Genomic DNA, 144179 nt, shown 5'->3' with positions numbered 1-144179 from the left:
ACTCGTCATACCTACAAAGTGATTATTTTGCTAACAAACTGGAGTATGTCATCTACCCACCTACTCCAGGCCCGTAGTCAGGGGGGGTGCGTCGGGTGCGTACGCACCCCCCCAAATTCTGAAAGGTCCACTTTTTCATAATAACGGTTTTTAGCAATTCTCAAGATAACAATCCAAATAAATATAAAGACACATTATATGCTACGCAAATGTGGAAGAGTACGTTTAACAATGTTAAAAATAATTGCACGAAACCCTTTTGTTGTATGAACCATCGGATCGTCCCCATGCACACAAACACAAATGTTATGTATCAATTTGTGCGAGCTATTATAATATTGGCACTGCATGCCATGGCCCTTGGCGCGTGTGACCGGTGTTTTTTTTTTTTTTTTTTCCACTGGCCGCCCGAGTACGTGCGATTCGTGGATGACATTGAGGTTGACACTTGCATTTTTTCACAGGAACAGAGGTAAGTGGATGAAAATCTAATAGCCTCAAGTTTACATATATGATAAAAATTAAAGAAATTTCCTCGAAATTACTATAATCGAAAACCTGAGACATTTTATATCTACGTCTCACAAAGATATAGTACATGTATATATAAGTACATGTTGGCATGATAATGCCTGGGGATAGATTATTATGTCAACTATTTTCCATTATGAATGCATGCTCCAATCAAATTGTGAAAAGGTGATTATGAATTAGCATTTCTTACGAACGATCAGGAGAGACAAAACAAAATGAAAGGCATGTCTTACTCCAGTTCTCTTGTAACACTCATTGGGCCATTATGCATGCCTAACGAATTATAACAGCTGCTTTTTCTAGCCCTTTTGCTAGTACATACCAACATTCGAGAAAAGATCATCTATCAAGTAACTGTACGATCTCCGTGCATTATCTAATGCTTTTAAACGCACACTTATTCATATTTTTCATAAAAAACACAGGTAATGAGCCGGATTGGGTTAAAATTCTCACTTACAGCTTTGTAGAAGTCTGAGTCAACAGTATCACACAGTACTTCAAGACGTATTAGTACAAACGATTTCTTGAGCCTGCACCGTTTCAGGCTCTGTTCTGGATACGGCGGTAGAAACTCATTCTTTTTTGTTGTTTATTTTATCATTATTTACTAATCTCTTTTCTAACTTACAGGTAGCGGATTTCATTGCAGGCCAAATTCAGAAATGTACTGTTGATTATTACTTATACATTTTCTCATGTTGTGACAGTTCTATTGGTTCTCATTTTAAAGTGAGCCAAAACCTAAGAACATTCTCACTTATAATTTCCAAAGAGTATTATGCAGGCACGCAAACTCATTTTAGTTGTATTTCATTAAAATGTAATGGGTAAGAGGGTATGAGAGAGAATGGAAAGTGCTGAGCTATGAAGTAAAATGTTCAAGTAAAAAGTTTGTCAGATAGTATTACAAAAGCCTGAATATTGCAAGAGCTCCGGAGTAAAAACAGTCAGTGAAAAACCCTATGTATGATAGCATTGTGAGAGCGTTAGACTGCATTGTGACGCATCGTTATTTAATTTACATTCTTTATTGATATATTTTCATAAATATCTCGGGTAATGAGTCGGATTGGATTACAATTCTCACTTACAGCTTTGTAGAAGTCTGAGTCAACAGTATCACACAGTACTTCAAGACGTATTATAGTACAAACGATTTCTTGAGCCTGCACCGTTTCAGGCTCTGCTCTGGATACGGCGGTAGAAACTCATTTTTTTGTTGTTGTTTATTTTATCATTATTTACTAATCTCTTTTCTAACTTACAGGTAGCGGATTTCATTGCAGGCCAAATTCGGAAATGTAGTGCTGATTATCACTTATACATTTTCTCATGTTGTGACAGTTCTATTGGTTCTCATTTTAAAGTGAGCCAAAACCTAAGAACATTTTCACTTATAATTTCCAAAGAGTTTTATGCAGGCACGCAAACTCATTTTAGTTGTATTTCATTTAAATGTAATGGGTAAGAGGGTATGAGAGAGAATGGAAAGTGCTGAGCTATGAAGTAAAATGGTAAAGTAAAGTTTGTCAGATAGTATTACAAAAGAAACTCATTCTTTTTTGTTTGTTTATTTTATCATTATTTACTTATCTCTCTTCTAACTTAAAGGTAATGGATCTCTTTGCAGCCCAAATTCGAAAATGCCTAGAGACAGCTAGTAACCAAATATGCTACTATGATTTAATAAATAAGAAATAACCATTCCAGTATGTATCTTAGTGTGCACAGTAAGACAGATCAAATCAAATAGGAAAACATCTGAGCACTAAGCCTGAGGTCTGAATTTGAACTCAACTTCTTCCAATGGCTAACGGATGTTTAATTTTTGAATTTCACTGACCTCCAAATTTCACAAAGAAAACCTTCTTAGCATGATGGTTAATATGACATTTGACTGATATTGGAGATGTTTGCGAATCGGATCTACTACCTTTAATATTATTAGATCTAAAATGATTATTTGAAAGTTCGGAAATGCTGGAAATATCCTACCACAAGGAGGCAAAATATAAATGGTTCACATTTACAATTCATTTTGTTTTAAAAATTTTCTTATCTATTTTCGTTTTTGACAAACTCGCATAACAACGGCTGATATACTGTATAGTAAAGTGAATGTTTCATCTTCCAAACAGCATCCAATGGGATGGAAAACTCCAACTGAAAGGTGGACACCTTGACCATACTCGCTAAAGAAAACGCGTAATAGGGGTCGTTTTTTCTCACGGATTAGATGGAAAGTGTGATGTACGAGCGTATATAATCAAAGGGTATCAAAAAGGCCGAAATTTGGGAAAATGGTACATTGTTCAATCATGATGAAGTACTTCTTTAGGGTGCAGGAAACATTTAAGGAATACTTGTTTTTAAGGCCCGAAAAAATCATATGATCATTACTCGTTTAGGGGCCATTTTGAAAGTCCATGTATGAGCATGGTGTCCACCTTTTAATTGTCGCTACCCCTCCCGGGACAATATCAAAGGACCGTTTTGTTAATTAACGCAATCCCCCCTTCCTTTAAAAATCCTGGCTTCAGGCCTGCTAACGCGGGTATACAATAGAAAAAATAAAAGTTAAAACAACACCAGGAAAATCACTATTCTCAATTTTGCGGCGCGCTACGCGCGCAGAGTCTCGAACACAATTAAACTTTGCAACTTCCTGGCAAAATGACTTTTTACTATTTCCTAGATGAAATACCGTAACGCGATTGCATGCAACAGACAAAAATACAAATTTCCTCGAGACTTTAAAACGTCATTAAAACAGTCAAAACTCACAATTTGCGGCGCGCTTCGCGCGCAAATTCTTATACAACTTTTGTAGTTCGGTCGTCCAAAGAATATATATATATATATATAATTTTGTGTGTGTGTGTGTGTGTGCGTGTGTCATCATTGGTATTGGTACCGAAGGTCCGTTTTTTTAGTGACCGCACCCCCCCTTGAAAAATCCTGGCTACGGGCCTGTACTCTATCAGTGTGGAATAGTAATTTGGAATATATGGACAAGATCAGGTTAGTACTGATTTAATTTTTCTCGTTACGAATTTGTGTAAAAAGATGTCAGACTTCAGCTTCACGAGGCTGATTCGTGCGCGGAGAGGTGAGAGCCGCAGAAAAAAGCATTGAAAATATTTAGTCGGATCAGGCCGCTAGGTGCGGCAGTCTTGCATTGTGCGAACGCGCTGGCGCCCGTGTTTTGATGGGCGCTCTGCATCGGTTGATTAAAACTCGATTTTTGAAAAAAAAAACAGACAGGATTTTTTCTTCTTTTCATCATGGATAGTGGACATGTGTGTGTAACAAAAAATCACCGTGCAAAGTTGCGACAATTTATACGTCAGATGTGAGATGAATAAGAAGTGAATGGGGGGCCTCATGAGGCGGGGGGGAGGTCCTCATGAGGAGGGACAGTCCTCGTACGCGGGAGCGGTCCTCATGAGCGGGTTTCCCGGACTGATATCCCCAATTTACCTGATCATGCTGACAGTGATACTATGATACTGTTATTGATAGATTGTCTAATTTAATGTGAATTGCGATGGATTGTTGTCAATGACAGTCATGTACAAGGCTGTCCACATCGACGATCGTGGCACATACATGTATTATACTTCTGCAATTCTATAAACACTTTTAATGTCAGAAATTTCTACAGCTAGGCCCTTTATTAGTAACAGTAACATGTTACCAGGTAGTCCAGTTTCTAATCGTAGGACTCTACTACAAACTGTACAAGATGTATGCTAGTAACGGTACTAGAGGTTTACTAACTAGAGTAGAGTACCAGGTACCCTCAGTAGTGTATGCGGCAGGCTTTTTACAGCTAACAGGGCAGGGTGCCTATTTCTGGCAAGGGCCATTTCATTCATAGTATGGAAAGGCCCAATCTGGCAATCAGGGCCCCGTTTCGTCAAACTTGTTATCAGTGACAACTGCCACATACAATGTATCTATGACAAATTTGCTCTCAGCCGATCAGATGCAAGGATTTCATTAGCTTGTCACAACTATAACAACTTGTTACTGATAAGTTTTATGAAACAGGGCCCCAGGTGTCCCTTCCCTTGCGAGTAACTCCCGCTCGTGTTCTAGGGAGGGACTCACACATGATGTTTATTAGCTGTTTTATTGATGAATGAAAGTGCCCCTGCTAGAAATAGGCACGCTGCCACATACTGGGTATTTTACTCTACTGCCTGTTCATCTTTTTCTTACTCTAAACGTTAGTCTCCAACACTCAAAGGGACTTACAATGTACACGTAAAGTGACTTGTCTAGTAGTAGAAGCCTATGCAGCCTAGCTCCCCACAATGTCTTTTAACTTACAATTGTAGAAATGCTTTGGTGTAAGTGTTCACGTCAGAAGGTATCTTTTTTAATGTTTTACCAATCTGCACAGTTTGCTGCTCGGCATGAAGAGGAAAGGCTGGAGCGTCTTCAGGCGGAAAAGGAGGCCAAGCTGGCTCGGTTTCGCAAAGAGGTCAAAGCCAGGGTCAGGGAGCTACACAGGATCAAACATCAGCAGCAGCTACAGCAGTCATACCAAGCAGTGAGTCATCATGGTCTAGTAACTGATATGTCCTTTAATTTGCCTTTACCACGTGCATAGATGTGCATTTCTTTATTCTTCACAATCCACCACTGTGTACCCCTTTCATTCAGTTGATACCTCAATACCAAATAGATTCAGAACCAACCTAATTCCTTTGAATAAAATAGTCATGAAAGAAAAATACGAACTCACAAACATACATGTGTATAATTGTTTTACAACATCTCCATGTATCAATAAGGAAATTAGACAGTGTTGTCATTATACTCATGAAATTTCTCTGCACTATCATCATTTACACCTCCTCTCTTCTTCTTTTTTTTTGGGGGGGGGCAAAATTGCTGGAAACCCTTGCATATTACCATTCTTTGAGGGGTTTTTGTGCAGTTTCATTCATAAATTCAGCAATCTCAAAAGTATATTACATGTTAAAACAAGGCATGAGCTGCATAAACTAAGCTCACTAAGCTCACTTTACCACAATCACCGTATTAGGCTCTCTTCTGATTCTTCCACTGGGCCATTATCTAAATGTGACAAACTTTCCTGTTAACTTCACCCTGTTCCTAAGGTTGACCTCCAGGGGCGAGTCATGCACCGTACCACTCACTCAGCCAACCAGCTCTCCCACAGGAAAGACAGGTGTGTGTACAAGAGCAGTGACCCCCATGCCATCGGCCACCCAACCCATCCTGGTTTTCCCATCTCTGACCCGCTAGCCACAACAACAGGTGATGGGTCTGGAGGTGAGGCTACCAGGCAGCAGCTTATAGAGCAGGCCACTCAAACCAGGAGACTGGTGCAGAAGGCTAAGAGAGATCTTGCTGCTAAGCAACTGATGTTCAAAGGAAAGGTATTTAAACATCTAGGATGTTGCCCTTCTTTGATCGCAAGAACAGATTGTATACACAGCGTGATGTGCAACAGTAGGTGCTATTCATAAACATTTAAATGTGACATTATCTGTGTGTATTGTAATTGGCACAGTGATGTACACATGTAACATTACACCCAGATAATAAAATGGTAATTATGCTATTTTTAGTTTACTTTGCCATAATGCATTTAAGTTTACATAATAAACTGCACATGTGTAGTCTGTACCTAATCCCCCCCCCCCCAACAGAAAAAAAAAGGATGATAACAAAAGAAGATAGGAAAGATTACATGAAATGACCCGCAATAAGACTACCATTCATATCACTGCCTAAGCCAATCAGCTGCCAGCTAGTACTTTTACCATCCAAGAATAGTTGTGAGAATTCTACATTTGTGATGATGAGTGGTATTTGTATTACCCATAATGTAAAACCATCTCCCCTCATGTACTGCTGCCGCCATTTGTAGTTACTGAACCCATTCCAGCCCTTATTTTATTTTTTTTTATAAACAAGAAAAGGAGTGAACTATCATCATAAATGTCCACCTCTTGATTTTCACAAAATCATACTAAATGTTGATGTACTTGTATGTGATGTTTTCCTCTCCTGTTCTGTTTCAATGCTTAAAATCAAGCAACATAGCAGTGTAAACAAATACCGGTATTCCTGACATTTTCAACAGTTTCATACTGAAATGTTCATAACTTATACACGAGAGATATCTCTTATACATAAGGGACTTCTGTACCCACCCATTTTACAGTACTCCTGAATGATACTGCTCAAATTCCTTCATCTGTAACTTGTCTCTTCCCACCGACAGGGAGATGGTGGTGGTGTTCCAGGAGGTTTTTGGGGTCAGTCGTACACCAGAGATAAACCAGCCACAGTAAGATCTCTCCTGCATGAAATTTTAATTCATAGAATCATCCAGGTTTTACAATTTATCTTGTGTTCCATGATGGTCGTGTTTCTGTTTTGAAAGCGGATGAATGAATTCCCAGTCTGACAAAGTAAAGTCCTGCATTTGTCAAACATTCACACTAGCATCGATGTTTTATATCTCAGGATGTCTTTAGAGCAACTTGTTAACAATTTTGAGTACTTTTGATACCAAGAGGGCTGCCTTTCCATGTCATCCTGCCATTCTAATATTTGACACATTCTTTTTTAGTGAATGAGATTAAATTGGCACAATACTGTAATCATACTATTAATGATACAGGTACTGCATCAGAAAGCAATGTATTAAAGATACTGGTAATCATTGTATGGCATATGTTGCTATCCAGTTTAACTTATGAATTTTTTATGAAACTATTCACTTGATGTTAACCTTATGTTTGAATAATGTTAATTTTGTAGGTAGCTGAGACAAAGAACATATATGAAGCTGATCATGGTTTAGACATCGACTACCCTGAGGTAACCATGGCTGCGGCCACCAACCATCATGTGCCCCAGGAGCCAGTAGAAGAGGCGATCTACAGCGACACCTCAAACAACCTCCCGGACCGGGAGGATGCCTTCGCTACGGAGAGACTGTACGAGGAGGCCGGGATTGAAAGACCAAAGCGAGTGACCTTCGTACCCGGTCTCACAGGGTCTCCCCAGCTCCCAGGCAGGGCCTTGGGTACCGGAGGGGGAGACTATGTCCATGGGGTTTCGGCAGATGATGAGGAATTAGGACAGACATTTCAAAGGTTATCCACAGCATCAATGCCCATGGAGGGGCAGGAAGGAGATGGGGTTAAAGTTGATCCTAGCATATGTGAGCGGCTCAAGGTCCACGGGGTAGCGGAGGTCAACCCTGGGATTGTTGCTGAAGAGCACAGGAAACAGGTTGGTATTTGGAGAATTTGAGGGAAGACCACACAAGTATACAAACACAGTTCTAACGAAATTTGTGTTACAATAAAGTAAAAATTCAGGTCCCAAAACTATTATCTGCATATTTTTATATACTTTGTTATAGAAAAATTTTGATGAAACAAAATAAAACTGCCAGTCTCGAGGACTTTATTGTTAACAGGAGTTGCCCATACTATTTTGGCTCTTCGCAGAGGCACTTTGAAACTGACAATGCATGTTTACGTATGTGTAGGCTTGCTGTGTTGTATTTTGTATATCGACTGGATTATTATCTTTAATGTATCATGTGCCTTATGACTTTAGACGAAAAGTACAGCACAGCGCCACAAAGAGGGAAGGGTTGAGGAGCCCTCTGTTGTGGTTTATAACTGAGACATAAACCTAGGCAATACTGAAGCTTCTGGCAAACTATTTTCAGTGTGTTATACAGAAGAAATCTCTTTTGCTTTGTTCAGAATCATGTGTAAATAAATCTGCCTTGCGTCTGCCTTGAGATGGTGATTTGCAAAACAGAGAATTTGGCATAAAATTTTTGTGGATTCACAGACAGTGGTATACATTAACTCTTTGTTCATGAATTTCAGAACTTTGCTTTCAATGGCAGCAGTATTTTCCAGAGCCTGGCCAACACAACAAAATTCTCCATGAAATACTCCTTCAGTATCAGACTCTGAAAATTGAATTTTTAGTTAATTTCTGGCAATTCTAATCTCTAAAATCAAAATGTATCCTGATGAAAATTCTCCATGAAAGACTCCTCCAGTGTTTAACACTGAAGATTGAACTTTTATAAGTTGATTTCTTGCAACACTGCCCATTCCGCAACGAAGTGGCCGGAGGCATTATGTTTTCGGGTCGTCCGTCCGTACGTACGTACGTCCGTCCGTCCCGTTTTGTTTTTGTTGATATCTCAAGAACCGTATGGTGGTTTTACATCAAACTTGGTATGAGGGTATATCGTTGGGGGATAATACTTTGTGTGGATTTTAGGGTCACAGGGTCAAAGGTCAAAGGTCACAGGTTATTTTGTGAAAAAAAATTAAAATTTCATGTTTTTCTCCATATCTCGCAAATGGTTGAAGGTATCTTCATGGAACTTAGTATATGCTTGTACCGATGGGCAGTGATTATCTAGGGAAGTTGGGGGTCATGGGTTAAAGGTCAGGGGGTCAAAGGTCAAGGTCAACTCCTCAAAATATTACTACTTTCCTTATATTTATGCAATGAATGAAGGTTTTTTTTTTAACTTGATGTATACATGTATTACCCAATATATATTCTGTGGGAAGTTTCTTGCCAAAAAGGTCAAACGTCAAAAGGTCAAAGGTCAAGTGAAAGTGCTGAATTGCACTTTTTCCTCCATATCTCAAAAGTAACTCAAGGTATCATCATGAAACTTACATATTTATGCATGTTCAACCTAACAGTGATTCTCTTTGGAACTGTGAGGTCAAAGGTCAAAGGCCAGGTTTAGATAATGCTATTTTCCCATTTGATACTGAAATTATACTTTTTCTCAATACCTTGAAAAATTACTCAATGCATAAACTTATAAAAGAGTCAAAAGTCAAGTAAAAATCATCAGTTCCCCAAATACCTGCACTCTGACATTTTAATCATTCATCCAATTGAACCTAGTTCTAGGAAAGTGAACATTCAGCACATTTGTGTCAAACCTGTCATTTTAATATTTTGCCAATTGTTTGAAACTGTCATCACACATTGTCAAGACATTGTACTATAGACCTATTAGGAGAACCATGCATTATGGCGGAGGCATATCAGTCGCCGTAGCGATATATCTTAGTTTGATGCATGCATTGTATGGTCACTGCATTACTATCTTTTCTTCCTATTTTGCCCATCTCAGCTGGGTGTGCAGTTCTCCATGTACCGCAGGCTGTACATGGACATAGAACGAGAGCAGGTGAGGGAGAAACAGAGGAAGAGAACTCACCACAGAAAGATTCAACAGTAAGTCATCACTGGTTTCATTTCTAGACTCACGCTCTCTCTCTCTGCATCTCTCTCTCTCTCTCTCTCTCTCTGTGCCTGAAAAGAATAGACTCGCGTTTTATAGGACCATGTTCTAAACTTTCATTTGTGGATAAAGTAATTATGATCAACTGATGTGGGCTTCAATCAAGAAAGCTGCAAGGGATATAATTTCTGTCTTGTTCAATTTCCAATATTGGCAACAACAACAACAAAAAAATCCCTCCCCCCCCCCAAAAAAAAAAAAAATCTTAACTTTAGCTTTGTTTAGACAGTTATATGAAAATACTGTAGTATTAAAATTTAACATTCAAATATCAAATGCTTTTTAATGAAATTTATAAGTTTGTAATTGAATGTGGATATCATACACATAACTGGGCACAAATACCAGTGGAGAGATTGTACTTGATACGTATGTGGCAAGTAAACACGACTTGCTAAATTTCGCCTCATCCAGATGCTGAAAGGAAGGTACAAGTTTGCATTTTGCATCGTAAAGAAGGAGAACAAACGAACCTTAGGACTAACACATTCATTTGTCATTTTCCAGGACTTCAAGATTGTTTACAAAGAACATGTAAATCAGCAATTTGCCAAAATGAAAGTGCATGAAGTGCGTGAACAGACAGAAAGAAATATGTGGAGAAAGCTCCCTTTGCTGTAATTTCTTCAATCCAGTAGTGGTTAATCTTTTCTCCTCCCTGTCACCTCCTAGACTGAAAAGGGAAAAGGAGCAGGAGCGATTGGAGGTGGAAAGAAGAGCCCAACTCATGACGGAGCCCACTCACATCATTGGCGAGTCTGAAGCCAAGGCTAAGGAGAGGGAGAATGCCGAAGCTGAGGAGATCAAGAAAATGCAGAGGCAGCTCCGGCAGAAGAATAAAGAAACAAAAAGGTATTTAATTTCAAATCAGGACAGATGTTGTACGTTGATGTACTTGTCTAGAGACCCGGTATTGGGAAATTGAATATGAATTTTCTTCTGGTGTGTTGATTTACTTCCTGTTTCACTTTTTCTTTGAAAAAAAAATGTTTGTATGAATATTCATTTATGCTTTTAGAAATTCTGCTGTCTAACACTGAATTGAGGCTGTCGTTCATGGATGGAAAATCACAAATACCATCTAGTATCGCAGCTTGTATACTTTGCAATGTTATTATGTAACACTCCATGATTGAGGAGGAGTTAAGCTTTTAATATCATACAATTCACTGCCATCTAATGTCTCTTTTTTGTCATGCTATTGAAAGCATGTTGGTTACATGGAGAATGAGGATGGATAAATGATTCGTATGTTTTTCTGAGAAGAGTCTTCCATGGTGCTTTGCAGGAAACCAGAAGTACAAATTAGGGGCTTGTAATCAGCAGTTAAATTGCTTCTGAGGACACAGTGAAGACCTAGTTGCGACATTAACTTTTTTCTTTTGATCTTCCTTTGCTAGAAACAGCCCCATAGAAACAACAACAACAACAAAGCAATCAAACATATTATCATTATCTTTTTTTTGTATAACCTAGGGTGCTGGTGACTAGTTGTGAAGTCAAAATCATTTATGGAATCAGCCATAATCAAAGATAAAGTAAACAAGCAGATATTCAGGACAAATGTGACCCGCTACAACAAAAGGATGCTAAAGTCGCTGACGGTTGAGCCGAGAAAATTGAGTTTGAAGTCAGATTACCAAAATCTGACAAACGTTCGGATTTCTGTTTTTACATAATTTTGTAGTCTAATGTATCTTCTATCATCTGCCGAAATTTCGAAGCTAAATGATCAAAGGAAAGGCCTGAAAATAGCATTTTCTGGGCCATGCTCGGCTCGCCCGTCAGCGACTTTAGGATCCTCTTGTTGTAGCGGGTCACAAATGTTAAGTGCTGTTAACTAAGATTACTGATTGAGTGTGTGCAACCAAGTGAGAGATTCAGAATGTCATCACTGTCATTGTCATCACTGCTTTGAGTCTGACGCCCTCTATGTCCTGCCTGTCAGGTTCATCCGTGCCCTGCGAGCCGTGATGAGGGAGCGCATCACCTTGCTTGGGGTCACCCCGCCCCCTCTCTGCGCCTGTGGGCCCACCGTGTGGGACGCCAACCCCGACACGTGTGCCAACAACTGTGTCTTTTACAAGAACCCTAAAGGTAAATTTGGTTCATGCCTGAGAATAGAAAATAATTATAGTCATCATCATCATTGTTAAACACCATCCATTTACAGGGGGAGAAGCAAAGTCACATTATGCAACCCAAAAATGATAAGTACTGCAGACATGAAAGTGTAACTGATATCTGTATAAAGAGATGATACATATACTGAGGGAAAGATGAAAAACACACTGGCACCTTTTTTTTTTTTTTGATTGAATCATTTCGTTATTCAAGGAAATGTTTATTCATAACCAGGTCAATTATCCCTCTAGATAATTGCAGGTATACATCGAAAGTTACAAATCACAATTTTAAGAACATACAATACAAATAGTATCCGTGAGATTAATGCGCCAGTATCTACTGTCGGACATTTATGGAAACTTCATACTCCGGACGGACCAGTAATCGGTCGATGTTCTGCATTTTTTTTTCTGATTTCGTTTTATACAAAATCAAAAACTTCATTAACTTTCCCATTGAGAAAATATCCATGGTCCTACAATAGAAACTGTAGTGGGCCTTCTTTCAGTGTAATCTAATTCCATATTACATATACCAATATAGAATATTTCATTTATACGCTACTAATTAACAAACTTTAACATTTTGCATGCTGTAGGGAAAGACCCATGAGCTGAGAGTGAAAGTTGAATTCTGATAAATGTGTATCTATATATATATATACTTTTTTTTTTGTTTTATTTTGGTGGTGACGTTTAATCGTCTGCATAAAGGGTATTGATGACCTTGTGTCCGTTGAGGTCATAACCATGCTTACATTAAAAAAAATGAAATAAAATATTCCAGGAGTGGGTTAAAACAAGGAAGAAATATGACTGGGGATGGAGGGTTGCCTTGAACGGTACGTTCCCACAAAGGGCCTGAAACATATCTCTGAAGCCTGCTGTACAATCAGTGTTGGACATAGCAAGATACCTAAATATGAGGAGGTAATTTTGGAAGTTCCATTCCTCTTCTTTTCTATCCTTGATATGTCGAGATGCTTGTTATTATGAGTAAATTTCACTGGTCCCACACAGCTCGTTCCATCATAACAGTGTTCTGCTATACAACCATAGGCTTGACATTGTCTATACGAATAGGATCCTCCAAACTATATTGAAACAAAGACTATTTATGACTATGCACAGTCTTCTCGGCTGTCTTACAAATATGGTTTTATGGAAATCTGTGTTTACAGTATAAGAAGTAAGCCTCATTTCTGACCTCTCTCACAATCCTTTTTTCTAATTTCAGCGTATGCGAAAGCCCTGGCATCGGTCTTGTCTCTCTCAGACACCAACTGAAGAGAAAAGAATATCATCTACCAACGCATCCTCAACCAACTCACAGACATCCCTCATACCAATCTGTTGCTGGTAACAACATCAAAACCTGGGCACTCTCAACAGCTTCAAGTACCCTTTGCAAGAACCCTTCTCTACCAGAAATCATTCTTTCCTGACTCCATAAGGCTTTGGAACTCTCTGCCAGAAGCCCTCATCAAATGTACCTGTGCTGACAGTTTCAGGCGGGAGGTACAGAAACTCCAGCTCCGATAGAAGGGGAATGCTGTTTTTTTAGCTGCACTTGGTTTATCGTGCAGGTATTTTTGTATATGACACTGTACATAAACCACACCAGACCCGCCAAACAGTGCGAAAATACACCTGATGGTGGACTGCACTTACTTGGAAGAAGAACAAGAAGAAGAATCCCGACTGCTGATGAGCTAGATACTGTTTATGACACCCTCATTTTGCATCTGATCACATTAGCCCATTGCTGAAAGGATCTAGGTCTGCAGGATTTTCACATTTTATGGACTGAGAGTGTCTTGGAGGCGAGAGACTATTAAGTTCCATGTAGTCCAATTTATTCACAAATTCATCTGTGGGGCTGTCTGTGTAGCCGTCCACATTCATTGCATTGTCTAATCAAGAGTCCTCACCCATACCTGTCGCAGCATGGTAACATCACTTGTATTGCACCAGAAATTTGTACTTGTGTGATTACCTTTTCTAGATAGTTACGAAGGTTTGATGAGATTGCATTTCGCAAAGCCCTGATCAGCACGAGTGCCAGACAAGTACCTACTACTGTAAAAGTGGACATTTTCGCGGTGTTGAAATTTTCGCGTATTTCGCGCAACCAGAAACTAGCACGAAAATAAAAGCATGCGAATATTTCTGCTGCCCGTATGTTCCATGATTTCGCGGAATTAAAAACACGCGAAACTCTTCTTTCCCGGCCGAGCGCGAAAAATTTAGTGGCGCGAAAATATCCACTTTCACAGTACCCCTTTCACAAATGCATCCCTCAATTGTCTGCACAAGAGTATTGTGGGAAATTCACTGAAAATTACATTCACAAACTCTGAAAGTAATGCATATTTTTTGTTTGAGGTGTTCCCCTATTATTTTGTTGAAAAGAGATTTTTATTTGTTTGTTTGTTTGGTTTTTTTTAGCATGGAAGAGACAGATACATGGTAAATGTACGTGTCTCTATGATGATATGCGCAAGAAAAGGTGACATTGTGACCGCTCCTTGGAAATAATCCACATTGTTTTGGAATTGCATTCTCAAACTCCAACTCTGGTTGTGATGCAGATATTTGTCAAGTAATACTGTATGCACCATACAATCTGTATATTATACAAGGTTGAAATAATGGCAAGTTTTGTGAGTCTTGTGCTATTCAGGAATTTAACAACGCACAAAAATATCAAATCTGATCCCGACATGAATGCAGTGTGCACACAAACATTTCTCCTTCGTAACCGTACTCCCCGTTTGCAAAATTTAACCACTTGCGAAATTGTCGGGAAAATCTGATTCGTGAAAAAATAGACTCGCTAAATATATGGCGCTGACAGTAGCAACTTCAAAATAGTGGGAATTGCTCTGGCAGAGCTGCCAAGTCTCCCTGATTCTGCAGGATTCTCCCTAAAAATGTTAAAATCTGTTCATGTCTAAATAAGCGAATATTAAAATCTCCCTGATTTGGGAATTATTTTCGCCCATTGAAATGCATGTAACATGCTGATATCTCCCTGATTGCTGTATGGAATCTTCCTGAATTGGATGTGGAAATGTTGGCAGACCTGCTATGGTCCTGCTCCAATTTTACGGATGTTAATCTGTATAATTGAGTTTATGAAAGGGGTATAAGGGTTTGATATGGCTTTGTTGGGTGTGTAAGGACAGCTGCACTCAATGAATGCAATAGTTTGACTGTAGTCTATTAGTATGCAAATATGAATGCATGAACAGGCAAGACGCAAACAAACATCCAATAATGAATGCATGTTGACACATGGGTAATTCCATGAAGTTGGGGCAGTGTCCAGTAGCATCGTGATATTTAAAGAATACATTTCAGCATAACTCAATATTAATTATGCTATACATTTATTGTTTGTAGGCTTTACATTTGCATTGAGGCCACACATTTTCCTGGAAATTTTGTGCCATTCAGACTCAATTTTGATGAAGTTATTAAACAATATGTAACAGTGTCCTGTAGCATCGTGATATTTTAAAATTTGGTCCTAAGAGACAAATTATGGCAATTAGCTTGACCCAAATTTGATGCAATATGTATATTTACAAGACATGAATGAGATAGCTAAATATCTCAAATTTCCTGAACACAGTTTTAATTTTAAAAGAAAATTACAAAATGTACCACGATGCTATGCGGTGTCCTTTTTTGTGACATTTGGTGGACACCGCGTAGAATAGTGACACATTGTGTAATTTTCTTGTAAAAGTAAAACTGTGGAAAGGAGAGTTAAGATATTTAGCTATCTGACTTATCTAGTAATTATGCATATTATATCAAATTTTGGTCAAGCTAATTGCATTAATTTGTCTTTTAGGACCAGATTTTAACTATCACGATGCTACATGGACACGTCACGATGCTACAGGACACCGTTACATATCGTTTTAATAACTTCATCAAAATTGAGTCTGAATGGCACAAAATTTCCAGGAAAATGTATGGTCTCAATACAAATGTAAAGCCTATAAACAATATATGTATGGTCTCAATACAAATGTAAAGCCTATAAACAATATATGTATAGCATAATTAGTATTGAGTTATGCTAAAATGTCACACTTTGTGCCCCAACTTCACGGAATTACCCACATGCATTGGCAAGGTACACCTACTTTGCACCTGTTTTAGTCCTTGGACTAAATTTAAAGGGACATTCCAGACGATTTTCATAATTTCACATCATGTAGTACATAAATCAACAACTCCATGTATAGATTTGTGGAATGTATTGTTGTTCTTGAGCAGAAAAACAATACTTTGAAAAACCTTAAACAAATTACACTGAACAAGGATGATTACATAGGAGGTTCACATATTTCAGAAATGTAGCAGTGTAATTCCATTACAATACCGCTTGCTTGCGAGTTCACCTGTGTATAATTTATGCATGCCTTCTTCTTTTGTTCTGCTTCCTTGAGCCCCAACTCATGCATTCTTATGGTGACTCTGCCATGTCATCATCCTTGTTCATTGCAATTTGTTCTAAACGTTGAAAATATTCTTATTCTTCACCCCAATTATCACAAATTCTGAAACTCTGTCCTCAGTACAACTAATTTATAGTTGTTCAAATGTAAAAATCTGAAAATCATCCAGAGGTCTCCTTTAACCCATAGATTTGACAGTTATCTAGACTACCAGTACATTCATGACTTTGGGTTGCTCTGTCTGTTATGTACATTCTTTCCTGCACACAACACTATTTCCAGTGTGCAATGACTTTGTACAACTTGCCTTTGATGTTGACGTGATTTCGTAAATTTGTCATATTTTGTTCATACAGTGTACTGCCACCAAGGAAGCTATTCCAGACAACCATAGGTCATTTCTTATAACCAGGAATCTTAGCCAAAGCATGTCTTCAACTTAAACTGGGCAACATGAAATTCGTACAGGATAAGAGCAAAAAGTGTGTATAGCCTGAATTCCTGGTACGAGTGAGAACTGGTCAGTTAAAGACATAACTCATTGCTCAGTTCTTGGGGAAAGCTGGGGGGTGTTTCATCAACGTTTGTCAGCGCTGGCAATCACCATAGTAACAGTCAGTGACCAGAGCATCTCATCCAATCAAAACCAAGGATTTTGCTGAAATTGTCAGCGCTGACAAACGTTGATGAAACACCCCCGTGTCGGTGTCCATGAAACAAGTTTTAATGCTGTAGTGAACTTGCCTGTTAAAACATTCTTGTTACACTCCACCCATAGAAGTGACGCTCTTTTTATAATCGCTTGCTACAAATGGGAGAGACGGAAAAAAAAACTCAAAGATAGTTTTAAAGCTGTGCTTTGGAATAGACCAGTTTACTATTTAAATGTACTAGTATTCAAAGTTTCTGCATGCCTTTCTGACAGTGGTTCTTCTTGACAACCTGAAAGCTTGCCCGAGATTTGCCAAACATAGCAACAACTATTGTATGCAAACTGGATTCCAAGTACTTGAAAGATGTTTTTGAAGTACAGGATGATGGAATAACTCGGTGCTTTGTCAGCAGGGAAGAAACATCCATAGATTTGAATATGTTAGTAGACTGGTCTATTCATGAAGGTAGCTTGCATCCTGTCCATAGTACGTAGGATATGCAAATTTTGACTGTATTAGTGGGTGTGGCTTATTACATGCCTAGCAGACAGCCATAATTTTTGTGGTGGGACATTATACTGCTGACAATGAAGAATTCCAGGACAACTCTGCAGCACATTTGAGGTTGATCCGCACAACCAGGAATCTCACAAAGCGTGCTACATGTACATGTCAAGAACAATAATGTGTGTAGCCTGCTTTCGTTGTACTGTTGTGGGAACAGATGAATTGAATACATTGTACATCACTCAGTAGGCGTTTTCACATCAGCCCGATGTTTCGAAATAGCGCGCTATTTTCTGACTTGGGAAATTAACCCGATCACGAAATAGCGCGCTCTTTGATAATGTGAATACAAATTAGCCCGCTAATTGATCGAGAAAATTTCTCATGTCCAACTCGGGGAAAGTTCCGAAATAGCAGGATAATTAATGCGAACTAGCGCGCTATTTGATAATGTTCGGGCTGATGTGAATAGGAAATGAAATAGCGCGCTAATTTGCGATCGCGAAAAATATCTCGAGCTTGGATTTTTATCGGGCTGATGTGAAAACGCCTATAGCTTAGTCCACAGGGAAAAATGTCTGTACATTTGAGTGCATGAGTTAACTGACCTGTGAATATACTCATATTCAAGTTATATAAATGTATTTCACCCATACAATAGAAGTGGCATTGCTATTGCGATTGTTTCAAATGGGAAAAATAAAAGAAACAAGAACATGATTTCAGTGCTTTGGACATTTGCTACAGAGAAATCTGACAATGTGGGTGTGCAGTGCCTTTTATCGCAACTACTGTAGTAGACTCCCATTGAAACAAACTCTGTGGGACAAAGAAATATGTTTGCTGTGTTAAGATTTTATAATACGCGTGTATCAGCATAGCCAAAAACAAGTGCACAAAGAAATGTTAGCCTCTGCGACCAAGGAGACTACATGTACCTTGTAACAACATTTCTGTTGTAGCAGTATGTTTTGTACACTGTCAGAATAGCATATGTGTACTGTGTAACAAGTTCTTCTTAATCCATATTGTCCTTTGTTTTTTATTGTTTATGTGCTATGATCCATGTATAACAGCATGTCTGACGAAAAATAAATAAATACATGAATAAAAAATCCAGACCCTAAAATCGCATCTCCATAGTCTGTATTTTCAACTACATGTGCAGTATGTACCTGCATACCAAAATGACTTGTGCTTGCAGAAATAGATTTGACACATACACTTGATAGATGATTTCTTGTGTTCAAAAAGTCTTGACTCCTGGCTAGCAGGACTACAATTGTATGTATGACAAAGTCATATTCTTCCATCTTGTAAGTGTTCTTTTGCAGTAGCCATGAGTACAGAATTGAATTGTGTAAACTAATGCCCCCAAAATATACCGTTCACGTGTGTGGAATGATTTATCAGAACATGAGAGTGACCATGAAAGAGTTGTCAAGGCATTTTGAATAAACTTCCTCCTTGGCCTTGGAGCAGTATGCTCATGTAGAATGTGTGTAATCATGTTTTTCTTTTCTATGTTGATGTTTATGTGTTTGTGTAAGGGGGGGGGGGAGAGCATACGTATGTGACTGGCAAGTGCATCTGTTTATGCATGTTTGTATGTGTGTGTGTGTGTGTGTGTGTGTGTGTGTGTGTGTGAGTGTGTGAGTATGGAGAATACAATGCTTATATACATAAACAAGTCTATAGCAGCCACCCAAGGGAGACGAAAAAAGATGGCCGCTTAGACAGGTTGTTTAAAGACAGCCAATCCCTTTTACATGCAAATTTTTGAAAAATTGGTGAGAACACTTAGGTATTGAAGAAAACATTATTTGGAAACCTGTAAATTTTGAACTCAAGAGGGTCTTTATTTGTTTAGTAAATTGACCGTTAAGATTTGAATATTTTTTGCGTACTACGAAAAAAATTACAAATCTAAACTACTAGTCTAGTTTTACAGACCTGTGTGATGCACTTAGTTGCACGTGTAGTTCATGTAAGTGGTGTGTTGTTATTTGCTATCGACAACAAAGCAAGAGAAGCTAGTGAATTCTTCATTTCTAGCTGACAGCTTTAATATGCATATCTTTTGTTCGAAGTATAAGTATAATTATGACAACCACAGGAGGATTAATGTATACAGCTGTGCCTAGTAGTAGTACACAGAATACGTTACGGTGAGCGTTTGGTGCATTATTTGAATTTTAACGGCTAACAACCTTCTAATATCACATAAATGTTTAGATTTACAATAGTCTTGTCATTCTGGTAGAATATATCATGTTCTGTGCTGTTTGGGAAGGAATGCAAAAGGGAAGGGCTATCTTTAACATGCTTTTGTTTTTTAGTGGTCATATACGGCAGGTGGCCACTGTAGACAGGTGGTCACTAGGACAGGTTTGACTTTACTAATGTTCATGTAGGCATAATTATATGAAGAGTTTGTTTGCAAAAAAACAATAAGTTCATATTTGCCAAATGGAGATATTTGCGATTAAAGGTCAAGAAAAATAAAGAGAATAATAAGAAAATTTTTGCTTCTTTTGACCATAATTTTAAAAATGTACCTCTATATGTAGTGACCAATATATCATTTAAAAAGTATTATTTTGTCCTTTATGACAGAGACCGTACTTCAAAATCTTCAAAAACGGACTTATCGGTTTTTGAGAACAAATTCTTCATATTTTACTCAATACTGTATTTTCAGTATTTTGTCGGGGACACCTTTCTGCTTGCTGCGGTTTCCCATCCATAGTAAAGTCAGTTTGTCAGAATTGATCTGTCAATGGTCATTTGTGTTGTCATACCTGCCCGTCGTTTCTGCTCTCTGATTTATCCACAATGGATTTTGCAAAAGCAAAAAAAAAAAAAAAAAAAGAAATATATATTATATATACATGTATATATATATATATATATATATATATATATATACACACACACAATACAGTCAAACCTGTCTATAGCGGCAACCCAAGGGAGACAAAAAATGTGGCTACTATTGACAGGTGGCAGGTATAGAATGGCTTTTCTCTCTGAGGTAATATTTCTAAGCGGTCGCTGCAGACAGGTTGCCGTTAAGGCAGTTTTGACTGTTTTATTATGTAATCAACAGACTACAGGTGGGTGGGGTACCCCGTTCTAATGATGATCTAAAAACCATGCCAATTACAACATTGTACCTTATCCAATTGCTACCTCGAGTTTCTCACAATATCAGGGTACAAAACCGAAGAATATATAGGCCTAATGATTTGGGATCTGCAGAATCAGCTTAACTGTTGTAAGGTTTTATAGCCGACTTAATAGTAATAGTGGCTACTTGCATTGAGCACAGGTCCACCTGTCCGTGCTCATGGCGCTTCAAGAAAAATACATGTACACGTAAGAAATGAGAACAGGCAAAAAAAAAAAAAAATAGCAAACAAGAAATGTAACAAGCAAACACATACCTGGTAAGGAGCACATTATTCTTCTGAACATTGTAGATTGCAGTTATGTAATCGTCAATGTAAGAGGGACAAGTACGTTTCTAGTTTGGATTTGAATGTTTCTCTACACTGACAACTAGATGACGTACATTCCTAAGGTTTAGTATTACTCAGAAAGCACCCCCCCCCCCCATCAATGTTTTATTCTGGGTGTTTGGAATTCTTTATTATCGGGTTCCACCTTATCAGCGAGAAAAAAAGTGAAAAGTCAGTCGAGAAATGTACTTTAATATTCGTGAATCAGACACATCTACTTATAAGAACACTTTTTCTTTCTTTCATTTTGTCATTTCTTGTGAAGCTCAGTACCCTTCGTGCCTCCTTAAAAAAGGGGAAAAGTGATAGTCTATCAAAGGGGTGACTATTCCTGCATAATCAATCCGTCCTAAAGGTTTAGATAAGCACAGAGACATTGTGAAACGAAGAGTCACGATTTTAATGCAACTTTCAATCAAAACCAGGTTAACCTGCCCAGGAAAGTGGCGAAAGGAGGATTACAGAGAAAGCAAGATATACTGTCCCAAACATATTAGTCAGAATTCCAACAGGAACCCGTAGTCCATACGGATGGGTTATACACTACACAGAGAGATATACATGTATAGTATCACAATTATGCAGCGATTGAGCCATATATGGTGGTAACCGACCTGATGCGGGATTACAATACATGTACTATAGTATGCAAATTTTGACTGCAAAATAACATACAGAATGAATGTGGGCACAACGGAGATGCAGATGACACGAAATTAAGAAAGTATCTTTGTTATTTTTAAGACGGCAGTCTCGCAATACCTGCAATATGAATCAACTGAAATACTTGCTTGGTTAATTTGCATAAGGTGCAAGGAATGCGAACATTTTTGAGTGTGTGTGTGTGGGGGGGGGGGGTTCAAAGGTAGTGCTGGTGGTTAGGTTATCAAAAAGAATCTTAGAGCTGCATGGTTGTCTTTTGACGTAATAGTCAAAGTGAGGCGAAATTGTTCAAAGTTGTTTCCCCTGAAAAGTCCCTAACTCGTCGTCACACAATATTCTTAGTTGCTTATTTCCTTTTATATCAATTTAGGGGGGAAGTCATATTCATCATATCACATATTGTTGGTAATGTTTGCGAAATTATCCCTCTGCCGGAGAAAGCGGCTGAGTTCCCACATTACTGGCAAAGAGAAAACTTGTCAAAGTAAGGGGGATTTGGAATTTGCTGCCATCATGGTCCGTTATCATTTGCATCAACGATTGTGACTGACATCACTGCTTCAAGAAAATAGTTTAAAAACATATATCATTCGCAATTACGTTAATTTGTAACGAACATTCTCCGTTCTGCTTTTTCCAGTCTACTGTTCATAATTGAAATGGAATATAGGTGGATTATTCCCTTTAAGTTGTATAGAGGAGAAAATGGATGTGAAACGGGGAGGAACTCTCCGAGTTGAGCCATCTGAGATTGCATGAGTATAGGCTATTATCGAAGCAACACAAAGTGCTCGACTCAAGTTGTCGCCTGTTGGAGCCGTCGATGGAGATGAATAGCTATAGGAAAACTCATTAGAAAGTGGGGGCGTTGTTTCCCCGCTCAAATCTTGCTATAAAGGGAAACTTCGCTCCATGTTCAAGTTGACTGTAACATAATATCACATCGTGAGTAAGAGCTACACACAACAACAACAATTTAGTTTTATCAAGGAGGTTGAAGATATGGAGTAACATCAGAGTTATTCCCTTTGATCTATGTTCGAAGCCGCCGCTCAAAAATATTTGAAGCATGTGCCAAACAAGATCTGCCACGCCGATACGAAGACAATTGACTCGTGTCTCATTGCATAATCACCAGCCACTTTCAAAGGATAAAACCTCCTTGGTTTTATGAGAATAGAACTTTAACGGTAGTTCAGTGATGTCATAACGATAGATTCCCAGTGGTTCGCGAATGGTATTTCAGTGGTCATCTATATACATTTTGTGTTACTCTCAATGGTATAATAATCCCATTTGCGAAATTTTTGTCAGGGTGTAGGACCTACATTGTATCTCTCTATTGTGAAACTCTTTGTGGCGTTCCAATAGAGCATTAAAACATCTTATTTTCCATTTCCTAACCCTTTTCTAAGCCTGTATCTCCAATAGTATTTCTAATCGTTCCGGTTTTCACTTTCCATTAATATTGTGACCAGAAGCCTATAGGTTTTCTAATGGTCGATCCAGTAAAATTCTATTGGTCAAAATACTATAAAAGACAAGCGCACGTTACCTACCTGTTCCTTCTTCAAATTTCGACAACGATTTACTTTCCTATAAGTTTTCGGGATTGTGCGTCAGCTTCGATTTTACAAATTAGAGAGAAGTATACAGTACGCAGTGGCGGATCCAGAGGGGGGCGCAATCGGCGCACTCCCCTTTTTTTTCGTGAAAAACAAAAGAAATAAAAAGAAAAAATGAAATGAAACCCAGATGTGCAACCAGAAATATTAGTCACGCTTTACAGCCCCCCTTCACAGAATTCCTGGATCCGCCCCTGGTACGTGAGGCGATCAAGTCACGATGAGAGTGTAAAGCGAGTTGGTCAACAGTGGCGGGTTAATAGTATCACCACACTTGCCGTGTGCGGAGTACGAAAAAGAATGATCTTCACACGGGAAGTGCTTTCCTGCACCAGAGATATGGGGAATTTTCCATCTCCCTCAGCGCACAGCGCACCTTCCTAAGCGCACCTAAGTAATTCCAAAAGTGCTCATATAAGAAAAATATGTACAATTGTCTGTGCACATAAAAAATAAGATTATAATTATGGTGTCGAAGTAACCACGCTGTTCATCGAGCTGCAGCTGGTGTGTATATGTAGCTTTCCACCGGCCTTTCAGCCGCCACTGAAAGTCCACTGGTCTTGTTACCTTCTTGGTTCTCGTCATCATTATCAACATTTTAATTTAAAAATTACTTAAGGAAGCTATATTTCCTTTAAAATTTCGACTTTCTTCAGGGATATATATATATTTTGCACAATTTCTTCTTTTTTTAAATAGGCCCTATTGATATTCTGAAATATAAATTTTTCTGTTGTCCAAAAAATGGTGTTGATTACTTTTTTCTTCTCTTCAACGAGTTTATAGGCCTACAACTTATAAGAATCATCGTGTGCTACTGCAGCAATATGTGATAATCATTTATGATGAATTACAACATATATGATATGATCCTTTGTGAATCACTTTCTCAGAAATAAAAAAGAGAATGCGTTTATTGTGCATTTAAAAAAAAAATGAATGAATTCTTAGTCCCTGATTAAGTATATAAAGGCCTACATCAATCGAAAAAAAAAAAACAGATTACGTAAATGCAAACACAGATTACGTATATGCATGAGTAATCGTCATATACCATTAAAGGAGACCTCCGGATGATTTTCAGATTTTTACATTTGAACAACTAAAAATTACTTATAATGAGGACAGAGTTTCAGAATTCATGACAATTGGGATGAAGAATAAGAATATTTTCAAAATTTAGAACAAATTGCAATGAACAAGGATGATGACATGGCAGAGTCACCATAATAATGCATGAGTTGGGCTCAAGGAAGCAGAACAAAAGAAGAAGGCATGCATAGATTATACACAGGTGAACTCGCAAGCAGGCAGTATTGTAATGGAATTACACTGCTACATTTCTGAAATATGTGAACCTCCTATGTCATCATCCTTGTTCAATGTAATTTGCTTATGGTTTTTCAAAGTATTGTTTCTCTGCTCAAGCACCACAATAAATTCCACAAATCTATACATGGAGTTGTCGATTTTTATGTACTACATGATGTGAAATTATGAAAATCGTCTGGAATGTCCCTTTAACGAGACCCGAGAGTGCGAATAAAAAGTGACGTGTTTACAGCTGCTGTGGGGAGGGAGAGAGCAGTTTTACTTGTCGTTTGAAAATAAGCATAATAACGAGGGACAATTAAACTTATCACATACTGCCGAATGAAAGTGGCACATTGATTAAAATCAGAAACTAATTAAAGTCTTGATCAAAGACATGCTACATGCGGATGACAAAAGAGCAACAGTTGTATAGGGCGACAGAAGAACGGGATGATGAAACGGACATGTTGATATTGCTATGAATACATCGGCTGTTTGATAAATGACACGTTCATTCTCTTTAGTGTACGCCATTGAGAGATCGATATTTCTATCCGCCCAGTTCACTTTCATTCGTAGAACTTTCTGTTATGGCGTTTTCTCGGATTTAATTAGACCACTCTAATCAAGCGCGTCTCCTTGCGTGGAAGTTGAATAAACAATCGCTTTCTTTCCGTATAGTGATTAATATACATTGCCTTTTTTGTTACAGATATTCCAGTTGAAGGGAAGATAAATCTGATATAAAATGATATTGGTGTCTCGTCATTTTACATAAGTCGAACGGCCATCATTCCATCTTGGAGCACGTCAGGAACATCAAAACAGAAAGTAACATATTTCTGGCGCAGGAGAACAGACGAAAGACATCGCCATGGGGAAAATAAGTGTGATTTTTCTGACCATCTGGTTTACCTACTTTGCCCTTACGGTTCATGGGTTCCCCGTGAGTATACCATTAGAATTAATTATGTCTTACACTGCATTTTAAGCGAAAATACTGTTTACCATTGGGAGCAGTGATTTAAGAAAATGTTCAAGATACCACATTTAATGCATATGTGTAGGTCTGATGTATCACAAAACATCCTATCATGTAAAAATTTTGCAATAAAGCCTAAAATATAAGGATATATCACCATTTTTCTCACTACACTATGACCGTGGACGGTTTAGTCTTGAAATACTTTTATTATAACTGTTGTTCACAGTTTATACTGATTCAAATCTTAACACTGATTGTTTCTATCCCAAAGACATTTCAGAACTATTTTGAAGCACTAAAGCTGAGATTCATTTTGTTTCCTCTGTGAATGGTAAATAATGCCGTTAACCTAGAGTAACAGCATTTCCATCAGGTACCTATAGAAAAGACGACCAGATTTTACTTATAGATTGAAACGCTAACATTAATCCGATGTAACTAAAAGTACATATCTCGCATTAGAGGTGTAAATCACACGATTGTTATTAAGCCTCTGTTAACTTCGATATTATATGGAGAAACTCATCTACGTACATGATGTATCAAACTCCCTGTGAGGGCAATTATACGTCAGCTGCTCCCATAATTATCTTAAAACACATGTGATAATTTTTAACAATTTGCTAATTGACTGCAAAAATATTCACTCTTACTTCAATATGTTTGCGGATGACCAGAAATTACTTCATTGTTTTACTGAGTGATTGGTCTTCACTTTTCCATAGTTTTTCCATAACAAAACATTGAAAGGTTGTTCCGAAATTGTGAAATGTATTTCAACAGATGATAGTTCTACCTTGCGTTCTTTTCCTCTTTACTGCAGGAAATGCACCTCGACACAAACTCCAACGTCATTCCGGGAAAGCGTGATCCGGTAAGGAAAGAGTCTATATGAACGCACCAGTGAGGACTCGCTTGCAATGTTAACTATACAGCAGCGACTACTGAATTTCATTACATTTTCTTTGTTTTCGTTCCTTCATTCATAGTTTATAGATTACGATATGCATTATATTCACCGAAATTATATACAGGGCTCGACACTAACTTTATTTTTCGGTTGCCCGATGGGGCCACCAAAATCATCAATTTCAAATTTTTGGTGGCCCGAAAGAAAAATTTGGTGGCCCGAAAAAAAAAGACATTGATAAAAGTCAATTTTTTTTAAATAAGTCGCACATTTATGCATTTCCGGCGCAAAAAGTTACGAATTTATTGACACACTTTTCAAAAAATTTCGGTGGCCCGTGGTGGGCCACCAAATTTGCCCTTTTCTGAAATTTGGTGGCCCGACTTTCAAATTTGGTGGCCCCGGGCCACCGGGCCACCGTTAGTGTCGAGCCCTGTTATATATATATATATATATATATATATATATATATATATCTCCGTTGGGTATATATCCGTCGGGAATATATGGCTTGTTGAGGATTGAAAAGTACTCAATGCTGTAAAGCAGAACAAAGCAGAGAATCTGCCTGAAGATCGCGACAGCGTGAAACCGCCGGTAGCAGACAATGCACCAAAACACAGGTACGCCTATATATATATATATATATATATACTCCTAGATGGGTCATTTGGAAGACATTTCCATTTGTTTTATATGCAAATTTTAAAATACATGTTCAATGGCAATTTACGCAATGGAGACACGAAAATTGTCTCCTTAATGACCAGTTGTCTCCCTAATGAAGACACTTCCCCCCAATATGTCTCCCTAAGGTGCCAATTAGGGATATATATATATATTATATATATATATATATATATATATATATATATATATATATAATATTATATATATACTCATGCACAGAAACACACATAATATGCATAATAATAATGTATTTATATGTATTATATTAGCTTCATATATACAAGAGGTGATAGCTCTTTTTTTTTCATTATTTTTCTCTTTACTGCAGGAAATGCACCTCGATACAAACTCTAATGTCATTCCGGGAAAGCGTGATCCGGTAAGGAAAGAATATGAACTCACCAGTAAGGTCGATCCCTGTTGAAATCCCTGTTAGAGTTATATATAACACTTCTTTTTTAAATCACGAACCCCTATTTGTTTGTTTGTTTGTTTGTTTTTGTTTGTTTTTTGTTTGTTTTTGTTCGTTTTTTGTTTTTGTTTTTTACTGTAGGCATTGCCTAAGTAACCGGATTTCGTACCAAGAACAAAGTTAAGTACTGATGGTAGAAATTATATTTTCAAGATCATCTTAATAATTGAAATTTTCGAAAGGGTCCGTTCTCCTAAAATGCCTGAAACCGCCCGTCTGACATTTACAGTTTTAAGCTATATTATTAAATTTCTCATGTGTTTTTTTTTTGATAGATTAGAAAATTATTATGCAATTTGGAAGCGGCAAAGGTCAACAAAAGTATGTAAGAAGTAAAAGTGACACACCGTTCTCTTGATAAATCTTTTTATAGGCTTTGAAATAAACATTACATAAATTTCGCAAAAGTAGACAACAGTGAGCCATTCTACATCATTTAGAAAGTTGTCAAAATGAGGGCAAAATTGCTGTACCTTCCGGGGAACAATAGGTTATCAATTGTTCAATGTATTTCCTATTTTATTTTTATTCCTGTATACATTATGCCAGTCTCCGTTCACTCCCTCTTTCTCTCTTTTTTACTCGTTTTCTACACTGTAAAAACATCGGTGTTAGATTTAACACCACGGGTGTTAAATCTAACACCGATCAAACTTCAATAAAGGACCACACCCACAGGTGTTAAAAATGCACTGTGATGGTGTTGAAAAGTGTTCACTTGACACTTCGTGGTGTTAATTTGACACTGTACCTGGTGTTATTTTGACACTGTACTGGTGTTAATTCAAAAAATGACACCACATGGTGTTGATTTGATATTTGTTGGTGTTAATATCAATGGTTTAACACCCGTCCAGCTTCAATAAGAGACCACACCAGCTGGTGTTACTTTGGTGTAAATTTATTTTCACATTTTTTCAAAAATCTAGTATTTTAATGTAAAATTCTTGATCGTCTTGTTTAAATTAAAAATCAACAAGAAGTGCAGTTACTAAGAATTTTTTCAAAAAAACAGTTTAAAATTTGGAAATGACACCCGTAGGTGTTAATTTAACACCATAAATGAGCACCGAAAATTTAACACCAGCTCGGTGTTCACTATTTAACACCGGACTTTTTGCAGTGTTGTAAGTATATACACACAGAGAAACATACATACGTTTAATCTTATGTATATGGATATACATGATATTACGGTACATTTTGTTCAAGAGTTGCTGCTCTTTTCGTCTTATTTTCCTTTTCACTGCAGGAAATGCACCTCGATACAAACTCTAACGTGATTCCGGGAAAGCGTGATCCGGTAAGGAAAGAATATGAACAAACCAGTGAGGAATTTATTTGCTCTCTTATTCTCTCTCCGTGTTTTTATCTTTCCCCTAAAATGTACCAGTCTTTGCTTTCTCTCTCTCTCTCTCTCTCTCTTCCTCTCTGCATAATAGATGCTTTATATACATAATAATTGCCCACACACACACACACACACACACACACACAGAAATATATATATATATACATATATATATATATATATATATATATATATATATATATAATTTATATTTATTCATGATATTAGGCTCTATATATTATGTCCAAGAGGTAATTGCTCTACTTTGCGTTTCTTTACTGCAGGAAATGCACCTCGATACAAACTCCAACGTGATTCCGGGAAAACGTGATCCGGTAAGTGCAGAGTATGAACGCACCAGTGAGGACATTATTTGCTTTCTTATTCTCTTTCTGTGTTTTTCTCTCCAACCAAAAATATACCAGTCCATGCCTTCTCTCTCTCTCTCTCTCTCTCTCTCTTCTTATCTTTATAATTCATATATATATATATATATATATATGAAGAGTTTGTTTGCAAAAACCGATAAGTCCATTTTTGAAGATTTTGAAGTACGGTCTCTATCATATAGTACAAAATAATACCTTTAAAATGATATATTGGTCACTACATATAAAGGTACATTTTTGAAGTTATGGTCAAAAGAAGCAAAAAATTCTTATTATTCTCTTTATTTTTCTTGACCTTTAATCGCAAATATCTCCATTTGACAAATATGGACTTATCGGTTTTTGCAAACAAACTCTTCATATATATATATATATATATATATATATATGAAGGGTTTGTTTGCAAAAAAAAAACCAAAAAACGATAAGTCCATATTTGCCAAATGGAGATATTTGCAATTAAAGGTCAAGAAAAATAAAGAGAATAATAAGAAAATTCTTGCTTCTTTTGACCATAACTTCAAAAATGCACCTTTATATGTAGTGACCAATATATCATTTAAAAGGTATTATTTTGTACTTTATCACAGAGACCGTACTTCAAAATCTTCAAAAATGGACTTATCGGTTTTTGCAAACAAACCCCATATGTATATACACTCACAGAAGGACTTAGAGATAATTTTACTTTATTTTATGTATGCAGAGGCTAGCATACATTTATTCAAGAAGTGATTGCTCTTTTTGCCTCCTTTTCCTGTTTACTGCAGGAAATGCACCTCGATACAAACTCTAACGTCATTCCAGGAAAGCGTGATCCGGTAAGGAAAGAGTATGAACGCACCAGTAAGGTCTTAATTCCCTATTAACATCCCTGTTGAGTTCTATATCACTTTTTTTATTTTTAATAAAAAGCTCGTGTTGTTGTTGTTTTTTATTTGCATTGTCTAAATAACCGGACTTTGAGTTAAATCTCTCAGTACCACAAAAAAGTAAAGTACTGGTGGTAGAATAATATTTTCAAGATTATATCAATAATTCGTGAAATTTCCGAAAGTGTCCGTCTCATTCCCCCAAAACGCCCGAAACCGCCCGTCTGATGTTTTTAGTTTTAAGCTAATAAATTCGTTTTTTTTTTTACATTGATTATGTAATTATGTGATCTGAAAGCGGCCAAGGTCAACAAACGTATGTAAGAACTACGTCAGTGACACACCATTCTCTTGGTAAAGTTTTAATAGGCTTTCAAATAAAGATTACATAAATTGCGCAAAAATAAAGATGCAGTGAGCCATTCTATATACGTCATTTAGGAAGCTGTCAAAATGAGAGCAGTATATTGCTGTACCTTCCAGGGAACAATAGGTCATTATGCACAGAATCTTCAGTTGTTAAAGGACAAGTCCACCTTCATATTCATAAGGATTGGGAGAATGCAGCAATATTTGTAAAACACATCAGTGAAAGTTTGAGGAAAATTGGACAATCCGTTCAAAAGTTACGAATATTTTAAGTATCTGCGCAGTCACTGCTGGAAGAGAAGACTGCTACAGTGTATGATGTCACATGCGTACAACTATATAAGGAAAATAAAAAGAGAATTTCACAAAACTTTACTTTTTGAATAAAGTGCACAGTTCTTCGACTTGCAACTGACGTATGTTAAGGGTAATGTTATTCCCCCAACCTTCTGAAAGAGAGAAGTCGAGTGTTCTTTTGTTATGCTAAAAAAAAAAATGGAAATATGTTGAATTTTCTTTATTCTTTCTTCATATCGTTGTACTCATGTGACATCACAAGCTATAGTAGTCTTTTCATCCAGCCGTGACTGAGCAGAAACTTCAAAAATTCATAACTTTTTAACGGATAGTCCGATTTTGCTCAATCTCTCACTGATGTGTTCTACTAATATTGCTGCATTCACTCAACCCACATGTCTATGAAGGTGAACTTAATTCTCCTTTGAATTTATTTCCTATTTTGTTTTCTTTCCTGTATAATATGTCAGTCTTTGTTCATTCCTTCTCTCTTTCTCACACATAGATAGACAGAGAAACACACATAGATACATTTAATCTTTATACGATACATTTATTCAAGAGGTAATTGTTCTATTTTGCGTTCTTTTCCTCTTTGTTGCAGGAAATGCACCTCGATACAAACTCCAACGTGATTCCGGGAAAACGTGATCCGGTAAGGAAAGAGTTTATATAAACGCAACAGTGAGGACTCGCTTGCAATGTTAACTATACAGCAGCGACTACTGAATTTCATTACATTTTCTTTGTTTTCGTTCCTTCATTCATAGTTTATAGATTACGATATGTATTATATTCACCGAGATTATAATATTATATATATATATATATATATATATATATATATATATACCCATGCACAGAAACACATATAATATGCATAATAATTGTATTTATATGTATTATATTAGCTTCATATATACAAGAAGTGATTGCTCTCTTTTTTCCATTCTTTTCCTCTTTACTGCAGGAAATGCACCTCGATACAAACTCTAACGTGATTCCGGGAAAGCGTGATCCGGTAAGGAAGAGTGTGAACGTTTCAGTGAGGAATTCACTTGCGACGTCAACTATACTGTAGCGACTACTGAATTTCATTATTTTCGATGTGTTCTTTCCTTTATTCATTGTTTATATTGCTTATGATAAATAATAATAAATGCATAATAATTGTATTAATACGTATTACATTAACGTACATTGCCATTTTTACGTTCTTTTCCTCTTTACTGCAGGAAATGCACCTCGATACAAACTCTAACGTCATTCCGGGAAAGCGTGATCCGGTAAGGAAGGATATGAACAAACCAGTGAGGAATTCACTTGCTCTCTTATATTCTCTTTCTTTTTTTCTCTCTCTCTCTCCTAAAATATACAAGTCTATGCGCTCTCTCTCTCTCTCTCTTTCGTGTTTGTATATAAAAATGTATGTATGTACATGATGTATATATATCATATTATATATATATGTATATATATATATATATAATTACAATTACATATGGTTATATAATATCATATATAATAAACACACTCACAGAAGGACAAAGAGATACGTTTAATTTATTTTATGTATGAGGGTAGCATACATAATTCAATATGAGATTGGTCTTTTGCCTTTTTTTCTTCTTTACTGCAGGAAATGCACCTTGATACAAACTCTAACGTGATTCCGGGAAAGCGTGATCCGGTAAGAAAGGAGTATGAACGCACCAGTGAAAATTTTACTTTCTTATTCTCTTCCTGTGTTTTTTCCTTTCCCTAGAATATACAGTCTTTGTTATCTCTCATTATATATATACACACATGCACAGAAACACATTATAATATACGTATAATCTTATTCAAATTAGTGAAATTCTTCCGTCGAGATGTTTTTTCATTGCAACTGATTGACAAATTGCCCTACATCGACGTAAATAAGCACTAAATTGATTAGTGTTTTAGTAGTAGCCATGATAAAAAAAAAAAAAATCATGGGCGTACATACTCGAGCAGGATTCGAACCTACGACCTCCTGATCACCGGACAGGCGTCATCTCCACGAGACCGCCGAGCTTTCGCCCGACAGCAAGTGTTGGTTCTAAAAGCAGTACCCGATGCATGCTATAAGGATTAGAACCAACACTTGCTGTCGGGCGAAAGCTCGGTGGTCTAGTGGAGATGACGCCTGTCCGGTGATCAAGAGGTCGTAGGTTCGAATCCTGCTCGAGTATGTACGCCCATGATTTTTTATCATGGCTACTACTGAAACACTGATCAATTTAGTACTTATTTACGTCGATTTAGGGCAATTTTTCAATCAGTTGCAATGAACGTATAATCTTATTTTCATGTATGATATTAGTCTCGAAAAATGCAAGAGGTACTTGCTCTACTTTGCGTTCTTTTCCTCTTTACTGCAGGAAATGCACCTCGACACAAACTCTAACGTGATTCCGGGAAAACGTGATCCGGTAAGTAAAGAGGATGAAAGCACCAGTAAGGTCGATCCCTTTTAACATACCTGGATGTTAGAGTAATATCTCTCGTTTCTTATAAAATCAAGCATCCCTGTTCAATCCTTGCTTGCTTTGTTTTGTTTGTTTTTTTCTGCTGACGGGAATTATTAATTCTTCACGTAAATGGAGACAATGGTAAATTTCTAGCTTTTTTTAAGTAAGAAAAAAATCAAATCTTTTCGGCGATACTTAACTCCTGCGCTCGTTACCTATCAGAAAATATTATTCAGATAATATTATGATTATTACACACCTTGTTTTCGTTGTTTTTCAGCAGCTTTAATCTCAAATATCCCAATTTGATATGAATTGATGTACATTTGTATTAGTGTTTGCATAATACTCTTCTATTGATGGCAAAAATATCATTAATTGTAATGTTACCTTCCGATAGTTTTACGCTTGCAATGAAATATCAAGTAATGAGTAACTCTAGATTAGTTTCTAAACACACTGCCAAAAGTACATGTCATCATTCACACTGACCTGATCAAAAATGTTGTACAATGTAGTTGCAAGTTAGTGACACAAGTTAACATGCCTATAAGACTACGTTGAATGTAAAGTATTCGATTTTAGTGGTGCAGGAGTTCATAAAAAGGTGAACTTCAAACGATCTCTCTCTGTATAGACATTGATGGATGCATTACAGCTTTCCTTATTTCCTATTTATAGATCTCTGCCTAGAAATCGTCCGGAGCAGACTGAACCAAGCTTGTCACACCATGCATAATACGGTACGAAAGGATCCCATCAACTACGCCTGAGCGGTGATGACTTCTCCCGTTATCTCTTTGATCCATGACCGGCATTACTTCGTCCTGTACAATCAACTATCATATTGACGAAATTTAGAATTTATTGACGATACTATCATAATGGTATACTCTTTACACCGACTGCAAATGCTATTAATAGTTTTTTCATTGAAGAACCCGATACCGCATCAGCATTCTGCTTATCTAATGATTAGTGAAAGTGTTTAATTGAGTTGTGTCTCCCTGTTGATAAGAAAATTTCCAATACCGGCGCTTTGGTGGTATATCCCATGCATTCGAACAGAACAATCGCACCGTTGGCGGTCTGGTACATAGAAGTAGTGCACAAACAGTTACTGTAAACGACAGGATACGACTTAAGCAATGTTGTTTCTCTACGAGATTTTCCCAGTCTGTTTTTCAACCATGTTACGCACCACTTTTTTTCTCTCTTTCTTTTCCGGGTAAGAGAAAAATAGTATTTTTCAATAGTTACCTAATTTCCCCACAGTTTCATAATTCTGAGTTTGTTTTGTTTTGTTTTTGTTTTGTTTTTATTTTTTGCTTTATACCGTATTCATTACCTACTTTTGTGTGAGATAATTGAAAATTATAGAGACTTTCTGAACATACTACACACATGATTGAACAGTGTGAGCGGTGATTGTATTCGTACAAGTTTTAGTTTATCCGTTAATATCTTCTGTTTTTACGCTCAAGTCCCCATTCTACCCCTAAATTTACGATGATTATATCATAAATGAATTTGATTAGTGCAATGTTCAAGTCATAGAGGCATACGCCTACAATGCTTGATCATGAAAATAGCTGCCGTGTAGGTAGGAAGTACACTTTCTGTGACAACTTATTTGGTATGTTTTTCTCATTTATATCATTCCGTTTATGAGACGTCCATCGTATCAGCAATGTATTAAACGCTGTCATTCTCATGTAATTTCACATAATAAATTGCTATGCTATGATCTTAAGGAGATATTGGACACAACCGAAAAAAAATATCAATAATTATGACAGGTATAAAAAGAATTAAAATCTATGTATGATTTTTACAATAAAAAACATTTCACCACCGAAGAAATGTCAGTAGGTAAACTATGTCACTGCTTGTTCTGTGATTGCAGTGAAATTGATCAAACAAAAATTATACACATAAAATACCCTGAATACTATTCCGAGGGTTTTATTCTCTTCTATTAGACTTCCTTACTTGACGTGATGTGTCATCTTTTGAAGTCTGCCGCATAGACCTACAGTAAACTTGCATCAATAAAGAATGAAACTGCCGGACATTATGTGAATTATGAACATAGCTGTGGTTGGCGTACTTTTAGTTTAAACCAGGATGCATTCATACGTATTTAAGTTCTGAGAACTGTGTTTCTCTTTCAGGTTAATTGGAGTTAGTGGGTTTAAGTTCATGCGTACATCGTCTATTATTGATGGGGTGGTCTCTAGCTTTATGACATAACAATTTCACAGTTTAAACAGTCAAAGTATATATACTATATATATATATATATATATATATATATATATATATATATATATATATCCTCTTTCATGACTTTGAATTCGAAATCAAAATCTCCTTTTATCAATTCGAGAATTCAATATTTGAGATTGAATCTGCAGAAAAAATAAAATTTCATGTGAATATTTTTCTTAAAAAACATTTATGTAGCGAGTGCAGTATTACTGAAAATTCATTTACCCTATTTGATGAACTTACAAAATGAAAATTACTCTCATCTATTTCGCACTCTTCATATATATAGGCCTACATATGTGACCGTGCACCTCAAAACGAACATAAAGTCGCACACACTGATTTTGCGTGAGGACTGAAAATAAGTGAAATGGTTCATTCTAGCCGAACTTGATTTTTTCATATTTTCTGAAAGAGCGGGTCTTCTTTTACATTATGCTAAAATTTGGTATCAGAAAACGGGCTGGAAAGTGTGTTTTTTTAGCAGTTTATCTCGAGTATTTTTGGTAGAATAGTGTGATTAGGTGTGTCTTAAGAATCCTTTTTTTCATTTCTGAAAACCTTGTCCACACTCTTCACTTTCAACTCTAATAACTTTTGAATGGATAGTGCTACTGCTTTGAAAGTTGGCATTAATTATGGACAGAATGTGTTAATGAGGCATGCTTAAATTCAGTTTAATCTGATAATCCCTTCATTGTTGTTACTCTGGTGGCCAGGTTTACTTCCTGTTTTTTGTCCCATTCATCGCACAGCCAGCACGGTTTGGTAAAGATTAGGCGCTTGAATAGACACTGTACTTCAGAGCCTCTTTTCTCAGTTCACACTTTTCCTGAGTTTGTGCTTTCTTTCCAATATTTAGATAGGTTAGGAGAGTCCATTTGATTTGAGTTATACATCATTTTAAAGCTTAAAGTCTGCTCTTTCAGAATATTATGGTCTTAACAAAAAATTCATGTCTGGCGACTTTTTGTTTCTTTTGAGGTGCAGGGTCACATAATATTGTATGTGATTGGAGATGCGTATTGATGTCCACACTTATTGTGTGATAATTCCTATATGTGGGCGAGACAAGCTTACTACAAATGGGAGCAGGTTTACTGTATATCTGTATATATATACTATGATATATATATATATATATATATATATATATATATATAATACAAATATATATATATATGCATATATGGTGGTGTTCATATTTCATTTACGCCATTTTTCTCAAAAACCCTCAGTGCTGAAAGCAATCATTCTTAACCATTAATTGCATAGCTTTTATTATGACCGACGTTTGAGAACCTGATTATATTTTTTTATGCAACTGTAGTGTATATCAAGCCTAGCTATATAATAATAATAATAATAATAATAATAATAATAATAATGATAATAATAATAATAATAATAATAATAATAATAATAATAATAATAATAATTGTATTTATATGCCACTTTATACGGGTGTTTCTAAGCGCACTGATGTTGTTTATACAAGAAAACTAGAAAACACAGTAACATCAGGACAATGCAAGACCAAAATAACAGTAAGATTATAAAAAAAAATGATTCTATAGGCCTACAAACTATTCTGCACTTTTTTCTGTTCATGACAAAACACACACAAGCAACAATGAAATATAAAAAGCAACAAACATATCGAAGAAAGAGTTGCACTCATTCGTCAAAGGATACCATGTGAACGCTCTGACAACGTGCTGCTTGTACCACGGAACACCTTGTAATGCGCGCTGGTGACAGATATTGCTCCTGCGACAATTGCTCCTGACCCGTCTTATTTTCTTTAAGGACCTAGGGTTAGGGTTAGGGTTGTAAGAGACTGATAGGGTTTTAGGTTTAGTTTGATATGAGGTTTAGGATTAGGGTTAGGGTCCCGTTGTGTTTGTGAGAAGAATTTATCTTTGGCTTAGAGCGCAGATATTTCATGGGAGCATTATTGTCGCAGGAGCAAATGTCATGGAGCAGTGGAAGTTTGTCTCCTGTTTTCACCCCCTTCATTCCACACTCACTCATCCACACACACACACACACACACACACACACACACACACACACACACACACACGTGCCATGCTGAGTTTTCTCAAGTTGAAAGACAACAACATGAAAGGCAAGAAGAGAAGAATACTTCACCTACAAAGAAAACACAATCAATTTATTCATTGGTTGTCTGGTTGTATACGACTATAGATCTCACTTGATTATTTATAGGGGTTTCAGTTTAACAATTTTCAGGGTTCTGTCAGAATATGAATTATGACATATTATGACAAGTGACAAAGTTAATCCCAATGACAAGTCGGGTAGGACACAAGAATTGCACTCCAGTTTAAAACATCACCTTCACATTATGAGGAAAAAAAAAACTATAACAAATAGGGGAAAATTCTCTCAGAGGTACCGTTACTAACAATCCATTATTCTAATGCCCTCACTGCTGAGTCTCACAAAGAAATTTAAAAATGTAGACACACACACACACACACACACACAAACACAAACACACATACATCAACACATCTATACACTTAAAAGGGAGACGCAATGATTAATAATTATCCTATAGCACATACACACATGAACGAGTCGTCTTTAAATTAAAATGATCATACAGAATTGAAGGTGTGTTCTCACAATGTACAGTCTCAGTGGAGCTTCGTTGAATGGTGAAAGTGAAGAATTGGTGTACACGTACATTAACTTGTAAAACGGTTGCTTCACGACAAAGACATTGAATCGAACTGCAGTCATTCAAGATGACAGTGTCCAAGCGTCCAAAAACAAGTAAACAAAAATGAATAAATAAATAATGCATTTTTGTACAGAACTAAGTCAATTTTGATGAATCAGAAACCCTTCCTTTCCAAAAATGACTTTTAATTTTGTCATACAGTACTGATTTTGGACCCAAGCACAATACAGAACCAGTGATATTTCTTAAATCATGAATTTATCAACATTTGATGAATTTCATCTAAAAATTGTTGTGTTTTATATAGGATGAAACATTTCTGAATTGGGCAGGATTGGGAAAAAAACAAGTAAGTTCAAGTATCTCATTTATGAGAGTGAGTGAGAGAAGTTAAAAATACCAATATGTATAGTACTACTGAAAAAAAAAATGATTTTACCTTTGACATCTTGCCACAACTTTTTAGTTTTTTATCGGTTTTTTTTCTTAAGAGGAAACTGTCCCTTTACAAATATACAGCTGTAGTATCTCCAAATAAAAGCAAGCAAACAAACAAACAAACTGAGAACCAGGAAAACAAAGTAAATCATCACATCAACTGTATTCCAATGTGTGTGCTTTTATGGAAGCCGTCCCATACCTCCCTATTAATTTTGCACTGCTCAGTTTTATCTTTCTTGACACCTTCAGTCAGCATCTAGCAACCCATGTATCCCACGTTTAATGCATCAGTGTCAACATGTGAGGACAGCTGATGTGGTCTAATCTTATTTTGGCAATAAACTTGGCTTTATTACCCTTGTAGTGAGCACCACTTTGACCCCCAATAAAGCATTTATTAGGGGGTAGCACATTACATGACATTAAATGAAGCATGACAAAATGTATATGAAGAGTTTGTTTGCAAAAACCGATAATTCCATATTTGCCAAATGGAGATATTTGATTAAAGGTCAAGAAAAATAAAGAGAATAATAAGAAAATTTTTGCTTCTTTTGACCATAACTTCAAAAATGTACCTTTATATGTAGTGACCAATGTATCATTTAAAAGGTATAATTTTGTACTTTATGACAGAGACCGTATTTCAAAATCTTCAAAAATGGACTTATCGGTTTTTGCGAACAAACTCTTCATATCCTAAATGAGAAGAAAAATAAAGGGACAGATTTGGGAAAATCAGAATATCCTATCCTGGCCAAACAAAAGTGGAAATATACACAGTGTATACACAGTGTATACACAGTGTATCTTTGCTTTCTGTTACTACTTGGACAAACCACAACACCACTGCACAAAACAACAATATGACAAATGTAATCATTTTCAACTATACTATTCTATTTCGGGCAGTACTCTTTTTTTTTCATACTATCTTTTCTAAGACAAATGAAAAGAAATTGAAATGTTCTTCTCCTTTTCTTTCAATTACCAAAACAGATGGAATAAATCATTTACTTTATTAAATGAATATCATCACTATCTTGTCTATTTATCAATTTTAAACATGTTCAATATATTCCCAAAATGTCATTTAAACAATACCATAGAACTTTGGATAAGTCTTCCATGCCAATCTGTTATACAGTCTTGATTTTTCACATGTCTTCCAATTTTTAGTATGCAAACACCAAAAATTGGCCAGACATAATAGCCCTCTTGTAGCTTTTAATTTCATATTTACTTTTTTTGTGTGTCAATTTATTGCCAAATATTCAAGTTTGAAATAAATGGTTTATACCATTTGTACTGAGTGGACATCATTATTTTTCTATGTCAACTAACATCATCTTGGAGTGAAAAATGTTCAATTTTTTTCGCAATCAAATTCATTTACCGGTAGAAAATTTTATTTGGCCTTTTAACAAACACTGCTAGAGTGAATTTATTTTCCTTTTTTTTTTCAAATCAACTACTCTTACACATAAAACAACTGTGAAAGTAAATACATCTTTCTATACATACACCCAAATATGTATTTCTACATTATTACTCAGCATAATACTTCACAAACATGATACATCAAATCCATGAGCCTACACTCTAGAATTGCACAAACTGCAGTGATAAAGTCAAACATACACACTGAGTTTAAACCCAAACATGCTAAATTCATCAAGTGCTGAACCATTTTGCTTTGGCCAGTATGCACTGGTTCATCTTTTCATAGGATGATAAGATATAGCATTCATCCAAATGAATACAAGTGTAAAAACTGTTCTCTGTTGATTTCATTTCTTCAGAGGACACAGAAATATGTACAATGATGTCACATGTACACTTGTGTTGTAGGAGGGAATAGATTTAGCATATTTGGGGACTTAACTCTTTTAAGTACACAAAAAGGAAATGAAAAAAATGACATCAATGTGTCATGACACATTCTCAAGTTATGCTTTCAGCATCATTGCTGACTCTTCTTCAACTTGAAATTATTCCATCAAAATGTGTATAAGATTAATATCAGAAGGCACTGTTTCTTTAACAGTAGAAAACTTCAGCGGCATTTGTACAAATACATACAATCATCTGAACACACTGAGAAGAACAAAGAAGAAGAAGAGGAAACAAGAAAATGCTGCAAATCTAACTTTTAAAATAAATAGATTCTCATCACTTCCCATCCCCTCCCCCCATATATAGATTTTAAAAAAATAATAAATGTGAGACATTGAATGTGGCAGGTATTTAACTCTGGGAAGAGATAGAAACAAACTAAGGATGGCTGTACTTTTAAAGCTGGGTGCGCTACATATGGTGAGTGTCATAACCTAACACACACAAACACACAAAAATAACCCCATAAGATACACCACTACCCACCAATCAGCACCGCATATCTTTTTGTTAAATGTAAAGAATCTCCACATTTCTTACCAGTGATGTACAGCTTACTGGATAAAATTATTACACTGAATCAATAATCCCTACACGCTGAGCATTTCAATGAAATAAACTGCAAACCCTTGTCCGAATCATGAGCAATATCTATATGACATGAGTTGGTGCCAAAAATATTTACACTGACTATAATAAATACCTGTACATGTCAAACATCAACACCATCCACAAAAGCAAGCATGAATGAAATTTGAGAATAGTGCCACAAAATATAGTCCTTTAGACCGCAATCAAAACTAAAGAAAATCATAATCATCTCTTTTTAATAGACTGTGTGATACAAAAAGGTACAAAAACATTCACTTTTGCAAAAAGGGAGGCATTTGAGTGAAGAACGAAATAGAGGAGTTACAGATTTGCAGGCACCTAGTATACATCTGAGTAGTTATTTGTTCTTTTGTGACAGAGGTTTGGTTGTAACTAGGTGAATATCCAATTCACCTATAGACATGTTTAATCTGTTAAAGATATTTTCCTGAAAAATTCATACTAAATGAAATTATCTCCCCCATGCATTCACACTATTTTCGTTTTGTTTTGTTTTTCATGTTATTGGGATTTGGATGCAAGGAAATGTTGTTTGATTATCAATTCAAACATTTACTTTGTTCTTTGCCCATTTTCACTGAGATTCCTTGTTAAGGAAGAGAAAACTAGCCATGTACCAAACTGTTGGCTGGTCCAATTCTTGCTCAGATAAGGGTTATTGGTACAGTACACTCTTTTTATCAATGCTCATTGGTTGATATGAACACAAAAATTGAACACAGATTCATGCAAGCATTTCGTTTTTTTTACAACGTACATATTTTACAAAGAATTTGGAGCGGAACAACAACACGACCCATAATGCATCTGTCCCTTGTGTTTAATTTCCTCCTTGCAGCTGAGGTCTTGTGTGCATTGGCCAATTACTTCGAGGCACAAAATTCTTCCTCAAGCCCTGTGTAACATTTTGCAAAATATAAGGCATTTTAGTGACTTTTGCTTGATTTTTTAAGTTTCATTTGCAACTTTGAAGCTTTTGTGTTATTGATAAAAATGAATGCATTATGACTGCTGTTATGGCTACCACAAATATAGTATACCATGCCCCTTGAATTGACAGAAATATAATTATACAGAGGATGAATTTGAACGAGAAACCCAGTTGGTTGTTATGGTGGTGTTCAATGCACCCAGCATGATGAAATGGTTTGTTCTTTTGCAGTCAATACCTAGAATTTTCAATGAGTGAATTTCAAAACTCATGCAGCATACATGCAATGGGGGATCTAAGTAGGTTGGTCCCCACCTTGACTTTAAGGTGAAGCCTGAATTGAGACTAATCCCAAGGATCTCTCTTCCAGGCCTTGCTGGGAGAGAACAGACGAAGCCCGCCCTCAGCCGCCCGCTGTTTGCAAGTTGCAAGCTCTCCCCATAATTTTCCATACATTAACCACAGGAGGTCTATCAGCAAAGGGTAACTCCCATCACAACTAAACCCAATCAACCACCATATGATATGTGACTACGCCAGGCATGTATCTCAAATATGAATACAATTCTGCTATTGTGTCACATTCTGTCTGTGAACCCTGCCATCACCACATAGCCTGATAAAGCCAACAAACACTGAATGTCCGAATTTGAGTATTGTCATATATCCTCTACACTCTGACCTTTATTAGTTCTTGTGATTTGCAAAATTTATATATTCTCCAAACCTCCCACAGAATGAAAATAAAACTGGCGACCAGATAAGCATTACTCTAAAACAATTTTAGATGTAGTTTAGATGTTTAGATGCAGTCAGTTATTCGGGAGATGGTGCGTTGACACAAATTGGGTCAATTTCTGTCAATGCACAAGCCAGACTGGTAACTTGCTTCATATCATGCCATCATTTTCTAACAATTGTACTGTCAAAACCCTCTTTTAGACTTTGAAATTTGACCAGGAGGTAGTCTAAACATTAAACATTACATTCCCCCCCCCCTTATATATTTTCCATATACTTTTTTTAAAACCGCATTTCCATCATGTTTGTGACTTTATAAGGCTGATGTGGTGAGTGGTCACACATCTCATCATGATCAGCCGGTTGTCTGATGGACAAGGCTCCTTCACGACGGGGTGAACAAACTTCCACAATTGCCACTTTTCATCCACCCAGGAATCTGACTCGACAAATGCAAGGCACACACCTCCCCCGTGTCCTCTCTCAAATATCTGATCTGCGTATCTGTCATGAATTCTTCTGCTTTTTGCTTCTCCAATCCTGTCTCCAGTTCTCCAGCTAGTCTACCGCTCCACATCAATGGCAGGGGTCAAGGTTCAAAGTGCAATATGTAAATTTCAGATCTACGACCTCTGCCTACACCGGGGTCAAACTCCAAACTGCAGCATCCGCATGGATGAATACTCTGCAAGACAAAATAGCAATAAAGTATTAACCCATTGAGGATGGGCTGATTTTGCTACAACATGCATTTCCTATAGACACTTGCCCGAGTATACTTGGGGCTCGTCTTTAACAGCTTAATATGAATATGCTTGATATTTAACTTAATAACCGCATTACATTCAGCTACAAAATCTTGGAAGGAATCCTCATTATCACTAAATAAACTTTGTAACACGCACATATAAGAGGTATCTGTTTCATATTATTCACTGGACTCCTACATTTGTTTCTCCACGATTACAGTAAATGATATTCTGAAGATTGTCCTACATTGTATTTCAGTTAAGGTCAGAGTAAAGAGCAAATTAGCACGGTACTGTATACGCCAAATATTTCGCGAGGCTTCTATTTTCGCGAATTTCGCAAGTCAGGTGCTATTCGTGAAATTAACTCTTTATGTGCCACGTTCGCACGCCCGACGCAGTCGACGGCGTGACAACTTCGCATATTCTGCTCAAACGCACAAACCACCCAAAACCGATCGATAAATTGCCGAATGCCACAGAACAATGAAATGGTTTCTTGTGATTCTGTTCCTCTCATATTTAGCTTGCATTTTATGTGATAAATGACTAGCCATCAGTGTTCCCTGCTGGATTTGCGTGTAAATTCTACGTTTCTGCCACTGTTTTGTGTGCAAAGTCAGGCTTTTACAGGTAATGTACCTACTGGTCATTTGAAAGAAAATATATGATAGATTTGACATGCAATTTACATCAAAGCAAAGATTGGCATTTTCTCTACAACTTTGCGCACTACATGTCCAGCTCAACAGAAAATGTCAAAAGCTACATAGATTTGATAAACAAAATGTTTTCTCAAAGTATGACTACCTTGGTGTCTCAAAATAATGTGGCACTCAGGGGGTTTCTTCCATGGCACATAAAGAGTTAAAGACACGCGCAAATATTGACTCTGATCCCCATGTGGATGTGACGTACGCTTGTACTGGTACATTATCTCCGTTCAGTACAGGACACTACGATCACAAATTTAACCATTCGCGATATCTTCGGGAATTCCCGGTTCGCGAAAATTTCGACTCGCCAAATATATGGCGTATACAGTAGATGGACATGTTTTATGAATTTGATATTCATTTAACATTAAATTCATCTAAATCATTTAAAAGTGTAGCAAAATAGGATAACTTTTGAACTACATTACAATATGTAGATATAGTTTCTGCACTGAACAAATAATTGACTAATAATGCTACTATTATCATTATTAAGTGAATTACCTGTCTGGCTTCAAAAAGTTTCATGACTGTACCTTGACGGTCACTGTCACACCGTAGACATTGGTAGAGTCTTCTCCATGCTCACTGGACGACTGCTGGACGCTGACACATCACTCTCCGTATCGTCTGCTGAGGGTCTCCGAAGCTCGTACTCACTGTATATCCCAATGTCCCCTGAGATCATGAGCCAAGCAGAGAAGAGATCAAGATTATGCATCTACACATTCTCTATACACAACCAGCAGGACCCCCCCCCCCCATGATAACTTTAGCTATGCACATTTTGCCAACTATCACACCAGAATGATTCAGTGACTCCAATCACATACACAAAAGAATTCAAGAGATTTGAATTAAAAATGAACCAATGTCTGTATGATGCCCACATCGCAAATATTTTTATCACAAATCATTTACGCAACATAGCTTTAGGCATACTGCTGGTTTGAAAACTCTTTTACACCTTGGAACACATCAATTTGTGCTAGTACAAATGCTTGATGAGCAAATGACACCAGCTTTAAAAGTGGGCAAACATCTAGTTCGTGAATTTCAAAATTTGCAATATTCTAAACTCTGAGCTTGCTTCAGGTCAAAATTCAATATTAACATGTCGCTTGGAAAAAAAGAAGTAGATGTTAACCCGTTGAGGATGGGTTGATTTTGTTTCGACACGCGTTTTCCAAAGACATCTGCCTGAGTACACTGGGGACTAGTCTCCAATGGGTTAATTAAAGAGATCATTTTCATAACCTTTTGTACACCAATATGTCCACACAACAACTTGATTTTACGTAAATATTACACCTTTTATTTCTTACCCATATTCACATATTTCACTTTATCTAATTCAGTATTGTAGTCGGTGACTTTATCAGAGGCAGAATACACATGTTGTACATGTATATATGCACTTATAGATGGCTGCATATTCTAACAGGAGAGTAGGTAAGTTGTGCGAATCCAAATTAAATTTTAACAATTGTGATTTAAACAAGGTCACTGTGCAGATATACAATACGGCTGGACTGTTGACAGATTTCAATTGAATTCAATGTGACAGCATAGAGATACATGCGACACATTCAACTTTGCCGTCACTAGAAACCAAACACTCTTGAATGCTATAGCCACATGATGAGAACATCAAATTTCCTGCAAAGGTGGGGCTGGGGCGGAGCTGTATTTCCTTTCCACCTCTTTTTTTTTTTATATTGATTGCAGGATTAACATGCAAAAACATTCATACAAAAGTGTGCCCTCAGCTTTACGGAATAATCCACATCATTCACAAGGTGCATTGAGCAAGGTGTTTTAATTCTTGATTAAAAAGAAAAATTGAAAGCAAATTTGAACAGAGTATCACTATATTACATGTAGACCTGTTTGGTTTTCATGTTGTTTTATGTGAAATTCTCTATAAAGCAATAACTAGGGGGCTTCAAGCATTCCTAAAAACAGTTAATTCATGTACTGTCCAATTCATGCACCTGACTCCTTTTATAACTCATTGAATCATCTCTTCCCAACATACATGCACGTTAAAATTGTTGCCGATGCTTTTTCAACACAATAGGTCTATAGCTTTACTAGGTTTTAAGAACTGAAACTTATGTCATCCATAAGTGAGAGAGCTTCCAAAATCCAAAGAAAAGATTACCTAATCCCTTCTGGCTTATGCACAATGAGTCTAGTGCATTGGTATGTCAGTGCATTTAAAATCAGCTACACGTACTGAAGTCCCTCAGTTATGGCTGAAATAGACATTAACATAAAAGACAGTGCCAAAACCAAAAAGGCCTATAGTTACAGCTTGCAACTGTTAAGATTAGCAAAGTTACCACCATACATGACCATCAAAATCATGAGAAAAAAAGATACCCTAAATAATGAAAATTAAATGAAGTGCCATTTTCTTCAATAGTAAATAAGTTCACATGCATAATTGACCAATAGCATCACTATGTGATATCTGAACTTTCCAATTTTTCGTCTGATTCAACGAAACTTTCACAATCCGTTTGTTGAACTCTTGCAGAGTCCATGTGTTGACAGAATACAGTTTTAAAATGTTTTCTGAAGACTTCTGTAAAGCAGTGTGCAAATTTGAAATAAGTCAACAATGAAACACTTCACAGAGGCCAGCTGTGACACAAGCACTTCAATAAAACATGCATTACCACCACCCAAAAAACAAAAACAAAAACAAAAAACATTCAACACATCAGTGATCTTATCCAAAGAAGTAAAGTTTTCTCTCAATTCAATAGACTGGTGCACTTTTTTAGTAGTGCCTTGAACTTTGGTCATGTGAATCTTCATTGAAAAAAAAAAATAGAGGAAGTTTTACATAGTTGTTCAGCCTTTGATACACAGAACCCAGAAGAGACAGAACAAAAAAATGCCTGCATACTATACCTTTATTAATGTTCAAAAACCTCAAATATATAGTAAAGCGCCTGTTCCCTCTATGCATATTTCTTTCCAGATATAGTAAGGGATGTGAAGGCACTTTAATACATACTGTACATCCTAACTGCAATACAAAAGTAGAGCTGTAATTGATTAGTGGTGACATCCACATCCCAAGACCAAAAAGGAAAAAAATGAAAAGAATTACAAACAAAAATACTATAACATACAAAAGAAAGAAAAGCCACATACACATTGACATAATATCTACAGGATTGTCAAAACTCGCAAAGTTTAAGCATGGAGGAAGAAAGTAGAGATATAACATTATCACCACCGAAAATGAAAAAGATTTTAAAAAAATAAGCTCATGTCGTGTGATTGTCAAGTAGTGCATTGCCCAACGCAACTAAAGTCACTTTGTGCAACAAGTTAACTGGCACTAACTACAGTGGTCAAGAACATACATGGAAGATACGTGTATGTGGAAGCATGAGTGGGGGCATAGAGAGACTGGTAAAGATGCTGTTACCTGAATGTGTACGTCCATCGTTGATACAGTCTTCATGCACAGGACAGTCATGGGGGGTAAGCCACACAAGGAGGAAGAAGGGAACACCACTCAAAAACATCAGTTGCAAAAAGGCTTGAGGGCCTGGACACTATGGGGGTATTAACCCGTTGAGGACGGACTGATTTTGCTACAACACACATTTCCCATAGACACCTGCCCGAGTATACTCGGGACTCGTCCTCAACGGGTTAAGGGTACACAGAGACAGGTGGCACTCTGGTGGCATGGTGTTGCCATGGTGACGAATGGGATGATAGTGCCACAGAGGGTGGAGTGGACTCACTGGTAGGAGGTTGGAAGGGGGAGGGGCTGGTAGGAGGGTAATTTTACTGGTAGGAGACATGGGTTACTGGTTTAAGACTGGAGACATTCATGTTGGATACCAGGGTAACATATGGGGGGAGGGGGCCAGTGGTAGACATTAAGAGGTTTAAGATTGGTATACTGTATAATATTAAGCTGTTATTTTCGTGTATAGATATTTTTGTGAATGAGGAGGTCATTTTGGCAAAATGTTGTTTTCGCGAATTGACACTGACACCAACTTAAATGCCCTATTACCCTAGTGCCTGGTAACATTTTCACATGTTGTCAAATTCGTGGTCCAACAAACTGTGATTCACGAAATTCACGAAAATTAAACCCTCATGAAAATAACAACTTATACAGTAGTTGGCTGCAAAGCGGAATGACGGGAAGGAGGATAGGGCTATTGGTGGGAGGCTGGGGTAACATGTATGGGGGGTCGGGTTGAACTGGTAGAAGTTGAAGGAGGAACAAAGGGTGAGGAGCCAATGCAATGGAATGTTAGTAGGTCCAAGAGGTACAAGGGTGTAAAGAAGTTCAGCATATAATTACAATAGGAATGGATAGACGATGAGAAGGGAGGGATACACATAACAATGCACTCATCAAAGAGGGCATAGAATGAGTTAATGATGGAGGAGGGGATGCAGTTATCTGGTAGGATGCAGTCATCCATGAAAAATTCAGCAACGAGGGCTTTAGTAAACATGAATGGGGTACAACAAGCATGTAAAAATTTGATGAACAAAAAATTAATGGTATAGACACATAAAAGGTTTTAAAACAAACACAAAATTAAGGCGATGACATAATATGTTTGATGGCAGTGATCATGGGGCAGTTACAACAAACAAGAGTTTAGTCAAGATAAAGTATTGGAAGCAATGATACAGGAGACTGTACAAACCGGATTACATCAATTAGGGATGACACAGAAATGATAAGGAAGGACAGCAACAACAACAACAACAATGACAATAACAAAGCTATCACATATTGTTATGGCATGGGAAGGAGTAATGATTTTTATAATGAGCAACAATCAATGAACAAAAAAACCCTAAAAGATTTAAAAACCAAATGAAATTGCAGGAGTAAAAACAGTAGAGGAATGGACAAAATGAGCACGGAGACATGCACATACAAACAGTGGCCATGATGGGCCATCTCAGCAAATGTTGTTCGGGGACAAAATAGTGAGTTCAGTACGTGACCACACACTAAATGCATTCGTTCTGTGCATATTATGAATGGTGCGAATGCATCCAATGTTTACGTGTTGATGTCACTGTTGGCCATAATTCCCAATATGTTAATTCAGTATTACAAAGATTTTTTTTTTTCATTTTCTGTAAATTGTATTTCACTCTGCCTTGGATTAGGAATCATGTAATACCCATGAAGTCCACATTTGGAACAAAATGAGCTGATTAAAATTGCAAAACTCATTGAACATTGTGTATGTACAGAAACAATACCCTGGTATTCTTACATCTAAACTGTTTCAAAGTGTTATAAATGGTTTAACAGAAATGGGTCAGAAGGAGTTACTGCAAACTTTCATTCTCCTTCAAAAAAAAAAAGGCATGTTTATACTGATACTAAACCTCAAACATCATGAATGTGAGACATTGTATGCACATACACACTTACATATATACAAACAAACATACAACCACACAAACAAATAGAAAAGAGCTTGACAAAATCATGTTTCTGTATGTACTATTTTTATTCTCTATTCAGTGCAGTCTCTGCACTGTTTTGCACATGTCTCAAAATATCAAAGGAAATACCAAAGTATCATATAAAGTTCAGTTAACCATCCCAGAGTAGGATGAAACATGATAAAGGCAGGATAGTCGACTGCCCTTCAACTATTGGCATCAACCCTTTCTTAAGATATTATTGAAATCATATCTCATATATAATTTTATCAATTTAGAATTGACTCATATACAATAAAAAAGAAAATATGTGCTTTAAGCAGACAGGGTCCAAAAAAGGGTGAAAAGTCAGCAAATCTTGGGATATTTTGTGTTGAGCATTGTACTTTGAAAGCCTTCTCAAGTCATGTAAATTATTACAAAAAGGTGGATACAGATTTTAAAAAATAGATATTACAGCAGAAAAAAAAAACCAGTAAGCACAGAACAAGGCAGAATTTAACCCTGAATATATCTTTTTCTTTTTTGGTGGTTATCCAGGTTTTAATATATTTCTTTCTTTCTTTCTCTTCACTTTCTATAATCATATTTTTCTTTGTGTGCATGTGTGTTTGCTTTCTTTCTTAAGAAAGTAGATTTAAGTTATCCAGTAAATTTAAGCTATCCAGTAAATTTAAGTTATGAAGAATGAAAATATTTCATTGTTTGTACATGAAAACATTTTTATCATGGTCACATTTCTATCCAGTGAAATGATGACTTGAATGCATTAGGCAAATGAGCACCTATATGGTCTTGATCTCCTCTAGTCTTTTGATTCAGATTTTAACTTGTTGTGAGATAATTTGAAACCACTTACAATGGAACAGTATATAAAACAGTATAGTCCTAATAGAATAAGAGATCCACATTTTATTATGACCATTCTGTTTTGCTTTGTTATTGAATACTTCAAATAAACTGTCAATTTCTCACTCAATTTTATGGTCTTTAACTCATTAAAAACTAGTCCTTAGTATTCTCAGGCTGGGGTGAATGGGAAATGTGTGTTACAGTGAAATATAACATTTTATACAGTAATAGTGGTTTCTAATCATCTCACAGAAAGTTAAAACCTGAATCCCCAACTCAACCAAAACTATACCAGCCCTTTCAGCACTACTGCTTTGAAGCTCCAAAGCAGTTTTCCTTTTCCCCCAAATAAATATTAAGTGACTATGAAGATAAATAGATGATTAATAAAATGAAATTAATAAATAAGTTAGCGTCACTACATTTAGAACATTGTGGTGATTCGGTTTCAAAAACTGTTGAATTTGCTGACAAGGTTTTTTGATATTAAAATGCATGAAAAATCACGACCCCACAGCATAGTTTTGAGAATTATGCTCTTCCTTTTACAAGATCTATAAACAAATATAATCACTGTGCTGATAGACTGTTAACTTGATTATTTAATTTAACATTTGTTTATTCTTTGGGAAACATTAATCACATTACATTCAGTCACTTCAACTTTTTGTCTTTGTTTTTAAAGAATTTAGTATTCATTTCCAATTTTCTTTTTTTTTTTCATAGCTCCATATTTACACAAATTGGCAACTCTTAACATCGACAGTCACGTAGCTCAGATTTTCTTGACCAAAAATGTTGTCAAACATTACTTTTAATGTTATTCAAGAGAAATAAGTAAATTCTTGCTCAGGAGTTAATGAAACCAATTATAATTTCATAGTAAAGCAATAAAAATATCCCTACATTCCTATGATCCACATTTTGACTTCTTTCTTTAGACACGTTAAAGAAAAGCCAGCATTCTGCAACTTGAAAGAAAACTACTGCAAAAGTGGAAATTTTTGCGAGAGTGATTTTTTATGCATATTCTGGTAAAATATGAATTCCACGTTTCTAATTCTGCAGATTCAAAATACAGAATAGTATACCATAGGAGGGGCAAAAAAATGTATGTTTTTAGTTTTTGCACTAGTTTTATGTCACAGGAAGTGCACAAAAATTTCCACACAGCAAAAAATTCCACTTTCAGAGTATAACCCAACTGTAAAATTCACCTAGCAAAGAAAAGAAGTGCAGTAAAGTCTTAAAGAAATGTGCACAAATTGATCTACATCCACGGCACAGTGCTTGGCTATGGTATAGAAAGCACACTCAGCTGATCTTACTACCATTCTTGACAGAAAAGAAGAGAAAAAGTCTTGCAAAAGTATAGCATTGGAGAGAAACAGGCAAAATTTGTCTTACACCGAAATACATTGAAAGACTTCTCTGTGAGCATTATGTCTGAAGCTTTTCAAACAATGTCATGGGAAATCATGCCATCAAAAATTTTTCATCCCCATGCTAAAAGTTTTGATTGGATTGCCCTTGGGTATACCCTGTAACGAAGAGCAGTGTTCAGCCTAAGATTAGGGCTTTTTACACCTTTGAATAGTAGATGTACATTTTAAGAAGTGAATATCACAGATCCAACAAACCATTATGTAATGGATTATTGTAGAGATGTTTTGCTTTCACAGTAATCTACATTGATATCAACTTCCAGGGCTAAAGCTAATCTGTGCTAAGGGTTTCTTTATATTGCTAATAGTGCTTGTGAAGTTTCCAGATTCTCTTTTTATCATCGTTTTCATTTTCTAATGCAATGGAGCACTAGAGGCATATCTTTATTGATTAATCATTTATTTGTTCAGCATTATTATTCCCCCTTAACCAGTTAATAGCACTTCTGAACTTCCCACAATCATAAATATATTACATGCAAAGAAGCAGAAGCTACAATGAATACTAGAACTTGTGATAACCTAATTCATCTTTGCAAGAGTATCACTGTTGTAGAAAAAAAAAACCCACTTTTTCAAAGTGAGTATTTCATTAAATTTGTAAATCACATCTTAAATAAACTTTGCACTTGACTGTTACTCAAACAGGAATTACAAATTGAAAGATTTACAAACTGTACATTCATCACCTAAAATACATTCTATTTGCACATTTCTTTGTATCTGTTTTCTCACTATCCCACCCTCAGTCAAAGAGAGTATCCTATCATATATGACGGACATACTTTCCTCCTATACCTGTCTCTTGGTAAAGAAGAAACGATGACAAATTTGTGGGGATATACCAATAACCTGCTCATTTTCATTCTGTAACATTTCAATTAAGCTACAGATATAAAGTAATAAATAAAGCAAGACCAGCTTGACTGTATAATAACAAACAATGCTTTACATTTCATTTCGTTTCGGGGTGGCAAAGTATGACACTGCGTATCTGGTACTAAATATGGACCTTCTCCTTCTCTGAGTATACACAAATTCCATCAAACTTGACCCGACTTCATTCAAATCAATGATTTCTCCCCAGATGAGGGATCACTGTTTGCGACTTTTTGACGTAGTTTAGTACAGTAAACGCAGAAATTTTCGCGGTGCATTAATTTTCACATATTTCGCGCTACTTCTGGCTAGCGCAAATTCTGAAACCCCTGAAAATATCTTCACAATTTCCTCTGCACATTTTGAATGGGTTGACAATTGCACAGCATGAATTCCAGAACTCGTGAAAATGGTTTTGAGTCGCACAGCGCGAAAAATTAATCACGCAAAAATATCAACGTTTACAGTATTTAACCTCGGTCTGCTATACTTTGTTCGCTAACTGCACGCACGCAGGAGTACTTTCTTCATCACTATGCACAGACATCCGAACACTATTTTGTCAATGAGTAGAGATTACCTAATCCCCTCTAATCCCTGTACTCTCCCCTGTTCTCTCACCATGGCCTTCCCGTTGGACTGAGGCACATTGCAACACCTGAGTGGACATGTTTAAATTAATAGTCTACAACTACAAAGTTAAAGGGATCGTGTAGTTTTGGTTGAGACCTAATTTCAGGTTTTTAACATTTTTTTGGTGAGATAATGAGAAACCTCTAGAAATATGAAAGAGAAATGTAATTCTATGAGGAATTCAACGTTTATTTGATGAAAATTGGTTTTGAAATGGCTGAGATATCCAAAAAAGAGCGATTCTAATAAGTGTGGGACCCACACTTTATTACGATCACTTTGTTTTACTTTGTTTTTGGATGTTTCAGTCATTCCAAACTTGATTTTCATCAAATAAACTTTGAATTCCTCTTAAAATGGTATATTCTGTACTATACCATAAGTGTTTTCTTAGTATCTCGCAAAAATTCAAAAGCTCAATTCTCATCTCCACCAATACTGTACCATCCCTTTAAGTTTGGAACAATTACTCAAATGCTCATGAAATGATTTGGCAAGTTAAGCTGAACGCCCTGACAGTAGTGACACCATAAGGTTTAATACCCTGCAAAGGAAGTTTGGCTGGTCACATTTCCATCTTCCTTATCTTTAAAGTTTTGCTTGAATAAGGCATTTGACAGACAAAGAACATTCATCAACATTCAGTTTAAACTAAACAGAAGTTCAACTGAATGAAACATAAGTGCACTGTAAACAGGATACATTCCCCTAATAAAACACAAGTGGATCATTTTCAAGTCACACTAGCTACATCAGTTTCCTAACTTCCAATAATGATTGAGCAATAACTGTCATTACAGCTACGTTGTGGCATCAAATTTTAGCTATGATTGAATATTGTACTAAAGTCTCTAGAGTTGCCAGGCAAAAAGAGGTAAACTATCTAAAAATAGACATTCATTACCCATGTGTTGCTATTCCTTTTACATTGAAGAGTGTCCATGTCTGTCCAGAAAGACTAACTGGTGTGAAGAAGAAGTCTTCACATTAAGATATACGATCAACTGCAGACTGCTCTAGCTAGCTGGAGTGAAATAGAGCTAGTCTTCAGAGACAGGTGTTTGCTACATTTTGTAAATCATGATTGTCTGAATTCTAGTCTTCGCACCAGCCACAGAGTCCCAACAGGAAATGAAAGGACGTGTTTGAGGGCTCTCGTAAAACCTACTGTACCGTACCATACCATACCATACTGTACCGTACCGTACCGTACCCGTGCCAAAGGTACACTCGAATGCTGCCACAGCGTACCGTACTGTCTCATGCCAAAAGTGGACCACTATCCAATGCGCTTCAAAAGTGATTGTATCATACTATCATACTGCACCAGAGAACGCTTGAATGCAATGTGGTCCACAAGCGTACCATACCAGAAGTTAGCATGAGAAGAATGCATGTAAGAGTAACCCACGCTGCATCATAATAAAGAGACTTGATTCTCTCCATTTGGGACGCCTTCATGTAGCGTAAGCGTGCACAAAAAATGATCCTTCGGCTACAAAACAGGTGACCCTCTGGCTCCTGTCAAAAAAATAACTCTTGAGATATCTCCACAGAGCACAGGAACACTCCTAATCTGGGTGTGGTACAGTAAGGTACAGTGCAATACAGGCACTCTAACATGGCCATAAATGATTGGACCTCATCGTGGATGCAAGGCCCGTGTGCAGTCAGGCGAAGCACCGCGCTACGTCCAACCGCAGCGTGAGGGTGAACTTCCGGTGGGGGGATGAGTGAGGGCGGGGCATGGGGTCAGCAGAATGAGCGTGACGTCACATGGACAGCGGTCTGTCAGGCCTTTCGGTCCTGTCATGTGGCCGAAGGTGAACAGCGCCCTCTGCCCTTTCTATAGTGTACACAGTGCATATTTGTTTTATAAGTTTTTGTTTCACAGCACAGGTGTCAAACAAACATTGTGATGCAACGGCAAATTCAAATATACATTGGCCACAAGAACACACACACAATTTGCATTTGTAGTAACCACGGTGATTACAAATTTGTTTTGTGCCCCCAATGAAGTATGTTTATATGTTGTGGATGTATGTAAGCATTCAAGAAGGTGTTGTCACAAGTATTGCAAGGAGTAGTATTTCAAAACATGTCACAATGTCAAGTAGACATAGATGTATAAATGTTCCAATAGAAAATGGTTTCAATGTTGTATTTGGACCCAGATCAAAGTGTAATATATAGAGAGCAAAACATTCAGAAAAATGAAAATACACACACACACACAAAAAAAAAAACAAGATCCAGAGAATAGAAAACATTTTCATTGACATACAAAACAGGTAGATATTTTGGTTTTATGAATACATGTATAGTTTTGTTGTGTTGTAAGTAAATGATCATAAAGCACGGAAAAAGATGAGAAAAATTTGAAGAAAGAAATAATGTAACAAGTGTCATGGGAAGAGAATTAGTGTTCAATAAATAGCAAAGTGTGATCCGTTTGTAAGTAATTGAAGAGTTTGAGTACATGCATGTTAGGTTAATTGTGGGTTGTTGGCAGGTTCCATGGAGATGACCACATGGTTATCGTTTGCATTAAAAAAATGAAAATGATGAAGAATTAAATAAATGACAGACAGCAATGAATGTTGATGAGACGGAGAGTGGTCATTGGTCAAAATGTAGGAGTGACATGACAGGGTTGACAAACGAGGGAGAAAGAGAGAGAGGGAGAGAGAGGGAGAGAGAGGGAGAGAGACAAACAAAGAAATATCACAACCTTACCATATGTATGACAGAAAAACAACCAAAAAAAGGTTACATTCCATGCAGCCTACAATGTGTGTGAGTGGGCACTGACACACAAGCACAAAATACCAACACACAATTCCGCATAATATGTGACCCACCACAACAAAAGGATCCGGAAGTCGCTGAGGGCTGAGCCAAGAAAATCGAATTTGAAGCCAGGTCATCAAAATCAATCAAAGCCATTGAATTTCTGTTTTTCACATAATTTTGAAGTCTGATGTTTCCTCTGTCATCTGCCGAAATTTCGAATTGTGTCCAGAAATGTGTCCGAAAATGTGGATTAAGCATCGCAGATAGACTCCCTCCCCCCCCCCCCCCCCCCCCCCCCCCTTCAGCAACGAAGGAGTGATCTTACTGGTCAGTGTGTGGCATCCTGGTATACTGATCGACCGTCTGTAGGCCACTGGCACTATCGAAGCTTGAAGGAACATCGCGGAGGTTGCTAAGAGCATACCTTCTTTTGTCAAGTGGTGAAAGCTGTGTTACAGTGTACCTCAACTTTTGTAATACCACGACTGCGTTAGAAGAAAAACTTTGAAGGTGGTTTTCTCAAAATGCTGATTTCCTAGCCCACTCAACATGCTTTCATACAAGCATCAATATTTCCGCAACCGAGTACTTTTATGAGTCATGTTGAATGCAGAAGAGTGTTAAAAGAGAACAGTGTCGTGTCATTTTCAGAAAATTGACGTCCCCCGACTTTCGGATCCTTTTGTTGTAGCAGGTCACATATGTATGTACTTGCATTAATTCATACCATTCAATTCAAAAAGGATTCTTTTGGTATCATGTCAAGTTGATGATTGGCAATTTCATACTTTATGAACTTTGCAGCCACAGTGTAAAAAAAGTAAGCTATGCTCTATGCCTGCATGCATACAGTCATGTCTGTCCTATGTTTTAACTACTGTATACGCCATATATTTCGCGAGTCTAAATTTTCACAAATCCGGAATTCCTAACAATTTTGCGAGTGGTTAAATTTGCGATCGTGGAGTCCTGCACTGTACGTCACATCCACATTGGGATCCGATTCAAAATTTTCGCGTGTCTTTAATTTCGCGAATCGCACCCAACTCGCAAAATTCACAAAAATAAGAACCTCGCGAAATATTCAGCGTATACTGTGAGTCATCAGAATTGACATTCTTTTGCTAAAAGTCACATCAAGATGGTAGACTTACAACTATGCAGGCATTGAGACTATGCTCATTACATGTAATGTGACTACCAGAGGGGAAATTCACACCACATTAAAGTTGATATTTGATGAATAGAATCAAATCTAACAGATAGGACAGTGATACTTTCTGAGAAGTCTTACAAAGGATAAGAATGTTCACAAGGAATTCTTAAGTTTTGCACATTTTTATAAAACAGTAATAACGGTCACAAACACATTTCCAAACAAGCGGTAGCAATGATATGACTGCCTTGCAACTCTCCTTATTTGAACACCAGAATTAGGAAAACTGTTGGAAAAAAAAAAATGTCGATAATCTAGCAACTATAACCTCCCCCTCACAAGACAAAGACAAACAGTAAATCTGAATGGATTGAACTAATTTCCCTTTAATAAAAGAAAAAATTGATAAAATAATTTGGGCAAGATCATGGAAGACTTATAGGTGATGACATCATTACCTAATTGTATGAAAGAGTGTGACTGAAAACAACATCAAGGTTTTGTGAACAGAAAGTGAAACTTAGAAAATTCTCAAACACTTTTCATTTTACTTTAATAGAGTCATCACTTCATCTGTACATGTACATGTTTGATTCTACTCTATCAAAGTCAGCCTAAACATGGTGAGTGGTGTTTCCCTTTAAGCACAAAGACTTTCTAATTGGCTATTTTCAGCTCCCTACACTCCTAACAAATATCAATTCTGTGTGCCTGCTTCCCCATGATGTCTGAGAACTGGGCCTTCACAAACCTCTTAAGAGTGAAGGTTTTGTCTACACTAACTAATGTGATGCTTTGACGGATGCTTTCTGCAATTTTGGTTTCGTAACACTTACAACTTGTCAGCAATTAGTTACCCACAAACTAGTTGTACCTTCTGGGGTACTGCTAAGATGCTGGATTTCTAAAGTGATGGACAACTGAGTGCGACACCAGTTCAGCATGGGAAACAAGCATTTTAGAGTTTCTCTAGACTAATGCTACAACTGTGCATACACAAGAAAATAAGGCTGTTGTTGACAATAATATATGCATCTTCTTTTGCCAAGTCATGCATGGTTAATGTGTACTTTTTGGTGAAACTTTTCTATGAAGACAAAGTTTTGAGCAGCCCTGTATCACAGCACTCATGTCTAAATTGTAGATGTCTCAGCACCTACACGTACTATCATGCGAATATGTGTAACTATTGGGCAAATAGAAAAGAAGAAAAAAGATAACTTTTGTACTGTAGATGAAAACAAAAAAAAATAGAGGCACGCATCAATTGAGGAGTGAATCTATCCTTGGTAGTTCCATGGGGTCAGAGGAAAATCACTCCCATATTCCCAGGGCAAATATAGCTCACTAACCCCTATTTTCCTGGAACCAGTTGTGCCATGTACATGTACAAATTGTACAATGTATGCACATGACTGTACAGTGTACCTCTGAGGAGACAATAGGTTAATCTGTCTATGGCCTTTTGAGGTGGAGAGCTTTAAGACGGTTAAAGGGGGAAGTCCACCCTTACAATAAAATTTATATAAATAGAATCCCAAGAATGAGAGGAACAGGACGAATGAAAGTTTTACACAATTCTGATTCAAAATTTGAAAGCGGATGATATTTTGAAGGCATGACCACTCAAGCAGGAATTGACGACTCCATGATGTAGCGCATGAGCTCACCATTCACTTTGTCTGTGTATTGAATCCGATAAATTCTCTCATTTTTTTGTTGTTGTTATTGATGGCAGAATATTTTGTTCCATCCAAGGGTTGTATCGAATATTATCTATGATGATTGTCTCAATGGTGCAAGGACGAAAGGAAATTCACTTGATAGGAAAACTGATTTCAGAGCACAGAGCAAATACACTGTAGGAGTGAGCTTGCATGTGATATCACAAAATTGTCAATTTGTGCTTACAAAATCACAACTCAAACATTCATAACTTTCTTAATTTGTATGAGAATTTGTTCAAAATTTCACTTTCCTCTTCATTTTTTTTTTTTTTGCTTCTATTCACACAAATCAATTTTCGGTATGGACTTCCCCTTTAACATCGTCTCGCATGCCTAGCCCTACCTAGGCCTAGGAGTCGATGAGGGAAAGGGGGGGGGGGGGGTACGGTGCGACGTACTCACCGGTACTGGCTGATCTTGGTTGCCTGTCAGGCACTGTTAATGTCTGCCTAGTAGAGGCCACGGGTACCCCCTTGGCTGGCTTGGGATGCCCGATGTTCCCCTGGGAGCTATACTGACGGTCTTTGCTCTTCTGCCTCTTCAGGAAACCAAATATTTTCCTCTTACTTCTCCTCGGTGATGAGTCTAACCCAAATTGAATATAGTCAAAGCATACATAAAAGATGTATGAAGCCTATAACTTAAGACAGACTTTTCTCTCTCCTGGAACTCCAAACAAATTGATAAATGGTAAATTTATTTTCACATCATTTGACAAGAGGGAGGACCTGGGCCCCATTTCATAAAAGATGTTGGGATGGCAACTCTTGCTGGAATGGCAACTTCCCATAGCAACAGCCAATCAGGAAGCTGGATTCTTGTCGTTACCATAGCAATTGCCATTCCAGCGAGAGTTGCTATCATATCAACTTTTTATGAAATGGGGCCCTGGTACATTGTTAATCACAAGTGCAGATTTATTTTCAGCAATTTTAAAGTGAAGTTTAACAGATGATGACGAAAGTTGTGATCACGATAATTATGGCAAAACTCCTTACACCCTTTCCCCTGTCCTTCTAAGTCTCTTCCTGTTATTCCTTCTACACTTTATATACTGCCTCACATGTGTTTATTTGTTTGTCAGTGTGTGTCTCTGTTCCTCTCTGTTTTTTAAGGCAATCTGCCATAATTCTATTAGTTCAGTAATTACGCTGTAGTTATTGCTCCCAAGGAGACTGCAAACTACAAGCCCTGCTTTTCAGCTTTACTGTCAATTTCCCACAATATTGATTCAGTAAGATCAGAAAGGTCACAGTGTTCATTGTCAGTTTACGGTATTTACCTTTGTTACACATAATGTACTAATAACCATGTACAACCAAATGATATCTAAAATTACCTACAACAAACCACAACTTTTCTGACAATGTATGAACCCATTCATGTGTACACTTGACTCCTCAGACACACCTGCACTCGTGCTTTCACCCTTCTCAGGGGTGGGAACTTCCAGGGTGTTGGCCTTCTGGTCCCGCCTCAGGGTCCCTGAGGTGTCGTGGCTCTTTGCTGCCTGCCTCGCCCGGTCCAAGTCAGACTCATCGAGACTCACGCTTCTTGTCGCCTTCTCCTTCTTACTCCGCCGGCGGAAGAGCTTGAAGCCACGCCGACTACGGTTGGGAGAGGCATCTGATGAGAAACAGAGAAATATTCAAAGCAAACAAACAAATAGGTATGAGAAGTCAGCACTGGTAAAAAGCGAAGAGCAAGAGTACAGTTCAAAATGGACAGTAACCTAATGTCCCTGTTAAAATACTCAACTATTCCTTGCCAGAATGAAAAACTAGTGGAAAAACAGTGCAATATGAGAGCTCTTCCTTGACACTTTATGAGTCCAAGCACCAATCTGAACTTGCCAAGCTTTTTATTCGCATCAGAATGTAATCCATCAAAACTTAACCTACATTGTAGTTGCAAATCAGCCACGCCCACTCAGGTGGAGTAATTTACCTCAGTCTAACCGACAGGACAGCCATAGGCTGCGTTTATCATCTTTCCCCTGTTTAAACGGCTTTCAAAAGCCGTTTCCAAAGCCCTTTAGAAACGGCTTCCAAAATAGTTGCGTTTATCAACTCTTCGCGAACACGATAACTGGCCTGTCACTGCACAGCTGCATTGCGCAATTCGACCCGAGGAGAAGAGGTCATATAAGGCGTGCATTGTTTGTAACTGCAGTATAATACTACGAAGCCGTTTCAAAACAGCTTTGCGTTTAGCAACTTCAAAAGGCTTTTACAAACAGGTTTCTGAAAATCTGTTTAGGATATCTGTTTGGAAAGCCACAAATTTGCGGCTTTTGAAAAGGCTTTCCGAAAGGGCTTTCAAAACAGCTTTGCGTTTATCAACTCTTAAAAATTCCTTGAAAGCTGTTTGGAAAACCTGTTTCTGCCGAGAAAAAGAGTTGATAAACGCACCCATAGTGACAGAAGAATGATTAGAAGGATAAAAGTCACTGAAAATCAGTTTCCAGACATCTGTGCCAATCGGCAAAGAAAACACACCAGCCTACCATTTACCTGCCAATCTGTGAACAAAGCACAGTATGGCTTTATTACCACATTGAACGCTTTGTTTGCTTGTTTTTTGTTTGTTTGCTTTATTGTATGAGCATGTTTGCTCCGGTAAGGAAATCACAGTGCTTGCTCTCAATGGTGGTTAAAGGGTTAAACGGATTGTATAGTTTTGGTTGAGACCTCCAGCTACAACTTAAGGTCTCTAACATTTTTTAATGAGATACAATTTGTAATGAGAAATTTCTACGAAATATGAAAGAGCCTGTAATTCCAAGAGGGATTCAATGCTTATTTGATGAAAATTAGTTTTGAAATGGCCGAGATATTCAAAACAGAGTAATCCTGATAAAAGATGGGACCCACCTTTTATTAGGATCGCTTTGTTTTACATGTACCTTATTTTTGGATATCTCCAAGACCAATTGTCATCCTATAACACAGAATGGTATGCTCTATACTATTTCATAAGTGGTTTCTAGGTATCTCACAAAAATGTTAAAGCCCAATCTCCATCTCCACCAATACTATACCATCCCTTTATATGCAAATGCTGACCCTTTCTCTCATTAACCCATTACAGATGGACTGATTTTGCTATAAAATGCATTTCCCAAGGACACCTGCCTGAGTATACTCAGGACTAAAGGGTGTGTACAGTTTTGGTTAAGGTGAAGATTTTAATTAGCTTTTAACGTTTTGTGAGAAATTCAGAAACCATTCTATGAGATGTCAAAGAACATTCAATTCTTTAATAGGGGTATCAAAAATGTATTTGATGAAAATCGGTTTTGAAATGGCTGAGATATTCAAAAACAAGGTGAAACAAAGAGAACCTGATAAAGTTGTGGCCTGTTGCCTTTTATTATTATCACTTTTTTTTGGATATCTTAGCCATTTGAAAACCAATTTTCATCAAATAAACGTTGAATCCTTGTTAAAATTGTATGCTCTTGCATATTTCATAAGAGGTTTCTCATTTTATCTCACTTAGAAATGTTCAAAACATGAATCCCTCACCTCAACCAGTACTGTACAGTCCCTTTAAGATTAAATAGTGGCTTTACCTCTTTTAAAGCTGGTCTCTGCAGGCTCATCACTCAGAGTAGAATAGTCTGTGTTCGGTGTCTGTGGGGTTAATGTTAATACACAGATCAGTGTTAATACAGTCAAACTCTTATTAGCAATCTCTGTAAATGTGTCCTGAATACAGTAACATGGATGTTGGATGTAAATTCAATGAGACCATTCGAAGGCACAACACATACTTACTACTCATTATTTGTGACTTTATATAGAGTACACGCACATAGTTATTGCATACATGTATTATATCAAAGAAAAAACAAAGTTTCATAAAGTTAAAAATGCTCATACAAATACCTACAATGCAGCAATTCTGGACCACACAAACATAAAAAAATCAAATGACATAGTATTATGTTTTTCTGAAAATTTTAGTATGCTTTTGGTAAGTACTTTCCCAATATTCATTTAACTGAAAAACAAATTCAGAATTGTGTATCCTTCCGATCCATCCCTCTCCCTCCCCCCTCCCCATCAATCATCCCATCTATGAGAACATTACGTAAAGCAGGCTTCTCCATCTATTTAAAGTGTTTGTGGATGTCACATTTGATCGATACACTGATTGAGTTCATTGGAATATTCAGGCTTAAATGTTTATCAAACACATCATACAGACTTTTTTTTTCTTTTTACAGGGTACTAAAGACATACAAAACTCAGAGGACACGCAGACAATGATGGGTGAAACATTTTGTTGGAATGAGATCATATTTTGAAGTGTAGCAAAAGCTTGGTGATGATGACGACTATTATTTCAGTCTGTGGAAATTGATGACTGTGTACAGTGCTTCAAGCATGGAAAGTACAAATTGTACCAGAATAACTCTTCCTTTTTCATTTGAATTTAGGAGAGGAATATTAAACCACATACATGGTTTAATATCTATGTGAAATGACAAATGGCATATACATGCAATTTAATGGAAAATTAGAGTAAAGAGATAGATGTACAATATACACAATATACATTGTACATGCACACTAATACAAAGAAATACAGATAGATTGATCGAAAAAGAGATACTAGATCTATCTAGATATGTGTAGATAGATGCTTAAGATAGACAGAAAGATAAAGATGGAGATATAGTGTTCATAAAGCATGTTCTTGTTGTGTCTGTTTTTGATGGTTTGCAAATCGAATACAACCTGGGTTCATTACACCCAGTAATGTATGATGGCCAGATATCCAGCATGCCCATACAAACATACATTATAAAGAGACAAACTCACCGACCACAAAAGCACACAAACACAAAACAAAGACCAAGTCAACTGCTTAAAAACATGCATTAGACACAATGAAAAAAAAAGGGTCAAAAGACTATAAATATCTCCTAAATCTCTCCTCTGAATAGATGGAGTGAAAAATGTAATTTGAAGTTTATCAAAATGTGACTGTCATGACCAAATCATGACACAGGAAATTATGGACCCACAATGTATCATCTTTGAGACACGTAAGAAGCGCTTTGAATTGAACACATTTTCATTTTTCCCTCCGGTTCTGTAGTACGTAGCTCTGACTGGCACACAAAATGCCAGCTACCTTACTTCTTTTATAACGCCAATGGCAAAATGAACAAGAGGACTTTAAAACATCACAAGCTATGTGAATATACAAAATGAAAAAAAAATAATGACATTGTATGATTTTTTTTTTCCAAGCATGCTACACATTTACACTGTTTAATACATGAATCCTACTGTGCTAGATTGATGAATGTGACAGAAAAGCTTTCCATGAGATTTGGAAACATTCATTCGTAAACGCTTTTGCCATGATATATTTTTCTTTCTATTTTTCTCTTTTAATCATGAATACAGCGGCTCTCAAAACTTGGTTACCTTTTCAACTGGGGCAGTTCTCTCCTGAGGTTCAAACATAAGAAATATCATCACTCACCACATTCAAGAGCCTGCATTTTAGTTTGAGCTTCTGTAAAAGTGGAAGACTGAGTCTCACTTTGCTAAACTGGGCCCAAAGTCACAGAGCATTTGCAGAAGAAATATAACGGTCTTTTTTCTTTCACTCTACATAGACTTGCCACTGGAATGAGTTTTATATATGTGACCCTGCACCACAAAACAAATAAAAAAATTGCCAGACATGGATTTTTAGTTAAGGACTGATTCTAAAAGGGCAGACTCTAAGCTTTAAAATGATGTATAATACAATTCAAATGGACGCTCCCAACCTATCTAAATATTGCAAAGAAAGCGCTCACTCTGGAAAAGTGCGAAACGAGAAAAGAGGCTCTGAAGTACAGGGTTTTTCTGTCTATTCAAGCGTTTAATTTTTACCAAACCGTGCTAGCTGTGCGATGAATGGGACAAAAAACAGGATGTAAACCACTGGAGCAACAACAATGAAGGGATTATCAGATTAAATTGAAATTGAGCACACTCTATAAAAACATTCTGTCCATGATTAATGCCAACTTTCATAGAAGTAGTGTTATCCTTTCAAAATTTATGAGACTTGAAAGTGAAGAGTTTGCAAATGGTTATCAAGAAATGAAAAGAGGCCTCTAAGACATACCTGATCTCACTACTCTACAAAAAAAGGGTTGTAGAAAAACTACTTAACATGCACTTTCCCATTAATTTCATGATCCCAAACTAAAAAATAATGTAAAAGAAAAATAGCTCTTTCAGAAAATATGGAAATCTCAAAATTGACTTGGTTGACCCGTTTCACCTTTTTTGAGTCCTCACGTGAAATCAAGGGGTGCGACTTTTTGTTCGTTTTGTGGTGCACGGTCACATATTATGTATCTGAAAAGAACAGTGTACTATCGGTAGCATAAGGAGGATGATATTCCATCTTTTCTCTTACCTTACCAAAAAATTATTATCAGGCTAACATCTGTGGTAAGACAGGGAAACAATCTGGTAGGATAAGAAATAAAACAATCCCTCTTTGCAACGTTTATTGATGTGCATTCAAAACACAATATTTGTTCTTTGTAAGGCTCAGCAGGCTGACATATACCGTCATCTGAAGTACTGAATATGGGATACTCCCATAGCTTTTCAGCATCTAAACCTCCTTCAATGTATGTCTGTCCTTTCCTAACCTACCTTAACCACCTGCAACTGCCCTTGAATCTGTATGATTGCTATTATCTCTAGGTTTACATGTTCACAGTACGTAGCCTCATTCTGTACACACAGTGTACCCATGCACACGATGTCCAATTTTGTATACCTGAGCATACACTTTTGTACTTGTAGTCATGCCTGTGTTAATACTAGTACATTGTAGGTCTTGCTGGGGCAAACAAGGAAAGAATTCACTTCTGCAACAACCAAAAAAAATAATTATAATAAATAAATAATAGATAAATGGATAGAAATATATAATTGGGGAAGAGGAAGAGCACAATTTTGAAAAAGAAAAAGAAAAAAAAACATGCTTTGGCACAACTTACACCTACTCACACAAAGTCAAATACATATAGCATAGTGCATGTTTTGTGTATATTGTAGGGTTAGTCTCAAGTCTTTTCACAAAGCTATAAGAATCAGACCATGCAGTCATATACATGTAATAGAACACCAGGGTCCCATTTCATAAAAGATGTTAGGATAGCAACTCTTGCTGGGATGGCAACTTCCCATAGCAACAGCCAATCAGGAAGCTGGATTCTTGTCAATTGCCATTCCAACAAGAGTTGTTATCATATCAATTTCTTTACGAAATGGGGCGCTGAAATTTCGTGGGAGAATTCAACACACAGACCACACATGTACAATGTACTTAAGTTCAAGAGAGTTTACACCTTGTGGCATAGTGCATAACTGTTACACTTCAGTGTAAAGTGTAAAATGATACATTACCTGTGATACACCGTGTATGATGAGTGTACTCTTCTTTGTGGGTGTCTTCTGCCTGGTGTCGCTGGCTGCTTCCGACAGGTGTCTGATGGCGGTGTCGGCCACTGAGCGAGGCGCACCCTTTGGTGATGGGGGCGTGGCAGCAGCTTCCTGCCTGGTTTCTATGGCAACAACAGGTTGAGATATCTTTTATGACATCAGTCAATCAATATCGATAAGCATGCACTAACAGCACACATGAACAGAGAAATATTTTACAGAAAGCTACGTATACATGTATGTACCCCTATGTGAACTCCCCAATATGTCAACATTACAGATTACATGCTACACAGATAGAATGTATCCAGCCTGAAATTGTAACTTGTGAAATCCTGACATTCATACCGTATGTATATCAATTATTTGGGTTGGTTTTTTTTTTTCTACCATTGACATCCTAGGTACAGAGTAGAGTTACTGTATATTCAAGCAAGTAAAACAAAGGACGACGACCCTAAAATATGATAGTGAAAAGGTATGAGCATGAAATGAAAAAATGGCATGATATGAAAATGACAAAAATCAAACAAGGCAAAACTAAAATGCAGGTGAGGTGGGTGTGTTGTATTCTGTAGTGTTACATTCCAACATGAGCACATTATATTAAACCCTGTTTGCACCTGAACTACCCACACCCTAAAAAGTGTTCAACCATTCACAGCAGCTGTTCTATGCATATTAGTGTGTCTGTGTGCAAGTGCATGAAGATGTGTGTGTGTGTGTGTGTGCATGGGTACCTCTTCATGTTATTTCCCCATCAACCTACCCTACATATCTTTGTAAATACCCTATAAATCAATCAAGCCCAAGCACAGCAGTGTAAGACTTCCTACTATATACTGCTTCCATTCAATCAGTAAGAATACAGGGTGGCATAATAATAATATTAACATAAACTAATTTGAGGTGCCTATTTGCTTTGCTATCACATTTTTTCTCCATGGTTCCCTCACATAATCTTTCGGGCAACAAAACTTTGCACTCTTCAAATGCGCACTGATTTTATTCCCAGCAATGGTTCATTTCTAACATGCTGCAGATATTGGACATATACAACTTTTATGTGATCTTTAGATGTGCCAGCAATCAGAATAAGGCTTTAAATGTCATGCACAGGCAAGAAATTACATGCAAAAAAAAAAAAAAAAAAAAAAAAAAAAAAAACTGGAAGAAAAATTAGTGTTTGAATGGTTTTAAGAGAAGGCATTGTCCACAGAGAAAGTCTTACTCGCACAAAATTCATATATATTTGACACAGCCACACGGGATTGTGCCAGTCGTGCCATTAAAACTATAAAGCAGAAGTTGATTGCAAACATATCACATGATGCATAGATTAAAGTTTGAAATGAATTAAGACAGCATGTGATAGTGGAACCTGGAATGAAATCTATCCCTTCTAGAAGTAGAATGGATCAGGTTGTGGCTTGTGGTCTAGCTTGGGGCTTCCCAAGTACATATCGTACATCCTAACTTATGCTATCAAATTCGTATTGGAGCAGAACTGCCAACATCTATACTAAAGTGGAGATACATGTATTTGTGTGTTACTGTAGGCCTACATGCATCTCTATAGCCCAAACTATAATTGTACCAGGGACTTCCCCAGTAAGGGATGCTTTCATATGCTGTTTATCAGCACTTGAAGAAATATACTAGGTGACTCCCATTATAATGGCATCCTTAGAATCGGCAGTTTTCTTCTGTTACACCGGAAGGGCATTTGGCACCACAGACAATAGTAATAACAGTTTAATTTTAATTAATTAATTAATAATAATAATAATTTTTTTAATATCTTAATTTTTAATTTCTTGTGAAGAATTTTGTTATAATCATATTAATTGCTGAGAGAGTGCTCTGTAGTTTACTCTTAAGGAACATCCAGCTAAATCACGGAGACCTGTACGTCAATTCTGTGGCAGCCATTGCGTGCAAAGAATCATGGGAGGCTTTTTTTAAAATAGGTTCACTGTATCTTAGTTACACGGTTTGCATGTGGTGCTTTACCTGGAGTAATAAGGCAGGCAGTCAGTCTCACAATAGGTAAATTGTGCCAGGCACTATTAAAGACACTACTGTGCTAAGACTTGTGTGTGCAGACAATGAAATTTGGCAGCTCCAACAAACAAACAAACAAACAAACAAACAAACAAACAGACAAACAAACAAACAAACAAGGCCAGAAAGGACTAACTCGGAGTGAAAAACAGAAATTGAACATTAAATGACAAAAGGTGTTTTGTCTCAGAAATGAAAAAACAAAAAGCTGCAAGTTAGGTGTGCCATCAGTGCTTTGTGAAATCTGAATGCAAGAGCTTCAGGGAAAGTTTGAAAGCCTTTAATACAACAAGCAATTAATTTACTTCAAAGATAATATCAAAGGGGAATATTTCTGAAGTTGTTCTAACACCTAGAGCTTGTGCAAGAAGGAAAGATAACAAGTGCATGTTATGATGATGTATACACTTCGCATCAACATTGCATGCATTGAATCGTGGCTAAAGATAAGTCAAACACTTCATATTCATGGCAATCTTTACTGAAGTATAGATGTGAATTTGCAACTTCAAGAAAAAAAAATGTGTGAAGGAAATGTAGCTTGTACTATTACCCTTTAGTGCACACTATAATGTGTCTGAATTCGTTCATTTGTATTTCGTGAGAAGAGACAAACATTTAATGTAGCTTGGCTCACAGCCTTTAATGGGGATTCTTGCTAATACTTGTAGCTTGACAAAACTTTGGCCATAACTACAATTGTAGTCTCTTATTATGAGGGGGAAGAAGTAAGAAAAAAGAAGAAAAAGAAGAATACACATAGATGAAGAAGAAGAGGAAGAAGAAAAGAAGAAACAAAAAAAAAATATAAAGCACTGCTATCAATATTATCATCTTCAATTCTGAAACTCTAATTTCCCTTACATCAAGGTAATATTGCCTTTAAACATTGCACATGTACAGCTGAAAGCATACATTCAATACCTAGAGATACAGTGCACAAATACTGTGAAGACTCTGATTGTGCATCCATGCTTGACAATGGATTATACAAAAACAAACCTCTGATTATAATGCTCGGCGAAGGTGTTTGTGTAGCTTCACATTCCATCCCAGGTGAACAGAACAAAAAAAATCACATCGGAAGCATGGACGATGAATGATCATGAGGATTTGAGAATAAAGATGCCATTTTATGTACTTTTTATGCTTTATGTACATGTACAAATGTTCATACCCAAACACAGTCACAAATATGCACACACACAAAAAAAACATGATATGCGTTGAATGGATGACATTCTACAATTGTTACCATGGAAACGGAGGATGCAATTTAGATGAGGTCATGAATGATGCATGGTAGGTTTGTTAGTGAAAACAAGCAAAGCATTCAAGCGGCCTGTATGGTTGTTAGTTTCTCTTTTCAAATCAGATGAAATGAAATATATATATATATATATATATATATATATATATATATATATATATATATATATAGATATATCCATACAGCATTCTTAAGCAAACTCAACTATAAAACTTTTAGGCAATAATTGCCTTTATACAGTCTACAACATAGCTCACTAGTCCACCTGAGAAATCTCTTGATTTTCTTCTGCGTCTTATGAAATATGCGGCCCTTTGAGGGACTAGCAACTTGCACTAGCACAATCCACACAGATTTTGCAATGGGGATTTGCAAGTCTATAAAACCTAAACATTATCTGTAAAAATGTACCTCCTTCCAAAGAATTATATTTCTATACATTTACTTATCTACTTGTCTACCATCACAGATCCTATTCCTGGTGTAAAATGTATTGTACAGAATCCAATATCCCTTACTAAAAATTGTGATACCACTTGCTGCAAAATTGCAGATTGTTTTTGATTAGCAGAGAACCCCTTTTCCTTTGAGCAGTTGTGTCCACTCAATGACACCTGAAAAGTCAGATTCACTTGCCTATATCTGTAGTTTTGTCTACCTGATGACCCAGCATAATTAGATATTTGAAAATATTGGGCACACACACTTTTAAGCTTTTTATTCAAACATTTCTGATTTTATGAATACTGTAATTCAAACCCCTCATCCTCTTTGCACCATTATCAGAAATAAAAAGAGATAACCCCGCTTTGTGTGTCTGTAAGGAACATTTGAATTATTATACATGAAAGCATTTCTTTAATCATAAGGCTGATGAGATTAGGATGGCATGGTTTAGTTTGCATGTGGTGCTGATTTCCCATCATGCTTTGCTTATTCACAGCACAATAAAACAAGTTTGAATTATTTGAATTACATGTATTGTATCCTACAAATAGGAAAAAGAGAAATTAATTAGCATGGACAAGGAGGGTGAAAGTAATGGAGCGAATGAAGACCCCTCCCGTCCCCTGCCACGCCCCTTTCTGCTATACTTCTTTACTGCTGCGACTTTTAAGCCACACCCACAAACAATATGTCATCCAGAAACACCTCGTCTAGCCACTCCCCATCTATTCACACCCCCATCTAGCCACACCTCCTTTAGCCACACCCCCATCTTGCCACACCCAAAGTAGCCACACCCCTTCCCTAATACCCCCATCTAGCCACACCCCTCTATCTATACCCCATGTAGCCATACCTCCACTAGACACACCCCATCTAGCCACATCCCAACTAGCCACACCCCATCTAGCCACACCCCCAACTAACCACACCCCCTCCCTATAACGCCCCTCCCCTCACCTGATGCCACTCTTGGGCGTGGTACTTCCAGCATGGACTGGGTGCCTGTGGATTGGCGGGGCTTTTCGGCGACCATCCCCTCCGTGTCGGGGATCACTCCCGGCCACTGGGGGGTCGGGAGGGACGCGGCCGTCGTCACCACTCTCATTGGTGCATCTGTGAGAGAATTTTTGTTTCAGGTTTTTGGTTTTCTGTCCTTGTAGGTTTGTGCTTTGCTCAATGGAAGTGCAGAATTTAATTTCTAATGCGAATTCAATTATTGCCAGAAGAGCCAACCCAATAGACACAGAGTGATCTACTGCAAAGTGTATGAGATGCTGTAATACACTGATACTGTACCTGAAATTAAAGGAATAGTATCAAGTGTTCGTCTTCACATTACATGTTGAGATACACTGTAGCTCTGCGCACAGCCTGTATCTCCCTGACAGAAAGGGACTCTGCCATTCAAAGAGCTCATCTCAGGAAAAATTCTAAGTAATCTGTCTTCATGAGATCAACTATTTGGAAGAACTGACATTACTCCTTCAAATTCTTTTCATTGGAAGGTTGACCCAATTAGTACACAATTATTTTTATGTAAAAGCCATTTCAGGTCTTGTTAGATTTTAGTTTATTTGTGAGTCCTACAGTTATGGGAAGCCTATTTTAGGAAAATTGCAAGGTTTAATTAAGGGAAACAGGCAATACTGTGGTTCATACATACATTTTAGGGAAATGGGCTGTCATACAGTGATGCAGGGATTTCTGTTTACATACACGTACTTATGTATGCTTGTGTTTTGAACTTATTAACTCGAAGCAGTTTAGCAGTATTTATACAGGAGTATTGTCAGGCAAATGAGTAGAGTTTTCTGCATGCTATTGTTTATGGAGAAGCATGCACATGGGGGAATTACTGAGAGGAAAATGTAACTTTCAATGATTTTTTGTTTGTTTTGCTGGGGGGGGGGGTAATCAATCCAAGCTGTCCACATTGGTATGGACTTTTATAAATAGTTCTCCTTGATGACAGTACAACTTTACATTCTCTTCTCTGAATGGCTTACAATGGAAAGTGAATTGACAGCCTCAATGCATTCCACTCGATACTTTCATGCTATGTGGAGATGAGGTTTCATGGAAATTGACAAGGTTGCAAACCAAAACTTCCCCCTTGAACTAATCCTACATTTCTCGTCGTAACCAGCACAGACTTCTCATTTTAGTCAGAGCTACTCTCTCTCTCTCTCTCTCTCATAATTTTTCTTACATTATCAATTCCAACACTCAGTAAAGTTTCGGATCTTGATGAATCTGGTTAAGACTAGGGCGACAACATTAACTGTAATACACTTTCACCTAGACACACAGGTGCTTTTTTCTCCCCTGAGAGTTGAAACTAATCAAGTGTTGTATCTATGTTAAAGTCATGTCATGTACAGTTGTAGGGTACGAGTTAGAAAACATCAAGTACAAATGACTTCACCATGTTTATTCAATGATGTTTCATTCACAGTTTCAATTAATCCAGAAAGAAGATATCAGACATCAAATTACCAAATGTGAGAGATTTATACTTCCTTGAGCTCTGGGATACTTTTTCCTGCTGTCAGATTTTAACCACAGCCCCTAACTTTTCTCTATTTCATTCCAAATCTGGGCATTAACCCCTTCTGTGTCAGAGTCTTTGGACAGCATGCATTTATGATACAGGGGAAGTTTTCTATGCCGTTTTGGCATGTAAAGCCCGCAAATAGTTAAGTGCTCCATTCTCCTTCAGCCTCAGCCAAAGTCTGATAATCTGTGAAATATATTTTGAAAAAATCATACAATCAAATCTTTTCAAAGTTGACCACGGGATGCAAAGATCTGTACAGTCAAACAGAGCAAAGGATGTACACTTTGATGAATGCCAAACACTCTAGACTTGCAATCATGTCAACCTCTGCATGTATCTACTCCACCTGCATCCTTTTGCACAAAAAGGATTTGATTGGTTCTTTCATGTTATAAGGGTAAAATGTTACCCAAAGTCATGTCAGGATTAAGTGAAGAGTTTGGTCTTCATATGGATTCAGTGCCATTTTTGAAAATTTTAAAGTAAGTCCATCATCGGTGCAAAATAAAACCTTTCAACTGATACTTAACTTAATGCTAAACAAGACATATTCTTGAAGTTATAAACAACGATATGACATTATTTTCTTATTACTTCCTCTTTTTTTTTTTTTGCAGTTTCAATCTCAAATACACTGTATCTCAAATTGACAAGAATGGAATTAACTCATTTTACAATCAAACTCTTAAAAAGTGTTGCATGCATCAATCTGACTTTCACCTTGCAGTCAATCATCATCTTTGGATGCAAAAGGACGCAAGGGCCTCTATGACGATAACAAACATTCACAACGGCAGAATGGAATGGAAGATAAAAATGAAGGTCATGCTTACTGCCCCCTTTACCATTGACGCCTGTCCGCCGGTCTCCTTGCTTGGGCTTGGCCGTCGTCGTGGTTACCATGGTGATGACGGTGCCATCGGGCGCAATGCTGCGTGAGGTCTCCACCCGCTTGGTTGGAGAGACGGGCTGCCTGGGTTTGACCTCTGTGTTCTGCTCGGCGGACTCCATGAATAAGAACTGCAGAGGGCACCATCACACATGCTAATTACACATATTCTAATCATTCTAGCAGTTTGTTTCAACAATTCTAGCATCTACCGTACGTGTATTATTGGGCATAATGACAATTAACCTGTAAGTTTACAAAGTTAAAACGACACACACACAGTCAATACCTTCAGTCTACAAAGAACATATTTCTAATGAATACTACTAGAAATACAAATTTTATACCCATCTACAATCAGAAGCTCTTTAAATTAATAGTATACAGATTTTTGTTGCAAAAGCTGTTATTTGATAAAGTTTTATCTGAATGAATATGCAAATTCAAATATCTTCTTATTTTTGGACTACAACAAGTATCAGAGTGAATATACACAAACTCATACAAGTCACTATGTACACAGCAACGTACAAATGTTTACATTACTGAACGTGGCAACAAAATGTTAAAGTGGTGTCTTTTTGTTTTTCCTGAAAAAAGAGCATGTCAGTACATGTAGGTTCATTGTCAATTCCTTCTTTTTTAACTTATTCAAAATAAGATTATTGTATCATGATTAAAATGCTGTTATAACTCAATATACAAATGTACATTATCATGTCACATGGTCATTGATGGACAAACAAAGTTTTTGTGTTTTTCTTTTCTTTTCTCTTCCTGATATCCTTTAACTTGAACTCCATGTTTAAATCTGGAAAGAATGAAAGCAGAGACTGCACCCTACCCAGACTGTGAGGGAGCCCTTCACATTCTCCCCTTCGCTGGTGACGCCGTTCAGGGGCAGAATGTGTCTGCTGCCTCTCATGTGTTCCAGTGAGTCGACCGGGACCATCGCCTCACCAAAGAACATGTCTGCCGTGGGGGAAAATCACCAAAGAGAACTTTAGGAGTTAAGGTGAACCTTGGAATGACTATTTCAGTACATCTTCATGATTCATAATGCAGTTCACCAATCAGCGTGTTATCCTTTTTTTTTACCGATACACGAATGACCTACTCAGACCAGTGTAAATTAAAAGGGAATTATTTTCGTTATAACTCTAGTGTGTCTACCCCAACACTATTCTAAATGTGTATATTGCTGAAGACCTTATTACTCTCAGTGTGTAATTCAAACAGCTCCATATGGTTTCAAATCTCTGCAAACCATCCACATCAGAGCTCTTTCTGCACACTCTGCACAGATATCCTGTGTCCTGACATGTGTGCTATCAGCTTTACCTGGAGTTACATAGCCTCCTTCAATACAAGTAAACTAGAACACTACCTTTCCTGTTCCACTGTGGCTAATGAAACATTATACACTGTAAAATATTATTTGGCCAAAAAAAAAAAAAAACACACAATTTAAAACTCATCATTCACTCAAAAGTAAAAGGGACAAAAGTGGTATTCACTATCAAATACTGTAGAAGACCAAACTATCATCACTAATTGACTCTCTGTGACAAAGCTTTTGGTAAATGAAGCTATTTCAGTGAATAAGGGGAAATAACAGGAGAATACCTTCAAAATGGTCTAAGGAATATGCAATAAACAGGTCCACAGTGTGCTCTTTTTTCTGTTCTGCTACACCATCAAAGACTATATTAACTTATAAAAAAAGAATGCAATTAACATTTCCCATATTAAACTTATACAATCATTCTTCTGTTGTTACCTTCTTCTTTTTTTTTTGGGGGGGGGGGTAGAAAAAGGTCTGCTTACGAACAGAGGTAAAAGCATAGTTAGATATGATGTACCTTTAGAACTGACAATCACAGTGCTGTCTATGAACGTTTCTTTCTTCCTGTCTAATCTAACTTGATGGGTGACATTGATACACTAATTAACGACTTGTCATAGTATCCTTCTCTCTCTCATAATATGTCATCTCGTCTTACGTCAATGAACCTTTACCTTCATACTGACAATGCTTTACAAGTATATCAACACATGTCAATGAATGCCATGACACTGTGACTACACCAAAAAAAAAAACATTAAAAAAAATGTCTTTGCATGTCTCTTTGCTTGCTTTTTAGGATCACATGGGCTTCTGCTCAACTGTACAAGCTCCATCCTTCTCTATTTTATTTACTTCTTTTACAACCCTTCCTCTCCCTCTTTTTCTTTTGTGTTCTTGTGGAAAGAGTTGAATTTCGCTCAATGTTTCGCTCTAGGTGGCCTTAACTAATAACCAAAATTACATTATATTCTTTCAATCACCAGTGTAGATTTCCCGAACTCTTTGGAGTACAGTGGACCTATATGATTGGACACTTGATCCTGCTCTTGCTGAATAATGCACAATATAAAAATTTGACCAAAAGAAGATTGAAGAGAGATTCCTTTTCACTAATCTTAACCTGTTGAGGACAGACTGACATTGCTATAACAGCCATTTTCCATAGACACTTGCCCAAGTATACCTGGGACTCGTCTTCAGTGGGTTAAAGCCCAAATATGGTTTAAGAGAATGGTCTCACCATTATTTCCTTTGTCCCACACCTCAAAGCGAAGAGCCTTGGAGCTACCATTGAGCTGACTGTATTAAAGAGACCAGGGAAAGGTTGTGATTAGATCAATATCATGTCAGTATTAAACATCCTACATCTGCAAGAGTGTGTTGTGAGCTGATTGATATATGAAGACTGTGTCACATTGGCATATCCTGGCAGAATTGTTCACCGAATGTGCAAACTCTGAGAATTACTTAATAAACTTAATCATGATCACACACAGGATGATAACTCTGTTAGAAACCTTCAAATAAAACCTTGTCAAAATCACACATTACGACATACAGGAAAAGTAACTTGTCGAAAATAAATGCCATCAATGAATCATACTTTTAAATCATCATACGAGTTCCAGATATGAAGTACTTTTCTATATGGTTGTCTGTTATCACATACATGTAGATTTTACAGGAGTACTGTATACGCCATATATTTTGCGAGTCTAAATTTTCGCGAATCAGGAATTCCCTACAATTTCGCGAGTGGTTAAATTCGCAATCGTGGAGTCCTGTACTGAACAGAGAAATGTACGTGCATACATCACATCCACATCAGGATCAGAGTCAATATTTTTGCATGTCTTTAATTATGCGAATAGCTGCACCTGACTCGGGAAATTTGCATAGATAAAAACCTTGCAAGATATTTGGCATGTACAGTATTCTGAAACTCTTTTAAAGGGAAAGATATCCAATTAAGAGAGCTGATCAAGATCATAGATTGCACAATCTTAGCATACAAAGAAGATCACTATGAAACTAAGAATTGAGATTGTCCGCACAGGCATAGGATATCATTCTTTCTTATTATCATAATTCTCATCATTATCATAATCATTACACTCTTTGTCATCACTTTATCAATCAGTAGAAGGGAAAACAAAACATGAGCTAAAAAAACAAACAAATCACAGCAAATGTCACCATGACAACGTACAATAAGAAGTGTTCATCCCAGAAGGGGTTGGTGGTGTTGACGATGGTGTTTGTCTTGTAGCGTTGCGGTGGTTGATCCAACATCGCGATGCAGTATGGGTCGCTGCTGCTGCCCCCGCTCCTGACCAACAAACCGTTGGCCTTGATGACTGCCAGAAATAATAGGAGAATGATCACATTTAAAGGGATGGTATAGTATTGGTGGAGATGAGGATTAGGCTTTTAACTTTTTGCGAGATACCAAGAAACCACTTATGAAATACATGTAGTACAGAGCATACCATGCTAAGAGGAATTCAAAATTGATTTGATGAAAATCTGTTTTGGAATGGCTGAGACAAAATAATTTTCTCTGACAGCTTTGAGGCTTTTAGCAGTTATTTAAAGATAAATGGATTGAGTTAATCATTTGGTGTTAAAGTACTGTGTAACCATGAAGTCAATACTGACAGACCAAAAACAATAAGATATTGATGAGAATGATTCCATTAAATGCCTTCATCTCCTATCTTATTAAAAATTAACTTTTTATGAATGACTCTTCACGTTCGTTTAGATGAAAATTGTTTTGGTGTAACAGTGATTGAGTGTATTTTGTCAACTGATGTGCATCAAATGATAAATCATTAGAAATCTCATTATCTGGAGAAAATATATACACATCAGGAAATCAATCATTACAAACTTTCTCAGGGTTTCATGATACAATGTTCCATCACATGTAATATACATCAGAGCTCAGATTGATAATAATAGAACGTAAACCACGCCCTGATTATTTTTACTTGGTCATTATTTAATCTGTTTGTTTGTATTTTTTTTTCTCAAAGTCTAATTCCCAGACTGCACTAGATGAAAGTGAGAGATCACTGACCTTTGACCAGGAGGCGTGTTTCCGTCATGGCTGGCGGCTTGGACGAGACGTGATTGGTGTTTGTTGGGACGATGGGTGTATATTGCACAGGTTGGGGTGTTCGGCTTGTATTGTTACTCTGGAAAGTGTGCAGGTGGGGGGGGGGAGAAAAAACAGAGAAAGATGATTATATTTTCTCTGACAGTATGTTGTGCATCAACTCTCACAGAGTACCAAAGTGATGATGTCACAGTCTTTTGTTGTAGCTTGGGTTCGAACCAGGTGAGTGCATACACACACGGGCAGGTGAGGCTGTTTAGAACCAGTTTCCATGGCGATGAATGGATATGACATCAAACTGTGGTACTCTATAGACATTTGAAAACATTAGCTAGACATGTTATATTAAGAGAACATGGCTGGCAAAAGATCAACCAGATGGCATTGGCTACCATCAGTGTTATGTTGGCTCAAACATTTAGAAACATACAGCACATGATCAACTTACCCCACCTTTAACGCATGAGATTTAAATAACTTACCTCAGCAGCTGCGTACAGTATTCTATATAGAATGTGCAGTTTTGGTAGGACACACCCTCTTTACTGACAAGTCGAACAAGATGCAAAATTTGGACAGAATACCACTTACGGAAATATTCCAACATCTCTTCCTGAGTCCTGCCCATTGCAAACCCACATCATGACTAATACTGAGGCATGAAAGACAGTCGAATGTAATGGCATTGCATGCATGGATAGATACCACCATCTGTTCGCTGCCTCTCTATGCTGGAAATTTGAGTGGTCTTCGTTCAGCTCATAATGATTTTTCTTTCCCTACCTGGGACGAGAAACGATTAAATTATGTGGGTGTGTGCAGACAACATATCACCAAATATGAGTATCTGATGTCAGTTTATGAGATTGTATGACGTCTACTTTTGCTGGCAATAATTATATTTGAGATTCTGGGGAGATATTTCAATGAAATGTTAAGACAAAGATGGTTCTGCCTGAATATAGTCTAAATCTTTGGAGAGGAATGTCTTTCTTGGGTCCTGGCCCCATTCCAGCCCCGTTCTAGTCCCCCTCGCCACAACATACCATGCCCTGGTAGGAGGGCCTGGCGGTGTTTGTGTTGACGGCATTGGTGGCTGTGATGATCTCCCTGGGTAGCGCCCTCATTGGCAGCGTCATGTTGAAGGTGGCGGCCATGATGGCATTGCGGAGGATTTCTTCTACTACCATCAGGTCAACACCGTCATTCTGTGAAAAAAGGGCAATAGCCATATCTTTTGTTAGTTATCAATCACAGATTTCATGTTCTACACTTAAGATATTAGTTAAATTTCACATAAAGAGAATTGTTTTGTATATCACATACGATGTACATTTAGATAAAAGCAATAGTTTCTTCTTCTACTTTTAACAGTGCAGAGAAAGAATAAAACACATGTATCACAAACCAAAGGTGCAAAACTGTATGAAGATTATCACTAGGCTACTGTAGCACTGATAAACCAATAATCATTGTGCAAAGAAAATTCTATAGTAATGTGTAGTGCCTACAAAGAATTTTCATAATATTTCAGATGATATACATGTACTGCAGTAATGGAACCGACAGCTGTGGCAGTCATAGATGTGATAGTAATAGAAGGAGTAGTAGTAGTAGTAGTAGTAGTAGTAGTAGTAGTAGTAGTAGTAGTGTAGGAGCAACAGTAGTAGAAGTAATAAGTAACAGGATTGGTATAAGTAACAGGATTGGTATAAGTGGGAGTGATTCTAGTAGGTGCGGTAGAATTAACCTGTTGAGGACGAGTCCCGAGTACTGGTGGTATACTCGGGCAGGGGTCTATGGGAAGTGCGTGTTGTAGCAAAATCAGCCCGTCCTCAATGGGTTAAGAGTAGTAGTTGTTGTAGAATTAGAAGGAGTTGCAGTAGTAGAAGTAGTAGTAGTAGTAGTAGTAGTAGTAGTAGTAGTAGTAGTAGTAGTAGTACAGTAATAGTAGGAGTAGGGGTATGAGTAGTAGTCATATAGTAGTCATAGGTGAAAGTAATAGGTGCTGCAACAAAAGTATAATAAAGTAGGGAAGAGGAAGGAGATGAAGAGAAGGAGTAGGAGTAGAAGGAAGAGGGGAAGATACTTGTAGGCTAATTCAACAAGTAGGAATTTAGTACAAGTAACTAACTTAAAGGGATGGTACAGTATTGGTGGAGATAAGAATTGGGCTTTTAACTTTTTGCGAGATACCAAGAAAACACAGTTTATGAAATAGTACAGAGCATACCATTTTAACAGGAATTCAAAATCTATTTGATGAAAATCGGGTTTGGAATGACTGAAACATCCAAAAACAAAGTAAAACAAAGTGATTGTAATAAAAGCTGGGTCCCACACTTTATTAGAATCGCTCTGTTTTAGATATCTCAGCTATTTCATCAAATAAACATTGAATTCCTCATGGAATTACATGCTCTGTCATATTTCATAAGAGGTTTCTCATTATCTCACCAAAAATTGTTAGAAACCTGAAATGAGGTCTCAACCAAAACTATATGATCCCTTTAAAGGCAGTCCATGAGCATCTAATAATCTTATAGTTTCTTATATGCTGCAGTCTAAGTAAACTGAAGACATAGAACTTGCATCTAATATGATTTTCACAACAGAAATACTGTTTTTTTTTGGGAAAGAGATGACACTTGAAGGCAGTCAAAGTGTAGTATGAGTTATGAGTTAAAGTGGCGGCACACGTATTCATGCAGTCTTCAATCAATTTTACGGCATCTGTGTCGTCATGGCAACAGGATGCAATGAGCGAGGGATGCCTACCCTTGTGTTGGTGTTCTTCTGTGGTCGGATGTTGAGCTGGAGGTCGGGCTTCCGCTCCCAGCTGGCCGAAATCTGCCAATCCTCACCGATCCCTCTCACGACACAGCGCACCTGGTCGATCAGAAAGACACAGAATTGCAGACGAGTGATGGATGGTTTTCCTACAAAAGGCCCTCTCTTCATTTCTGATCCCCAATTTCATCTTTGCACATTGACATCAATCATACAACTGACACTTCAGTAACAAAGTTAATACACACATTAGATACTCTTGTTGTTGTGTGACAAAAGAAAGTGCACTTGAATTGCATGTTGCCTATTTAAAAGATATTCATCACGTGACTGTACTGAAAGAGAGATGGTACATGTATATAGAATGCAGAGTTTGTAAAAGGTCAATGTTCATCTGAAAAGTACTTCTATGGCACAAAATTATATCATGAAATACAATTTTCTATTTGTATTTTACGTCCGCTTGTGTTAAATGTTGAATTGCCGAATAAATACTACTACTACTAATACCAATTACAGTAACTGTTCTTTCTCTAGATATTTTCATAAAGGAGCCCAATGTTTTCATTGTCATTGATTCACAGTTTACATTTTTTTATTTTCGTTTGTTCTTTGCTTTGTTTTGTTTTGTTTTTTGTTTTTTTTTTTCATTTTGGGGTTTGTTGTTGTTGTTGTTTATTTCAGGTTGGGGAAGTGGAAGGATGGCAAGTTATTAGCCTGACACAAAACTCTTTCATTAAATATTCCACTGATTCACACTCAAGCAACACTACAACAACAACAACGACAAATCCAGCTGACATCACATTTATTACACAGGAACACAGGTATTATAGAAAGGAATAAGATAACCTGATACGTGATAAAAGATATAAAATCCCTTCAAATCATCTATGACAAATAATAACAGATGACTGGTAAACATCTAGCAATAAGATCATTGCATTGGGGGAGGAGGGAACCTGAAAATGTCTGTTTGGTTGAAAGTACATATTCAAGTACCCCTCAATACAATTGTACATGTCAAATTTACTGATAACATTTAAATTAAGAAGAGCACTCAGGTGAATATTTCAGTATGAATTATCAACTTTTCTGTGACTTTTTTTTTTAATCATTTGCGACCAAGTGACAATATATTATTGCCTTCTGTCATGTCTTTTGCTATATCATGCAGTCACAAAGTCCAATGCATTTACTTCATGTACAATATATACTTTGTTAAAGCAATGTGTGCTCTGAATAAAACATAGTACATTGCCACCAGAACTGGGACATTCACATTGTTGTGCTGTGTGTAATTCAAAGCAAATGGAGTGCAAAATCAATTGCTGGCCTATTACACAAAGCCAGTCAGTAATGGAAAATAAGATATTTGGAGCGCAGTATTCGATCTAAAGTGAGAGCAACAACAACATTAAATCTCTGAGCTGCTGTAAAATGCCAACACACAGTGCAGTATGGGTAGCGCTGTATGCACACATTATGTGGGTGTTTCTGGGTGTGTGTACGTATAGTATGTAAGTTTGCGATCTGTATCATATATAACTAACATTTCCAACACAGACAGTCTAAAGAGGCTTATAAAAAAAAATCATATAGAGACATAATGACAGCAAGGAGTGTCATTTGAAACCATATTCATGGACAATATGCATATCATTCTCAGTTGACAGATTAAAATGCCAGCCTACATTAAGAAATTACAACTAATATAAATACACAGAAAGTGAGGCAGCCACAAAGGGAGGGGGGGGGGGTGGAATGGACTTACAGAGAGGAGACAGACAAGATAGGCAATACCATTCATTTGATTTATAAAGGCATTGGGTATGGTTAGCTTTAACCAGTGGCACAAATAACACATGAAACGGCAGATGAAATGAGAAAGGTAACACATAAGGAAACAAAGAAAAAAAAATAAACAGGCAATTTTTCAAAAACATGTGTTAAAAAAAGACATTCAGATTGTTCAGCAATACTTGTACTGGCTTTACAAAGAAAAAAACAGTGCAGATTCTACGGAGGGAAAAAAGAGATTCGAAATACATCAAGAACAATGAAAGTGCTTTCAACCATGTCTACAGACTGTGTACCTACTGTACATTGTATAAGACATTAAACATAAAATAATGACATGAATGTGAAAATATACAAATAGAAATAAATGACAGCGGTTGTGTTTCACGACACAAGTTGTAAGATTTCTTGCTGACCAGAATTCAAAACAATCTCTCCCTACTTGTGATCAGTAAAAGAAAAGATAAAAAAAAAAAAAACAATCATCAATTTCGATCAATGTACAGTGTATTGCTGCCTCACAAGATTTGTTCACATGCACTCAAAACATCCATGCTCTCTTTGATGCTCAATACTGCTTTTCACTTTTGTTTGTTTGGGTTTTGTTTTTCTGCCTCTGCCATAGTAACTCTTTCTGTGCCAAGAGCTATGACAGTGTGTATAAATGCCATGGGGTTACTGTGCCAATTGGCACTTAAAACACACAACGGATTATAAAGTACAATAATATCAACATGTTGTGTATTAGAGCGATGGTATAGTATTGGTGGAGATCTGGATTTGGCTTTGACCTTTTTGCGCGATACAAAAAAAACCCACTAATCAAATAGTACAGAGCATACCATTCTAGGAGGAATTCAAAGTTTATTTGATGGAAATCGGTTTTGGAAGGGCACAAAGTGATCGTGACAAAAGGTGGGTCCTACCTTTTATTAGGATCGCTCTGTTTTGGACATCGCAGCCATTTCAAAACCAACATTCATCAAATAAATGTTGAATCCCTCTTGAGATTACATGCTCTCTCATATTTCATAAGAGGTTTCTCATCATCTCACCAAAAATGTTAGAAACCTAAAGTTAGGTTCCAACCAAAACTGTATGATCCTTGTAAAGATGTGGTTATGTATCTGTCTTGACAGTGATGTGTTTCATTTGTGGAAAACTGAGTAATTCTGACAACCAGTGACTTAAACAGCACGGTACGGAAATCTGGGTAAAGGTCAGGCTGATATTTAAGACACGGATGAAGATGATCCTTTCTATTAAATCTCCTAATCTCCCCTGAATTCTTGAATTACACTTTCTATCTTTTCTATTAAAATGCACATGACATTCATACACACTTTTCTCGTAAGTTAATCACAGGGTTTTTTTTAAATTTTCTTTGAATATTGTTTTTATTTTTCTTAAAAGAAACACTCAGGTATATTTTCATCTCTTCCTGTAAGTTCATATATCAAATGATATCATTCTTTTTTACTCTCTCCTGTGCTTTCCACACCTCAACTACACTGTTTTTCGGTCATTCTTCTATCTATTCCTCTGTGATTGACATGTTATGTTCTCTATCCCTCCCCTTTTCTTTTTTTTTCTCTCTTTTTTTTAATCTAAATATATCTTTAGGAGGCTAATTTACTAAAATACATTAAGTTCATGTTTCAGATGAGAAAGCAATGGAGGTTATGTCCTGTCGGGGAATTCTTTCAGTTCTTAAGTTTATTGAAACTCATTAAAGTATCGATAAAGAATAGTGTGTGTATGTTGTGTCAGGTAACATACCATGTTCACTGTGGCAACGAACATAACAAACACCAGAGGTCCTAAAGAGCAGTCTGTAAATCACTGGCTTTCGTCACACTGGGTTGTGTCAGTATGAGATGGAACGCTCAGTGTGTCAGACTACGATGATGTAGTCACATGCTTGTTGGGGGGGGGGGGAGGATGAAGAATGCAACAACCATCAACAAAGGCCATGCCTGTTTCAATCATTCATTCTTTATAACCGAGTCTGACAGGATGTTGCTTCTGGTGAAGGGAAAAGGGGAGAAATCGTACATTGTCCAATCATTTCTATCATTCATTCCTTCTCAGATTCTCCACCTTTTCTGTTTTTTCCTTCTTTCCTCCCACCCCCTTCTCTCTGTCATTTCATTCTGCAGAAATACTGCATTATTGTCTTTTGTCTCTCTCATTGCTCTTCCTATCTCTTTCTTCTTGACAAACCATTGCAGTGCAGTCCCCAACCAGTTCTACTTTCTCTTCCCCCACTATCTCCTTCTCTTTCTATCTCTCTCTCACACTCTCTCTCCTTCTCTTTATAATGGTATGTGTTCCCTTAGGCTTATCCTGTGCTACTGCTTTTCTCACTGTTTCTTCCCCTGCCTAAAATGATTGTCTCAATAATCACCATCTTGTTAGATTCCTTCTCAACCACCACGTATGTACATGTATAATTATTCATTATGTTTCTCCAGTTTCCCCAAGATGTATCCCTTGCCAACATCTCTCTCTCTCTCTCCCTCTCTCTCTCTTCTCTTTCTCTCTAAACATAAACATATATATATATATATATATATATATATATGGGTCAGAATTTTGAACGATGTACAATTGAGCCAAAACGAGGCAAAATTTAAAAAGTAGGAAATTCTCCAAATCATTCATCTTACCTGAAAGAGTATAACTCAAGCTTTAATATGAACCCAATTATACTAGGATTTTCCCAGAGGAACAAGTTTTTATTCACCGCTGAAGTTTACCATGTCCAGAGCAGCGAACGTCCGTGAGGAATAGTACTGCACATACATTTGAATACCATTTAACATAGTTTCCAAAGATCTGATTCAGTTCAAAATCCTAACGTAATATCTTAAGGGATATGTGTTTGTGATTGCAGAATATTAAGCTTGTACTCTTAACCTGTACGTAATGATAGACAACTGATGATTTAACTAAATTCGTCATTTCTGCGGAAATATTGCTCTTCCGCTAAACACTTTCTTAACTTTACGCGCATTTTACAGAAACTCAATATTTTCACCTCTTATTTCACTATCCCATACTTTAATCCTCACTCCCAAGTAATAACATACCTTTTTAAGATGTATCTCATCTGGGCAGTCTCTATAACCCAACAAACATAGCATAGTTTTCATCACGGAGGTTCGTATGTAGCTCACGGACGTTCGGAACAAACAAGATATTGAACAATGCAGCTCTCTTGAGTTGGAAACGCATTCTACTCACAACAAACAGCAACTTCATGTCGAGAACAAACTCCTCTGCAAAATCCTGAATAGATATTACCAATTCTCAATTATATAAGCTTGTTTATCTTCTCATACTGAGGAATCAAAGAAAACAATTTCCATCTCTCGTAAATGAACGTACAAACGTACGTGTAATCTCAGTGACGTAGTCCATCCTTGAGAACGAATATATTTATCAAAATTTCGTTATCATGAAGTAAATATTCAGGTCCTAAACTTGTTATATAAAGTCTACAATGCAAAATTTGCTTTTTATATAACGAACATGGTCACAGCTAAAATTATGACAAAGAATTAATATAGAAAAACAACAGAAATGATGCTCCGTTATAGAAATACGAAGTTTAGCTGGGGAGGGCAAACGAATACGTTAGGAAGAAATCCCTCTGTGTTTGCTCCTTGTGTTACACACTGATACCGAGGAGAATTTGTGTTATTATATTAGTCAGAAATGATAATAGGTTCGATACTGCAAAGTTTCGTCATAACAAGACACAATAAGTCCATATAACTTGGATATATGATGTTTGTGACTTCGATATTATACAATATGGTTTGTTTTAACAAACCTTTTGTAGCGCGTCATTTCGGAGGCTCGTTATTCATACAGTTTGTCAATACGAAAATTGATAGAGTTCGTATAATTATGAAGATTTTTTATTCGGTAAATGATAGGAATCTCCGAAGGTTAATCGAAAGGCTTATTAATTGGAACATGAAAAATTATGTTCGCTTATCCAAATGTGGAGAAACAAGTTAACAACTAAAATCCTCCAATTTCAAAACCTCATAATAACCGTTTTCACCTAAACGAATATCAGGCCCATTCCACTTTTAGAAGAACGGACCTAAAAATAATGATCCTTAATATCTATTTTTCGAAGAACATTTCTAATAACAAACCTCCTGAATTAACTACAATTTTTTTTTTTCATTTTGGAATAACAAACCTTTGGACATCGGAGCAACGAATCTTTGGAAGAGCGAACGTATCAAAGTGCAACCTTAAACCTATTCTTAATCATTACTTTTTTAAACATGTGTTTTCAAAGTAAGCACAAAAGCACAAACAAATTGACGATCTCTCTGTTTCTTATAATGTAAAATGAAAAAAAAAATCTTGGAAAAAATTACAAATGAATATTGCTTTTCATTGATGAGTATAAAACAACTCCATGTGATGATAAGCGGAGGATTTGTGTGTTTTCATCAGACAATAATTGTATACTGCATGATTTTTTCATCGCTTGTGACGGCATTTCGATGAATAAAAAACATAAACAAACAAACAAAAACTTCTCCAGAGGAATTTGGTATAACGGGAGTGCACTGGCAATTCTTTTCTCTGTGTGTTGGAGCTCGATCCCTTCTCTGTTTCTCAGTCATTTTCATTCAACTGCTTCCACGTCCTTTTGAAACTTTTCCGTTTCTTATTCAACACATGCTCATTACAGACTTCTTCCGTCATTATCCTGAATGTGATTGCGTAGCACTTTTCGGATTTGTTTTGGTTTGTTTTGTTTTGTTTTTGTTTTCTGTGTGGTCGCAGCATGTTCAGGCTATTGAGGGAATGAGAGAAAAATCGTCATGAAGAGAAAAATAAGAATGAATTAAGGCATTTAATATCATGACAATTACAGCGAACGTCCGTTATGGAGACCAAAATTGGATGTGTTCTGTTTGAGACGGCAGCTACCATACTCAAAAGATAAACACTTAGAGCACCTGTCACTAAAAAGTGGCACTGATCTTCTTTCTCCTACTATGTAATCCATTGACTTATTCAACCAACGAAAATCCGTGAAAAAAACGTTTTCAGTTTGTTATTACAGGTAAATTAAGTGCTGAACGCTATTCACTTTCGGGTATGAGCGGCTCGGTGATTTTGTAATATTTTCAACTAACATTAATCTTATGTGCAGTGATATATTTGTAATTGTCAGAAATTTCCTTTCTCGGTCAGAACGTCCGTGAGCGAAACTTTCAGAACCTGTAACAGTACAAATTGTCTCCAGAACCTCATTAGAAAGAAATTTAAACGCACAGAAATTACAGATTACGCAAAATTCCATTTTCCTATAACTTTGTTTAAGTGTTTAGCTGTTTTTGTATAATTAGAGGGAAAACAAGCGTAAAATTGTGAGTAAATTTTCAATTGTTTGTTCATCATGATCACATAACGCCTTAAAAATTCTGAAACTACTGCTCTAAACTCATTGTTTAGTTTGTAAAACTTTATTTGTCGCTATTCGAGCCAAAAGTTTTAAAGAATACAGGACACTTTCGGGACAAGTTATCCCTATCGGAGGGATTGCATACGTCACGGACGTTCTCTAGAATTATTACGGACGTTCGTTCTACTACTAGGGTCATGTTCCAGGACGGATAACTAATCGGCAGAGAGTACCTAGCCTTCCTAACTCTTTCAAAAATTTGAACAGGTATTGTCAATGCAAATTATAAGAAATTTGACATCCTTACAACATATGTATTGCTCAGAGGGGGATCAGGAGGTGAATTTTCAGAGAAAATATTAATTATTTGCTTGGTTTTTGGTGAATTGCATGGTCCAAAAACTGCGGACGAACCTCAGTCCGCTCCAAAAATGGCATGCAGCTCCTCGGCTAGAGAGCCAAAGGGAAAATGCACCTTCGCCATCAAAGCAAGATGGTGTCCCACTCGAAAACGTTTTAATCATCACGGACGTTCTTTTTTTCTTGGAGGTTCGTCTAAAAATATAATTTCGGTTCCTATTTGACAAAGGATGGACAGAAACTCAAAACAAACATATTATCGTGTTGCTAGATCTTAGTTGATTACGACTCAGAACAATATCGCCAATAACGTTTCATGAGCTACGATCTTTATTAGAAAATAGCGGAAGCACGTCCGCGACGAAAACTGAGTATAATTTTGCATAAAGGAATATTACGTCCCATGTACAGCCAGCAGACGTACAATTTTTGCAGGATATGTTCATTAGGTGGAACACCAAATTTTCGTATACGTAACAGTTGGGACAACAAAGTAGAATTTGCAGCAGCGATAGAAATAAAAGCATCACGGACGTTCGTCTGTTTAGGACTTTGATATTTTAATTGTTCTCTGTAATTTTATACGTGCTCATAAAGTTCTTATAATTTTGTGGTACATACCCATGATATGTCAGATCCAGAACATGGTCAGATATTAGATGCCACGTACCATTAAAAATGCACATCATTAGTTTGAAAAACAAAAATTATTGTGAAAATAGCGTTTTTACCGTATTTTTACGCTTTAAGTCCTTGTGAAATGAAAAATATCAGGCAAAAGTCAACCAAACCATATATTTCCTGAAAGGAAATTTACCAATCTTTGAGATGACATGAAAAAATCTGGTTTCCTAGATCATCCTGGCGTGTTCTAAGGGAAAGAATGTCATAAGGTACGAAAATTGGCAATTGTACATCGTTCAAAATTCTCACCCATATATATTCATATATAATGTTTCCTCTCCTTCTCGAATCATTTTACTTTTTCTTTCTCCTCCTTCTTTTCCATCCTTACCCTTCATCAACATCTCTTGCAAACATCTCTCTCTCTCTCTCTCTCTCTCTCTCCTCTATTTTTCTCTAAACATAAACATATCTTCGCTGGGGTGACAAGACCTTGTATCTGCAATTTTGTTGAAAATGACTTTTTTTGATTAATGGTCAAATAATCAGTTAAGTTATGTCCTGTCCAAATCTTAAATGTCTTAACCCAAAAATGAAGCCACCATGGCATTTCCAAGGAAAGACTATCCCATTCCAGCTGAAGTGCTTTGGCTGCCATGTTTTTTGGCTCCCCTGAACATTTGACATTTTGTAGACTATACGAGGTCTATATATATTCATATATGTTTCCTCTCCTTCTCAAATCATTTTCCTTTTTCTTTCTCCTCCTTCTTTTCCATCCTTACCCTTCATCAACATCTCTTCTTACATCCGTCCATCTTCTATGCATTTCTTCTCTTGCATATCTAATACCAAAATCCCCTTTCATTTCTCTCTCCCCTATCATCCATACTTCATCTCTCCTATCTCTCTCATACTCTATCTCTCACCCTGCCTACTCCTCCTCCTCCTCCTCCTCCTCCTCCTCCTCCTCCTCCATTCCGTCTCCAACCTCATCCCAACACTTCTAGCGCTAATACCCCATCGGTAACACTCCTCCACGTACCGGGGATCTGTGATATCACATGATTTCATCGGCGAGAAATCTGTTGTGGTAACTAGGTCATGTGGCATGAGAGGGCGGAGTCGCGGTCAGGGAGTGAAGCACATATTCCCATCAGAGCTCACTAGCATTTAGCGTATTGAAGCTGCATCCCATTTAAAGACTTTGATTACTACACCGCACAGATTCACAAATGAATAAATTCCTTCAAATAGTCATATATGCACATGGAGTGAGTTCACCCGGAAAAAATGATTACTCTTTTCATTTGATCTTGTGCTTTGGTATCTCACTTTCCTTTTCATGACTTCAGAGAGATTAAATATTAGGAATATACATTACCGTTAATATCATAATTTACACCATAGTTAATTCACCTGCTGATATTAGAATTTGACTAAAAATGTGAAATCAATTCATACTTCATACTTTGTAGACTTATCTCTATGGTCATACTCTTCATATAATCTGACTAAATCTTTAAAAACTTTCAATGATTTGATTTTTCACAATTTTATTTGATTCTTCACCTATTTGATTTTTCACATACTGTGTAGATTTTACTGCCATAAAAGGCAACATTCCACAAGTAAAACACCATTTTTGTTTCTAAGACACATGTGTAGCTCCAACTCCATTCAAGGGTCCATAACTGAAGACTTTCCATACATAACAGAGACTAGCATCCTACAGCCATAGCTATACTGTAACTGTCAGGCTGACTGACATTGATGCTTTATCATGAATGATCTGAAATTTTCGTCAAATAACCTGATGAGATTTTGGGACAATGTCGGCAGTTAAGTGCTGATTATTGCTAAAATTTGACAGTAACTCTCTCTAAGTATGATGTCAACATGAATGCAAGCTGTTGAACTCGAGAGGGCAGTCCTTTAATGTAATTGCAGACCTGGATGCGCTATGTGCTAAAGAGGTCACATCAACCACTCTACTCCTCCACGCCTCAAGCATCAGTCCCTTCCTTCTCCCCATCTAATCCTTGACATGGCAAACCCCATTTCCAGGAAGAAAAAAAGAAAGAAGAGAGCCTCTTCTGAGACACTTTTGAAAATTCTCGGCGCATTGCGAGAGGAATCGCAGAGATGGTTGTCTCATATATCACAATTTGTTGATGCCCTAAATGCTCGCTTCACCTCATGCCTTCCCCCGCCCTTGCCGTAGAAAAAGAAAAAACAAAAATGTGGGGCAGCGAGGTATTCTAGGAATGCTGTTGTTGGCCCTCTGGCTCTACTTCTTTTTATTTTCCAGAGCACCACTGTGTTTTTCTTCACTAACCTGTGATCTAATTTCACAAGGATAATCAACAATCTGTAATAAAGGGAAAAAAGAAGAAAAACATGATAACTTTTAGAATTGCCCCAAGCTGGTAAAGCTATTTGTATCATAATAATCAAAGTGGAATCATCCCTCCAATCTCATTTCATCCTATGAAAATCACCCCTCCAAGTTAGCAGCATACTTGTTTACATTCACAGAGTATTACATACTTCAATAGCAGATAGAAAAGTAACTGTTGTTCATTCTGTTCACAAACAAAAAACAAGTCTTATAATTCATTCCACTGCATAAACTGATGCTAAAGTGGGTTAGAAGCCCACTTCTCCATACAACAGTACCTGGGACTATTTAAGGTGTAACAGGACTATCACCCTAATCGAGCATAAAAGTCTCCTTACCTATACCTATACCTCTAACTTCATATCTACAGCTGATGTCATTTAACATTCACAATCTATGATGGTCACAGACCCGAGGTTTATCTCCCATCATGTGTGAGGGCGCTGTTCCCATGGAGACTGCATCCATCCGCTTCCCTTGAGATGATTTACGACAAGATGCCAAAGCCATGCATCATCTGACTTTTAGCTGCATTGATATTTGGAATCTCCTGCTCTCTCTCTCTACACTCTATCTCTCACTCTACGTCAACCTTTCAAACAAACAAGTATTTCCTGGAAATTGTCATCTTGTTCTGTACAATTTATGTTCAAGAGTCTCTCATCTGAAAAAAGATATTTGCCATGCGATCCTCTTCACAGACATACACATCCACATTTACACACACAGACAAGCTTCGACTGTTCTGCAGGCAAAACCTGATCTCCTACCTACATCACAACCTCTCACCCATTTTTCCTTTTATTTTCCTACACTAAGTCTGCAAAAAAAATATCTGATCGTATGCCAATCAATCCTTTTCAATTATTTAGCCCCTCTACCACCACTGCAATCATTGTCTACCACTCAAAACATCAATACTTTTTAGCACATTACCCCTTTGCTACGACAGCACCTGCATTCTACCCACAACATCAATAATATCCTATACTACCCCCGTCCTATACCACCATCACCACACCTGCTTCCACAAGAGGGTCACATATTCTCTTACCCCTAGGTCAAGATCGCCACCCTCCCCTTACCTCTGTCGTTTTTTTCTTCCAATCTCTCTCTCTCTTTCTCTCTGTGTTCTTTTCTTTATCTCATCTTTATATGAACTAACTCTAAGATACTCTTTATCTCTCTCTTTCTCTCTCTCACTCTATATCTCTTTCTATCCATCTCTATCTATTCAATCTATCTCTCTATCAATATTTCATATCGTTATGTATTTAGCAATCTCTTGATCTATTGTTTCTATCTCTCTATCCATCCTTCTATCTTATGTCTATCTATATCCCTTTTAGCTATTTATATACAATTATCTATCTCTATCTATATCATCTTTCTATCTTCAGTACATGTCGTGTCTATATATCTCCCTCTCAGTATATATCAATAGCTATTTATATATATCTATCTCTATCTATATTATCCTTCTATCTACAGTACATGTCATGTCTATCTATCTCCCTCTGTATATATCTATTTAGCTAGTTATATACTTATCTATCTCTATATATATTTCTCCATCAAGTCCCCTACCACTATGCTGGTTGGTAGTCTGGGGCAGTCTTCTAAAAATGTCAGCTGGTAGACCTGCTGCTTAGCACTGACCTAGGAGGATGTGCCGGCCTCATACCAGGGGGTAGCGTGACACAGCTGAGCTCTGGGGGATCAAGGGCTGTGTAGGGGAAGCCTTATTAAAGGTTGAGACAGTCCATGACATTCTACTGAAAAGGAAAGCAAAACTGGGCATCATCCGTATCATTAGCTACGTCACCCTACATTCTCTCCCCTTTATCTCTCTCTCTCTCTCTCCTTTCCTATCGATTTGATATTCTCTTCCACCCAAGGTATGTATCTGTTTACCTGCCCATCTCTCCCTTCTCCCTCTCTCTCTTTCTCTCTCCCTGTAACACATAATATATACTTGCAGACACAACACTCACATACGTAGTACACATTTGTACATCTGTTCCTGTTACTTTAACCAATAAATGATACAATGTAAGTGTGCCACATTTCAAACAAACAGGTAATTAACAGTCTCTTTTTTATTTCTCTGTTTGACAGGCTTAAAGACACCTTTTGACTTTAGGTCTTTGTTTCAACAGTGGTTGTATCTGACTGTAAAATACCATCTGAGGGTCTGGAATAAAGACCAGCTCAAGGTAACTTAAAATGGCAGCTCCTTTGGTAGACAATGTCCAGGCACACCAGGTGTGGTCATAACATTTGCTGTAAAAAGAGAATTGAATTATCTCCTGCAGCTATAAGGAGAAGCCTTCATGTGAGAAGAAATCAAAGGAAAGAATTATGTTCTCTGAATGTCAGTCACTCAAAACTTGAGATCAGCTGCTCCTGTATTCAAAATCTCAAGTGGAGTGGAAATAATGTTTGGTAAAATTTGGAAGGCTCGTGAAGGAGAAGTCATGCAGTCACAGCAACATGATTAGTGCACCAATGTTTGGTGCACCATGTTTGATGCACCATGATTGGTACACAACATTTCATGCACCATGATTGGTTCATCATGATTGGTGTATCATAATTGGTACATCACGTTTGGTGCACCATGATGGGTGCATCATGTTTGATGCACCATGACTGGTGCACCGTGATTGATACACCATGACTGGAGCACCATTATTGGTACACCATAACTGATGCACATTGATTGGTATACCATGTTTGATGCACCATGATTGGTGCATCATGTTTGGTGCACCATGATTGGTGCACCATGATAGATGCACCATCATTTGTTATGGTGCATTTCAACACATTGTTTTGTTTGTTTCTTCGTTGGTATACTACATACTATGCCTGGGAGTCTGCAAATATCTGATTTTTAGAAAAGGGAAACAGCAAGAGAATATTTCAGACGAGAACCATAACCACGCAGTGCAGCTTTGAGATGACCTTAAGCAAGTGATCCATGCAGGGGCTCACGACTGACGCACGCTGGTATTTACTCGGCTCAGAGTACCCCACATTGCTAGGTATAGAGTGACATGGGCGCAACACGGTGCACTCGCTGGCCCAACGGGCCGGGCGGCGCTGCCGCTAAACATTCGCTACTCAAGGCTGTAGCCGTGACATACATTCTAAAAACATTGTTCTACAGTGCATGCCCTGCCGGTGGTCACAAGGTATCAAATTTCCCATGGCCCAGTTTTCTTTTTCTGCATACAGTTAAAGACGACACCTCTAGGATTGACATTTGTTATGGAAGACTAAACTAAAACCACAATCTTCTGCAGCACATATCTTGCTGGTGTAATTCTCCTTACTCAAATTCTTCCTTGTGCATACTTCAAAAATAAATGTCTCAAAGCCCCATGAGTATCTTGTTGTGTTGTTTTCTATCATTCATCCTTGCTGAAAGAGAAAAATTTGTAGGTAAATCGGTCAATGAGAGCACATGGGGCTTTGTTGTGTACGACACTTTGGGCAAGCCTTGTTCATACACCTGGGGTAGAAAGGAAGAAAACAATGATGCGGGAATTTATTTCATTATTTTTCACTGCCAAAAATGAACACAGCAGAAAGATGTACCAGTACCTAAATAAAAAAAGAAGACTATTCAAAAGATTTTTTCCCCCATTCATGGATGGCATGGGGGAAAAATCTTTTGAATAAACTTCTTTTCAATATTCCTTCCATGGCTTCATTAAATTAGACAGGCACTAAACTAGCTCTTTTTATTTATTTACTTTTTTTCCTTCAAAACATTTGTCAGAAAAGGCTGCACAACAACCATTCATCTTCTTTCAATGCCTTTACAACTACACTTCCTCCTCCGAGTTCACTGTTTTCCTGATTCTATACCCACTGAAAACATCTCTCTCTCTCTCTGAAGTTAAATAAATATTTCAAACCGACAATCATTACAACAGCCATCTTCCGTCAATGGAACAGCATCTTTCCCCCAGTCTCTATGGCAACGTAAACTCTGTACAATCGTACCTCCAGGGCTAAACTCCATATATATGGAGGTTTGCATCATCCTCTTCGATGCTTAATTTTTCTGCCAACAGCAATAATGTCCTAGGTTATTGTTTTCGTCACCACCTACCACCTACTCCTATACCACTTCTACAACCCCACCCCTACCCCTGCCTAGTTTTACCCCTCATTGCATTGTCTCCACCCATAGAAATCCCTTCAACTTGACCTCTTTTAGATAAATGAACATACCAACCCATACTTGCAAAACAACATTGTACACTGTATGTACATTGTACAAGTGCTTCTATACATAGGCCTACATATTTGTCTACACACATAGAAGTTATACACACATAGAGAGAAGGCGGGAGAGAACTTGTCAAAGTCATATATTCCTACACACATAAAATGCACTATAAATTTACACCTTATGCATTACTATTAATATACACACCCATAACACCCATTATATACACCTCAATCATTGCTTTTCTTCCCAAATGAGTCGATATCATCTTTCTACTATTTACACACAACAACAAGGTCATCTACGTTTTTCAGGCAACTTAAAGTGATCCTCCAGTATACGTTACCTGCACCTTATCTTATGACTACATCACAATTTCACTACTGTACAATGCATTTGTATTTCCTTTCGTGGCATGCACACACCAACAAGCATCTTCCCTCAGCCAGTTGCCACGACAACCGATATGTATCTGTTGATTCGTGAATAGAGGCCATCCTTGGAGAGAACGAAATGGGTGGTGGTTGAGCAGTTCCCCCCCCCCCCACATGCCAATAGCTATTAATTATTTCCACACAGCGAGGAAAAACATACTAGCATCTCGGCATGCTGTGATGCACGATGTGCATTTGAGGCATAATTCCTATTACCTCAAGTTCATGGCGTACTTATGGGAATATCGTATACCTACATAATTCTTAACACAAATTTTAACTACCATAAACGCTTGTGTATGTTGTTACATCTTTTTTGTCCCCCCCCCCCCAATATTGAAAGTTGGGGGTGCACCTTATACAAAAATGCAAGCAAAATCTCCACTCATGGGAACGGTACACAATGTGTGCTTAAGCCCTATTGCAGGAAACCAATACAAATTCCACATTTGTGCCTTACTTGTTTTATGATTTTTAGTAACATTTGCCCTGGTATTATCATTAATCTTACTGAGAATGTTTCCCTACAAACATAATGTCTCCTTTAAGCACTGTCTACCAGTTTGATACAACAGGGTCCCTTTGTCTACACCACTTCCTCAATCATTTTGTAACATCATCTGCTGGTGGGAAAACCTATTCAGCTGCTCTGTATCAAAGGTACAGCGTTGCTGTTTTATCATCTTTGACGACAATATTCTACCCACATACTTCAGCAACCTGCGCCATGTCACAACAAATATTTGCACTGACATGACGTTGAGTCATTAGGAGCATTTTAGCTCTCATTTACTCGCCTTCCTAATCTCCATCAAATTTGGTCTGGAGTTGACAGCTGGTATTGAGTAGGTGACAACATATTGCACAGACCACCAAACGCTCTGCCAATGGCATTATATTGAAACATCCCTGGATCGTCTGATAGTTTTGCTGTTTTTTTTTTTCTTTTCTCTCTCTAACTCTCTCTCTCTCACATACACTCACACATAGTATATACACACACACAAACACTCTGATTTGAAAACAGCAGGGGGCAGAAGTGGAATTGAAATTTCATATCCAACCTCAGTGTATTATCATATCTCATGGTAAAAGAAAATAATAATGATATTAAATAAATTTATACAAATAAGTTAAAAAGGTATACAGCATCACATCTATTCTTTTAATTTCAGGAATTGCCAAATCACTTCATTTCTGCATGGCAAATTTAAAGAGTTTAGAGAATACATGTATATGTATGAAAAAGTGAGGAATCATGAGCTGTTTGGTGTATTTCACTTCTTCTTTATATGAATGATAGTACAAACTTATATTTATGTGAATATTTGGGATAAAAAAATAATGTCTGATGAAAACAATCTTAACCAAAGTCTGAATTTACTGTAATTTACTGTTAGCTTGTTCACTACTAAAGGTTACAAATACTGACTCAATTATATTTTCTTGTATACCTGTATTTCATATTGACTTTATTCAACATGGCATCTACTCAACTGCTCAGTGACATTTTCCTGTATGCTTGTGTTCCATATTAATTGTATTCAATATGGTGGACTCAATATATTGGACTTTTACTATATAGTTCAGGTATTGGAAACATATCAATGTAACTTCAAGAAAGAAGGAGATAGAAGCAAACAAAACTTATCTTTGGGTTTTTTTTCCCTCTCTCTCTCTTCTCCAGTAGCCAGGCTTGATTAGTTTCATACACTAGTTTAACTACAGGTGACCTGTCCCCACATCACACAGTGCTAATCATGGAGTTACAAATACCATAAAATTGGCCACAAATTAATTTTTAGTCAAAATAGATATTATCAACTTTTAGTGTCATGTACCTGTACTGCAAGAACAGACTACAGTCATTGAGGATCATGAGAGAGCTGAAGGGGGTTATATATTGCATGGCCCAGGGGTGGGTGAAGTCACAGGGTACAAAGGGGTGGGGCATGCAGGGAGCAGAAGGATGGTAGAGGGGGGCAGTGAGATGGGGCTGGTGGTAGTAACGGGGATGGGGTAGTGAGTAGCCAAGGAAGGCTGGCTGGGGTTTATGATGATATGTGGAAGAGATGCAGTCCTCACTCTGCCTCTCTCTCTCCCTTTCTTCTCTCTCTTACCAGGTCGATGAAAGATGAGTGCATTGCGGGCGGGTGAATTACTGGCACAGCCCCTTATATAGACCTGCCCAGCTTGGGCATAATTCCATCCCTGTGATATATGACCCTTTACAGCCAAACCCAACCCCCCCCCCCCCCCCCCCCCCCCCCCCACACACACACACTTTCCACTATTTTCCAAGATTAGGAGATTCACACACACAGAAACAACACAGAAAAACTATTGACGCACACACAAAAAACACAGAACATAAACACAGGTTATACAGAGAATGACCAGTCTACTGTAAAAGTGGAAATTTTTTTGCGGTGTTAAAATGTTTGCACATTTTGCGCAACCAGAAACTAGCACGAAAAGAAAAGCACGCAAATATTTTTGCTCGCCATACAAGGTGTATGTTCCAGAAGTTGACGTCTTGATTCCGCTGAATTAAAAACCCGCGAAACTCTTCTTACCCGGCTGAGCAGTAATAGTGTGAAAATCAGTCGTGCGAAAATATCCACTTTTACAGGAAGTCGGACTGTGAGTGTAGACATTTCAGTGAGAATATACAATTGATCATGTTAAATGTACTCTTTCACTCTGAGAAAATAGTACATATTCCAAAAAGAAACAAACAAAAATCTTTCACTTATTGTGTTCTCCCTTCTCAGCTTTCAGAAGTAGCATCCCTTGTAGAAGGAAACTTTACAAGACTACAAATTTTTTTAATATATTTGGGGCTAACAATGTACAGTTTACCTATTTAAACAGAAGGGCAATATGAATATTGTATTGCACATCCTTTTGCATCGTCATGCCCTTTAGATTGTTCACACATTATTTGAAATATCAAACCATATATATAGTACATTTGTACTGCAACTGAAAAAAAACAAAAACTAAATGCAAGAATTCATTAATTTGAACTATACATGTTGTCATGTACTGTGACATACCACCATATATTTTGATATATTGCAACATATTGCCACAAGGCTACAAAAAAAAAAAGCCCTCACATTGATATGCACCAGCTTAGGAAGACTGACAGTGAAATGCCGGCAATCCACGGCGCAAACAAGTCTGCGGAGACTGCTTGCCCAGTGACTCAACCAGCAAACACGAAACCTTCAAAGGGATTTGAGCAGAAAGACGACGCTCGATGACAGCAAAAAAAAAAAAGTGTGCAAGATTGTTAGATGATGATAGAGAATGGAGGAGCTCTCTAGGGAAGTAAAATCGATGTGAACATGGAATATCTCACTGAACTACAAATATATGATACAAACATAAAAAACAAGAACATGCAAACACTTGAGGGTGATATAGAGCAATATTTACAGAAAAAAATTGCCATCTGCCAATGCTCCATGAGCAATGCTCGCAAAAAGTGGCGCAACATAAAACTTAATCACACATTTTTTGTCTTCCACATTCAAAAAACTTCTTGGAGGTGCATAAACACAGAGAATTTAGAGATAAAGAGGAGGTGGTGAATATAAAGAGACTTTTTAAGTGTGCTTCTTCATTGTAAATCTGAATACATTCACTGTATTCACACCTACTACAGCTGCTTCCATTTCACTTTCACAGCATCTGCCAATCGTCTTGACATGGAAAGAACAAAGAAGAATGCAGTGCAACCAGCCGACAATCAATGAAACAAGCACAAAATGCCAACTGTAGCAGCTTGCAAAGCAGCAGAGATAAAATAAAGAAGGCAAGAAAGAAATGACTTCACAAAGCGCATTGTATCAAAAGTAAAAGTTAAAGCATTTAACTCGGATGAACTAGAATGTTAAAAACCAGACATTTCACACATACAAGACTATTAGAGACATATAATGTGTACACACACATTGGACATACCTTGGTTTTGAGCTGTTATTAGGTACAACAGAGACACAGAGAACAGAAACAGAACATACATAGTGAGTTTAGTTGATGAATCCATGGATTAGTCTGGCAGCATTAGATATGAAGTCATTTCCTACCATCAAAAATAAAGCAAGACATTTTAAATGTATTCTAGTACACAACATTCATAGCAAGATCTTAGTCACTCAACCTCTTCAAACACACAAAATATTCAAAAATCTTTAATAAAGAAGTCAACCTATGTAAATTCTTGAAGTGGTGTACACACACACACATACACACTCTGCACCAGAATTATATGATCTATTTACACTCACTACGATACAGCAATTTGTAAGTTACCCTGTTTAAGCTCTAAATGCAAAGATGAAGGGCAAACATTAATAAATCAGGACAGTCTTTTATGACAAAGTTTTAACAATCACAATAAAAAGATAATGATAATGTTAGTAATGGATAATGGCAATTTGACAGTAATAATAGTGATAATAAAAATGATACTGATAATAAATATGATAATAAATAATAATGAGGATACAGTGATAACTAAATTAATGACAATACCTATAATAAAGCAATAACTTGTATTATCAATAAGAATCATAATACTGAAATGAACAAAAATGTCAATAATTATGAGAATATCATTGTCAGTGACTTGCAACAGTCGGCCTCACTGTTGTAACACAGTTCTCCTATAAACCATTGTCACTGATATTCTGGTTATTGCATAAAAATATGCATTAAATGTAAACACCCATGCAGTTCAAAACTCACAAAAAAGTAGGCCAAAATAAATCCCCACTTTTCTACTGTATAGTCTAATAGAACTAAAGATAAAGTTACAAGCTTTTAAAAATAATACATAACTTGTTAAAATTGGACCGTCTTAACATATTAAAAAAGGGTTTGAAATATTCAAAGAGAAGAGTAACGACTGTAGCAAGATACAGTGTCATAGAAAAGGGAGAAAAGAGGACTTAAAGACACGGTCACTCAGGTATACTGTGATAAGCATCAATGAAAATGTATTATGCTACAGTATATCCAAGTGAAAGCAGCATCTATCCAGAAAAAAAAAGGTCAGAAAACTGCTAATATCTCAATTTTGGTCAATTATTTTAAGCCACCAAATTTTGACAATATAATTGTAAGTGAAGGAAAAGATTACTCTCTCAGGTAAGACAAAGTTTAACAATTTGAGTTTATAGTCGACCCAAATGACATAAATTACGTCGTGTACGTATTTTGGTCTACGTATTACAGAGAATCCTAATTTGTGACTTTTTGGTGGGCTTTGAACTAGGGAGTAACAACATGAACAGTGTAAAGAGACACTGTATTGAAATCAAACACTTTGTCCAATGGTGACTGCATAACAGATCTCCTATTCTTGATTTTGTAGCACTGACTAAAAATGTAATGTTGCTGTAGCAAGCTGAAATCTATACCTCTGGTTGCAAAATGTACAGTGTGCATGCTGTGTTTGATTAAAAGCATCAGGATTAATTGGCTGGTAATGAAACACTGCTGGGTCATTTAGCTAAGCCCACTTTGGTATTCTGTGTTGGTATCTTTTTTTCTGCTACTACACAGGATAATTGAGCAATTGGAAGGAATCTGTGGGCCAGGTTGAACCATGTGTGACATAGTGGTGATGAATAAAAAAAGAAAAGACAAAAGCAACAAACAAAATGGTGGCTAACTGGCTTAATGGTGATTTAATTGTAGGCAGCACGAAAATAGAGCTCTCAAATAAGATTTGAAAAGGGCATGATGATATATCGTGCTTCACATGCTAAAGGGTGTATGGTGGAATAGCTTTTCCGTTCTTTACATATTTTAGAACAACATTCCCACTGACACTGTGTACACACACATACTATGTCTCAGTACATTAATGGCCCTCCAGTTGTTGGCTGTAATGGATTGCGAGTCGTGTCAAACACAGACATTAATTTTCGTCCGACATCCTCCACCGATGAGTGGACCCATTAGCGGCTTTAAATTGCTCATTTTATCTTGCACGCCATCCAGGGCGCCCTCGCCCAACCCATTAGTGCCATGGCTGTTTGAATACAATATTCACACTCTGGTCATTTGATGGTCATTGAGTTGCCATTAAGACAGTGACTACTATCACTCCTTACTTACAACATGAAGTTGATATCCGGAGCACACGAGACATTTATATGCCATTGCAATAGACAAACAAATGTCCCATGAGGTATTATGGAATCTCTTTATTGAGGCTGGTTGACTTTGTCTATTTTTAGACTTCAAAGAAAACTTTTTCTTGATCTTTGTCTCTCTTGGAGGAGTCTGCACCTTTGAATGTTTCTATAACAGATATATGGCACTATACAAATGCTGTGGATCATCATCATCATATCTTATGGCACTACGTGTATAATGTCTCTCTCATAATATGACCATGATGGAACAGTACACTGTACATGGTAGCTATCAATATTCAAAGCCAGATAAGCATCAAAGTTTCAGACAAAACAAATAAATAAATAAATAGATAGATATGTATCAGAAAGGCTGAGTGACTGACCTCAAAGGTAGAGGAATCTTGGACATGCAAAGAATCTTTCTAGGGTCACTGACCATCTAAAGTCACTGACCATCTTAAAGTCACATGTCTACCATCTTTCGATCCCACCACTCTAGTAAGAGGCAAAACACTCTGTCCCTTGGATGGGACATTATGCAGTTTGTATATGTACGGTGTGTGAGTTAGCCAGACTCATGCACGTAAAAGATCCCACTTCCTCATTCATCGCAAAGAGTAGGGTGCTAACCTGGTGAAGTGGTCCCCCTACCCATCCACACAAGAAAACAGGCAAATGATGCCAACCCCTCGTGGTTCGCCCCAGGTGACTAGCAATAGTCAGCAAGTGATATCAACCAAGCACATTGGGCCAGAAGCTCAAATGAATGAACCCCACCTCAAAAGCATGTAAACATACTGGCATGGCATTCCTAATTCCTATAAATGCAGCATATTGATGTTTAACCCCATGATGTCATAATATGGATACCATCATTTTTTCATCTTTTCCACATTTAGAAACAAACTTTGTCATCATGCACTTTTACGAGCTCCTGCTGACAAATTTTCTTTGTTTGTTACTTTAATACACGACCCTTTAAAATCATGAGAAAAGCTGATATCCTCTGTTATACTGAAATGCTTAGTCTGACAACATCGTTCTACACATCTTAACCAAATCACTTCAGGCAAGCACTGTGATATAAATGTAGGCCTATGCTGCACGGGCTTTCTACAAGTGCTGGCAAACCTGGTTTCCAAACAAACTTGCTTGCTAGTACCTTGCACTTGCAGAGACTCCAACTCTCCCGCTTTCGACGGGAGATCTCCCGCCGAAAGCCCATTTTTGCACAATCTCCCGTTCTCCCGCTTGAGATTTGATTTCTCCCGCCCTGGCTCTGTGACTCCCGTTGGAAAGGATTTCTTACTTATTGCTATATCGTATAATGAAAAATAAGCCTTAGATAGCACGAGAGAGCATCTATAAGAACCTTAGACTGGACCCCGGCCGCAAGGAATTTCGCGCTTCGCACACATCAACTTGGAATCTCCCGTTTGCTAGGGGTTTCAGGGGAGAGAATCTCCAGATCAGAAGGTGCTTGGAGTTGGAATCTCTGCACTTGACAGAATTTATATACATATTATATGTAAATAATCCTATCAAAGACAGAAAAGCACTTGTGTTTGCAAATGGTTAAAATCAATAACATTAACAGCTGTATTTGTTTATCTTGATTGGTGCATATTAAAAGGAAAGCCAACCAATGAGAAGTCAAGTTTTCAAAGGCCTCCCTCCAGAATTTGATCTTATTTTGGTCTGTTTTGGTTTGCAAAAGCTTAACATCAATCTCTGAAGTATTTGTGTGTCTTAGGTTGTAGTTGGTATTCAAAGAAGACAAACCTGCACAAAGTCAAGTTTTCAACAACTGTTTGTTGATCTATTAGTTTGTATGCTTGTTTTTCATGGCAAGAAGAGGCGGGCGGAGGGGGGGGGGAACAGTGCATGACAAAAGTAAGCCATCCCTTCGATGGGCACTTTCTTGTCCAAGTTTGTAGCATTCGATGATATTGTTATTAAAGGTAGACGACTTTGAGAGACTCTTTTTTTCTCTCCCAGGGATGCCAGCCTGAAGGGGCAATGCCCTAGCTTTCCAAACATGTGTGTGTTTACTGGCCCACTTCACCGGTGTCTCACCCCGTGCCTCGCAAAGAAGTGAAAAGCGCAGTCATGAGCACGTCTTGGCCAAAAACTCTACCCCTCGTGGGACCTCTGTCTGTTGTGCCGGGCATCAACGTGCCTCGAAATGTAGATCTATGCATTTCTTGGCTTCAGGTGGATTAAGAAAGAAACAACACCAGCAACAACAATTCCAACACACTTCGACTCTCTTTAGCTATGGTTGAGACGCTCTCTCTCTATACTGTGAGTCGTTCTCTTCAATAAGACAGATCTTTCCCGTAGAGCTGACCTTGTTGCTTCATGTTTAACCCCCTGCGTGCCATGTTTATTACCTGTAGGCCTACATATTAGTTTTTTGTGTGAAATTTGTTCATATTTGATTCATTGGTATAAAAAGGGTTAAGGGATGAATGGTGCCTTGGAGGGTGTCAAGCTACAATGTATCATGAGAATTCACTAAACCTGAGAATAGGTGTCATCCATCCGTATCCACCATAAATTAGATATACAGTGTATCTAATTATGTACCACAAAGTCATCTGTATTTGCAATGCTCCATTTCAGTATGCATGATTCTCTAACAAGTCAGAGCACGAAACCTTTGTATTTACACAACGGTATTGCACACTGACTCTCAATATATGTGTAAAGTGGCAAAGCACTAATAATAATTGTTAGAATACCAACTGATGCGGATGATAACCTTTGTAATAATGATAATACTGCCACTATAATAATGATGATAGCAATATCACAGTGTTCTCACTTGAGGTTAACTACATCTATCAACTTTGATCAAAATAATGTCCTGTTCAGGTACTGCTACATTGTATCACAATCTACATAATTCTAGGAATGATGACTATCTTGAATTTGTAATGCTTTCTTTGAGACTTGAAATTTGAGAGCTTTGTCAATAATTCTGCAAAGAACATAGCGTACTGAATAAGTTACAGATCAAATACAATGTGTAAACACTACACAATGCAAGCAGCCGTACAATGTGATCCACAGTATGGAATGTTAAGAGCATATTGTATCCCACTTGAGGATAGCAATAAAACCTTAAGCACCTTTTGCTGATAAATGATGACCCTTCTACATGTCTCTTATTATAGTGTACAAAGAGTTGACATCCTGCTAGAAGGCAGTAACTATCTACATCTGATAAAAGGAGATATTGCATGACTTTTGATAGCCTACAAATCTCTTATCACTATTATTATAGTCAGCTAATTTACGATTGCTTGCCGAGAGCTATTTACGCATTGCAACCATCCACTTAAGTTGTACACCTACACTGTAGTTTGTAAAGGGTAATGCTGCGTGGAAAATACATTCCACGGTACAGATAGTGAATGCATCACAGAATGGAAAGGTCAAAGGTCAATGCAGAGCTGATCTGCCCGTAACGACAATGCAGGTTGGCCAGACGCCCTTGGAAAACATAATCCAATCAAAAGCATAATGCCATTAATTTCAGGCTGCATGCGACAGACTGTATGTATTGTATGACAGGCACACAATCTCCCGACTGTAATCAGGCTAATTTGAATTCGGAAGACCCGGCAGGGTTGATGACTGAAGTGAATAATCAGCTCAGTGTACTGTATCATCCAAAGAGATGGTTAGTGGTATCAAAGCCATCTATCGTACCACTGCCTCCACTCAATTTTATACAGTGTTGACATTTGGCATGAAAATATTAGCATTCAAGGCACCGGTATGTATGTTGGTATCACATTTCTGCGCTTTTTAAGTACCGGAATGATACTTGGTTGGGGTTGATATGGTGTTCTATAAATACCATGTCGTTATTTCATTTAATTCATAGGTACATTGTAAGCCTTCCACCCATTCTGGCACATTCTAGTAAAACCAAAAGACAGGTTTCATCTGGGATTAGCTAATTTCTGGGTCAAGAGTCAATGGGTCTTCTCATAGACAAAAGTTTATCATGAAAGGAATATTAATATTCTGAGGGAAAATTACCAAGTTCAATATTTTTAGAGAGTTTGCACATGATCATCAAATAGCTTTTACCGCACTATCTACTGTATACGCTGTTATTTTCGCGAACAGATAATTTCGCAAATGACGAGGCCATAGACATTTTCGCGAGATGTTGTTTTCGCGAAATGACGCCGACGCTTACATTAATGCACTATTAACAGGGCGCATGGAAACATTTTTGCGTGTTGTTAAATTCGCGATCCAACTGTGATTCGCGAAATTCACGAAAATTAAACCCTCGCGAAAATAACAGCTTATACAGTATGTCATATGGTTCATATTTGCCTCTACAAACCTGAAATGGAAGGCTGGTATGGGGGGAAGCATGCCCTATTAAAACATCATTTGATATCTTGTTCTAGGCTTGAATGGAATCATGAAAAAGCAGCAGATTTTCAGGATCTCTACCTACACTCTGTACATTGTATGTGGCGCTCACTGCTGTCTCATCACAGAGAAAAAGAAAACCTTCTACAGTTTCTTTTACAAACATCAGAGTTGATATCCACTGGTGTCGCTGTGACATAGGGTATATAGAGCGTGGATCGTATCAACCTGTAACTCATGCGTATCGGCACTCGCTGTATGCATTGTAATGGATAGCTCTATAGCGGGCAAGGTGATGCCTCCTTACGCACGCAATTAAAGAAACGACCCTTGTCTCCTTCAGACAGTGTGGCAGGGTCGGTATTAGCCTGGGGAATGTGATGGGTTCATAATGACCCACACATGGCACATCCATCACGACTCTGTGTATCACTTAAGTAATGAGCCTACAGTCCCACACATTCAATTATGTGTTTGCACAACCAGGATTGTTTTCGTCTTGTGAAGATATGAACTTACTTCATAAGGCTCATGAGACTCTGGTTGATTATACATCAGTTGAACACACTCTACAAGGATGCTAAACTTTTAAAACCTTTGTAAATTTGACTCTCATCCCCTATAAAAAAATGTTCATCATGCAAAATGTAATCTTCCTCGTTATTTCAGGAAGATCTATTTAGGCTATTTATAAACACTGCACTCTGTAAATGTGTTGTCCTCTGTAGGTGTTTTAGAAGGCGCATCAAGTCTGCTGTATGCAGTGATTACCGACCTGCACTCATTGGTGTCCAATCCAATCAATTACAGACCAGCTCAGTAAGGTTTATGAACTAAGCATGATGTAATACTAGGCCACCAAATCCTCACACAGAACGCCTTCAGACGTTTCTTGAATGAGGCAGTATTTACCCACCTTATTCTACCCAAACAAACCTTTTCAAGTCTACACACAGCATGGTGAACCACAAACTCTACACCTTTACAAACACTTTCACTTTATGATCCCGGTGAATGCTTTAAAGAAAATACACTGGTTATTCTTGGGATCTTTACACTGATTTTCGAAATTCATGCATACATGCATACATTCATTCTGAATTTAAAAATTGAAATGAAGAAAAGCACGAGTTTTCTACATAACCAACAGAGAGTTGGGAGATAGTTATTCAGAAAGTGGTCTAGATTTAAAACATTTCTTATAAATACAAATGTACAATGTTAATAGTACGATGACATGCAGCCATTTCTACATTATATTTATCAATCATGCATGATAAATTGGTAAAGCCAATAAAAGACTAATTGCAGTACCCCTTTTATTACATTTTTCAAAGCATTTAACTTTTTCCCCCTCCAATTTTAGATATATCATTTAAGCATAATCTGTTTGGAAAGTAGAAATTAATTAAGACATTATTTTGATTTTTTAATTTTGATTGTTGGGTTTAACATGCAAACATATGGGACTGGAGAAATTAACATTAATTAGGTAAATCTGTATTCATTGACAATTGATTTCTAGACATCTTTGCCAATTGGCCAAGAAAGTGTAGTTAGGGTTTAAATAAAGGGGTTATATACAATGACCAAGATTTTGGCTCACCTTTCCAGCGAGTCTGTTTACAGTGACATCACAGGTAGACAGCTTGACACTGGCAGAGGTGTGCTGGGTGGCGAAGACCACAAACCCAAACCCAGCCACGTCCAACTGACACGTCACTGTCTGCGGGAGTAAAAGGGTTAAGAGAGATGGGATTGAATATTAAAGACCGAAGCAACAGGTGTAGAGGGAAGAGGACATTAACCCGTTGAGGACAAGTCCCAAGAATACTCAGGCAGGTGTCTATGGGAAATGCGTGTTGTAGTAAAATCAGCCCATCCTCAATGGGTTAAGACCTGAGCAGAGAGCAGTTTCAACAAGATGTTCATATTCATTGCAAGTTTACAACACATGCTCTTGCCGTGGTATTAAGGTAGTTGGCAACCAGCCAACTGGAGGTATTTCAGCTGTTACTATGGTAACCTGACATAATTGCATCTTCCTAGGAGAGTCATCAGTTTGTCTGAGTCAAATGATCTCCTGTTCCGTGCCAATATCACAAAGAGAAAAGACAGGTTACAAAAACTCATGGCAGTGTATTGATTGTTGTATTTTATTATAAAGCAAAGTATGTTCTCATGTTGGTATCTACAATAAAAATCATGGCCTGGATTCACAAAGATATTTCAAATCAAGGCCATAGATTATGCACATTCTTATCCTTCAAATGTCTTTGACACATAGCATATGCCAGAAGACATCAAATAATCACACACACTGAAAAGCACATATTGTATGCAAGGTCCATGTATGGAATGTAGGCCTTTTTGCACAAATTTGTTTTATAGTCGATTAACTGAACGTAAAGCATGGATTGCATTTAAACTACCTGAAGATGTAAACTGCCATTATATCATCACATATCATCAATAGTGAATGATCATGAAACTGTCATAATATGTACTTTCATTATTAATCCTCCTCATCATGAAGCGACTGCCACCACTTCGATGACATGAAATTCTCAATCAAACTATTCCCACAGTACTAACATTAACTCAAAATATCACTTCTACATTTGATGTAGGCTTATAATCCCTCAACGGAGGAAGAACAGAAAAAGGGTGCGTGGTCCTCAATCATCTGCAAAGTTTTGGAATTTACTGAATAACTCTTTTCATATTTTCAATACGTATGCCAGAATGTCCCTCTTTGGACCACCAGCCAAGCATATCATCCACACCATTTTTCTCATGTTAACAGACAGAGGGGGATTTCACACTTCCAAAAATCTTCCAGTGCACCTTATCCATTCAAAGCATGTCATGAGTTACAGGACTGAAATCACGAAGATAAGTCTCCTCGCCGCCCTTAACAATAAACCCCATTACACACACCATGGATGCACACACCAACTGTGCACACACTCCATAGCTCAAAAATCACAAAAGATCATCTTGATACGCTTCAAGTGCCCACCTCCCTGGTCATGCTGAGCTCCACTTTGTTTATTGTTCACCAGAGTTTTTAAAAGTCACCCTGACTCGCAACATGGACCAAAAATCGCACACATTTTTGAAACAAAGTATATTTCTAGAACTATGATTAGGCAATGGTGTTTGGAAAAGAAAAGATTCATGCCTGCTTTCATGAGAATTATTTCTAAACAGGTTTACAAACAAGTTCTTTCTGAAGTCTGAAATCCCTCAAAACCTACCAGGGTCTACTTCATGAGACGGAGATGCACCTAGGAAGAACAGATGCGGAAGTCATTGGAATCTCCAGACAGTATTCGATGCTTTCATTGAGTAACTTGGAAACAGATTGGTGTGTTATGTGAGTGAGCTGGTGAATGCCACCAGCTGTGCTAGTCTTAGTCCACAGACCATTTTTTATTCTCATATTACCAGAATTTGAATGTTTCAATGAAGCCTCTGTAAAAACTTTAACAACATACTGTAAAACCAGAAATTGTCTGCCCTTTATGGAAACATAAAATATTGTGTGTATTGATGTTACAGTCAACAATAAAATACACCACGCTCGTCTATAAGGCCATTGTGCTACTGAATCTGTCAAGGAGCTTTAACCCGTTGAGGACGAGTCGCGAGTATACTCGGGCAGGTGTCTATGGGAAATGCGTGTTGTAGCGAAATCAAACCGTCCTCAACGGGTTAAGACAGCTGTGATGCAAAATAATTAAGAGATCTTCTTGTCAAATTGTAATTTGCTATTCAATGAAAGATTGGTATAAGCTGTTAATGGAGAATTAGCTACCTTTATACTATACCCATTCAGAGCTGTTGCTGGCTGGCAATCTCATTAATTCTAAAAACTGTGGCTGCCAAACACTCTTATTCAATCTTCAGTACTCTAGCTGTTCTAATTTAGTCTATTCCAGAAGCACTAATCTAGGGACAGGGTGACTGTCCTCATATCCCAATTAATTGAAGTGTTCAATTGTAGGAAAGAATAGGTTTTTAATATAGTGACATGAAATCACAAATTAACACTACATGGTTTGTGTGCTTTCTATTGATTGGTATGAGGTATGCATCTTAATTATATGTGCAAGGCAACCCTGATACAGATATCAACATATTAAAGCACACATAAATCTTGATCATGTTCAAGTCAGTGCAGCTGTGTGTATCAAGAGGTACTGCATGGACATAAAATACAATGTACTGAGACAATCCACAGTAATATAGCAACATGACGACAGTTAATTTCATCCAGATAATCTACATGTATGGCTTAGAACAATATTCAGCGCATCCTACATGTAGCTGGAAAGCACAAGTTGACTTCAGTATGAGATTTATTGTGTTAACAGACAAATATTACAACAAGTGATAATGGAATGCTGGGGATTAACCTAAACTATGGAACACATCTGACATAGAAAAAAAAAAAACCAATTTGCCATATAATCAAGAGACCGAATTCAAGAGCATTACTCCAGCTCAACTCTGAGCAATGCACGGCACTCAGCTACATAGATAAGAAAAAAATATCCTTTCAGTCAAGTGGTGGTGTGTAGACATGAACGTGATCTAGCTAATGGTTCAGATCAAATCCCTTTTGAGCATACATTTTCATTGTATTGGTGGCATCAGACGACCACCAACTTTATAACAAAGCAAAGCACTGCCATGTGTCAGAGTCACACAAGGTACCTGGGAGGTACCTGGGAGCTTCACAGGGGTGCTGGGGTTGCACCCCTGTGAGGACTGGATCGGCCCCCTGCAGACAGGGCTATTCATCCTAATACAGGAAGCAATGAATAAGGTCGAGAGTACTTTAAGAGTGCTACCCTGGGAGTGGTACAATCTCATTGATCAGATTCTCATCATAAGCACAATGGAGGTTGGAAAGAATGTAGGGCTGTATTTTTCTTTAAGATTGTGAAAAAGAAGAGTCATAATAGGACATTCAACAGAAATTTAGAAGGCAAATTTATTCAAAACTCAGCCCAGAGATGCAATTTACATAGATCTCTACATTTCACAGTTGTTTGTGAAGTCATGATGTCCACGTCATTCTGGATGAGCTCTAACACATCAGAAAAAAGAAAAGACTCATAATATTTTTTTCATTCTTTTCCATATTTTTTTAACATCTCAGATAATGAGAAACATTTCCTAGAATGAGAGACTGTGTCTGAAATTCTTCTGAAGGCTTCAAAACATTGTAAAGCACCATTATGAATAGTTCAAGGAACACTTGCACTCTTCCGCCAATTCACACAATTATAAGCTTTGTATAAACCTCTCATCTTTCCATTTTTTCCTGTCCTCTTCTGTCATCGATGCCACAAAGATATTTCTTTGATTTTAGTTTCTTTCATGTGTGCACATTTATTGAAATATAAAACTTGGCTTCAGTACGGGAAATCCATTGAAAATGACTTCAAATCACGATAGTGCTAATAACAGCTGACAGTTGTCAAAGCTAGAAATAATGACAAAACTAACAATAATGATGAAAATGAAATAATCAGAGTGTGAAGAACAACAAATGGTTAATCAAGTCTTTCCCAGTCTGAGAAATAATGAATAACAACCAAATGAATGATGGAAATTAGAATTATCTACTGGACTACTTTTCAAACAATTCCATGCCAGGTGGTTAGGCCAAGAAAGCCACAACTTTCACTGAACATGGAGGCCAACATTGATCTATGATACATCAGTATCAGAGTAATCACAAAGATTTGTGTGTGTTGGATACAATGGAAAGGTTGTTCCCATTTAATAATATTATTTATTAATTTTTTTATTAACATGTATGCAGATGTTCTTTTTCTTTTCATTTTCATTTTTCTTTACTTCTTTTTTTTTGGGGGGGGTGGGTGTTCTTCTAAATCATTGAGACTAGGCAGCTACAATGTGCATGAATCATATAATGAGAATTATTTTTTTTTAAACTAGACTCCTATATTATACTAATGATGCACAGGATAGAGTGTGTTAGTGAAGGTGCGGCGCGCTCGAGAGTATTGACAATGGTGCGACATGCACGAGGCGCAGCCGAGTGCATGTTTGCAACCGTTGTCAATACTCGAGAGTGAGCCGCACCTTCACTAACGCCACGAAATAATCCTGTGCATCATTTGTTTTATAAAATGGGTCGAAAACTGACAGCATTATTCACGTACCTTTGTGGGTCAATACCAGTCAGGTACATGTAGCACTCGCTCAAAAGTCAAGATGTCCGAAGATGTTCGTCCCAAACATTTACGCACGTCGCACTCGGAAATCCCGCACATAAGTACTGTACGTACGTATAAGAGTATACGTACGCTACGTACTGTTATGGACAAGAAAGGCCGCCGGCTGTTGTGGCAGCCCGCGGCCCGAACTAGAAGTTGTTTACAGGATTGACAGCGCGTATAGTAGCACGTGACGCACTTGTAACAACTGATTGAGTGCGCACTGCTAGTGTAAAACATTGTGACGTACATGTACGTCAGGCCAGGGAGGTGGAAGAGAGACTCTTCTTAGTGCATACCTGAAGAAAATAATGCACGCACACGTGACTCATTTCAGCGCTTCCAATTGGCTACATTCTTGAACCCATTTTATAATTCATATTACCTCACGGAAAGGCAAATAATGAATTTCCAAGGAAAGGAAATGACTGAATTTTAAGCATCAATGTGCTCTACAATCAGCCCTTAAAAGTAGACAAGTCTGGGGCTATAGCCCTGAACAGGTGAAAGAAAACAATTTGACACAAAAAAAGGAGGAAAATTAAGAAAAAAAAAGTTTTGATGCCAAGACTAGCTGAATGGAGTGAAGTGCAAAAACACTGGTTTGTCTTCTGTAAAGGAACTTCAACAGGAGGCGGCACGAGGTCCGCCCAAAGGGCAATGCACCTCAGACACGGGACAGACCGACAGACCTTGCCTAGAGGGAGCCCCGCATGGCGGGAAAGGAAGTTATTAATTTTTAGGGAACCCTGCTTTGCCGCAGCCAACTAAATTGTATCAATCTATGAAATGAAGACCAAAAAAAGAAAAGAAAAAGGGGCAAAGTATGATATCATGAGAAGACTTGGAGGACAGCATGGCTTCAATGCCATACTCATAGCAGTCTCTCCGCATAGGCTGGGAATATAATGATGCACAGCTAGACAAACCACACACACCTTGTGTTAGTGTACTCATGATACATGTCACACAATGAAACCTTCACAGGTGAGTTAAGTGTGGCAATAGTGAGCCCTGATGATACAGGCAGACTGTCACTCATGAAGAAAGTGTTAAATGTCAAACTACACACATGGTTAGATATTAATATGTTCCTCCACCAGAGCTGTGACACATCTATTTTAACTCACCGCACACTCAGTTTCATCTACCGGCTGTGTGTAAAAAGAAACAATATCACAGAGATCAGATTATTAAAAGATCTTTTTTTAAAAAGGAGCTCTTACGATAAGTGCTGTCATCTTTTTATTTTTTTATTGGTTGAGAAGATATCATCTGACTATGACTACATTTCTGCAATACTTATTGAACATTCAATGCATGCACCATGATGCTCCTTTATATGTGTACTTGACAAGCAAAACTTCAAAAAATTAAAATAAAACGGTTTCAGGCTCTTTTCAATTCATGCAGCAAGCAACACCATGCTGTAACGTATTTTGCAAAGTCTGCACTTTTTCATATTTTTTCTTTTGGACTTTGAAAAGTAGAACACATTCACTTAGAAAAGAAATAATGAATAGGTAAAATGAGTGCATGAATAACTACAACAAGCTTCTAGGGCTGACATTGCACGGTTATTTTGTTGTGTGCAGGACTCCAGTGCATAGCAAAATTTATGATTCATGCTTAAATATGAGGCATAATTGCACCATTTCACACTCTGAACTAACCATGAGACTATCATGCTAACATCAAAGCAGTAGTTGTCGTTGTCAATTTACAGATTACCACAAGGAATCAACGAAGTATTATTTGAACCTTTCTTTGAACTTATACTTTTAATGAAACTGAATGAGTGAAGGAACTAATAAATACAATAAAAAAAGATTTGTTTATATCAATCAAGTAACAAACTAATGTGCATGTATGAATGAATCAATACATTAATAAATAAAAAATACATCTAAATTTATCAAAATATTACGTAATTGGAAAGAAAATATAATAGTCCTTGAAATAATTTTAAAATTCAATGAAGAAATACCCAAGGAAATCATAGTGGGCTTACCAAGTGATCTTTTGGACCTGCAACAGCCTGAACATTCTGGAACTGTGGTGGCGTGCCCCCTGGTTTGATCCGGTCAAAGGTCACTTGCACTGTGCTCTGTTAGAACAAGGGAGACGAGAATGATATCAGGTGGTATTCAGATACTCTTTGGTTTTGCTTTGTTTTGTATGTTGTCGTTGTTGTTGCACATATAGTACATAATACACACAATTAGCATGATAACATTTAATTGGTATTAACCCGGTGAGGACGAGTCCCAAGTATACTCGGGCAGGTGTCTATGGGAAATGCGTGTTGTAGCAAAATCAAACCGTCCTCAACGGGTTAAGAAATGAAAACAGATCCATCATCAGTAGATGAAGTGGAATTGGTGGGGAGGGGGGGGGGTGGGGAGAGAATTATACAGTATAGTGCAGCTGTATCTTTATCAAAATTCAGCTGCATTACAGCATTTCACCATAGATTTGACATGCAGTACATCACCTTCTGCGATCAAAAGGTTAACTGATGCTCTATGCACCCAACTTGGATAACATGTGACAAATACAGCAGGATGCAAAAACACTGTGTCAGTGCACTACATGTATCAGTGACAGGAAGGTATTTTTTCCCCTCTAGGCTCTCTCTCCCATTTGGATTGTTCCTTCTTGTGTTTTTTTGTTTTTGCTATGTTGTTGTTGTTGTTTTTTTTAATGTTTTTTGTTGTTTTTGTTTGTTTGTTTGTTTTTGTGTTTTTTTGTGTGTGTTTTGTTTTGTTTTGTTTTGTTTTGTTTTGTTGTTGTTGTTGTTGTTGTTGTTGTTTTTTTTTTTTTTTGTTGTTTTTTTTGGGGGGGGGTTAGTGGAGGCTGTTAATGTCCAGCATGGTCCTCATTAGATCACAGATCCAAATAGCACACTGAAGCAAATATGTGTACATTACACTACATGATCATGTGTTTTCAATTTCAGACTCTGACACACCCACGTGATTTAACCAGTTGAAGACTAGTCCTGAGTATACTCGGGCAGGTGTCCATGGAAAATGTGTGTAATAGCAAAATCACCTCGTCCCCAACGGGTTAATGTCCACCTGTGATCAGTGTGAGTGATCAAACTGCCCGTCCCAAACTACCTCCCCCCCCCCCCCACACACACACACATACACACTCACACCCTCCAATCTTGTTGCATGTTTCTCAAAGGTTATACCTCTCAGAAAAACAAAAACAAAACAAACAAGCAAACAGAAACAGTCCTTTTGATGCTCATTTGGCCCAATTGTGTAGATAGGTTGCATGATGTGCACACGTATTCTTTAAACGTTCTAAAGTGCGATCTGAGACCACTACTACCCCCCAAAAGTGCAATCCGTGTACATTATGCAGAGGAAATACCAGGCTATATCGAGGTGATGTTGTCCCAAGGGGTCGAGCATCAAGTCTAAAGTAGACACCTTACTGCATGCCAGCATGTACGACGTACTTTACATCAGCTGCATGACATAGATAGTTTCCTTCCTTCAAATTCCTTCATCTACTTTAGGTCTATTTCTATCTTTCTGTTATCAATGTGTCTGCAATATCTTCTACTCTCTCTCTCTCTCTCCTACAATGTATTTCTCTCTTTCTTCCCTCTGATCTCCCTTAAACTTATCCATCTCTTTATCCCCCTTTTTCATCTTTCTTTGCTCCTTTCCCACAACTGCATTCACCCGAGCTCACTCCTTTTTAACTCAATGTATACTTCTTTCCTCTCCTCTTTTCCTCTCCTCTTCATCAAACCTTGTATCTGTCTATCTATCTATTTATCTATCCATCGATCTATTTATCTATCTATCAATCTATCTATCTATCTATCTATAAATCTCTTTTAAATCTATATCTATTTATCAATTCATATCTCTCTCTCTCTATTCCCCTTTTCATCTTTCTTTGCTCCTTTCCCACAAGCTCACTACTATTTAACTCTATGTACTTATACTTCTTTCCTCTCCCCATATACCCTTCTATAATCTATACATCTCTTCTCAACTCTATCAAGTGTATTTATCACACATTATCAATTCATATTTGTTGTATATCTCTCTCTATGTATTTTTTTTTTCTCTCTCTCTCTGTATCTATATATTTATCTGCAAAATATATTCTCTTTCTCCTGCAAATAACAGCATCTTCCCAAGTTCCTTTCGTACATGTATACAGTACCTTTTCACTTTTAATGAAGCCGATCACTTACTCTGACTTGAAGATAAGTAATAAGAGAAGACTCATGTACAATGTACATGTCTTCAAGTTATTGTTTCTCTATTCATAGTACATAATGCACAATTCATTAATCCCATGCTCTGCCTTTCTACCAATTACAAATTATTGACCATCTTGTCTCTTCTTTTATTTCTGAGTCCAAAAGTAGAATCAAAATGAAATCATCCATGTATTTGAAGTTTAGTCACCTAAAAACAACATGAAAATCAAACATATCAAATGTTACACATGTATCTTCAGTTATTAATTGATGTCAACAACAGTATCACAACACTGATTTTCAGAATAAACACTAGCAATTTCATGTGACTGATATATGTCACATACATGTATTAATCAGATGAAGTTAGCAAACACATATTCTCAATACTCATGATGGTTTCACAACTGAGCTTCACACCCTCTGCAAAGACCCGTGTTTGCATTTCGCGGCACTCGACGCCTGTCTTGACAGTTTGCTTAATACGCTCATCGCACGCCGCTGATTTTCGTGCGCTTGTCGGAGCCGCATCCTCAAACATCCACTGTTTGCTGTCCTCCACACGTGAAACACGAGATGGACATCTCTGTCGGGGCGCGGACAAAGCAGCGACCTTGTCGTCACCGTGTGCCAAAAATACACACGTATGCATAATTCATCAAGCTGCATGAAGAATACCTAGAGCCTTTTGACATGCACAGCATCGTATGCACATTTTGTCTCCTATCACAAACCATCTGACCTGTGCATTACATTTAAAAATGCAGAACAGTGCTTCAATGAGCTGAGCATGTCCTAATTCATCACTCTTCAAATCTGTTCAAGATTTGCTGTGGTTCAACAATGTCAAAACCAGCTGAGAGCTGCAATGAATAAGGATATTCATGTATTCTAATGTTTCTGATCAATCCATTTTTCATCAGACATGCATGAAGTTTTTTGGGCTCTTCCATGAGGTTTCCCATCAATTTGATTCAATTTTCAGATTTCATAATCAATTGTAGTAATAAATAACATGTTGTGGCTATACAATGTGGGGAAGCTCTATTCCGTGTTAGTAGCAGCCTATGTAACATCTATAGACATTAAAAGGATGATACAGATTCATTTGAGATAGGGCTTCAGGTTTCCCATGTTTTTGATGATGATTTTTTAGATAATGAGAAACATCTAATGAGAAATAAAGAGCATAACTATAATTCTAAGAGGAATCCAAAGTTTATTTTGCTATAAAATTGGTTGTGAAATGGCTGAGACATCCCAAACAAAACAATACTACATGTGTAAAATAAAAGGTGGGATCCACCTTTTTGCTCTGTTTTACTTTGTTTTTGGATATCTCAGCTACTTCAAAAACAATTTTCATCACATAGACTTTGGATTCCTCTTCAAATGGCATGCCCTGTTACATTTTAGAAGTGGCTCCTAGTATCTCACAAATGTTAAAAGCTCAGATCCTGATCTCCACCAATATTATAATACCACCCCTTTAAGAAAGAAATCCATCAAAATCTTACATGGATTCATGAAGTGAATGCAAAAAATGATAGCAGAGCATGTTATTGTCAGGAATGTTTGAGGGAAATAGGACAATCCATTCAAAAGTTCAGAATTCTTAAAATCTCGACTGATTAATCTGTGAAGCTGCCACTGCTGGATAATAAGGCTAGACGAGTTTATGATGTCATAGTAGTAAGAAAGCACTATATAAAGAAAATATGAAAAGAATTCTGCATAATGTCATATTCTGCTCCCAAAATGAAAAAAAAAAAAGACACTTGATCAATGCCCCCTTTCATGCCTGTCACCCAGGGGATCATCTGAGAGATTCTTCCTGGGATCAAATGGGGAATACCCCACAAAATTTTCTTTCATATTAGCGAATGAGTTCTCAGTTGAATTTCTCTCATCTGCTCTTTTGCAGTGGAAGTAGACTTTATGGTGCATGACTCAAAATGGCACACTATTAAAGGGACTGTACAGTACAGGTTGAGGTAAGGGATTCATGTTTTGAACATTTCTAAGTAAGATAATGAGAAACCTCTTATGAAATATGAAAGAGCATGTAATTTTAAGAAGGATTCGACGTTTATTTGATGAAAATTGGTTTTCAAATGGCTGAGATATCCAACAAAGTGCTAATAATAAAAGGCGACATGCCACAACTCTATTAGGATCTCTTTGTTTCACCTTGTTTTCAGATATCTCAGCCATTTCAAAACCGATTTTCATCAAATAAACTTTTGATACCTTTTAGAATTGCATGCTCTTTGACATCTCATAGATTGGTTTCTGAATATCTCGCAAAATGTTAAAAGCTAAATCCTCACCTCGACCAGAACTGTACACACCCTTTGATTATAGTGGCCTGTTATTTATCACAAGGGAGTTTGACCGTGATACCTTTCACTTTACAGCTTTACTTGAGAGTTCCCAGGAGCTCCCAGGATTTTACAAAGGATGGTTCTAGGGTAACATTTATTCTGAAAAGTCAGTCAGCATTTTACTCAGAGATTTCACCCATGAGACTTGTTTGTTACAAGATCTCCCTACTTCGCACAGTTGTATATCTGGAAGAAATTTGCTGAACATATAGGGCCATTAGTACCTCTTATTGTACATAATTTCCAGAAGGCATGGCGACTGAAATACACTGTACTACTGCACTGTTACAAATGCAGGAAATGTGTAGTTTCAATTAATTTTTTCGTTCACTTCTGTGCATATTCTTTCAACTATCATAATAATGTACAGTAGCATAAAGTATTTCTTTGTAATTGTAGTTTCTTTGATACACTTCATGTACATGGATAATATGTGTAATATGAGTCTACATCTTCCTAAAGAGGACCTCAGCTCTTTATCTAGATCAATTGACAAAACTGACCCTCCTGAAACAAAATTATTACTGCCATGGCAGCAATACGTTGATCTATACACATTCTGTAAGTCTGACCACGCTTATCCTTCATGTTCCTGCCTCACAATGATCAACTGCATGTAAATGTAATTATGACTGGTTGAATGTTGATCGAATGCAATCCTGAGTCAACACTGACAGACTTTATCAATGCTTGCAAAAAAAAAGCAGCAAAACAAAACAAAACAAAACTAAACTAAACAAAACAAACGAATGGAGAGATGGTGCCTTGCAAATCTTCTGTTGTACGGTACCCCCAAATATTAAAAAAAAGAGAAAAACTATGATAGCAATAAGCACTTGCATAACCATGTGAACATATTGTATGGCAACAAAATTGTCATTATGACTCTTAACACACTCTACACTGTACCTTTCACTGACAAACATTCTTGAAGTCGGTTTTTCTTTTCATTATCATGTGTCCGCACCCTAGAGATTTGATTTTGTGAAAAATTTGTATCAAGTCATACTCCATTTTGTGAATATTGTACACACATTTTTTTAAAGACAAATTCAGTTACATGTGGGCATCGAATTTCACCAGGGACAATGAAATATGTAGTACATATCCTTACTCAATTTAACATTTAATCCGTTGAGGACGAGTCCCGAGTATAATCGGGCAAGCGTCTATGGGAAATACGTCTTGTAGCAAAATTAAACCTTCCTCAACAGGTCACGCAATTTCTGTAACTGAATTGCATTTTTATTTGGTCTGCTTAGATAATCAGTTCCCCTCCCCCTGCCAAAAAAGAAAAAGAAAAAAAAAGATGTTATCAGAATGAAAATATTGTAGAAAATGACAACATAAACAAAATCATGGGTCGGCAAACTGAAGCAGGAAGAGAAGGGGAGAATACACTACAAGGCCAAGAAGGTGCTAGAGGTTGATGGAAATCAATGTACAGTGTCTCGGTTAATTGCAGGTGAGACGGGATATTTCGGCTAGAATATGTGAGAGAGAGAAGCGGCTGCTGTCGGCAGTGGCTGCTAGCTGTCATCCATCAGGTCACGCTGACTCGGAAGCGCCGCAGTCCACTGATGAAGTCTGCCCACTTATCGTTCCACCGATTAAACCGCTTCAGCGTTCGTCAAGACCGAGTCAGACTAGCGTGATTCCTGGTCAATGCAATCAACTTGTTGAATGCCACGTGTTGATTTTGTCGGTACTATTGCAGAGCTGCCCGCACTTCTAGCCTTTACAGTTTCAATGTCACACTACATTTATGTGTCTTGCATGGCATTTTACCATCCCAGTCTACAGATATATACCTCATCTTGCTATAAAAATACAAATGTATTTGATTGGAGAAGGTCCCTCAAGCCTTGATTAAATGTTTTACTACATTGTGTTTCTCTTTGAGTCATTTAACCCACTGAGGACTAGCTGTTTTTGCTCAATATTATGCTTCCCAAGTGACACCTGCCCAATATACTTGGGACTAGACTTCAGTGGGTTAAAGAATCCCAAAGCATCATCATGGGGGTGATAACTTGCAAAATTCCTTCTCTCCTCTTCCCTCCCCTCCCTACACACACATTTGGATAGAGGAATTAGAGAGTGAAGCATTGAAACATGAAGACTTTATTAAGTTGTAGTGGTTAGTCTACCACTTACAAACTGTAGTCATGATCAGAAATAACCACTTACAACAAGTAGAATACTGGAACCTGGAGGGATAGTTCCCCCCCCCCCCAAAAAAAAGGAGAAAAAAAAAGAAACAAAACAAAAACAAAATCCATTGAGTGATATACTGAACGTAGTTTGCCCCCCCCCCAAAAAAAAAAAAAGAGAGAAAAAAAATCCATTGAGCGATATATACTGAAGGTACATTTGCCAGGTACATAGCATTTCCCTTGTTGATATCTTTGAGCAGTAGAATACTCAAGTTTCCCAAGAGGGGTGAAATTTCACCCCAACCGCCACCCTCTTATTTCATTGGTATGCATCACACCCATGAATTTAGTGGTGAGAAATCGCTCCAATGGCAGGAGCTTTAGGAGCACGCACCATTCACTCGAATGGAAATAAACGCATGATTATCATAATGGGATTTACACAGAATCACATTATGTATTCTGGCACCTTTCTAGTGCTCGACTGACAACTGATTGGATTTCTGAGCATTAACCAGGTACGACATATATTTATCTTATTAAGTTCCTTTACTATTTCACTCTGCAATTCAGTCTCTCACCTCACCCCTCCCACCCCCGCCCTCTCTCTCTCTAATTCAGTGAGTTTAAGCACTGATATCTCAATCCCTTTACGATCAGTTCACACCCCTTTCCATTGACGACTCATTCCGCTTCTCTTGTCAGCTCTTACTACCCACGTGCTAGATCACTGATCCAACAATCAGCCACCTCCCCCTTCTTCTCTCTCCCTCTCTCTCCTACAACAACCCCCTTCTTATCTCCCCCTCCTTCTCTCTTTCTTACCTCTTTTTCTCTTCCTTCCTCTCCCTCTCTCTCCTTCGCTGTCTATGTTTCTCTCTCCTTTACAATACTGTCTATATGTTTCTCTCTCCTTCGCTGTCTATATGTTTCTCTCTCCTTCGCTGTCTATATGTTTCTCTCTCCTTCGCTGTCTATATGTTTCTCTCTCCTTTGCTGTCCATATGTTTCTCTCTCCTTCGCTGTCTATATGTTTCTCTCTCCTTTGTTGTCTATATGTTTCTCTCTCCTTTGCTGTCTATATGTTTCTCTCTCCTTCGCTGTCTATATGTTTCTCTCTCCTTTGTTGTCTATATGTTTCTCTCTCCTTTGCTGTCTATGTTTCTCTCTCCTTCGCTGTCTATATGTTTCTTTCTCCATTGCTGTCTATGTTTCTCTCTCCTTCACTGTCTATATGTTTCTTTCTCCTTTGCTGTCTATATGTTTCTCTCTCCTTCACTGTCTATATGTTTCTCTCTCCTTCGCTGTCTACACATGTTTCTCTCTCCTTTGCTGTCTATATGTTTCTCTCTCCTTTGCTGTCTATATGTTTCTCTCTCCTTTGCTGTCTATATGTTTCTCTCTCCTTTGCTGTCTATATGTTTCTCTCTCCTTTGCTGTCTATGTTTCTCTCTCCTTTGTTGTCTATATGTTTCTCTCTCCTTTGCTGTCTATGTTTCTCTCTCCTTTGCTGTCTATATGTTTCTCTCTCCTTTGCTGTCTATGTTTCTCTCTCCTTTGCTGTCTATGTTTCTCTCTCCTTCGCTGTCTATATGTTTCTCTCTCTCTTTCTTCCCACCGAACTCGACAGACTATGATAGTATAAAGGAAGTCACTCCCTGACTAAAGCCTGATCCACCCTCGAATGAATCTGATAAAGTGGTGGGACGTAATCTGGACGACTTAACGCTTTTTCCTGGATGTGATCAAGATTCAAGTCACTATGCAGAGATTAAATATGAAAGTTCACACCATATCAGATGACAAACTTTCTACATCTGCAGTCCACACACTCATACCTAATGTCAGTGAAAATAATATTTAGGTTTATTAAAGTACAATGTAATTGGTATCTTACCATTTCTCATGATTTGAACAAAACAATGAAGTTTGTCACATGATGCATAAATTTAAAAATAGAATTAGGGCCTACAGTTGTAGATATTTGCAACAATTTCAGAATCTCAAAGGCCTCTCAACAATTGGTTATTATTATGATTTACTACTAGTATCTATGCTATTATCATGAATTCAAAATTCGCAAGAAATTATTCCCTGCACACGTATCATGAATTACAATTGACGGAAAACACACTAGACATTAATCTCAAAGGACAATCAACAACAACAACAACAATGGAGGGAAATCCTAGTAATATCATTAAAAAAAGAAAAAAGAAATGCAACCAACCTTTATAAATGGCACAGGAGTGATATTAAAATTATATACCCACTCTATGTGTACATTGCATTTAAGAATGATCATACAATGCACGCTTGTGTAGTGCATTCCGACATACAGTATAATATAATGTACAATGTATGAGTTAACAAACAGGGCTCAAATGTCTACTCTATTACATGCTCAACAGCCCCCCCCCCCCCTTTACATTTCCTCTGATTACAATACCATAATCAGCAAATTGTCATGCAGATTTTCCCCACTACAACAAATGAGAGAAATATACACACGATTCTAATTACACGCCTCGAGCTGAAAAAAAAAGACACAGAGAATGATAATAAGAGCAATAATCAATGCAGTGCCTTGCCTCTAATCAACTGTACTGTGCCATGGCATTTGCTCACAGAAGCGTGCACAACCTCAAGGATACAAAAGGTTGTAGGCGTAGTTTCCAGAGTACAGGGACGAAAAGTGAGTCGAGAGAAAATGAGAAAAAAAAAAACATTTCTTTTCTCACTCACATAACGTATGTTTGTGACAAGACCAAATACCATTGAAACTTCTCCCCTATAGATCTATGCCTATAGTGCCCGAGTGTGTGTTGATGTGGTTTATAAATGACGTCTTTCACTCTACTTGTAATTTCCATGAAAAGCAAGCAGTCAGTGCCAATACAGGGCTTGTTCTTTTCCTTTCAAGTCCTTTCATGATAATTATGACTCCTGAAATCCTGTCTTTACTTTCACAAGTATGCCATGAAGAAATCAACAACGTAATGTTTAGACTTTAATAGAATACACGAATGGTTTGTGTTGTAGGCATGTGTGGATTCTGAATTTGGTTTTCAGGTACATAATTGAGCAATCTTTCTTCAAATTTTGCTGGTTCAAAAGGAATTTCTCCAAATTATAAAATCAGAAAAAATAGCTGGTTCTAGCCCTATTCATGAATTTACAGAGCTTTTAGTTTTTAGACAAAGGTTGCAACTGTGCTTTATTAAAGTCAATCACTTTGAACAATTCATTTATTCTTTAAGTCGTTCAGCTTCTTTGTAAATTCAACAAAATAACTTGTGGTATTTTACTACACTAAGCGTTAGTAAGGCCTAATATCTCACCCCCCCCCCCCCAGTCCTTGGTCCCCAGAGTCCTTTTCCACTGCCTTCCCATTGCAGGAAACCTTGTTGCATTGATGGATTTGGTAAAATAGATAAATACAGTCATGGAAAAAATAGCATTACAAATATGGAGACTAAATCTCCATGTTTCCCCAAGTCATACTCATAATATATTAATTGACAAATTTAACACCAAAAGAATTTGGTTGATGTTTTATTAACCCATTGAGGACTAGTCCTGAGTATACTCGGGCAGGGGTCTATGGGAAGTGCCTGTTGTAGCAAAATCAGCCCATCCTCAACAGGTTAATGTCTAAACAGTATGTGTATGTCCTGCACAAGACAACTAATCTGCTGCCCCCCTCCCCTCCATTCCAAGTTTTAGTCAGAGGATTAATTTCTAGATGACCCTTTGTCACTATGGAGCCCACGACAGTGAGCAATGTCACTACTCTATCCGAGGTCCCCATACTGTAAACTTTATAGCATGCCTGGATTCAAGAACGCACACAGCTGTGATGGCACCACAACCCTCTCCATAGCCATAGAGCCTACAGAGATTGGCTGGCTGCAGAGTATTTTCATTAGCGGCTGCTGCTGCACGCATTTTGCTGCGAGCTAATTACGCAAATGCATCGGAGGGGGTGGAGGCGTGTCGAGCGAAGACAAATGCGCCACAAAGCCTGCACAATGCACTTTTTTTCACCCACACTGTCAATACGCTACACCTGACTGTGTCGGCCAACGACTCTGACAAGCTCACTGCATGATGTGGAGTACAGACGATTCACCTTTAGAGGGCACTAGGGTAATGGCGGCATTTTACTTTTGATCTCCAGGGGGTTGTCAGTCTGGCATTCTAAATCTTCTCTTCCCTCCATTTTACTCTATACCTCTCTACAAACTGTAACCTCATTTTCCACTTCCAACACCAATCTTCTTTATCATGTTCTTATTCTCATTCTTCCTTTTTCTCACCTCTCATATCCCTTGCCTGCTACCCCCTCCTCTCCCCCATATGCACTATCAAAAACTTAGACCATGCTTTACACAATCTAGCCTTAATCTGAGTTTCAAATACATTCCACAAGAGCATTCAACTTTGCAACCATAAAACCATATAGTTTTCTGTAATCCATAGTGCTTTGTCTTTTTTTTATTACAGCTGTCACTATTCATCCTCAGAGTTTTGTATTAAAGGTACAATAATTATGTACAATGTTCCGTACACTTAAATGATTTTGTTTTTGAGCCCACTGTTGATAATTTTACAATAATTTCTCGTTTGGTGCAAAACATTTGCAAAGCCCCTTAATTCCCGAATTTTGAATTAACTCTTTATTTCATTGGCAACATATTTTTCAAGCATACAGATATTCCAGTTCTGTTCCTCTCTAAAAATGCCCACTTTTTGTAAATTTCTATCCAACTTTACGTACATAAATTTTTATAGTTCGATTGAATTTTCTTTGATAAGGTGGCACAACATTTGTATTAAATCATTCACAGTTTGATTACTGTAGCTTCATACAAATGTCCACACACATGAGTCAAAAGCAGAGAGTACAGGTTAAGAGATTTCCACAGCCACGGTCAATTTAGCAGATTGCAATTCCACTGAGTAAATTACGGTACCGAGTATGATGTTTGCATCGACAGAAGGTAATGCACAGAGCTAGCGAGGGCAGGCTCTTGTTGTACTAATCAATAAATTAATTTGCTGCTGTTTGATACATATTCATTAATCTATTTCTACTATGACTCCAACAGTTATTGTCATAGTGAAGCCTAGTCTGCACTGCCCAGACACAGCCAGCAGATTACATTTTATATCTTATATATATACAATGTATATGAACATAGCCAACTTCAAACACATTGTAGCATACATGTTGCCATATATTCTATAGTAGATATTGAATAGATCACTTTGCTTTGAGAGCAGTGTCATTTCAAAATGAATGTAATACAGTACATCCTATTGATCAACAGAAACACTCTTCTTTTAAATCTCTTCTCTCAACTTTTCTCCTCTGCATCCCTTTCTGTCTTTCTCGTTCCTTCCATCCCTCCCACCCTTCCTTTCTCTCCCTCATACCTTGTATTTTCCTCTCCCTTTCATTCTTTTAACCACTGTGTGTATACAATGTACACGCATGTGTGTGTGTGTGTGTGTGTCTAGAATCTCTCTGTCTACAATGCAATTGGAATGAAATCAAACGTTTATTGGGTCTGCATTAAGTAGACTACAGTGTAGCATTACCAGCTCAGTAGCAGGTGCAGAGTTGAGTGAGAGTGACACCATGGGTGAGGCAGGGGTGTTGGATCTACACCCTTCCCCCACTCTCCTGGGTTATCTTCTGCAGATTGCAACAGGTTCCTTCCCCCTTGTATTAAAATCACCCTTGAATTATCACACACCCATGGTGCACCTGCAGTAGTAACCCTCTTTGTGGTATCACTATAGACTCCTCACCCATTTGGATCCCCCCCCCCCCCCCTGCACTTGCAGGTGTAGAAATACCAACACCACTACCATCATCATCACTTTCATTATCTGGACATCCTTATTGTGTTTGCCAATTGGCGCACACACACTGGGGTGCTTTTAAAAGCAAATGGCACTGATGTGCTGTTATGTAATTAAATAGAGATTACAAAATTTAGTAACTGTCCCTACTATTCCTCTCTTCTTCTTTTTTTTAAATCCTTCTCTATAACAAGTGAAGCTACTGTGGTCAGCGTATGAAGAGTCTCATCCAGCAAGATGTTTGTGTGAGCCCATATATAGACATTCATGTTGTGTTTACATGAACCTGAACATTCCATCCTATTATACACTCTGCATCCCTGCATACTCCCGGCTGCTGTACATAGAGAGCATAGCACACTGAATTTGTACATTAGTCTGGTTTCATCTTGGCATAGCTTTCACTACATACAGCCAACAAACCTGTACATGCAAATGTACACAGTACAATTGTATGTCTATGTACATTGTATTTTTTCCTTCTCCTTTGGGTGGATATGTACATGTGCACAGCTTTGTCAGCCCCCCCCCCCCCAATAATTAGATGGAAATAAATTAAATCAAGTCCATACCTGTTACAGGGAAGTAGGGAAACACAGCAAAACCAATGCTGTGTGCACAACAGTCAACTTCACTCAATTAAAGTGCACAATGAAAGGTTCTTTTGTGCATTTGTTCCGCAAGAATTGAGAAAAAGGTTGGTCTAATATTGCTCTTCTTCTTTCCAAAAATGTGTCAACAGAAAATATTGTGATACATGCCTTGCTTGTTTAATGGTGCAGGCTATGTAAACAAAATGTGGATTCTTTACCCCGTGTTCTCCGAGTGCCATTACTCTACTCTCTAAAAAAAATCAAGTGAAAATATTCACTCCTAAAAGAGTGAATACAAAAAAAAAGAGTGAATTTAGAGTGAAATTGGAGTGAATTTTGAGTGAAAATGTTCATTTTCACTTGTTTTTTAGTGACCTCAGGGATCACTCCAAAATCTTCGAGTGATCCCTGAGGTCACTCCAAAATGAGTGAAAATGTTCACTTTCATTCTAAATTCACTCTTTTTTGTATTCACTCTTTTAAGAGTGAATATTTTCACTCAATCTTTTTTGGAGAGTAGGCAGAGAAAACACAGTGTCCAAAGTTCCTGGCACAGAAAGAGTTAACAGAACACCTGCATGGAATATATTCCACAATCTGAACAGAGCACAACCAGGGAGAGCCCTGTGGTAGAATGGATAAAGCTCTGGACTTCTTATCAGCAAGATCCTGGGTTCAAGTCTTGCTATGGGTTTAGTTCAAACTCTTCGTGTGCCATGTTCGCAAACCTGACTCAATCGATGGCTTACCAACTTCGCGTATTTTGCTCCAATGCACAACTGCTCCCAAACTGACCGATAAATCACAATATCCAACAGTAAATTGGAAGTGTCACTAGCATTTCCACTCCTTCATAAAACACTTATGGTGTATTAAAAGTACAGACCGTGTAGCTTGTGGTGCATGGTAACTATCAATAGCAGTGTTCCGTTTGTAAGGATTTTTTTTTTTTTTTTTTAATTCTGATTTCCTGTGATATGGCTGTGTTTTCCAAAAGTCATGCCTCGCAGACCTACGTGTATTCGTGAGTGTATAGCGTAGACTCATGCACAAGAATACCATACCTTTTATAGTCTGTTTTGGGGGTTACCAAGGGTCTCCTTTTTTCATAATAACTGAATTAAAATGTGAGTTCAATTAATCAGACCCAAGCATTCATTTCTGTGTTAGTACACATCACTTGAATGAGCTAAAGAATTAGTGTGACAAGTCTTAAAGTTTTGCTTCATTTTTCTCTGGCTAACACCACAACCCACACCCACAATCTTTTATGCATCTATGGATCTGCCTAAACCAGATTTTGAAGTTCTTTTTTAATACATTAATAAAGTTTGCATAATTGTAAACCTGTCACCACCATCTGGGGCTTTAAAACATCATGTTAAAGCAGCGTGCAAATACTCCAAAGTCGTAAATGTGCTGGAGTGCAAGGGGCACTCGAGCCAAGTGGGACAGGCGGCCGGCAAGGCAGGCTAGCGGCCAACCAAGGGAAATGCCGAGCATTCCGAGGCGGTTACGTGGGTAGCGCCAACCCCCCTCCCTAGCACGTCTACCATCAGGCGGGGTATGACATCGTGACGCGATCGGAGGGTGGTAGAATAATAACGTGACGTTCGGCACGGGACGGTAAACAAGATGAGGTGTTGTGTTGCAGGCTTATGTCCATCACACATCAGCACATTGAGTCATGCAATGTGCTTTGTTGAGAGGTAAATGTCAAATGAGTTTTAAAGCCTTCCTGTGCAGTCAAAAAAGTGCAGTAGGTTACAGGACACTCCTGTATCAGCTTTTCCTTCCACACTGGTCTGAGCCAATGGCCATCATTTTCACTTGGAATATTTCAGTTGTGTGGCCAGGAAACTTATTTTCACTTCAAATTTTTCAGTTGTGTGGGCAGGATACTTTTAATGGTATGACAGTGTAAAGCTTACAAGTGTAAATTCTTACCAGCAAAATGTATCATGTCACTGTTTTTCAATTAATTTGCAAAAAAACCTACAAAAGTAGGGGAAATATCAAGTTTAATCATAGATTAAACCTTCCTAGGAGCAATTCATGTTTTCAATTTGCTTTTCTCACTATTATTAAAATTCAGGATCAAAATCTTTTCTTTTTTTTTAACATGTTTTCGGTAGTTTGACCCAAAATTATTATTTTTTTTTTTATTCGTAGACGCAAGTTTGGTCACTCACTTTCCATAATGCATGATCAATGAATTAGTGTGGCTCTACATCCATGACTCTAAATAGATTTAAATTCTCTATTCATAATAAAATTATAATGTTTCAACATGAATTTCATCCCATCGCGCTTTCAGTGGGGCATTTCATGACTACATGTAGTTTTGTCTGACAAATATGTCTGACAAATTTGCTCTCAGCCAATCAGATTCAAGGATTTCAGTAGCTTATAACAGTTTGTCCAAAAAAAAAAAATATCTGACAAAATACTTCATGAAATGCCCCCAGGTGTGATGGGACAGAAATAATATACGGTATATGTAATGGTAGTGTGACGGGATGGAATGTATGTTTATAATGGTAGTAGGTGCAACGGGACGATACCATAATGGGCTAGAAAAAGGGCCGTTCCTACGTAACTTGAACAGAACAAAAACACTATTTGGCACACTTGTGAAAAGAGTAACTTATCTGTACTTGGTCAAGGGATATTTCGTCGCTGGGGTGACAAGACCTCCTATCTGAAATTTTGGTGAAAATAACTTTTTTGAATTAATGGTCAGATAATCAGTTAAGTGATGTCCTGTCCAAATCCTAGCTGTCTTACCCCCAAAATGAAGCCACCATGGCATGTCAAAGGAAAGGCTCTCCCATCTGATATACTGTACGAGCTGAAATTTTCGCGTACAGATATTTTCGCGAATTGCTACTTGGAAGACATTTGCGCATCAAATTGTTATTTTCGCATGTTGTTATTTTCGTGGTTCGAAGGCGATTCGCGAAATTCACGAAAATTTCAGCTCATACAGTAGTGCTTTGGCGGCCATGTTTTTTTGCTCTCCTGAACATTTCACATTTTTTAGATACGAGGTCTTGTCGCCCCAGCGAGGACCTGGATCCTTCATCTTCCCTTCAGTTCTTCCATTAGTATCTTTAACTCACCCCCATGGTCTGATTGACTATTTAGGTTGACCAACTGAAGTTAAAGGGATTGAATATATTAGTTTTGGTTGAGATGGGGCTTTAGATTTTCATCTAGAGCTTTTTGTGAGATACACTGTAGTGAGAAACCTCTATAATATGAAATATGAAAGAGCATGTAATTCTAACAGGGATTCAAAGTTTTTTTTTTGATGAAAATTGGTTTTGAAATGGATGAGATATCCAAAACTAATTAAAATGAAGCAATTCTATTAAAAAAAATCAAATGCACAATTTATCTGAAGAAAAAAATGTTAATAATATTACTGCATTTCAAAAAGAGGTGAAGTTTTACAAATGACAAACTACAACATGGTTTTCATCCCTAGAAGATTGCAAGACTGACTACAGTATTTTCTTGTTTTCTCGATAATCAACAGGGAGATGATGATGTTTCTATCAATGTGTTGCAAGAAAACACAATTTACATGTAGTGTGCGTCAATTGTTGATCTGTGCTTTTCATATAATATTGCTCCTTTTAAAAACAATATCAAAAGTTAAAGACAGCAAAAACAAATTTAAGCTCCTAGATGAGATGTTAATAATCAAATGGTAAAGATACAGGTAGACACTGGATACTGCCATATGTCAGACTGTACAATTGTACACGCATTTTATATACAACATAAGTAGGGAAAAATCACCACATGACACAAAGATCTACTCTTGAAGCAGCAATATTTCTTTTTTCTATTTCTCTCACTGTCCCTCTCTCATATCTCTCTCTCTCTATCTACCTCTCCCTCTCTGACTGAAAGCAGCAATATAATATTTTTCTATTTCTCTCACTACTCCTTTCTCATACACTGTCTCTCTCTCTCTCTCTCTCTCTCTCTCTCTCTCTCTCTCTCTCTCTATCTACCTCTACCTCTCTGACTCCACCCGCTCCATACTATCATCAAAGCAGAAACCTGCAGCGTAATTGACGGTGCCCATTCAATACGCACGTGCAGCAGGCGAACAATACTGTTGATACGCTGCTCAAATGGCTTTTTAAAAATTCACGCGGCAGCGATGGAACAAGGGCTCGCGGCGAGCCTGCCACAGGTTGGTAGTGGTTGTCATGGTAACCCTTCACATGCAATCTATTCTCCCCAGCTGAGAAGGTCTTTCGTCTGGATGACTGGCAAGGAGTGTGGTGGGTGGGGAGTGGGGATGGGGAGTGGGGGGGGGGGGGTAGGAGAGACTGGCAGACAAGCCCTATGATGTGGAATTTTTGATAATAAGTATAATGATTATAGAATTTATTTAAATGAATGAATTGAATGAGATGTAATATGTATTATGAATATAACGGTTATTATTTTCATTTTTCTGCAACAAGTATTGCAAAACATTTATGTTGCATGTTATTCATAATCTGTGACGTTATACAGTATATGTTGTTCAATGAACAATAATTGTTATCTGTTTGTATCTCTTGTATGTAACGCTGGTGGAAGGCGCATTTCCACATTCGCATTGTGGACAATAAAACAATCAATTCAATTCGATTCAATTCAATCATTGCCTGTCTATGGTACAATGTAAGCGCTATACAATGTAGTTTTTATTAAGATGAAGCTTTAGGTTTCCAATGCAGTTTTGGTTAAGATGAAGCTGAGATGATAAGAAACCACTTCAATGAAATATGAAAGAGCATACAAGTCTAAGAGGAATTCAAAGTTACAGGTTGTAATTTGATGAAAATCAGTTTTGAAAACTGGTTGAGATATATATATCCAAAACAGAGCGATCCTAATAAAAGGTGGGACATACCTGTTATTATGATTGCTTTGATTTACTTTGTTTTTGGATGTCTCAGTATCCCTTTAACAGATGGTATAGTTGTGGTTGAAATAAAGCTTCAGGTTTCCAATTTTTTTGTGAGATGATAAGAAACCACTTTTGAAATACGAAAGAGCGTACAATTCTATTAAAGAGGAATTCAACATTAATTTGATGAAAATCGTTTTGAACACTGGCTGAGATATCATCCAAAAACAAAGAGGTCCTGATAAAAGATGTGATCTACCTTTTTATTAGGACCTCTTTGTTTTACTTTTTGTTTTGAAATTATAAGAATCTCAGCCATACCAAACTCGATTTCCATCAAATATAGACTTTGAATTTCTCTGAGAATAGTATGATCTTTCATATTTTTAAGTGTCCAGTTTCTATTACAATGTACATATCTCGCAAAAAAGTTAAAATCTGAATATGTACCCTCCAGATATCCAAAAAACAAAAAGATCATAATAAAAGATACAGTTGTATGACTCACCTTTTATAAGGACCTCCTGGGTTTACTTTGTGTTGTGAAATAAGACTCTCAGAAATTTTGTTATCAAACTAACTTTGAATTTCTCTTCAAATTGTATGCTCTTTCATAGTATATACATTGTACTTTACATCTCAGTGGTTGCTAATTACATGTATCTCCCAATAAGTTAAAATCTGAATACACATGTACCCCCTCTCAAACAAAGCTACATGCATACCATCCTAAAATTGATAATTACTGCCATCAAATACCATGTAGTCAATCCATACATTTATTAATCTGTGGGTTTAATTTGACACTAAACTGGGTGTGCAGTTGACTGGAAATCATGCCACAAATTCTAGCTTTTGTGACAGGTTTGCAATAGGATGCCTTTTATAGAGCTCCATACATTACTGTACGTATACTTTCCTAAACAGTACAAGAGAATTTAAATGAATTTTAAATGAAATAGATAACAGACATCAAGTGGCTCTACGTGTGTATGTGTTAAAGTCAAACTTAGATAACATGGCAATAACAATCTAAAAAAAAAAAATTCTATAAATGTCAAAATGTACAGGATGTCCAAATATGATGCAGAGCCACCAGCCTTTTAATAGCACAGCAATACATCAAATTTATGAGTGCAAAGATCCATCAAAACAGGAAGGTAGAAAAATCTGCAGTGTGTGAACATGTCATGCAGGGAATTTGAAATATTTAGCTATCAGAGCAATGAAGGTCGCAAAAAGGCTAGGGCCATTGATTAATGTGTGTTTGCTTGAATTTGCATGATCGCAATGTTTGTTTTTAATATTTGAGTGTTTTCCTCCTCAAATTGTCTTCCCACAGGGAAATCCTAAAATCTCACAAAAAGGCCTAATTCAGCATTATACCTGACTTTCAGAGTGAGAAAGATAAGGAACCATGCCAGCAGCTGATTTAAAGAAAAACAAAGAAATAACATACATGGATCGAACATCAACACTTAAAGGGATTGTACAGTACCTGTTTGCGATGGCGCATCAGAATGTTATTTGGTGGTATTTGCAGAATACTTGATAACATTGTGTTCAGGAAGGATAGTATCAACATCCACGATAGTTAGTTTCACATATAATTTACAGTGTAAAATTAAATTGAAAATTTGGAAGGACATACAAAGTTAGTACATGCACAAGTAAAACTTGTACACCCGTATGTTGCCACTATGGGTCAACAGGAAAACAACACTAGATATAATTAACATACTGTAAAACACAATATTTTCGCAGCATGAAATTTTCGGGAATGGGAGCCGACAGCCTTATTCGCATCATGAAATTTTCACAAGTTGCCTCTAACATTCAATGCATATAGTGTAGACAAGATCTTTCGCGTGCATTTTAATTTCGCGAAACTCGGCTCTCGCGGAATTCGCGAAATTAAAATGCACACGAACATTCCTCATTTTACAGTACATGGTACTCAAACTCCCAGGATGGTCCAATGTAAATTCATATACAGTAAGTACATTGTACTCATCCTTTCTTTATCCAATTCCTGTTTGGGGATTGGTCTGTATGCAACATCATGCAACCAAACATAAACATTGCTGCGTGGAAGACTGAGAAAAAGGTGCCATGTGTCATTACATTTGTATTTTCATGATACATTGTACATGCACCGTGTTATAGTGCGCTATGAAACAAAAGTTCAGAACAAACAATGTCCTCTATGTGTGGTACACTGCAAGATCATCTGTGCTACAACACAAACAAAGGTTGTAGATGAATACAAACTTTGTGTATTAACTGACAGTTTAAAAAAAAAATGATTTTATTTGAAAAGAAAAAAAAAGAGTTGCATGAATAAGAATGCATACAATGTGCAATAGGCCCTATACTGCACGCATACAGTTAACTACAAATTTTTCTTCTTTTTTTTTTAATTATTCCCGGTACAAAAAAAGAAAGTGCAGATGGTCCGGGCTCTCATTACGGATCTGCACTTTCAACAACAATCAAATGTAATGTCTATGTTAACATGAGCATACAAGTTTAATAGGAATTGATAATCCTCTCTCCCTCTTTCCCTCCCCCCCCCCCCCCCCCCCCCCAATCACCATCATCTCTATGGGAGTGTACACAAGGTCCTGTCAGTCTCCCGGTCAGTCTACAAAGTGTTTATATAAAGCGTGGTTGTGGATGACAGACAATTTCAAAAGATATACAGATATCTGAAAAGCAGAACATGTCTACACCATGTTTGAAATAATATCAGTGGATATCAGTTCACAGTGATGTGGGCAACTGTTCTGTTCCATGACTGGATGAAACTTTTGATTTAAAAAAAAAAAATGAAAAAAATTGCTCCAAATGTTCAATCAACAGTGGGTGGTAAATAATTTGAATGGGTGGTCTCTTGTTCCATGATAGAGTGATTGTTTGTACACTAGTACGTAAACAAAGACTGTGGGTTACCTAGTAAGTCTATCTCCAGAGAGTAAACAACTCTGTTTGTGGCAGGCCTTGTACAGGGTGCCTATTTGCTACGGGGCCATTTCATTCATTGATGAAAAGACCCAATCAGGTGTCACTTCCCATAAAACTCACGAGTAACTCCTGCTTGTGTTCTGCAGTGGGACTAAGCATATATTGTTCATTTGCTGTTTTATTGATGAATTACTGTAAAAGTGGATATTTTCGCGTGACTAATTTTTCGCGCTTGGCCGGGTAAGGAGAGTTTCGCGTGTTTTTAATTCCGCGGAATCAAGACATCATGCACAGGAACATATGGCAAGTAAAAATATTTGCGTGTTTTTATTTTTGCGCTACATGTAGTTTCTGGTTGCGTGAAATGCGCGAAAATTTAAACACCGCAAAAATTTCCGCTTTTACAGTACTTAGCAAGTGCCCCTGCCGAACATACATGTAGGCACCCTGCCACAAACAGGCTTGACTATTATGTAAAATTTTGAAGACCTGGACCATGTCTGGCTTCCTCTTTCTTTCTCTCTCTCTCTCTCTCTCTCTCTACCACTCTAGATATCTATTTCTCTTTCTCTCTTCCTCAAGTAAGATGTTATTTACTGATCACTCATAGATATTCTTCCAGTCTGCCCAGTACAGTCTGTATCTGATAACTACAGCTACATGTACTTGTACATGTATCTTCTAAATTTTGAGGGCAAAGGGCAGAATCATCGTGTATAGTAAAACATTGCATCAAAACACATTATCCAAACATGCCAATCAATAATACACAGTTCAAAGGGGATCTGATCCTGTGCTTTGAGGATGCAATTCTCTGTAAGATTCTCAGAAGGAACATATCATTGTGACAGCAAGGTTATTTTAGAACTGATATTATCGTTCTGTGGGTAATCCATAGTCTAGACTCAAGGACACAATACTGTTTATAATACTAATGCATACAAATGTATATTATTAGATTTACATCATGGTAGATCTAGAGACAACTAGAAATCTATAGTATCATTAGACTCTATTGAGTGTTACGTTTGTTTTGAAAGCTGTGCCAGTGTTGGGGAATTACCCACTGCCGCTATGCCGGCATTGCCATTGACATTGTGTTGAGGGTTCTGAAACGTTAGTGTTTACACACTTCACTGGGTACTGTGTCAGTGTGCATGTGAGTGTGGTCACACTCATCTCATGGAGTCATGCATTCCTCGCACACCCACACAGGTGGTGCGTGGTGGCTTTATTCAATTTTGGTAGATCATATGCCTAATCAACTTACCCCTTGTTTCTTTGTTTCATCATTGAGAGCTTTGAGCCAGGAAGAAGCGAGCTGGCTGGGTGTCTGCTGTGAATGTTGCGAGAAAAGCCACGCAACAACTGAATTCAGCCAACTGCACTGATCACCCCCATCAACGGAGTCCCGTCCTCCCGGCGCTTGCCCGTAGTGGGTCACGGAGCTACCCGCTGGAGGGCGGTCAACTCCGTAGGTACGGTCATGTAATCCTTCATCTTTACGGCCCTTCCCGTGAGATTTTTCTTCCTTCTTCTTGATATTACCGTAAATTGTAAATCCAAGGAAAACGCTCGCAGTGACTATGAGCCATGTAAGAAGTAAGACGTCCAAAATATCTATTCTTCCCGTACGCAGTGCTTCGCCGAAGTCCAAAACCGCCATAACCACGTTATTGCATGCAGCAACGACCCTTTCGTTGAGGTTGCTCGCTGTCTGATGTTGACTGAGCGACTCGGTATACGATGTTTCACCTTCACCCATCGTCTTTTTTGGTTATATACAAACCAGCTGTGATCACCGTGGATGAACCCTGGTGTCCGTGACAACTAGATAATGTAAATATATCGCAAGGGACAGGGGCAAGACAGGAACGCATTCCAGAGCGATCGGAGCAGAGACGATTCCCGGCGATCCATGCATACCAATCCTACAGCCGCGCTAACACTATTACAGCACAGTAGTGCATTGATTGTGTGCAGCAGTGTGCAGTACCAACAGTATCGGATCATCGGGAGGTAGGAGTGCTATAATACACGTGTCCCGTAAGAAGAATGGTACCACAGATGAAGTTTACATTTTGTTCCCGACTACCCAATGTGTATGGTGCAGCTGTGTTTTCTACCAGTCTGTGTATGTTTAGATCACTATAGAGGGCGCAAGACATAAATCACAGAACAAACCAAGCACTCCAAGCGAAAGAAAGATCGGCAAGAACAAGGTTTTAGTATTTAATAATATCAAAGCCTATAAACAATGAGGTTAAAGAGAATAATATGGACTACGAGTTCCAACTGGCCTTAATTATTCAAACAACTGTCAGTTTTCTATTGATGTACAAAAGAATTCCACAGGTACATTTATGCCTTTGATGATCGGGTTTCGATGCCCCCGTCTTTCTGAGCAATCTGAAGATTCATTTTGAACGCTAACATAAATATCGACTATATTATGCTTTTTTTTGTATTATCATCTAAATGAAATGAAATTTCACGAAGTGATGAAACATAAAGACTAAAATGAATCTCTCTCAGAAGTAGGCCTTGTGCAAAAATAAATGAATAGATAAATCTTAGCTGTCAAATTGTTACAGGTTTTGAAACTGAACCCCGTTGGAAAGCCGATTTTATCATTTTTCAAATCAAGCAAATAATAATATTGATAATGTAATCTACATTGTAGAATGTTCTTTATTCATTATGTCAGATTAGTGGAAAACATGTAACGTCGAGTGATTTTGAATCTTATTTCATTGATTTTGCATTTTGCAATCGCGGCATCGCGTGAGTTACAGTATAACGGTAATTATTATGATTAGATATTATGTGCGTAATGCGTCTTTCTAGATTTTGTTTTAAGGCAATCTGCCCTCGTGTTATTAGTTCAGTATTTTATGTTATAAGAAGATTGCAAATTCAACATTCCCTGTATTTCCAATCGCTTTGTTTTGGTCCTCTCACAGTTTTTAAAAAAGTGACAATATAGGCTAACACGTATTATTGTTACTATTTCTGTTCATTGTATTTTCCTTTACTATAATGTTGCATTGATATTGGATATCACTATGATAAATCATGATTTTCAGTTTTTAATCGTATATACGACCTCCGTACGTTCACCGCTTTCTTTAAATTAATGTTGATACCTCGCGCAAAATCGGATCGTCATTGCGCTACGGTACTGCATATATGTAACTGCATTTTTTTTAAATGAAATGAATTAGATTAAATTAAATCATGGCCTGCAATGCTCTCACAGGTGTAGATGTCATTGAGTTGGTGGTACTATACACTGAAGAGCCTATCCTACATAAAGAAGACCCAAATATTATCATAACATAGTTGCCAACACTTTTACAATCTCGTGTGCAAAAAAAAAATAAATAAACACAGTATAAAACATGCTCATCGCTGAGCACACTATACTAAACTCATTTAGACCTACAGCACGCATGACATGATCATACAACTAAACTTTGATTGATGCCAAGGGACTTTCAAAGACAACAGAAAGAGCACGCTTAAAGAAATATGGATAGGGCCTCTATATTACAAGAACATGCCAAATCGTTGTATGGCATTTATTTCACCGTAGGCTCTGTCTACAATAAATATTGATGAATAAACAAATAAATAAATCATTTACGTCAATTTGATATCTTATTAGCTGATAACGTGAGATCAACGGTGTTTCCAAATTTTCGACAATAAGTGGCAAATTAAAACGAAATTAGTCTTGATAGGATGCCTTAAAAAAAATCTAAATTCTGCACCCTTTGTCACTGAGTATTAGTGTCATGGACACTGGAGTGACTCGAAAACTCAAAGCACTAACGGCTTCCATTTTATTCATTAATAATAAAGCTTTACTTAAGATAAGTCCTTTATCGACGGAAGATTCTGTATATAGAATGGGCTATATCCATGGAAGGTACTACATTGCTCTCATTTCGACAACTTTCTAATAAAATAGCTCACTGCATTTTTGTCTATTATGTTTATTCAAAAGCCTATAAGACTTTGCCAAGAGAATAATGTGTCACAGAAATAATCATGACATGCTGTTGTTGACCCTTCACCTCTTTAAAATTATATAACTATTATTCTACAGATAATGGTAAGCATAAAATTAAAAAAAAAAGAAAGACGTGCGGTTTCTTGCGTTTCAGTTGCTTGGGTTAACGTACAAAGAGGGTGACATCTTCTTTAAGAATATGGATTTTAGTGTGCATGACGAACACAATAATTGTCATGGGTTTGTGTGCACAGGACCCAGATCTTCTTCTTCTTTTTTTAAATCTCATATCTTGACAATCTGTATGAGTATATCCTTATTATTTCATCGCCGTGTAGGCCCTATAACTAACCAAAAGTCAGCGATGGAATCGTAAAGAAGAGTCCATGCAGATGGATGAACAGAAAGGTATAAGGGTTTAGAGAAAATTGTTGAATGTTCACGTTTTCCATGTTTTCTTATGGGATAAACATTTTAATCGCGAGCAAGATGTAGACAAAGTGTAAACTTTTTCCACTTCTAAAGGTCATGAAGGCGCTGGTGACGTCATCAAATCGCACGTTCTTTGGAATTGCCCATGAACTCTCAAAGTATTATTATCAATAGTTGTTTGTATGATTTATTCATAAAACCGGTGTTTCCAACAAATCATATAACTATCAATCATACAATAATCTTATGGAGTCAAAAGGGGCCTGAGCTTTCGATCCTATGGATAGCAGAATCTTCGTCAGAGGCAAAACCATTACCATTATACTATTATCAATATCATCTTTATTGCTATTATTATCATTTTTTATATACACTTTGATATGTTTGATAATTAGCATTGGTTGACTCTTACTTTCATTTTGTTGCTTCTTCTTGGTACCACTCTTTTCTTTTCTTTATCCCTCTGTTGTTCCTCTTCTTGTTTGATGTTGCCTCCCTATATTATCCTTACCCTACGTTGCCAACGACCTCTGCCTTTTGTCTGTCTACCCTCCTTTAATCCCCCTCCCTCTATATATAGGGCCTACCACTTGGGCTCCTTGCCCGTGACCCCCAACCCTCCCCTTTTGTTTTCCTTGTTCCGTGTCCCTATTATAGCCCTCCCCAGACTGTTCTTGTTGTGTAAAGTCCTTATACCTGTGTGATTGCTGCATGTCACTGCCTTTTTGTCATTTTGCCTCTGACGAAGATTCTGCTAGTATCGAAAGCTCAGGCCCCCTTTGACTCCATGCATTGGCTCGCCACAATTGATAAGCAGAGTCAAGCAGTTTCTTTTTGCTATCTATCTTACTTCAACAATGCCTTTTAGGGGGCAGAAGACTCCATAAGTTGTTAAAATTACATAAAAACACGATATACAATCAGATGAAAAGTTTCATTGCAAAATGAGCTAAGTGTCATTTTAAACATTTCAAAGTATGGGGTTATTGTCCATCGTCAGATAGAGCAAAATAAAACCTTTCCGGTAATACATCACTGCATGGTAACATAACAAGGAATATTCTAGAACAAGTTTTAATTAAAATATCCCATATTTCTTATTATTTTCTTTGTTTTTTAATCACAAATATATGTCAGCTTTAATAACAAGAATGGACTAAGCTCCTTTTGCGATAAAACTCTTCATATATAGCTTTATGAATAATTAGATAGTTGTGACTCGATGACGTCACCACCACTTTTAATTTACGTGACAAGCGGTTGTGACCAAAACAACTATTCTGTGAAAACACCCTAAACAAGTTAAATTGAATAAGTAAAGCATTTTAGGTCCAACTTTGACGAAAAGTCCACCATTCTTTTTGTCAATATTTTTGTTGTTGTAGTTGATTGTATACTCTATAAAACACCAATTCCATGATCGGAGAACATTGCACTTTATTGATAAGTTTGGTGAACTTTGGAGATCGACGTTAAAAGTGAAAAGTTCTTGTCTTCTTTATTGTGTATCTTGACAACATAACTATACGGATGGAGTCTTTATACGGCTTTTACAAATCAGCACAGACCTACTCATAGCTATAATGATCATAATGGTGCCCTAGCTGTATCATTTATTATGATCAATAATAGATCGGATGATTTATCTCTCAATAGACAAGAATGATTGTTCATAAGTTTGCACTGTTTTATTCGATCGTGTCAATCTTTCCCAAATTGCATTAATTTATCAATCCATTCTTAACAAACAGAGAAAATGATAAAAGTGAAGTCGCACTGTGACTGTATGCAGCGAAGTGTAAAACCGCACACATAAAATTCTTGTATCGCTGGGAAAATTGCTGAACAAAGTTTACACCATTATGAAAAAAAGTACAAACTCAAGGTGTTAGCAGCAAACGAAGTGCTGCTTGTCAAGCTGAAGTTATTCTTAATGAATGAATGAATGAATGAATGAATGAATGATTTATTACCAAATTTATAAGTTCAAGTTTACACTCACAGATAATTTATACAATCATTGAGAATATAATAATAACAATACAATTAACAGGAATACAAGACATGAAAGTATAGAATCAAACTTATCAACAATATGAATATGAAAGTACAAACATATTTACAAATTTGGTAAAAGGGTCCAACAAATAGCAACGATAGTGGACGTTGGCCATTGAATACAGAAGAATTAAGAATGTATAAATTCAACAAGAAAACCATTATAAACAAATGTATTTACACTATGTACAAGATTAACATTTTGAAATTGATAAGTGTACTTACATTACTTATATTACTAGAATTGAAGTTTTTGCTTTGTGGATTACAAAATAAACAAGTTTATTCCAATTATGTGTATTCTTCCAATAAATTCTTTTTGAAGACATTACATTTTTTTTTAAACGAGAGGATGTATAACGTAAATCAGTTGAAAGATTGTTCCATATTTTAACACCTGAATATGCTTTTGATCGCTTCCCTAATTCTGTTCTGACAGTTTTTAGTTTAAAATATATTGCACATTTCTTTGTTTCTTGTTTCGTATGTATGGTCAATATGAGAAAAATAATACGATGCTTTATGAGGTATATAGGTTATCATTCAATAGATCATAAATGAATATTCCAATTAGGTATCTATATTCCTTAACATCCAATAATTTTAGTTCATACAATAAGGATGCCTGAAACTTTGGACTGTTATCACTGTCGACATTCTCTTTTGTAGAATTAGAGTAGGATTTAAGAAAGTTTTGCTTGTTCCGCCCCAGACCTCCAATCCGTAGGTTCAATGTGAGGTAGAACAAGGAGGTACTAGGCAAGCCTAGTACCTCCTTGGGTAGAATAAAAGCATTGTATAACAGTAGCAATTGTTTAGAGACGAAGTGTCGTATTCTG

General features: G+C 37.4%; 3 protein-coding genes across 3 annotated transcripts in view; 2 read left to right on the top strand and 1 right to left on the bottom strand.

Annotated features, from left to right (window-relative positions):
• LOC139741104 (uncharacterized) overlaps positions 1-13305 on the top strand; it is a 15690-nt gene extending 2385 nt beyond the window's left edge. Inside the window, exons 2-9 of the mRNA XM_071651693.1 lie at positions 4946-5095; positions 5670-5951; positions 6803-6868; positions 7345-7821; positions 9722-9825; positions 10565-10744; positions 11841-11989; positions 13256-13305. Of these exons, the coding sequence (XP_071507794.1) occupies positions 4946-5095; positions 5670-5951; positions 6803-6868; positions 7345-7821; positions 9722-9825; positions 10565-10744; positions 11841-11989; positions 13256-13305 (1458 nt within the window). The remainder of the gene's footprint in view (positions 1-4945; positions 5096-5669; positions 5952-6802; positions 6869-7344; positions 7822-9721; positions 9826-10564; positions 10745-11840; positions 11990-13255) is intronic.
• A 12348-nt stretch (positions 13306-25653) lies between these two features.
• Positions 25654-34330, top strand: LOC139741103 (uncharacterized). Its single transcript, XM_071651692.1, has 9 exons — positions 25654-25725; positions 26588-26638; positions 29089-29139; positions 29472-29522; positions 30347-30397; positions 31719-31769; positions 32350-32400; positions 32754-32804; positions 34291-34330. The coding sequence occupies exons 1-9, from the start codon at positions 25654-25656 to the stop codon at positions 34300-34302; spliced, it is 441 nt and encodes a 146-aa protein (XP_071507793.1). The 3' UTR covers positions 34303-34330.
• A 9327-nt stretch (positions 34331-43657) lies between these two features.
• On the bottom strand, positions 43658-138759 carry LOC139741098 (C2 domain-containing protein 2-like). Its single transcript, XM_071651687.1, has 18 exons — positions 138106-138759; positions 115727-115822; positions 109065-109184; positions 81583-81693; positions 79851-80012; positions 78766-78883; positions 77893-78040; positions 76924-76982; positions 75180-75307; positions 74292-74466; positions 71847-72002; positions 70172-70207; positions 67040-67227; positions 63205-63265; positions 61041-61256; positions 60033-60215; positions 45216-45357; positions 43658-43899 (listed from the first exon to the last, which is right to left on the bottom strand). The coding sequence occupies exons 1-17, from the start codon at positions 138598-138600 to the stop codon at positions 45230-45232; spliced, it is 2580 nt and encodes an 859-aa protein (XP_071507788.1). The 5' UTR covers positions 138601-138759; the 3' UTR covers positions 43658-43899; positions 45216-45229.
• Between the last annotated feature and the right edge of the window lie 5420 nt (positions 138760-144179).

This window comes from Diadema antillarum, unplaced genomic scaffold, assembly GCF_040938485.1.
Source record: "Diadema antillarum isolate AM-2024a unplaced genomic scaffold, OU_Dant_1.0 seq00000903_RagTag, whole genome shotgun sequence".
Lineage (NCBI taxonomy): Eukaryota > Metazoa > Echinodermata > Echinoidea > Diadematoida > Diadematidae > Diadema > Diadema antillarum.
This window is presented reverse-complemented; position numbering and strand designations above follow the sequence as displayed.

Excerpts from the sequence above, each read along its gene's own strand:
- LOC139741098 (XM_071651687.1), bottom strand. The coding sequence starts at position 138,600 with ATGGGTGAAGGTGAAACATCGTATACCGAGTCGCTCAGTCAACATCAG. Across the intron at positions 70,208-71,846 it reads ACGCCCAAGAGTGGCATCAG|CTACACAAACACCTTCGCCG; the intron begins GTGAGGGGAGGG and ends TGGAATGTGAAG. Across the intron at positions 67,228-70,171 it reads GCCGAGCATTATAATCAGAG|AAACCAGGCAGGAAGCTGCT; the intron begins GTTTGTTTTTGT and ends TTGTTGCCATAG.
- LOC139741103 (XM_071651692.1), top strand. The coding sequence starts at position 25,654 with ATGGGGAAAATAAGTGTGATTTTTCTGACCATCTGGTTTACCTACTTT. Across the intron at positions 29,140-29,471 it reads TTCCGGGAAAGCGTGATCCG|GAAATGCACCTCGATACAAA; the intron begins GTAAGGAAAGAA and ends TCTTTACTGCAG. Across the intron at positions 29,523-30,346 it reads TTCCGGGAAAACGTGATCCG|GAAATGCACCTCGATACAAA; the intron begins GTAAGTGCAGAG and ends TGTTTACTGCAG.